Source organism: Pungitius pungitius, chromosome 21, assembly GCF_949316345.1.
Source record: "Pungitius pungitius chromosome 21, fPunPun2.1, whole genome shotgun sequence".
Lineage (NCBI taxonomy): Eukaryota > Metazoa > Chordata > Actinopteri > Perciformes > Gasterosteidae > Pungitius > Pungitius pungitius.
The window spans coordinates 12,826,951-12,936,905 of record NC_084920.1 but is presented as its reverse complement, the minus strand read 5'-3'; the positions used below and the strand labels follow the sequence as shown (position 1 = coordinate 12,936,905).

The window sequence follows — 109,955 nt, the reverse complement described above, 5'->3', positions numbered from 1 at the left end:
CACCGCAGGCAACAACGTCACAGTGGGCGACGACGGCACCGCAGGCAACAACGTCACAGTTGGCGACGACGGCACCGCAGGCAACAACGTCACAGTGGGCGACGACGGCTCCGCAGGCAACAACGTCACAGTGGGCGACGACGGCTCCGCAGGCAACAACGTCACAGTGGGCGACGACGGCTCCGCAGGCAACAACGTCACAGTGGGCGACGACGGCACCGCAGGCAACAACGTCACAGTTGGCGACGACGGCTCCGCAGGCAACAACGTCACAGTTGGCGACGACGGCTCCGCAGGCAACAACGTCACAGTTGGCGACGACGGCTCCGCAGGCAACAACGTCACAGTGGGCGACGACGGCTCCGCAGGCAACAACGTCACAGTGGGCGACGACGGCTCCGCAGGCAACAACGTGACTGTGGGCGACGACGGCTCCGCAGGCAACAACGTCACTGTGGGCGACGACGGCTCCGCAGGCAACAACGTCACTGTGGGCGACGACGGCTCCGCAGGCAACAACGTCACAGTGGGCGACGACGGCTCCGCAGGCAACAACGTCACAGTGGGCGACGACGGCTCCGCAGGCAACAACGTCACAGTGGGCGACGACGGCTCCGCAGGCAACAACGTCACAGTGGGCGACGACGGCTCCGCAGGCAACAACGTGACTGTGGGCGACGACGGCTCCGCAGGCAACAACGTGACTGTGGGCAACTACAACAAAGGCCGCATCATCCCCTCTAACAATGGTTCATCTTAAGACGTTTCAGCTTGTACCAATTTTAATCTGTGCTGTTCAATAAAACTGTCCTTGAAATTTCAGTTTCCCTGTTACTGAAGTACACTTGGTGTGACATCATTGGTCATGAACATGTCTACTGGGAGGGAGGGCTCTTTGAATCCTAGGCTTCTAGGACCTTACCTAGGTGCTTCTAAAAGCTAGAATAGTTTTCAAAAAGGAGTCTTGAGCCTAGTGTTAAATGAGGTGACCTTCGGCCCCCTGGAATGAAGCTAATACAGGAAGTGATCCCTTTTCTCAGTTTTAATGACATTGTGATTCAGAAACTTAATAGAGCGGCCTGATATGGATAAATCTAGAAGTAAGAAATTCATAAACTGATTTTTCTGCATCACTTTGAGCAGAGTAGTCTCTTGCTTTTAATCAGGTAGGTGGGGGGGGGGGCAGTATAAGCTTTTGGTACCTTAAAGGACACATCCAGATTTTACAGTGCAGCTGGATGCCAGCGCAATGGCATCTAGCAAAATACTTTCTGCAAATTTGGCCTCGAGCACCCAGTCAATTGTCCAGAGTTTAACAGGACGAAACAGGCTTTGATGTCCTTAAGACCTGCTTGAAGCTAGTTGGTTTTCTCTAACTCGAGGGTTACATTTGAGTATTGTCTGCATAACAATGAAAGTTGATGGAGGATTCTCTGATCAGACCTAAATAAAGCATATGGTCACTCTTATTGGCGGTCCAACACAGAACCATGTGGCTATTGGTAGTCGTCGACCAACGTGAACACTTTTTATAACTTAATTTATACGGTAAATGCAGTGTCGCGGCTATTATTTTTGATCACCCACAATCATTTCTTTATTGTGAAGAAGTTAGTTAGAAATTGAGAATACGGACATGAATGAAAAAGACTTGGACAGCAGATTTCTAGCTGTCCAACGAGCACTTACTCTCTTGAGGGAGAGCCAATCAGGGCTGATCAGCTACTCCTGTGACACCTGCAGACGACTATATTTACCTGTGATGTGACTCAGTTTGCATTTTCTGTTGGTGACTGAAGTAATGGGAGCTTTTTGGGCCTTGCTTGTTTCTCTGCTGACTGTCTGGTTTACCAAAGGTAATTCTATATGTTCGGTTGGAGACTTCTATTCAAGAACTTTGCAGTGGAGTATAGTAAATGTAGGGGTGGAGTAACATTTGAATAAAAGCAACTGCTCTGTCCATAGGCTCTGGTTTGCCGGTTGGTGGCAATACTGAAACGAGTGGTAATGGGCCGCAGAGGACAATGAGAGGTAAGAATATTGGTGACTTCATATTTCAGGAGGTTTTTGACACTAATTATTTCTGTTGATATTTAAATATAGATCTATCTCCTAATGAACTCTCCATAAAGAAGGCCCTTACACTTCACCATTCGCTTGACTCCTTGTTGCTGCGGAAGTCTAACGAAGGTGAGCAACTTCTGGTTAACCCTATTTCATGTTTGTGTATGGTTTGTGTTCTTGGTTACATTATGTGGTTAAGTTTCATAGGTTTTTGTTACTTTGATTTCAATCATTTAATGTCTTACTTTAGTGCAACTGGACACCAATCAAGTAGAAGTTGCGACATCCGCTGTCTACCTGCAAGTTGTTGAAAAGCCGCAGGGCGACGAGGGCAGCAGCAACACTGCCCAGAACGGCACTCTAGGCGATGGCAGCGCAGGCCAAAACGGCACTGTGGGCGACGACGGCGCCCCACGCAACAACGTCACAGTGGGCGACGACGGCTCCGCAGGCAGCAACGTCACAGTGGGCGACGACGGCTCCGCAGGGAACAACGTCACAGTGGGCGACGACGGCTCCCCAGGCAACAACGTGACTGTGGGCGACGACGGCTCCGCAGGCAGCAACGTCACAGTGGGCGACGACGGCTCCGCAGGGAACAACGTCACAGTGGGCGACGACGGCTCCGCAGGCAACAACGTGACTGTGGGCGACGACGGCTCCGCAGGCAACAACGTGACTGTGGGCGACGACGGCTCCGCAGGCAACAACGTCACAGTTGGCGACGACGGCTCCGCAGGCAACAACGTCACAGTTGGCGACGACGGCACCGCAGGCAACAACGTCACTGTGGGCGACGACGGCTCCGCAGGCAACAACGTCACAGTGGGCGACGACGGCTCCGCAGGCAACAACGTCACAGTGGGCGACGACGGCACCGCAGGCAACAACGTCACAGTTGGCGACGACGGCACCGCAGGCAACAACGTCACAGTGGGCGACGACGGCACCGCAGGCAACAACGTCACAGTGGGCGACGACGGCTCCGCAGGCAACAACGTCACAGTTGGCGACGACGGCACCGCAGGCAACAACGTCACAGTTGGCGACGACGGCACCGCAGGCAACAACGTCACTGTGGGCGACGACGGCTCCGCAGGCAACAACGTCACAGTGGGCGACGACGGCTCCGCAGGCAACAACGTCACAGTGGGCGACGACGGCACCGCAGGCAACAACGTCACAGTTGGCGACGACGGCACCGCAGGCAACAACGTCACAGTTGGCGACGACGGCACCGCAGGCAACAACGTCACAGTGGGCGACGACGGCACCGCAGGCAACAACGTCACAGTTGGCGACGACGGCACCGCAGGCAACAACGTCACAGTGGGCGACGACGGCTCCGCAGGCAACAACGTCACAGTGGGCGACGACGGCTCCGCAGGCAACAACGTCACAGTGGGCGACGACGGCACCGCAGGCAACAACGTCACAGTGGGCGACGACGGCACCGCAGGCAACAACGTCACAGTTGGCGACGACGGCTCCGCAGGCAACAACGTCACAGTTGGCGACGACGGCTCCGCAGGCAACAACGTCACAGTTGGCGACGACGGCTCCGCAGGCAACAACGTCACAGTGGGCGACGACGGCTCCGCAGGCAACAACGTCACAGTGGGCGACGACGGCTCCGCAGGCAACAACGTGACTGTGGGCGACGACGGCTCCGCAGGCAACAACGTCACTGTGGGCGACGACGGCTCCGCAGGCAACAACGTCACAGTGGGCGACGACGGCTCCGCAGGCAACAACGTCACAGTGGGCGACGACGGCTCCGCAGGCAACAACGTCACAGTGGGCGACGACGGCTCCGCAGGCAACAACGTCACAGTGGGCGACGACGGCTCCGCAGGCAACAACGTGACTGTGGGCGACGACGGCTCCGCAGGCAACAACGTGACTGTGGGCAACTACAACAAAGGCCGCATCATCCCCTCTAACAATGGTTCATCTTAAGACGTTTCAGCTTGTACCAATTTTAATCTGTGCTGTTCAATAAAACTGTCCTTGAAATTTCAGTTTCCCTGTTACTGAAGTACACTTGGTGTGACATCATTGGTCATGAACATGTCTACTGGGAGGGAGGGCTCTTTGAATCCTAGGCTTCTAGGACCTTACCTAGGTGCTTCTAAAAGCTAGAATAGTTTTCAAAAAGGAGTCTTGAGCCTAGTGTTAAATGAGGTGACCTTCGGCCCCCTGGAATGAAGCTAATACAGGAAGTGATCCCTTTTCTCAGTTTTAATGACATTGTGATTCAGAAACTTAATAGAGCGGCCTGATATGGATAAATCTAGAAGTAAGAAATTCATAAACTGATTTTTCTGCATCACTTTGAGCAGAGTAGTCTCTTGCTTTTAATCAGGTAGGTGGGGGGGGGGGCAGTATAAGCTTTTGGTACCTTAAAGGACACATCCAGATTTTACAGTGCAGCTGGATGCCAGCGCAATGGCATCTAGCAAAATACTTTCTGCAAATTTGGCCTCGAGCACCCAGTCAATTGTCCAGAGTTTAACAGGACGAAACAGGCTTTGATGTCCTTAAGACCTGCTTGAAGCTAGTTGGTTTTCTCTAACTCGAGGGTTACATTTGAGTATTGTCTGCATAACAATGAAAGTTGATGGAGGATTCTCTGATCAGACCTAAATAAAGCATATGGTCACTCTTATTGGCGGTCCAACACAGAACCATGTGGCTATTGGTAGTCGTCGACCAACGTGAACACTTTTTATAACTTAATTTATACGGTAAATGCAGTGTCGCGGCTATTATTTTTGATCACCCACAATCATTTCTTTATTGTGAAGAAGTTAGTTAGAAATTGAGAATACGGACATGAATGAAAAAGACTTGGACAGCAGATTTCTAGCTGTCCAACGAGCACTTACTCTCTTGAGGGAGAGCCAATCAGGGCTGATCAGCTACTCCTGTGACACCTGCAGACGACTATATTTACCTGTGATGTGACTCAGTTTGCATTTTCTGTTGGTGACTGAAGTAATGGGAGCTTTTTGGGCCTTGCTTGTTTCTCTGCTGACTGTCTGGTTTACCAAAGGTAATTCTATATGTTCGGTTGGAGACTTCTATTCAAGAACTTTGCAGTGGAGTATAGTAAATGTAGGGGTGGAGTAACATTTGAATAAAAGCAACTGCTCTGTCCATAGGCTCTGGTTTGCCGGTTGGTGGCAATACTGAAACGAGTGGTAATGGGCCGCAGAGGACAATGAGAGGTAAGAATATTGGTGACTTCATATTTCAGGAGGTTTTTGACACTAATTATTTCTGTTGATATTTAAATATAGATCTATCTCCTAATGAACTCTCCATAAAGAAGGCCCTTACACTTCACCATTCGCTTGACTCCTTGTTGCTGCGGAAGTCTAACGAAGGTGAGCAACTTCTGGTTAACCCTATTTCATGTTTGTGTATGGTTTGTGTTCTTGGTTACATTATGTGGTTAAGTTTCATAGGTTTTTGTTACTTTGATTTCAATCATTTAATGTCTTACTTTAGTGCAACTGGACACCAATCAAGTAGAAGTTGCGACATCCGCTGTCTACCTGCAAGTTGTTGAAAAGCCGCAGGGCGACGAGGGCAGCAGCAACACTGCCCAGAACGGCACTCTAGGCGATGGCAGCGCAGGCCAAAACGGCACTGTGGGCGACGACGGCGCCCCACGCAACAACGTCACAGTGGGCGACGACGGCTCCGCAGGCAGCAACGTCACAGTGGGCGACGACGGCTCCGCAGGGAACAACGTCACAGTGGGCGACGACGGCTCCCCAGGCAACAACGTGACTGTGGGCGACGACGGCTCCGCAGGCAGCAACGTCACAGTGGGCGACGACGGCTCCGCAGGGAACAACGTCACAGTGGGCGACGACGGCTCCGCAGGCAACAACGTGACTGTGGGCGACGACGGCTCCGCAGGCAACAACGTGACTGTGGGCGACGACGGCTCCGCAGGCAACAACGTCACAGTTGGCGACGACGGCTCCGCAGGCAACAACGTCACAGTTGGCGACGACGGCACCGCAGGCAACAACGTCACTGTGGGCGACGACGGCTCCGCAGGCAACAACGTCACAGTGGGCGACGACGGCTCCGCAGGCAACAACGTCACAGTGGGCGACGACGGCACCGCAGGCAACAACGTCACAGTGGGCGACGACGGCACCGCAGGCAACAACGTCACAGTGGGCGACGACGGCACCGCAGGCAACAACGTCACAGTGGGCGACGACGGCACCGCAGGCAACAACGTCACAGTGGGCGACGACGGCTCCGCAGGCAACAACGTCACAGTTGGCGACGACGGCACCGCAGGCAACAACGTCACAGTTGGCGACGACGGCACCGCAGGCAACAACGTCACTGTGGGCGACGACGGCTCCGCAGGCAACAACGTCACAGTGGGCGACGACGGCTCCGCAGGCAACAACGTCACAGTGGGCGACGACGGCTCCGCAGGCAACAACGTCACAGTTGGCGACGACGGCACCGCAGGCAACAACGTCACAGTTGGCGACGACGGCACCGCAGGCAACAACGTCACAGTGGGCGACGACGGCACCGCAGGCAACAACGTCACAGTTGGCGACGACGGCACCGCAGGCAACAACGTCACAGTGGGCGACGACGGCTCCGCAGGCAACAACGTCACAGTGGGCGACGACGGCTCCGCAGGCAACAACGTCACAGTGGGCGACGACGGCTCCGCAGGCAACAACGTCACAGTGGGCGACGACGGCACCGCAGGCAACAACGTCACAGTTGGCGACGACGGCTCCGCAGGCAACAACGTCACAGTTGGCGACGACGGCTCCGCAGGCAACAACGTCACAGTTGGCGACGACGGCTCCGCAGGCAACAACGTCACAGTGGGCGACGACGGCTCCGCAGGCAACAACGTCACAGTGGGCGACGACGGCTCCGCAGGCAACAACGTGACTGTGGGCGACGACGGCTCCGCAGGCAACAACGTCACTGTGGGCGACGACGGCTCCGCAGGCAACAACGTCACTGTGGGCGACGACGGCTCCGCAGGCAACAACGTCACAGTGGGCGACGACGGCTCCGCAGGCAACAACGTCACAGTGGGCGACGACGGCTCCGCAGGCAACAACGTCACAGTGGGCGACGACGGCTCCGCAGGCAACAACGTGACTGTGGGCGACGACGGCTCCGCAGGCAACAACGTGACTGTGGGCGACGACGGCTCCGCAGGCAACAACGTGACTGTGGGCAACTACAACAAAGGCCGCATCATCCCCTCTAACAATGGTTCATCTTAAGACGTTTCAGCTTGTACCAATTTTAATCTGTGCTGTTCAATAAAACTGTCCTTGAAATTTCAGTTTCCCTGTTACTGAAGTACACTTGGTGTGACATCATTGGTCATGAACATGTCTACTGGGAGGGAGGGCTCTTTGAATCCTAGGCTTCTAGGACCTTACCTAGGTGCTTCTAAAAGCTAGAATAGTTTTCAAAAAGGAGTCTTGAGCCTAGTGTTAAATGAGGTGACCTTCGGCCCCCTGGAATGAAGCTAATACAGGAAGTGATCCCTTTTCTCAGTTTTAATGACATTGTGATTCAGAAACTTAATAGAGCGGCCTGATATGGATAAATCTAGAAGTAAGAAATTCATAAACTGATTTTTCTGCATCACTTTGAGCAGAGTAGTCTCTTGCTTTTAATCAGGTAGGTGGGGGGGGGGGCAGTATAAGCTTTTGGTACCTTAAAGGACACATCCAGATTTTACAGTGCAGCTGGATGCCAGCGCAATGGCATCTAGCAAAATACTTTCTGCAAATTTGGCCTCGAGCACCCAGTCAATTGTCCAGAGTTTAACAGGACGAAACAGGCTTTGATGTCCTTAAGACCTGCTTGAAGCTAGTTGGTTTTCTCTAACTCGAGGGTTACATTTGAGTATTGTCTGCATAACAATGAAAGTTGATGGAGGATTCTCTGATCAGACCTAAATAAAGCATATGGTCACTCTTATTGGCGGTCCAACACAGAACCATGTGGCTATTGGTAGTCGTCGACCAACGTGAACACTTTTTATAACTTAATTTATACGGTAAATGCAGTGTCGCGGCTATTATTTTTGATCACCCACAATCATTTCTTTATTGTGAAGAAGTTAGTTAGAAATTGAGAATACGGACATGAATGAAAAAGACTTGGACAGCAGATTTCTAGCTGTCCAACGAGCACTTACTCTCTTGAGGGAGAGCCAATCAGGGCTGATCAGCTACTCCTGTGACACCTGCAGACGACTATATTTACCTGTGATGTGACTCAGTTTGCATTTTCTGTTGGTGACTGAAGTAATGGGAGCTTTTTGGGCCTTGCTTGTTTCTCTGCTGACTGTCTGGTTTACCAAAGGTAATTCTATATGTTCGGTTGGAGACTTCTATTCAAGAACTTTGCAGTGGAGTATAGTAAATGTAGGGGTGGAGTAACATTTGAATAAAAGCAACTGCTCTGTCCATAGGCTCTGGTTTGCCGGTTGGTGGCAATACTGAAACGAGTGGTAATGGGCCGCAGAGGACAATGAGAGGTAAGAATATTGGTGACTTCATATTTCAGGAGGTTTTTGACACTAATTATTTCTGTTGATATTTAAATATAGATCTATCTCCTAATGAACTCTCCATAAAGAAGGCCCTTACACTTCACCATTCGCTTGACTCCTTGTTGCTGCGGAAGTCTAACGAAGGTGAGCAACTTCTGGTTAACCCTATTTCATGTTTGTGTATGGTTTGTGTTCTTGGTTACATTATGTGGTTAAGTTTCATAGGTTTTTGTTACTTTGATTTCAATCATTTAATGTCTTACTTTAGTGCAACTGGACACCAATCAAGTAGAAGTTGCGACATCCGCTGTCTACCTGCAAGTTGTTGAAAAGCCGCAGGGCGACGAGGGCAGCAGCAACACTGCCCAGAACGGCACTCTAGGCGATGGCAGCGCAGGCCAAAACGGCACTGTGGGCGACGACGGCGCCCCACGCAACAACGTCACAGTGGGCGACGACGGCTCCGCAGGCAGCAACGTCACAGTGGGCGACGACGGCTCCGCAGGGAACAACGTCACAGTGGGCGACGACGGCTCCCCAGGCAACAACGTGACTGTGGGCGACGACGGCTCCGCAGGCAGCAACGTCACAGTGGGCGACGACGGCTCCGCAGGGAACAACGTCACAGTGGGCGACGACGGCTCCGCAGGCAACAACGTGACTGTGGGCGACGACGGCTCCGCAGGCAACAACGTGACTGTGGGCGACGACGGCTCCGCAGGCAACAACGTCACAGTTGGCGACGACGGCTCCGCAGGCAACAACGTCACAGTTGGCGACGACGGCACCGCAGGCAACAACGTCACTGTGGGCGACGACGGCTCCGCAGGCAACAACGTCACAGTGGGCGACGACGGCTCCGCAGGCAACAACGTCACAGTGGGCGACGACGGCACCGCAGGCAACAACGTCACAGTGGGCGACGACGGCACCGCAGGCAACAACGTCACAGTGGGCGACGACGGCACCGCAGGCAACAACGTCACAGTGGGCGACGACGGCACCGCAGGCAACAACGTCACAGTGGGCGACGACGGCTCCGCAGGCAACAACGTCACAGTTGGCGACGACGGCACCGCAGGCAACAACGTCACAGTTGGCGACGACGGCACCGCAGGCAACAACGTCACTGTGGGCGACGACGGCTCCGCAGGCAACAACGTCACAGTGGGCGACGACGGCTCCGCAGGCAACAACGTCACAGTGGGCGACGACGGCTCCGCAGGCAACAACGTCACAGTTGGCGACGACGGCACCGCAGGCAACAACGTCACAGTTGGCGACGACGGCACCGCAGGCAACAACGTCACAGTGGGCGACGACGGCACCGCAGGCAACAACGTCACAGTTGGCGACGACGGCACCGCAGGCAACAACGTCACAGTGGGCGACGACGGCTCCGCAGGCAACAACGTCACAGTGGGCGACGACGGCTCCGCAGGCAACAACGTCACAGTGGGCGACGACGGCTCCGCAGGCAACAACGTCACAGTGGGCGACGACGGCACCGCAGGCAACAACGTCACAGTTGGCGACGACGGCTCCGCAGGCAACAACGTCACAGTTGGCGACGACGGCTCCGCAGGCAACAACGTCACAGTTGGCGACGACGGCTCCGCAGGCAACAACGTCACAGTGGGCGACGACGGCTCCGCAGGCAACAACGTCACAGTGGGCGACGACGGCTCCGCAGGCAACAACGTGACTGTGGGCGACGACGGCTCCGGAGGCAACAACGTCACTGTGGGCGACGACGGCTCCGCAGGCAACAACGTCACTGTGGGCGACGACGGCTCCGCAGGCAACAACGTCACAGTGGGCGACGACGGCTCCGCAGGCAACAACGTCACAGTGGGCGACGACGGCTCCGCAGGCAACAACGTCACAGTGGGCGACGACGGCTCCGCAGGCAACAACGTCACAGTGGGCGACGACGGCTCCGCAGGCAACAACGTGACTGTGGGCGACGACGGCTCCGCAGGCAACAACGTGACTGTGGGCAACTACAACAAAGGCCGCATCATCCCCTCTAACAATGGTTCATCTTAAGACGTTTCAGCTTGTACCAATTTTAATCTGTGCTGTTCAATAAAACTGTCCTTGAAATTTCAGTTTCCCTGTTACTGAAGTACACTTGGTGTGACATCATTGGTCATGAACATGTCTACTGGGAGGGAGGGCTCTTTGAATCCTAGGCTTCTAGGACCTTACCTAGGTGCTTCTAAAAGCTAGAATAGTTTTCAAAAAGGAGTCTTGAGCCTAGTGTTAAATGAGGTGACCTTCGGCCCCCTGGAATGAAGCTAATACAGGAAGTGATCCCTTTTCTCAGTTTTAATGACATTGTGATTCAGAAACTTAATAGAGCGGCCTGATATGGATAAATCTAGAAGTAAGAAATTCATAAACTGATTTTTCTGCATCACTTTGAGCAGAGTAGTCTCTTGCTTTTAATCAGGTAGGTGGGGGGGGGGGCAGTATAAGCTTTTGGTACCTTAAAGGACACATCCAGATTTTACAGTGCAGCTGGATGCCAGCGCAATGGCATCTAGCAAAATACTTTCTGCAAATTTGGCCTCGAGCACCCAGTCAATTGTCCAGAGTTTAACAGGACGAAACAGGCTTTGATGTCCTTAAGACCTGCTTGAAGCTAGTTGGTTTTCTCTAACTCGAGGGTTACATTTGAGTATTGTCTGCATAACAATGAAAGTTGATGGAGGATTCTCTGATCAGACCTAAATAAAGCATATGGTCACTCTTATTGGCGGTCCAACACAGAACCATGTGGCTATTGGTAGTCGTCGACCAACGTGAACACTTTTTATAACTTAATTTATACGGTAAATGCAGTGTCGCGGCTATTATTTTTGATCACCCACAATCATTTCTTTATTGTGAAGAAGTTAGTTAGAAATTGAGAATACGGACATGAATGAAAAAGACTTGGACAGCAGATTTCTAGCTGTCCAACGAGCACTTACTCTCTTGAGGGAGAGCCAATCAGGGCTGATCAGCTACTCCTGTGACACCTGCAGACGACTATATTTACCTGTGATGTGACTCAGTTTGCATTTTCTGTTGGTGACTGAAGTAATGGGAGCTTTTTGGGCCTTGCTTGTTTCTCTGCTGACTGTCTGGTTTACCAAAGGTAATTCTATATGTTCGGTTGGAGACTTCTATTCAAGAACTTTGCAGTGGAGTATAGTAAATGTAGGGGTGGAGTAACATTTGAATAAAAGCAACTGCTCTGTCCATAGGCTCTGGTTTGCCGGTTGGTGGCAATACTGAAACGAGTGGTAATGGGCCGCAGAGGACAATGAGAGGTAAGAATATTGGTGACTTCATATTTCAGGAGGTTTTTGACACTAATTATTTCTGTTGATATTTAAATATAGATCTATCTCCTAATGAACTCTCCATAAAGAAGGCCCTTACACTTCACCATTCGCTTGACTCCTTGTTGCTGCGGAAGTCTAACGAAGGTGAGCAACTTCTGGTTAACCCTATTTCATGTTTGTGTATGGTTTGTGTTCTTGGTTACATTATGTGGTTAAGTTTCATAGGTTTTTGTTACTTTGATTTCAATCATTTAATGTCTTACTTTAGTGCAACTGGACACCAATCAAGTAGAAGTTGCGACATCCGCTGTCTACCTGCAAGTTGTTGAAAAGCCGCAGGGCGACGAGGGCAGCAGCAACACTGCCCAGAACGGCACTCTAGGCGATGGCAGCGCAGGCCAAAACGGCACTGTGGGCGACGACGGCGCCCCACGCAACAACGTCACAGTGGGCGACGACGGCTCCGCAGGCAGCAACGTCACAGTGGGCGACGACGGCTCCGCAGGGAACAACGTCACAGTGGGCGACGACGGCTCCCCAGGCAACAACGTGACTGTGGGCGACGACGGCTCCGCAGGCAGCAACGTCACAGTGGGCGACGACGGCTCCGCAGGGAACAACGTCACAGTGGGCGACGACGGCTCCGCAGGCAACAACGTGACTGTGGGCGACGACGGCTCCGCAGGCAACAACGTGACTGTGGGCGACGACGGCTCCGCAGGCAACAACGTCACAGTGGGCGACGACGGCTCCGCAGGCAACAACGTCACAGTTGGCGACGACGGCACCGCAGGCAACAACGTCACTGTGGGCGACGACGGCTCCGCAGGCAACAACGTCACAGTGGGCGACGACGGCTCCGCAGGCAACAACGTCACAGTGGGCGACGACGGCACCGCAGGCAACAACGTCACAGTTGGCGACGACGGCACCGCAGGCAACAACGTCACAGTGGGCGACGACGGCACCGCAGGCAACAACGTCACAGTGGGCGACGACGGCACCGCAGGCAACAACGTCACAGTGGGCGACGACGGCTCCGCAGGCAACAACGTCACAGTTGGCGACGACGGCACCGCAGGCAACAACGTCACAGTTGGCGACGACGGCACCGCAGGCAACAACGTCACTGTGGGCGACGACGGCTCCGCAGGCAACAACGTCACAGTGGGCGACGACGGCTCCGCAGGCAACAACGTCACAGTGGGCGACGACGGCACCGCAGGCAACAACGTCACAGTTGGCGACGACGGCACCGCAGGCAACAACGTCACAGTTGGCGACGACGGCACCGCAGGCAACAACGTCACAGTGGGCGACGACGGCACCGCAGGCAACAACGTCACAGTTGGCGACGACGGCACCGCAGGCAACAACGTCACAGTGGGCGACGACGGCTCCGCAGGCAACAACGTCACAGTGGGCGACGACGGCTCCGCAGGCAACAACGTCACAGTGGGAGACGACGGCACCGCAGGCAACAACGTCACAGTGGGCGACGACGGCACCGCAGGCAACAACGTCACAGTTGGCGACGACGGCTCCGCAGGCAACAACGTCACAGTTGGCGACGACGGCTCCGCAGGCAACAACGTCACAGTTGGCGACGACGGCTCCGCAGGCAACAACGTCACAGTGGGCGACGACGGCTCCGCAGGCAACAACGTCACAGTGGGCGACGACGGCTCCGCAGGCAACAACGTGACTGTGGGCGACGACGGCTCCGCAGGCAACAACGTGACTGTGGGCGACGACGGCTCCGCAGGCAACAACGTCACAGTGGGCGACGACGGCTCCGCAGGCAACAACGTCACAGTGGGCGACGACGGCTCCGCAGGCAACAACGTCACAGTGGGCGACGACGGCTCCGCAGGCAACAACGTCACAGTGGGCGACGACGGCTCCGCAGGCAACAACGTCACAGTGGGCGACGACGGCTCCGCAGGCAACAACGTCACAGTGGGCGACGACGGCTCCGCAGGCAACAACGTCACAGTGGGCGACGACGGCTCCGCAGGCAACAACGTGACTGTGGGCGACGACGGCTCCGCAGGCAACAACGTGACTGTGGGCAACTACAACAAAGGCCGCATCATCCCCTCTAACAATGGTTCATCTTAAGACGTTTCAGCTTGTACCAATTTTAATCTGTGCTGTTCAATAAAACTGTCCTTGAAATTTCAGTTTCCCTGTTACTGAAGTACACTTGGTGTGACATCATTGGTCATGAACATGTCTACTGGGAGGGAGGGCTCTTTGAATCCTAGGCTTCTAGGACCTTACCTAGGTGCTTCTAAAAGCTAGAATAGTTTTCAAAAAGGAGTCTTGAGCCTAGTGTTAAATGAGGTGACCTTCGGCCCCCTGGAATGAAGCTAATACAGGAAGTGATCCCTTTTCTCAGTTTTAATGACATTGTGATTCAGAAACTTAATAGAGCGGCCTGATATGGATAAATCTAGAAGTAAGAAATTCATAAACTGATTTTTCTGCATCACTTTGAGCAGAGTAGTCTCTTGCTTTTAATCAGGTAGGTGGGGGGGGGGGCAGTATAAGCTTTTGGTACCTTAAAGGACACATCCAGATTTTACAGTGCAGCTGGATGCCAGCGCAATGGCATCTAGCAAAATACTTTCTGCAAATTTGGCCTCGAGCACCCAGTCAATTGTCCAGAGTTTAACAGGACGAAACAGGCTTTGATGTCCTTAAGACCTGCTTGAAGCTAGTTGGTTTTCTCTAACTCGAGGGTTACATTTGAGTATTGTCTGCATAACAATGAAAGTTGATGGAGGATTCTCTGATCAGACCTAAATAAAGCATATGGTCACTCTTATTGGCGGTCCAACACAGAACCATGTGGCTATTGGTAGTCGTCGACCAACGTGAACACTTTTTATAACTTAATTTATACGGTAAATGCAGTGTCGTGGCTATTATTTTTGATCACCCACAATCATTTCTTTATTGTGAAGAAGTTAGTTAGAAATTGAGAATACGGACATGAATGAAAAAGACTTGGACAGCAGATTTCTAGCTGTCCAACGAGCACTTACTCTCTTGAGGGAGAGCCAATCAGGGCTGATCAGCTACTCCTGTGACACCTGCAGACGACTATATTTACCTGTGATGTGACTCAGTTTGCATTTTCTGTTGGTGACTGAAGTAATGGGAGCTTTTTGGGCCTTGCTTGTTTCTCTGCTGACTGTCTGGTTTACCAAAGGTAATTCTATATGTTCGGTTGGAGACTTCTATTCAAGAACTTTGCAGTGGAGTATAGTAAATGTAGGGGTGGAGTAACATTTGAATAAAAGCAACTGCTCTGTCCATAGGCTCTGGTTTGCCGGTTGGTGGCAATACTGAAACGAGTGGTAATGGGCCGCAGAGGACAATGAGAGGTAAGAATATTGGTGACTTCATATTTCAGGAGGTTTTTGACACTAATTATTTCTGTTGATATTTAAATATAGATCTATCTCCTAATGAACTCTCCATAAAGAAGGCCCTTACACTTCACCATTCGCTTGACTCCTTGTTGCTGCGGAAGTCTAACGAAGGTGAGCAACTTCTGGTTAACCCTATTTCATGTTTGTGTATGGTTTGTGTTCTTGGTTACATTATGTGGTTAAGTTTCATAGGTTTTTGTTACTTTGATTTCAATCATTTAATGTCTTACTTTAGTGCAACTGGACACCAATCAAGTAGAAGTTGCGACATCCGCTGTCTACCTGCAAGTTGTTGAAAAGCCGCAGGGCGACGAGGGCAGCAGCAACACTGCCCAGAACGGCACTCTAGGCGATGGCAGCGCAGGCCAAAACGGCACTGTGGGCGACGACGGCGCCCCACGCAACAACGTCACAGTGGGCGACGACGGCTCCGCAGGCAGCAACGTCACAGTGGGCGACGACGGCTCCGCAGGGAACAACGTCACAGTGGGCGACGACGGCTCCCCAGGCAACAACGTGACTGTGGGCGACGACGGCTCCGCAGGCAGCAACGTCACAGTGGGCGACGACGGCTCCGCAGGGAACAACGTCACAGTGGGCGACGACGGCTCCGCAGGCAACAACGTGACTGTGGGCGACGACGGCTCCGCAGGCAACAACGTGACTGTGGGCGACGACGGCTCCGCAGGCAACAACGTCACAGTTGGCGACGACGGCTCCGCAGGCAACAACGTCACAGTTGGCGACGACGGCACCGCAGGCAACAACGTCACTGTGGGCGACGACGGCTCCGCAGGCAACAACGTCACAGTGGGCGACGACGGCTCCGCAGGCAACAACGTCACAGTGGGCGACGACGGCACCGCAGGCAACAACGTCACAGTTGGCGACGACGGCACCGCAGGCAACAACGTCACAGTGGGCGACGACGGCACCGCAGGCAACAACGTCACAGTGGGCGACGACGGCACCGCAGGCAACAACGTCACAGTGGGCGACGACGGCTCCGCAGGCAACAACGTCACAGTTGGCGACGACGGCACCGCAGGCAACAACGTCACAGTTGGCGACGACGGCACCGCAGGCAACAACGTCACTGTGGGCGACGACGGCTCCGCAGGCAACAACGTCACAGTGGGCGACGACGGCTCCGCAGGCAACAACGTCACAGTGGGCGACGACGGCACCGCAGGCAACAACGTCACAGTTGGCGACGACGGCACCGCAGGCAACAACGTCACAGTTGGCGACGACGGCACCGCAGGCAACAACGTCACAGTGGGCGACGACGGCACCGCAGGCAACAACGTCACAGTTGGCGACGACGGCACCGCAGGCAACAACGTCACAGTGGGCGACGACGGCTCCGCAGGCAACAACGTCACAGTGGGCGACGACGGCTCCGCAGGCAACAACGTCACAGTGGGCGACGACGGCACCGCAGGCAACAACGTCACAGTGGGCGACGACGGCACCGCAGGCAACAACGTCACAGTTGGCGACGACGGCTCCGCAGGCAACAACGTCACAGTTGGCGACGACGGCTCCGCAGGCAACAACGTCACAGTTGGCGACGACGGCTCCGCAGGCAACAACGTCACAGTGGGCGACGACGGCTCCGCAGGCAACAACGTGACTGTGGGCGACGACGGCTCCGCAGGCAACAACGTCACTGTGGGCGACGACGGCTCCGCAGGCAACAACGTCACAGTGGGCGACGACGGCTCCGCAGGCAACAACGTCACAGTGGGCGACGACGGCTCCGCAGGCAACAACGTCACAGTGGGCGACGACGGCTCCGCAGGCAACAACGTCACAGTGGGCGACGACGGCTCCGCAGGCAACAACGTCACAGTGGGCGACGACGGCTCCGCAGGCAACAACGTCACAGTGGGCGACGACGGCTCCGCAGGCAACAACGTGACTGTGGGCGACGACGGCTCCGCAGGCAACAACGTGACTGTGGGCAACTACAACAAAGGCCGCATCATCCCCTCTAACAATGGTTCATCTTAAGACGTTTCAGCTTGTACCAATTTTAATCTGTGCTGTTCAATAAAACTGTCCTTGAAATTTCAGTTTCCCTGTTACTGAAGTACACTTGGTGTGACATCATTGGTCATGAACATGTCTACTGGGAGGGAGGGCTCTTTGAATCCTAGGCTTCTAGGACCTTACCTAGGTGCTTCTAAAAGCTAGAATAGTTTTCAAAAAGGAGTCTTGAGCCTAGTGTTAAATGAGGTGACCTTCGGCCCCCTGGAATGAAGCTAATACAGGAAGTGATCCCTTTTCTCAGTTTTAATGACATTGTGATTCAGAAACTTAATAGAGCGGCCTGATATGGATAAATCTAGAAGTAAGAAATTCATAAACTGATTTTTCTGCATCACTTTGAGCAGAGTAGTCTCTTGCTTTTAATCAGGTAGGTGGGGGGGGGGGCAGTATAAGCTTTTGGTACCTTAAAGGACACATCCAGATTTTACAGTGCAGCTGGATGCCAGCGCAATGGCATCTAGCAAAATACTTTCTGCAAATTTGGCCTCGAGCACCCAGTCAATTGTCCAGAGTTTAACAGGACGAAACAGGCTTTGATGTCCTTAAGACCTGCTTGAAGCTAGTTGGTTTTCTCTAACTCGAGGGTTACATTTGAGTATTGTCTGCATAACAATGAAAGTTGATGGAGGATTCTCTGATCAGACCTAAATAAAGCATATGGTCACTCTTATTGGCGGTCCAACACAGAACCATGTGGCTATTGGTAGTCGTCGACCAACGTGAACACTTTTTATAACTTAATTTATACGGTAAATGCAGTGTCGCGGCTATTATTTTTGATCACCCACAATCATTTCTTTATTGTGAAGAAGTTAGTTAGAAATTGAGAATACGGACATGAATGAAAAAGACTTGGACAGCAGATTTCTAGCTGTCCAACGAGCACTTACTCTCTTGAGGGAGAGCCAATCAGGGCTGATCAGCTACTCCTGTGACACCTGCAGACGACTATATTTACCTGTGATGTGACTCAGTTTGCATTTTCTGTTGGTGACTGAAGTAATGGGAGCTTTTTGGGCCTTGCTTGTTTCTCTGCTGACTGTCTGGTTTACCAAAGGTAATTCTATATGTTCGGTTGGAGACTTCTATTCAAGAACTTTGCAGTGGAGTATAGTAAATGTAGGGGTGGAGTAACATTTGAATAAAAGCAACTGCTCTGTCCATAGGCTCTGGTTTGCCGGTTGGTGGCAATACTGAAACGAGTGGTAATGGGCCGCAGAGGACAATGAGAGGTAAGAATATTGGTGACTTCATATTTCAGGAGGTTTTTGACACTAATTATTTCTGTTGATATTTAAATATAGATCTATCTCCTAATGAACTCTCCATAAAGAAGGCCCTTACACTTCACCATTCGCTTGACTCCTTGTTGCTGCGGAAGTCTAACGAAGGTGAGCAACTTCTGGTTAACCCTATTTCATGTTTGTGTATGGTTTGTGTTCTTGGTTACATTATGTGGTTAAGTTTCATAGGTTTTTGTTACTTTGATTTCAATCATTTAATGTCTTACTTTAGTGCAACTGGACACCAATCAAGTAGAAGTTGCGACATCCGCTGTCTACCTGCAAGTTGTTGAAAAGCCGCAGGGCGACGAGGGCAGCAGCAACACTGCCCAGAACGGCACTCTAGGCGATGGCAGCGCAGGCCAAAACGGCACTGTGGGCGACGACGGCGCCCCACGCAACAACGTCACAGTGGGCGACGACGGCTCCGCAGGCAGCAACGTCACAGTGGGCGACGACGGCTCCGCAGGGAACAACGTCACAGTGGGCGACGACGGCTCCCCAGGCAACAACGTGACTGTGGGCGACGACGGCTCCGCAGGCAGCAACGTCACAGTGGGCGACGACGGCTCCGCAGGGAACAACGTCACAGTGGGCGACGACGGCTCCGCAGGCAACAACGTGACTGTGGGCGACGACGGCTCCGCAGGCAACAACGTGACTGTGGGCGACGACGGCTCCGCAGGCAACAACGTCACAGTTGGCGACGACGGCTCCGCAGGCAACAACGTCACAGTTGGCGACGACGGCACCGCAGGCAACAACGTCACTGTGGGCGACGACGGCTCCGCAGGCAACAACGTCACAGTGGGCGACGACGGCTCCGCAGGCAACAACGTCACAGTGGGCGACGACGGCACCGCAGGCAACAACGTCACAGTTGGCGACGACGGCACCGCAGGCAACAACGTCACAGTGGGCGACGACGGCACCGCAGGCAACAACGTCACAGTGGGCGACGACGGCACCGCAGGCAACAACGTCACAGTGGGCGACGACGGCTCCGCAGGCAACAACGTCACAGTTGGCGACGACGGCACCGCAGGCAACAACGTCACAGTTGGCGACGACGGCACCGCAGGCAACAACGTCACTGTGGGCGACGACGGCTCCGCAGGCAACAACGTCACAGTGGGCGACGACGGCTCCGCAGGCAACAACGTCACAGTGGGCGACGACGGCACCGCAGGCAACAACGTCACAGTTGGCGACGACGGCACCGCAGGCAACAACGTCACAGTTGGCGACGACGGCACCGCAGGCAACAACGTCACAGTGGGCGACGACGGCACCGCAGGCAACAACGTCACAGTTGGCGACGACGGCACCGCAGGCAACAACGTCACAGTGGGCGACGACGGCTCCGCAGGCAACAACGTCACAGTGGGCGACGACGGCTCCGCAGGCAACAACGTCACAGTGGGCGACGACGGCACCGCAGGCAACAACGTCACAGTGGGCGACGACGGCACCGCAGGCAACAACGTCACAGTTGGCGACGACGGCTCCGCAGGCAACAACGTCACAGTTGGCGACGACGGCTCCGCAGGCAACAACGTCACAGTTGGCGACGACGGCTCCGCAGGCAACAACGTCACAGTGGGCGACGACGGCTCCGCAGGCAACAACGTCACAGTGGGCGACGACGGCTCCGCAGGCAACAACGTGACTGTGGGCGACGACGGCTCCGCAGGCAACAACGTCACTGTGGGCGACGACGGCTCCGCAGGCAACAACGTCACAGTGGGCGACGACGGCTCCGCAGGCAACAACGTCACAGTGGGCGACGACGGCTCCGCAGGCAACAACGTCACAGTGGGCGACGACGGCTCCGCAGGCAACAACGTCACAGTGGGCGACGACGGCTCCGCAGGCAACAACGTCACAGTGGGCGACGACGGCTCCGCAGGCAACAACGTCACAGTGGGCGACGACGGCTCCGCAGGCAACAACGTGACTGTGGGCGACGACGGCTCCGCAGGCAACAACGTGACTGTGGGCAACTACAACAAAGGCCGCATCATCCCCTCTAACAATGGTTCATCTTAAGACGTTTCAGCTTGTACCAATTTTAATCTGTGCTGTTCAATAAAACTGTCCTTGAAATTTCAGTTTCCCTGTTACTGAAGTACACTTGGTGTGACATCATTGGTCATGAACATGTCTACTGGGAGGGAGGGCTCTTTGAATCCTAGGCTTCTAGGACCTTACCTAGGTGCTTCTAAAAGCTAGAATAGTTTTCAAAAAGGAGTCTTGAGCCTAGTGTTAAATGAGGTGACCTTCGGCCCCCTGGAATGAAGCTAATACAGGAAGTGATCCCTTTTCTCAGTTTTAATGACATTGTGATTCAGAAACTTAATAGAGCGGCCTGATATGGATAAATCTAGAAGTAAGAAATTCATAAACTGATTTTTCTGCATCACTTTGAGCAGAGTAGTCTCTTGCTTTTAATCAGGTAGGTGGGGGGGGGGGCAGTATAAGCTTTTGGTACCTTAAAGGACACATCCAGATTTTACAGTGCAGCTGGATGCCAGCGCAATGGCATCTAGCAAAATACTTTCTGCAAATTTGGCCTCGAGCACCCAGTCAATTGTCCAGAGTTTAACAGGACGAAACAGGCTTTGATGTCCTTAAGACCTGCTTGAAGCTAGTTGGTTTTCTCTAACTCGAGGGTTACATTTGAGTATTGTCTGCATAACAATGAAAGTTGATGGAGGATTCTCTGATCAGACCTAAATAAAGCATATGGTCACTCTTATTGGCGGTCCAACACAGAACCATGTGGCTATTGGTAGTCGTCGACCAACGTGAACACTTTTTATAACTTAATTTATACGGTAAATGCAGTGTCGTGGCTATTATTTTTGATCACCCACAATCATTTCTTTATTGTGAAGAAGTTAGTTAGAAATTGAGAATACGGACATGAATGAAAAAGACTTGGACAGCAGATTTCTAGCTGTCCAACGAGCACTTACTCTCTTGAGGGAGAGCCAATCAGGGCTGATCAGCTACTCCTGTGACACCTGCAGACGACTATATTTACCTGTGATGTGACTCAGTTTGCATTTTCTGTTGGTGACTGAAGTAATGGGAGCTTTTTGGGCCTTGCTTGTTTCTCTGCTGACTGTCTGGTTTACCAAAGGTAATTCTATATGTTCGGTTGGAGACTTCTATTCAAGAACTTTGCAGTGGAGTATAGTAAATGTAGGGGTGGAGTAACATTTGAATAAAAGCAACTGCTCTGTCCATAGGCTCTGGTTTGCCGGTTGGTGGCAATACTGAAACGAGTGGTAATGGGCCGCAGAGGACAATGAGAGGTAAGAATATTGGTGACTTCATATTTCAGGAGGTTTTTGACACTAATTATTTCTGTTGATATTTAAATATAGATCTATCTCCTAATGAACTCTCCATAAAGAAGGCCCTTACACTTCACCATTCGCTTGACTCCTTGTTGCTGCGGAAGTCTAACGAAGGTGAGCAACTTCTGGTTAACCCTATTTCATGTTTGTGTATGGTTTGTGTTCTTGGTTACATTATGTGGTTAAGTTTCATAGGTTTTTGTTACTTTGATTTCAATCATTTAATGTCTTACTTTAGTGCAACTGGACACCAATCAAGTAGAAGTTGCGACATCCGCTGTCTACCTGCAAGTTGTTGAAAAGCCGCAGGGCGACGAGGGCAGCAGCAACACTGCCCAGAACGGCACTCTAGGCGATGGCAGCGCAGGCCAAAACGGCACTGTGGGCGACGACGGCGCCCCACGCAACAACGTCACAGTGGGCGACGACGGCTCCGCAGGCAGCAACGTCACAGTGGGCGACGACGGCTCCGCAGGGAACAACGTCACAGTGGGCGACGACGGCTCCCCAGGCAACAACGTGACTGTGGGCGACGACGGCTCCGCAGGCAGCAACGTCACAGTGGGCGACGACGGCTCCGCAGGGAACAACGTCACAGTGGGCGACGACGGCTCCGCAGGCAACAACGTGACTGTGGGCGACGACGGCTCCGCAGGCAACAACGTGACTGTGGGCGACGACGGCTCCGCAGGCAACAACGTCACAGTTGGCGACGACGGCTCCGCAGGCAACAACGTCACAGTTGGCGACGACGGCACCGCAGGCAACAACGTCACTGTGGGCGACGACGGCTCCGCAGGCAACAACGTCACAGTGGGCGACGACGGCTCCGCAGGCAACAACGTCACAGTGGGCGACGACGGCACCGCAGGCAACAACGTCACAGTTGGCGACGACGGCACCGCAGGCAACAACGTCACAGTGGGCGACGACGGCACCGCAGGCAACAACGTCACAGTGGGCGACGACGGCACCGCAGGCAACAACGTCACAGTGGGCGACGACGGCTCCGCAGGCAACAACGTCACAGTTGGCGACGACGGCACCGCAGGCAACAACGTCACAGTTGGCGACGACGGCACCGCAGGCAACAACGTCACTGTGGGCGACGACGGCTCCGCAGGCAACAACGTCACAGTGGGCGACGACGGCTCCGCAGGCAACAACGTCACAGTGGGCGACGACGGCACCGCAGGCAACAACGTCACAGTTGGCGACGACGGCACCGCAGGCAACAACGTCACAGTTGGCGACGACGGCACCGCAGGCAACAACGTCACAGTGGGCGACGACGGCACCGCAGGCAACAACGTCACAGTTGGCGACGACGGCACCGCAGGCAACAACGTCACAGTGGGCGACGACGGCTCCGCAGGCAACAACGTCACAGTGGGCGACGACGGCTCCGCAGGCAACAACGTCACAGTGGGAGACGACGGCACCGCAGGCAACAACGTCACAGTGGGCGACGACGGCACCGCAGGCAACAACGTCACAGTTGGCGACGACGGCTCCGCAGGCAACAACGTCACAGTTGGCGACGACGGCTCCGCAGGCAACAACGTCACAGTTGGCGACGACGGCTCCGCAGGCAACAACGTCACAGTTGGCGACGACGGCACCGCAGGCAACAACGTCACTGTGGGCGACGACGGCTCCGCAGGCAACAACGTCACAGTGGGCGACGACGGCTCCGCAGGCAACAACGTCACAGTGGGCGACGACGGCACCGCAGGCAACAACGTCACAGTTGGCGACGACGGCACCGCAGGCAACAACGTCACAGTTGGCGACGACGGCACCGCAGGCAACAACGTCACAGTGGGCGACGACGGCACCGCAGGCAACAACGTCACAGTTGGCGACGACGGCACCGCAGGCAACAACGTCACAGTGGGCGACGACGGCTCCGCAGGCAACAACGTCACAGTGGGCGACGACGGCTCCGCAGGCAACAACGTCACAGTGGGAGACGACGGCACCGCAGGCAACAACGTCACAGTGGGCGACGACGGCACCGCAGGCAACAACGTCACAGTTGGCGACGACGGCTCCGCAGGCAACAACGTCACAGTTGGCGACGACGGCTCCGCAGGCAACAACGTCACAGTTGGCGACGACGGCTCCGCAGGCAACAACGTCACAGTGGGCGACGACGGCTCCGCAGGCAACAACGTCACAGTGGGCGACGACGGCTCCGCAGGCAACAACGTGACTGTGGGCGACGACGGCTCCGCAGGCAACAACGTCACTGTGGGCGACGACGGCTCCGCAGGCAACAACGTCACAGTGGGCGACGACGGCTCCGCAGGCAACAACGTCACAGTGGGCGACGACGGCTCCGCAGGCAACAACGTCACAGTGGGCGACGACGGCTCCGCAGGCAACAACGTCACAGTGGGCGACGACGGCTCCGCAGGCAACAACGTCACAGTGGGCGACGACGGCTCCGCAGGCAACAACGTCACAGTGGGCGACGACGGCTCCGCAGGCAACAACGTGACTGTGGGCGACGACGGCTCCGCAGGCAACAACGTGACTGTGGGCAACTACAACAAAGGCCGCATCATCCCCTCTAACAATGGTTCATCTTAAGACGTTTCAGCTTGTACCAATTTTAATCTGTGCTGTTCAATAAAACTGTCCTTGAAATTTCAGTTTCCCTGTTACTGAAGTACACTTGGTGTGACATCATTGGTCATGAACATGTCTACTGGGAGGGAGGGCTCTTTGAATCCTAGGCTTCTAGGACCTTACCTAGGTGCTTCTAAAAGCTAGAATAGTTTTCAAAAAGGAGTCTTGAGCCTAGTGTTAAATGAGGTGACCTTCGGCCCCCTGGAATGAAGCTAATACAGGAAGTGATCCCTTTTCTCAGTTTTAATGACATTGTGATTCAGAAACTTAATAGAGCGGCCTGATATGGATAAATCTAGAAGTAAGAAATTCATAAACTGATTTTTCTGCATCACTTTGAGCAGAGTAGTCTCTTGCTTTTAATCAGGTAGGTGGGGGGGGGGGGCAGTATAAGCTTTTGGTACCTTAAAGGACACATCCAGATTTTACAGTGCAGCTGGATGCCAGCGCAATGGCATCTAGCAAAATACTTTCTGCAAATTTGGCCTCGAGCACCCAGTCAATTGTCCAGAGTTTAACAGGACGAAACAGGCTTTGATGTCCTTAAGACCTGCTTGAAGCTAGTTGGTTTTCTCTAACTCGAGGGTTACATTTGAGTATTGTCTGCATAACAATGAAAGTTGATGGAGGATTCTCTGATCAGACCTAAATAAAGCATATGGTCACTCTTATTGGCGGTCCAACACAGAACCATGTGGCTATTGGTAGTCGTCGACCAACGTGAACACTTTTTATAACTTAATTTATACGGTAAATGCAGTGTCGTGGCTATTATTTTTGATCACCCACAATCATTTCTTTATTGTGAAGAAGTTAGTTAGAAATTGAGAATACGGACATGAATGAAAAAGACTTGGACAGCAGATTTCTAGCTGTCCAACGAGCACTTACTCTCTTGAGGGAGAGCCAATCAGGGCTGATCAGCTACTCCTGTGACACCTGCAGACGACTATATTTACCTGTGATGTGACTCAGTTTGCATTTTCTGTTGGTGACTGAAGTAATGGGAGCTTTTTGGGCCTTGCTTGTTTCTCTGCTGACTGTCTGGTTTACCAAAGGTAATTCTATATGTTCGGTTGGAGACTTCTATTCAAGAACTTTGCAGTGGAGTATAGTAAATGTAGGGGTGGAGTAACATTTGAATAAAAGCAACTGCTCTGTCCATAGGCTCTGGTTTGCCGGTTGGTGGCAATACTGAAACGAGTGGTAATGGGCCGCAGAGGACAATGAGAGGTAAGAATATTGGTGACTTCATATTTCAGGAGGTTTTTGACACTAATTATTTCTGTTGATATTTAAATATAGATCTATCTCCTAATGAACTCTCCATAAAGAAGGCCCTTACACTTCACCATTCGCTTGACTCCTTGTTGCTGCGGAAGTCTAACGAAGGTGAGCAACTTCTGGTTAACCCTATTTCATGTTTGTGTATGGTTTGTGTTCTTGGTTACATTATGTGGTTAAGTTTCATAGGTTTTTGTTACTTTGATTTCAATCATTTAATGTCTTACTTTAGTGCAACTGGACACCAATCAAGTAGAAGTTGCGACATCCGCTGTCTACCTGCAAGTTGTTGAAAAGCCGCAGGGCGACGAGGGCAGCAGCAACACTGCCCAGAACGGCACTCTAGGCGATGGCAGCGCAGGCCAAAACGGCACTGTGGGCGACGACGGCGCCCCACGCAACAACGTCACAGTGGGCGACGACGGCTCCGCAGGCAGCAACGTCACAGTGGGCGACGACGGCTCCGCAGGGAACAACGTCACAGTGGGCGACGACGGCTCCCCAGGCAACAACGTGACTGTGGGCGACGACGGCTCCGCAGGCAGCAACGTCACAGTGGGCGACGACGGCTCCGCAGGGAACAACGTCACAGTGGGCGACGACGGCTCCGCAGGCAACAACGTGACTGTGGGCGACGACGGCTCCGCAGGCAACAACGTGACTGTGGGCGACGACGGCTCCGCAGGCAACAACGTCACAGTTGGCGACGACGGCTCCGCAGGCAACAACGTCACAGTTGGCGACGACGGCACCGCAGGCAACAACGTCACTGTGGGCGACGACGGCTCCGCAGGCAACAACGTCACAGTGGGCGACGACGGCTCCGCAGGCAACAACGTCACAGTGGGCGACGACGGCACCGCAGGCAACAACGTCACAGTTGGCGACGACGGCACCGCAGGCAACAACGTCACAGTGGGCGACGACGGCACCGCAGGCAACAACGTCACAGTGGGCGACGACGGCACCGCAGGCAACAACGTCACAGTGGGCGACGACGGCTCCGCAGGCAACAACGTCACAGTTGGCGACGACGGCACCGCAGGCAACAACGTCACAGTTGGCGACGACGGCACCGCAGGCAACAACGTCACTGTGGGCGACGACGGCTCCGCAGGCAACAACGTCACAGTGGGCGACGACGGCTCCGCAGGCAACAACGTCACAGTGGGCGACGACGGCACCGCAGGCAACAACGTCACAGTTGGCGACGACGGCACCGCAGGCAACAACGTCACAGTTGGCGACGACGGCACCGCAGGCAACAACGTCACAGTGGGCGACGACGGCACCGCAGGCAACAACGTCACAGTTGGCGACGACGGCACCGCAGGCAACAACGTCACAGTGGGCGACGACGGCTCCGCAGGCAACAACGTCACAGTGGGCGACGACGGCTCCGCAGGCAACAACGTCACAGTGGGCGACGACGGCACCGCAGGCAACAACGTCACAGTGGGCGACGACGGCACCGCAGGCAACAACGTCACAGTTGGCGACGACGGCTCCGCAGGCAACAACGTCACAGTTGGCGACGACGGCTCCGCAGGCAACAACGTCACAGTTGGCGACGACGGCTCCGCAGGCAACAACGTCACAGTGGGCGACGACGGCTCCGCAGGCAACAACGTCACAGTGGGCGACGACGGCTCCGCAGGCAACAACGTGACTGTGGGCGACGACGGCTCCGCAGGCAACAACGTCACTGTGGGCGACGACGGCTCCGCAGGCAACAACGTCACTGTGGGCGACGACGGCTCCGCAGGCAACAACGTCACAGTGGGCGACGACGGCTCCGCAGGCAACAACGTCACAGTGGGCGACGACGGCTCCGCAGGCAACAACGTCACAGTGGGCGACGACGGCTCCGCAGGCAACAACGTCACAGTGGGCGACGACGGCTCCGCAGGCAACAACGTCACAGTGGGCGACGACGGCTCCGCAGGCAACAACGTCACAGTGGGCGACGACGGCTCCGCAGGCAACAACGTGACTGTGGGCGACGACGGCTCCGCAGGCAACAACGTGACTGTGGGCAACTACAACAAAGGCCGCATCATCCCCTCTAACAATGGTTCATCTTAAGACGTTTCAGCTTGTACCAATTTTAATCTGTGCTGTTCAATAAAACTGTCCTTGAAATTTCAGTTTCCCTGTTACTGAAGTACACTTGGTGTGACATCATTGGTCATGAACATGTCTACTGGGAGGGAGGGCTCTTTGAATCCTAGGCTTCTAGGACCTTACCTAGGTGCTTCTAAAAGCTAGAATAGTTTTCAAAAAGGAGTCTTGAGCCTAGTGTTAAATGAGGTGACCTTCGGCCCCCTGGAATGAAGCTAATACAGGAAGTGATCCCTTTTCTCAGTTTTAATGACATTGTGATTCAGAAACTTAATAGAGCGGCCTGATATGGATAAATCTAGAAGTAAGAAATTCATAAACTGATTTTTCTGCATCACTTTGAGCAGAGTAGTCTCTTGCTTTTAATCAGGTAGGTGGGGGGGGGGGCAGTATAAGCTTTTGGTACCTTAAAGGACACATCCAGATTTTACAGTGCAGCTGGATGCCAGCGCAATGGCATCTAGCAAAATACTTTCTGCAAATTTGGCCTCGAGCACCCAGTCAATTGTCCAGAGTTTAACAGGACGAAACAGGCTTTGATGTCCTTAAGACCTGCTTGAAGCTAGTTGGTTTTCTCTAACTCGAGGGTTACATTTGAGTATTGTCTGCATAACAATGAAAGTTGATGGAGGATTCTCTGATCAGACCTAAATAAAGCATATGGTCACTCTTATTGGCGGTCCAACACAGAACCATGTGGCTATTGGTAGTCGTCGACCAACGTGAACACTTTTTATAACTTAATTTATACGGTAAATGCAGTGTCGCGGCTATTATTTTTGATCACCCACAATCATTTCTTTATTGTGAAGAAGTTAGTTAGAAATTGAGAATACGGACATGAATGAAAAAGACTTGGACAGCAGATTTCTAGCTGTCCAACGAGCACTTACTCTCTTGAGGGAGAGCCAATCAGGGCTGATCAGCTACTCCTGTGACACCTGCAGACGACTATATTTACCTGTGATGTGACTCAGTTTGCATTTTCTGTTGGTGACTGAAGTAATGGGAGCTTTTTGGGCCTTGCTTGTTTCTCTGCTGACTGTCTGGTTTACCAAAGGTAATTCTATATGTTCGGTTGGAGACTTCTATTCAAGAACTTTGCAGTGGAGTATAGTAAATGTAGGGGTGGAGTAACATTTGAATAAAAGCAACTGCTCTGTCCATAGGCTCTGGTTTGCCGGTTGGTGGCAATACTGAAACGAGTGGTAATGGGCCGCAGAGGACAATGAGAGGTAAGAATATTGGTGACTTCATATTTCAGGAGGTTTTTGACACTAATTATTTCTGTTGATATTTAAATATAGATCTATCTCCTAATGAACTCTCCATAAAGAAGGCCCTTACACTTCACCATTCGCTTGACTCCTTGTTGCTGCGGAAGTCTAACGAAGGTGAGCAACTTCTGGTTAACCCTATTTCATGTTTGTGTATGGTTTGTGTTCTTGGTTACATTATGTGGTTAAGTTTCATAGGTTTTTGTTACTTTGATTTCAATCATTTAATGTCTTACTTTAGTGCAACTGGACACCAATCAAGTAGAAGTTGCGACATCCGCTGTCTACCTGCAAGTTGTTGAAAAGCCGCAGGGCGACGAGGGCAGCAGCAACACTGCCCAGAACGGCACTCTAGGCGATGGCAGCGCAGGCCAAAACGGCACTGTGGGCGACGACGGCGCCCCACGCAACAACGTCACAGTGGGCGACGACGGCTCCGCAGGCAGCAACGTCACAGTGGGCGACGACGGCTCCGCAGGGAACAACGTCACAGTGGGCGACGACGGCTCCCCAGGCAACAACGTGACTGTGGGCGACGACGGCTCCGCAGGCAGCAACGTCACAGTGGGCGACGACGGCTCCGCAGGGAACAACGTCACAGTGGGCGACGACGGCTCCGCAGGCAACAACGTGACTGTGGGCGACGACGGCTCCGCAGGCAACAACGTGACTGTGGGCGACGACGGCTCCGCAGGCAACAACGTCACAGTTGGCGACGACGGCTCCGCAGGCAACAACGTCACAGTTGGCGACGACGGCACCGCAGGCAACAACGTCACTGTGGGCGACGACGGCTCCGCAGGCAACAACGTCACAGTGGGCGACGACGGCTCCGCAGGCAACAACGTCACAGTGGGCGACGACGGCACCGCAGGCAACAACGTCACAGTTGGCGACGACGGCACCGCAGGCAACAACGTCACAGTGGGCGACGACGGCACCGCAGGCAACAACGTCACAGTGGGCGACGACGGCACCGCAGGCAACAACGTCACAGTGGGCGACGACGGCTCCGCAGGCAACAACGTCACAGTTGGCGACGACGGCACCGCAGGCAACAACGTCACAGTTGGCGACGACGGCACCGCAGGCAACAACGTCACTGTGGGCGACGACGGCTCCGCAGGCAACAACGTCACAGTGGGCGACGACGGCTCCGCAGGCAACAACGTCACAGTGGGCGACGACGGCACCGCAGGCAACAACGTCACAGTTGGCGACGACGGCACCGCAGGCAACAACGTCACAGTTGGCGACGACGGCACCGCAGGCAACAACGTCACAGTGGGCGACGACGGCACCGCAGGCAACAACGTCACAGTTGGCGACGACGGCACCGCAGGCAACAACGTCACAGTGGGCGACGACGGCTCCGCAGGCAACAACGTCACAGTGGGCGACGACGGCTCCGCAGGCAACAACGTCACAGTGGGCGACGACGGCACCGCAGGCAACAACGTCACAGTGGGCGACGACGGCACCGCAGGCAACAACGTCACAGTGGGCGACGACGGCTCCGCAGGCAACAACGTCACAGTTGGCGACGACGGCTCCGCAGGCAACAACGTCACAGTTGGCGACGACGGCTCCGCAGGCAACAACGTCACAGTGGGCGACGACGGCTCCGCAGGCAACAACGTCACAGTGGGCGACGACGGCTCCGCAGGCAACAACGTGACTGTGGGCGACGACGGCTCCGCAGGCAACAACGTCACTGTGGGCGACGACGGCTCCGCAGGCAACAACGTCACAGTGGGCGACGACGGCTCCGCAGGCAACAACGTCACAGTGGGCGACGACGGCTCCGCAGGCAACAACGTCACAGTGGGCGACGACGGCTCCGCAGGCAACAACGTCACAGTGGGCGACGACGGCTCCGCAGGCAACAACGTCACAGTGGGCGACGACGGCTCCGCAGGCAACAACGTCACAGTGGGCGACGACGGCTCCGCAGGCAACAACGTGACTGTGGGCGACGACGGCTCCGCAGGCAACAACGTGACTGTGGGCAACTACAACAAAGGCCGCATCATCCCCTCTAACAATGGTTCATCTTAAGACGTTTCAGCTTGTACCAATTTTAATCTGTGCTGTTCAATAAAACTGTCCTTGAAATTTCAGTTTCCCTGTTACTGAAGTACACTTGGTGTGACATCATTGGTCATGAACATGTCTACTGGGAGGGAGGGCTCTTTGAATCCTAGGCTTCTAGGACCTTACCTAGGTGCTTCTAAAAGCTAGAATAGTTTTCAAAAAGGAGTCTTGAGCCTAGTGTTAAATGAGGTGACCTTCGGCCCCCTGGAATGAAGCTAATACAGGAAGTGATCCCTTTTCTCAGTTTTAATGACATTGTGATTCAGAAACTTAATAGAGCGGCCTGATATGGATAAATCTAGAAGTAAGAAATTCATAAACTGATTTTTCTGCATCACTTTGAGCAGAGTAGTCTCTTGCTTTTAATCAGGTAGGTGGGGGGGGGGGCAGTATAAGCTTTTGGTACCTTAAAGGACACATCCAGATTTTACAGTGCAGCTGGATGCCAGCGCAATGGCATCTAGCAAAATACTTTCTGCAAATTTGGCCTCGAGCACCCAGTCAATTGTCCAGAGTTTAACAGGACGAAACAGGCTTTGATGTCCTTAAGACCTGCTTGAAGCTAGTTGGTTTTCTCTAACTCGAGGGTTACATTTGAGTATTGTCTGCATAACAATGAAAGTTGATGGAGGATTCTCTGATCAGACCTAAATAAAGCATATGGTCACTCTTATTGGCGGTCCAACACAGAACCATGTGGCTATTGGTAGTCGTCGACCAACGTGAACACTTTTTATAACTTAATTTATACGGTAAATGCAGTGTCGCGGCTATTATTTTTGATCACCCACAATCATTTCTTTATTGTGAAGAAGTTAGTTAGAAATTGAGAATACGGACATGAATGAAAAAGACTTGGACAGCAGATTTCTAGCTGTCCAACGAGCACTTACTCTCTTGAGGGAGAGCCAATCAGGGCTGATCAGCTACTCCTGTGACACCTGCAGACGACTATATTTACCTGTGATGTGACTCAGTTTGCATTTTCTGTTGGTGACTGAAGTAATGGGAGCTTTTTGGGCCTTGCTTGTTTCTCTGCTGACTGTCTGGTTTACCAAAGGTAATTCTATATGTTCGGTTGGAGACTTCTATTCAAGAACTTTGCAGTGGAGTATAGTAAATGTAGGGGTGGAGTAACATTTGAATAAAAGCAACTGCTCTGTCCATAGGCTCTGGTTTGCCGGTTGGTGGCAATACTGAAACGAGTGGTAATGGGCCGCAGAGGACAATGAGAGGTAAGAATATTGGTGACTTCATATTTCAGGAGGTTTTTGACACTAATTATTTCTGTTGATATTTAAATATAGATCTATCTCCTAATGAACTCTCCATAAAGAAGGCCCTTAGAGAGAGAGAGAGAGAGAGAGAGAGAGAGAGAGAGAGAGAGAGAGAGAGAGAGAGAGAGAGAGAGAGAGAGAGAGAGAGAGAGAGAGAGAGAGAGAGAGAGAGAGAGAGAGAGAGAGAGAGAGAGAGAGAGAGAGAGAGAGAGAGAGAGAGAGAGAGAGAGAGAGAGAGAGAGAGAGAGAGAGAGAGAGAGAGAGAGAGAGAGAGAGAGAGAGAGAGAGAGAGAGAGAGAGAGAGAGAGAGAGAGAGATTTTTTTTTTTTGATTTTTCAAAAACCTTTATTTTCTTAAAAAAAACAAACACAAACAAAAACATATTCCATGTTGACATTAAAGGTCCAATGAACACACAGAATGACTCTGCGAAGACGCAATCTCCTTCCAGCCAATCAGCTCCAGATTCCTCTGCAGCACCGACGCACACAGAAATCGTCCACTTTGTCGATGGACCGTAGGTTCGTCTGGTCACTGGCTCCTCCTCTCAGCCGGTACTCCACTCAATCCACGGCAGCCCTCTCGTTGATCCTCTGGACGAACTTTCGTAGCCGGAAGACCTCCTGCTGGGTGTAGCGGGAACTCCCTCGTTTACTTGCGCCCTCTCGAGCAGTACGCCTGAATTTCTCCATATCAGGAAAGTAGTCCTCCAGCTGTATCCCCTTCATGTTCTTTGTGGTCTTCAGGAAGAGTTTCACCCTCCCCACGCTGTAGCAATTAGTGGCCGTCCCGCCAGAAGAGACGCTGTCCGCAGAGTCTTGCTCCACAGCCGAATCGGCTACTGCTGCTCCCCCTGTCCTTCTGCTCCCTGACCCCTTCTTGGCTTGAGAGCCCCCTCTGCTCTCCGTCTTTCTCTTCAGGAGGGGGATTTTTAAACTTTCTTCTCCCCCCTCCATGTCCATTTCACTATCAGTAGACAGTGTCCCTTCAAAGTATGTCTCCAGACACCCTCCAGTCTCTTCTTGCCTCCCTTCACCCCCTTTTCTAACCTGCTGGACCCCAACTATTTTCTCATTCACTCCGTCATTCGCCTGCCCCACTTGCTGGGTCTCACTTGTCCCTTCATTCACTCCATCATTCGCCTGCCTCACTTGCTGGGTCTCGCTTGTCCCTTCATTCACTCCGTCATTCGCCTGCCCCACTTGCTGGGTCTCACTCGTCCCTTCATTCACTCCGTCATTCGTCTGCCCCACCTGCTGGGCCCCACCCGTCAGGTCCTTCACTCCACCAGTCCCTCTCTCCACCAGCTGAACTCCACGTTCACCCCCCTCACTCGCCACACTCTCCTGGACTCGATCTGTCCCTTCTTCCCCTCCTTGCTGGACCCCAACTGTCCCCTCTTGTCTTTCATGCCCCCCTTGGTTGTGACTAGTAGATTTCCTCTCTGGACATGCTCTGCTTTGATGTCCCTCCCTCCCACACCGGTAACACCTTGAATTGTCAGAGTTGGCAAAAACCAAATAATCAAAACCATCCACCCTTACTTTAAACACCACATTGAGATCCTCGTTTTTTTGGTTGAGGAGCATGTACAGCGTCCTCTTGTGCGACACCACGTGTCTGAGGAGAGGAGATTTGCAGCCTGATGTCACTTTTTTAACGCCAGACACGACCTTCCCGTGTCTTGACAGCTCTCTGGTCAGCATCTCGTCTCCGATGAACGGGGGGACGTTAGAGACCGTGACTCGGGTCGCTGGTGTGGCGAGAGGCAGAACGGGCACGCGCGTCTGATTCACCACGATCCCCTTTTCCACCACCATGTTAGCTTTGTCCACACTGTCTACAAACAACACCACCGCGTTGTTCATGCGGGCGGCGGACTTTACGCTGCCGTGACCGACCATCTCTCCCACGGCCAGGCTGCAGTCCTCTACCGAGCAGGAGAAGCCCGGCGGAACCTTAACGCCGTGCTTCCGCGTTAGTCGGGTCAGGTCCATGGCTGCGTTTAGCACGCCAATCAGCGTAACTTGATCGGCTGCAAAAACGCGCACAACAGGAACACTACCCAACAAAACACTTCTACACAAAACTTCTAAATTCAACGCATTAAATATTAGGCAGATCTACACTACAAACGCTATCGCTCCCACCTCCACGCTCTGCACGCTCGTCACTCACACAGAGAGAGAGAGAGAGAGAGAGAGAGAGAGACTTATATAAGTAATTAGTATTTTCATTCAGATTATTTTTCAATACACCTATTACACTTAGATGTACAAACATGACCATCAATTATCCACCGCGGAACGTTTCTCACTGGATGAGTTTTGGAGGACCGATTATACTGGAGCACCAACTAGCGTTCATGACTTCAGACGACAACAAACCACAGTGAACATATACAAAGAGGCTGACGAGACCGTGTCGGGTGGCCCCGTGAATGGAAAATCTTATTATAATAAACACACGGATGGAAGCGTCGATAGGAGCGTGGTTGTGTGCAAGCTGTGCAACAAGGAATTCACATCGAGCCTCAAGTATCACCTCAATGCACAACAATTAGCAGCTAGCGTGGACGTTAGCCCGACCCGAGTACAAGGACCCACACCCAACCCACACTGCACCAGATGACTGGTTTAAGGACCAGGGTAACTAAGACCAGGTCTGAAAAAATAACCAATGTTTTGAATGTACTTTAAAGTATTTGTCTACTTAAAAAAACATAGTTTACAGAAGGTCTACTTACCTATAGGCTACCTGAATTTCTGAAAGTACTATATTTCTAAATATGCTATTTCTACACTTGTCTGCTGGAATTGGTTGAACAAAAATCAAAATCCATGTGAAAAAAATGACTTCTCACTGTTCTCAGGTCAAATATTTATGCAATTAAAATGTGATTAATTTTGATTAATTAATTACAAAGCCTCTAATTAATTAGATTAATATTTTTAATCGAGTCCCGGCCCTAGTTCTGTCTATTGCTCTCTCTCTCGCTCAGTCACTCTCTTTGGTTGTTTGTATGATAAACAAGAATTGTTTACAAAACTACTAGTCTGGTTACTTGTGTCCTGAGTTTGACCTCAATATCAATAAAAAAAATTGTCCCAGCTCTGTTTTTCATGTTAAATGAAAGCCACGTTGTGCAGGCACTCACTGATGTATATAGATCTAGTGAGCCACTATGTGTACAGATTGATCTATACACATACTGCCTCACTCTGGAGGGGGGAAACTTTTATGCCTCCAATTTAGTCATTCATTAAGATTGTTGATTATTATATTGTTCCAGTAATGCTGTGTCCTGTCAGGTTAGTGTGTATTTATGTTAATGAGGGTGGCAGAATCATTGTCCCTTTACAGACCCAACAGTGGTTTTATGTCCTTATAAGTCACTCAAAATAAAAATGTCTGCCTATAACACAATATAATTATTATGAGCTATCCAAACCACAACAGGGCCTGTATGGAAAAATGAGTTCACCTATTGCATATCTACGTGCGTGTGTGTGTGTAAAGATATTCAAAGAACAAAATTCAGCCAGCGTTTACTTTTTCACATACATACAGTATAATGCAATACACAATAGTTCATCGTTGTTGGTGTCCATTAGAGGGTCTGGTGTGAGTGCCACAACTCAGTCTTTGTAAGTGTACAAAATTATTTACGTCCACGTTGAGTGACCCATTTCTTTTGTTGCTGGTCCTTGATCCTCATCTGTATGGTAACTTGTTTCATACAGAAGTCACTCAGTGTTCCTTTTGTTCAGTTAACTTCGAGCCGCTAGCAGCATTTCCTCCACGGACAGAAGTTTTTCTCTGGGTTTCCCGACAGCTTCGCCCCTGCTCACCTCCACACGGTCAATCTTCTCCCAGTCCACGAAATTCACTGGTTTCACTCCTATAAAAATGTACAAAACACAAATGAAGTTTGATTTGTTAGCAAACGGACTGGTACAGTAGATTTGACTGTAGCCATGTGGACTCTTCTCCCCTCTGCAGAAGTGTGATGTCTACATCTTTTAAATTCATCATCAGCCCGTTTATCGGTTCAGTCAAAACTAGTAGTAGTAGTAGTAGAAGAACCCAAAAGGGGGCAGTAGAGTACCTCTCTTTTCGAGGAGAGCGCGGACACTTTGGGAACCAGGCTTGGCAGCAGATACGTTCAACGCTCCCGATTCCATGTCCTCCACCATGGACCGAGCCGTGTCGAAGCTACTGTTCATAGTGGTAGCTATCACGCCCGTGGGCCCCGTTTTCAGCCAGCCACTACAGTAGAGACCTGGGCAGAGACAGCAATTCACTACATTTTTCAGTTCTACTTCTGGTATCCGTGGTGATTTGCTGAGGTACCTGCAGCCTGTTGAACGCGCCCCATGTCGTTTGGCACGATGGCCCTGCGGGAGTCAAACGGCAGCGACGGGTCTATGGGGAGGCTCTTGTAGCCTATACTGCTGATGACCAGGCCACAGGTCACATCCTCCACTTCTCCGGTGAGCACTGCTCGGGCTCCGTCGCCCGAGCCCTGGTCACGCAGAGGAAAAGCACCTTGAACCCGGGCAGTAAACTAACACGGCTGCAAAATGGTCACATGGAGTTAAAAAAAAAATGTAAAAAATAAATCCTGTTTAACCTCCAGCTGGTTGACCGCCAGGCGGATGCCAGCCACGCCACCCCGCTCAGAGTCGGCTAGGATTTCGACGGGGCTCCGGAAGAATCGAAAGCCCCAGGTGCGGGAGGCCCCGTTCCGCCTCTGCTGCTCCTTCGCTCCCGGGGTCTCCAGGGCCGTCTTCAACATCAGCTCCGTCAGGCGCTTCCTGGGCCTCGGCAGATCTGACGGAGCAAAAGAGCCCTCCGCTGAAGATAAATGTCTGTCAGGCCGTCTTTTTTAAAGTAGATAAACTGGGCACGGCAAAAGAATGTGTGTGGATTTCTGTCTGGTTTTGTGATTTCAGTCCTGTGACTGCTGTTTCAAAGACTATAGACAGCAAAGGTAATAGTAGAGAATATAAAATAGTCTGTTTTTGTTGATAAAAATCTAAGACTCACTAAATCTAAAGAGTCGCTGTTAAAAAAAAAAACAACACTAGAATAAAAATCTAAATGCAGGCGAGTGTTTTCATATGCGTATGCTCTGTGTATTGTTGCACAATACTTGCAACAATACACTGAGCCACTTGAAAATGGAAAATAAGAACCGACGGGTCCTTGTACATTCCCTTTGAACGCGTGCTTTTCGAATGCTGCGGTAACCACTAACCGTGGAACAAAGACGGACACAAACCACCAGTTTCCAACAGCGTCCTTCACTTGATGCTTATCTCTGTTTACCAGAGATGAGATCAAGGTTCTGTTTTCAGTGCAGCTGCCAATGCAGTCCAGTAACACACTTCTAGCAAAGTAAATAAAAGGGGAATTCATAAAGCACTTGTCACAGACAAAGTGCTTCATAAGAGAGGATGAAAACAAAGGGAAAACAGGTGGATATGAAAGCCCAGAACCATGAAATACAATAAAAACAGAAGGCTTTGGCGAATTAGTAGAGATGTGCTGCAGTCTCAGCCCGTGTGACGCTAAAGCGTATCCACAAGGTGCAGCGTTTGTGATTACCTGCAGACGTACTGAAGAGAAAAGTTACGGTAATCAATACGAGAAGAGCGGAAGCCGCGTGTGACTATCTCCAATCGGGTGGATGATAACACAGCAGGACAGAGAGAGGCGAAGAAGGCTGAAGACGCTTTGAGGTGTTGCACAATTCTACAGCTTCTCACACAAGCAGAAAAATCATAGCAACCACAGTACACCTGCTACCACTGGTTAACAGTTTCTATTCCCCTACATGGGCTACATACTACATGCTGCTAACCACAGCATATATTCTTTCATTCCGTGTGTCATTTTTGGCCGCCTCAGTGGGAGGCAAAGTCGCAGTTTGCAGATTTTTGCTATTGTGAGGCCTTGAAATGTGAAATATCCTCATTGTTAGGATGATAAAAAGGAAGCGCCAGCCTCAAAAAGAGGGGGAAAGGGTCAGCATAAACCACAATTTCTCACCTTTAAGAGCCTCTGCGACACCCTCAAAATCTGCCGCCATCATCTCGGGCCCGGTGTTTGGCAGATTCACCATTTCTCTGACCTCCTGCAGAGGAGGATAAAACCACCGGATTGGCTGGGCTTCACTAGAGAATCATTTAGATTTCGGAATCTCCCCCCTGGACCCTGTTTTTCAGCCCTCAGGTGTCTTAATGACTGTTGGGTCAAACACATTTTCTTCATTGGTGCAAAAACTTGGCTTCATCAATGTTATTTTGGGTGTCCGATAAGATCATGGAAATACCCCATAAGGGAAACCGAAACGTTCTGTTAATCCGGTTGGTTTGCTATTGTGACGTGCAGCGATCCCCGCCATCGACAGCTTTGGGGCAGAGGTACAACAACAAATTTTCCAGACTCAAACCTAGACATGCAAGTTGTGGAAAATAATCACCTGAAGGATTTCCAGTAGCTGCATGTGCAGCCCATATGGATGAGTGGCAGATTTCATTAAGAGACTTTAGCGATGGCCGACATAGATTTGCCCGATGACGTTTTGTAGCCACACTCTGCTACTTCTTGCCGAGATCGAGGCACGTCAAAGCTTACGGGTTTATGAATGGGATATTTATTCTACGGCTAAGAACAAAACGCTAAAATCTGTTAAGCTTCCGGGGATCTAAGCACCTCAAAAAGCTCAACTTTGAGACAAGGCAACCTGCAGAGCTCTACTCCTCGGAAACTCTACTGTGGGTCAAAGTTGAACCAATAAGCCTTTGTGTGTTAATAGGGGTGAATTCAAATCCCTCTACAAAACATTTGGGTTAGACTAAGGGTACTAAAAGACAATGGCTACGGCTTGCAGATTTTTGTCAGTCTAACTAACCAGTGGCACGCTTGATTCTGATCTCTCTGAGAAACTGTCGCATCTGACACACACCTTGATTGTGCAAGCGACCTGCGTGGGTCCTCTCCTGCCAACTATCAGCACCCTTCGGACCTGGCTCTCGGCCAGGGCTTCTAGGGCAGGCTGGGTGATGTCAGTCCTCTGGGAAAAGACACAAGACATTTGAGCCTGTTTCAATAACATTTCCCTCCCTAGAAAAACTGGATTCCTGAAGAGTGGATTAAATGGACAAGACTATTTTACTAATATATATATATATAAATAATATACTATACTATATATATTTACTATACTCTCCATATCCAGCCAAACGAAGGCTGTGTGTTTCTCACCTTTAAAATGTCAAGGGGAGACAACAGGACCCTCGCTACATCCAAGGCCACGTTGCCTTGGCCCAGGATCACGGCCGTTTCACAGCTCAGGTCTGGTCCCAGCTGAGTGGAAAACGCAACAGAGAAACAGAGCTCAATGGTAAGAGTCAAACCCAAAAGCACAGGGGAAACACCTGACTCATGTCATTTGCCACTTGTTAGGACGTTGAAAGCCACAGTGCACTCGGCATACCTCTCGGCAGCTGGGCAGCCCGTTGTACCAGCCCACAAAGTCCTTGGCAGCGTGCACGCCGGCCAGCTCTTCTCCAGGCACCCCGATGCTCCGGTTCCCCTCCGCCCCGTAACTCTGCCATGAAAAGGAGTCCCGCAGACGGAGGCTTCACACACACACACACACACACACATCGCAACATGGATTTCATTTGATCAAGAGTTGTGTTTTGGCCACGTTTCTCACCAGCACGACCGCATGGTAGGCTTGCCGCAGCTCCTCCATGCTCACATCCGTCCCCACGGCCACGTTGCCGTAGAAGCTGCAGCGCGACTGTCTGGCTGTCTGCGTGAACGTGTTGATGACGTTCTGAGGCGAGGAGAACATCAGAATGGGTGAGGGGATTAAACCACAGTAACCGTCAAATGAAGACTTCCGGTTCATGTATGTTTTTATGAATGGATTAAGAGGCTTTGTCATGAGGACACCACTAAAAAGACATCTCTACAGCTACGGCGATGAAAACAGAGGGATGCAGATTCATCCTTTTCCGTGTGTGGTGGGGGCAGCGGAACCCCCCCCACCCCTCTGCCACCAGCTGACTGACTAAAGCCAACGGCAGATCCCTTCTCATTTTGGAACATGTGTTGTCTGCTTGGCATTTTGTTGTTGCTTTTTGACTGGTCATAAGTTATTAAACATAATATATCTGTGTCACTAGATATTTGGGGATATCCTGCATAGTATCCTCATTAACTACTCTGGTTGTATGACATTTTATTTTTGAAACAGGAACCTTAAACTATACCTCCTAACTGGAAAACTGCCAATTTCTGTCCTGGCCGAGATGTTTCTGTTTCATTCACCCCTGCGGGATAGAGTTAATGAAGGTACTTAGCGAGGTGAACTAACTTTCCCTGTACTTGCATCACAACCATCCCACGCCATCCTCCCTTTGTTGTGTTAGATATTTTCCACAGGACGTGCCAGGACTAACTACTGGTAAAACTGCATGTCAAAGAGAGGAACACAGTTGCATCATTAGCTGAACGGGTTTTCTTGCTGTCCAATCACCATTGCAGACGAGAATGGAGAAAACAAATAAATCACGTGGGTGGGTACTTCTTTTGAAATCCTCTTCATCACACGGTAGGACAAACCCTGCAGTAGGGCTGCACAATTATGGACAAAATCCTAATCACGATCATTTCTGACCAATATTGCGATCAAGATTATTCAATGCTTTTTAGGGACTAAAGATCTTTTTATTGCGTATGTTCACGTTTAAATGAGCACTGCTTTCACTTTCATCGTTGTGCTACATTCTGTCTGATGCACCGATCTTTGCATCAGCCTGGTCCTCATCACAGTGCATCTCGTAGAGTCTAAAAACCTGCCTCAGGCCCAGTTTTTCTACTAAATCCCAAAATAGGTGAGCACAACTATCTTTTCTCTAACATGTCTATTTAGGGTGAAGGACCTTGACTTCTGGGTGATCGGGGGCCACTCCGAACCTGACCAGACCGAAGGGGACAGGCAGCCGCTCATAAATGTCCACCTCAACATCCGGCCGTGCCTGAGAGGACAGAAACGAAAGAGAAACAACAGGAAGTTGAAACACATTTTCTTGCTCAGAGTTGTTGAAAATATTTGTAATAAACCAACGGATTACACTGGTTAAAACTTTAAAAAAAATGTAAAGTCTGAATAATAATTACTGTGCAAGTAAAAAAATGCCTCTCCTTACTTTGTGTTACAAACAATTAATTTGAATAAGCTATTTAATGTTCTATTCTTGGCTAGGGAACTGAACTAACACCATCTAACGCTTCACATAAATAGCTCTACAAAACTGTAAAAAATAAAAAAGTGCAGTATGTCACAGCCCGGTGAGTCAAAAGTACCGGCAGCGCGGTCTACACCAAGATGTGTGTTACGGGTTTCCTGTTCTACTTCTACTATACAAGGCCTGTGCCTTTATCAACGCGAGCACCTATATAATGAGGACAAAAATGACTAAAGTATAAATAAATAAATGTATGAATAAATACAGGAATGAATAAAGGTTGCAAATAAATATGGAAATGAGTAAATGAATGTTACCATAAATAAATAAAAGTTAAAAGACAAAACAGGTCCTTTTTAACCTTTTTAAGAGATTAGGATAGATAGAGTTCACAACGGCAACAAAACTCATCTCTATACTCATCTCTATGCTCCACTGGTGCTTTGTTCCCCACGTACAGAAACACTTTCAGATTATCCAGGATGGTTGGACCTGCTGCGATTACGTACAGAGGGAAACCAGTCCCACTGAGGGAAACCAGTCCACCCGGCAACTGTGGCGTCTCCATGAACACGAGGCACAGCAGGACCCAGTACAGGTGTAAATGAATTCAGTCATTTTGTTTTTACTATGACCTTACTTTCGTATATGGGCTCCTTCATGTCAATATGAACCTTTTTAGTCTGCATATCATGGGCACTTGCTAAAATGTTGTGATCAAACAGGTGTTTTAGAGAGATGATTACACATCATAGCTCTCTGTTCCCTGTATATTAATTCATCGGCTCTACTGTAGGTCCACATGGAGGTTGGAGTTGACTGGACCGTGTGGTCATCGTCAGCCTGGTGTTCTGGTCCCTGAAGTTCAGCTGCAACGCTGAAGGCCCCCTGTCCAATGTGTTAGATGTCTTTGTACAAACTGTACGCTTAATATTAGACATGCTCCAGTAAATGCCTCTGTCAGCAGCTGCATGACTCAGGGGGAAGTTAAATAAATGCTTTTATTAAGAATACATCTGAAATCCGTGTTGAATTGAATTTTTATTTCTCAAATTCCTTTCTGTTTCACATGTATAAAAAGATCATATATATATAAAAAACAATAAGGAAGTTGCAGAGGAAACTTGTTGGCTGAATAAATCCTAGCACACATTACAGGAAGGTGATCCGACGCCCCGCATGTATAAATAAATAATTTTTCGATAGTTATTTAGTCTCCACAAGAGAAGACTGCAGACACCCCCCCCACCCACTGGGTGCCAGGTGTGACGTCATGCGGCCTGAACTATGAAGGAGCCTACACATAGCTTATCTTTTTCCAAAAATCAATCCGCCTTGAAAGTTGACAAGATTCAGACTTTATTTTACCAATACGGTCTGCGAGCTGGAGGCATATTGGTCTTAAAGTGCGGCTGGAGGAGTGCCAGTAATAATGGTAAATTAGGGTTATAGCTGGTTGTCATCTAAGGTCCACTACGGTTACAGAGAGGTTGTTTGTGTTTTGACAACGTTTTATCTCATAATTTCAACTTTATATCCCCTTTCTTTAGTGCTTATGGGCTTCTATGGTTCTGTGAATGCATAACTTCAGCCAATCCAAAGACCAGAAAACACCTTTGAGCGTGAGGAGAGATTAGCCTCGCGAACAAGGAGGTTCACGAGCAAGCAAATATCTTGCGCGAGACCGTCTGTTGTTCACAGATGTTTAATTTACACCTCATTTGCGTTCTCGAATTTTGACAGTGATTTGCCGCCATAGCCCAGTAGAAGCCATGAGCGCTGCTAGCAGCTTCTAGATGATTGCTTCTGTCTCGCTCCTCTATTTGACCAATCCTGCTCAAGAATGAGGTTCGGACCGCCTGAGCTCATTTACATACGAACACAGAAATACAGGCATAAATAAATTTAGAAATAAATAAATGTAGAAATACAGAAATGTAGAAACTGATTTATTTAATTATGTTCTGTTTAGGTGTAAAATTATATTAATACATTAATTCTTTTATATAAGCATTTATTTATACGTGTATTTACGCATACATTTATTCATATTCAAGTCATTTTTTGTCCTCCATACTTTAAAGGGCACCAGCTGAAGTAAACAAGGTTCAATAAGTCACAAGTGTCATGGAAGAGGATGGGCGGGGAGATTATTTTGAGTGGCTGTTTGTTCAAGGCGGGCCACCGGCTACACTGGAGACGACACACAGATTATGTTTTGCGCCAAAAAAAAACGACTCCATCTTCACAAATGAACACTTTTTGCGCAAAAACACCAGAACTTCTTTTAAGTTCGAGCTTAAAAAGGCCTCTAACTTCAAGGGCCTTTAAAATGAGAATAAATAAATTGTTGATGGAGGTGAAACGTAGAACGAGAAGAAAGAGTGGTCCGCATTGCCACAGTAAAAGTAAAAAGCTTTAACAATCCCAATCCATAAAAAGTTGTATTGGATAACACCTCTCAAAACTATTTTACACAACCAAAATACCAATAACAAATGATTGTTATTTCTACTATTAAAATCTAAAACAATGAATGTGAAGGTATGAAGAATACTTTTAAAATTGAATGCAGATAAAGTTAAGGCAAGGATTAAAAGGTGTGCTGCAAAAGAGACAGTGACAGGCATAATATAGACTTTTGTATACTGACTTTTACCACTCTGGCGTACAGCGAGATACCTATATTTTTACATGTATTAAGGAATTGTAGGACATTTTAAATCAGCAAGCTTAATGCCGATTATAATGTTATAAGAACTGAGCAAAAATAATTTAAAGTCTTGTTTTTTCTGATGCCTATAAATGAATATGACATTTAATGATATAATCGAACTTTATTTCAGACCCATGGTCCAAATAGTACAATACATTATATATTATTTAGAATCCGGTGGAAGGCCAATGTAAAAAATATCATCAAAACAGGAGGTACCTTGAGGAGTTGCTGGGCCGTGTAGAAACCTCCCGGCCCGCTTCCCACAACACACACCTTCGTGCTGCTACCTGCGGGATCAGTGACGACACACATGAGTGACGTCAGACACAGCGACAAAAGTTGCCGCATATGTTCAATACCGTAACTTCATCCAAATGAAAGTGGGACTAACTTTAGTTGATTCGGCTTTGTACCGGCAACCAACACCAAGCATCGGGGTGGACATTAAGGGGGTAACACTTTTCAAAGCGACTCACCATCACGAAGTCCACTTATCCATCTAACGCCACTTCTCCCTGAGCTCCACAGCTTCAACCCGGAACACAGCATTTTGTGGGGCGCTCGTTTTCTCCCCGTGCTACAGACACGTCTCCTGGCTTCAGATTAAGAAACAGTTTAAAAACCGCTGCCTTGTGTTGCTGGCATTCGTTGATCAGCTCAACATTCCTGGCTATGCTTTGAGACGAGTACAGTGAGCCGGACTGGGAGCAAGAGCCAAGGTGAAAACCATCTCTCTTTTCCGGGCTGCGTGTTCTGACGTAACGTCGGCTAACGTCAACCTGCGCTGAGAGGGGACCGGCACGGAGCTAACTGATGCTAACAGTCGCCCGCGTGCACGGGTCCTTATTATCTCGAGTGTGAACTTTGACTCGTAGTTAATTGCGGTGTTATCGTCTAAACAGACATGTTCGAGGCTGCGCCGTGTGTCACGCCAACAGCGGCCCGTGGAACAACAGGCATTCGCGACGTAAGGTTCCGCAGGAACAACGTGCGCCAGCTACTGCACTACACCTGGTATTTCAGGCTCCTGTTAAAAGAAAGTTCTAGCTAAGTCACAGCATCAAGACTAGAAGTCTGACTAGAGCAATACAAAAAAAATATAATACAGATGCCTTTTTATAAAAGACTTTATTACAGAATACCAAAGCAGCTGTCTTCAATGTGATGACAAAACACTGTCTTTTGTTTGAAAGTTCAAAGGAAATTGAAAGGAACCACATCAAGCATACTGCACAAGTCAACAAATCAATACACATTTAATTAAACACAAAGCATGACAGAAACGCTTGCTCCGCGGGTTGTTAACTCTTCCCACGCGTCATATTTGTACACCCCACCAGCCAGGATGTGGTGGTAGCTCAATAACTCTCCTGCAAAGAAAACACGTTTTTTTTGTATAAAAGGAAATAGAAAGCAGCAAAGCAAGACGTGAGGCATCTTTGCTGGGTTGAGGCTGCCATGCGAGCTGCTGACTCAAATGATCCATTGCAAAACCTTGCCCTCACTAAATCTGCTGGACAGTTGCCCATAACTGTTACAAGACAAAGTCTCTTATCATCGTCGCCATCACATCGAATTCTCAGCGTTACAGAATCCCTCGGAAATCCGTGTTTAAGGATGTGATTAAGTACGGCAGATGTTGAACTTGGTGGTGGGGACAGCCATGCTGAGGCCTGCTGGGCCTGGGTGGTGTTGCAGCACCAGCTGGAGAGAAGCGTCTTTTGAACTGTGGAAACACCAAAAAAAAGACATTTACTGGAGCACAGCGGCGTGGTCGCGAGGGCAGGTCCATTTGCTTCCCGGTCTCACTCACTCGTTTGCATCTCACGATCAGCACTCCGATGCAGAGGATTGCTACAACAAACAACGCTGTCACGCTCAAGGCAAGTAGGATGTAATCAAACATGTTGTCCCCGCATTGTTCCTTTGGGTCTTTCTCTGTGAGGGAGTTAAGGAGAAGGAAGTTACGGCACTAAAAAACGCCTTTTTATCTGAAGGCAAACTGTGCGTAACCTTGAAGTTGAGGGACAGATGCTCCTCACCCCTGATGATCACAATGGTGCCAGGGCTGAGCAGTTTCTCCATTGACTTGAAGAAGTTCCAGTCGCAGTGATACAGGTTGGTGTCCCCCAGTCCCAGCAGAGAGAGCTGAAAGGTAACGCTGTGTCCCTCCCCAAACTGCTGAGCTACGGCAACACGGCCTTCAAAAGCAGTCGCATACGTCTCCTTGTTCACTAGTCCATTGTCAATGTTCACATACACAATAGGGGTTTTATCAGGAAATGCCTGGAACAGGGACAAGCCCATGGGGCCCGGCAGCGATGTGGAGCACGTGATCTTAGCAGAGGAGTTGACTCTCATCAGAGAGATGGACAGGGGTTCTTGGGAGACTGTCGGGGAGAGATGAATCGTTATCGACCGCTGATTTGCAAACAAAGCGTATCGATGGTTGTGGAACTGTGCAGGGTGACCAAGTACATGTACAACTTTGAGCTAGTGGTACTTTACCAAAAAAATCCTAATGAGCTGATAACATACACGATCAAACCATTCTAGCAAAACATAGCGTCTAGTTTATGACTTTGTAAAAGAGTTAAAGTTTTATGGATCTATTACAGTGGATTATTTTTGCAGAAATATTATTTTTGATACCTAGGTAGCTGCAAATCCATTTGAGTTGAGTAAGATTACCACTGAAGGACCTTTACTATTCATTTGTTTGGTAAGTTTAAGTTGCTGCTTTCAGGTGCACTTTAAAAACAGCTGGGGCTGCAAAGAAACAGGAACATTTGACTCAGACACACCTTTCACATCCAAATCGATGTAAAACCACCAAACTCATATGCATCCTTACACACACACACACACACACACACACACACACACTCTCACCTGGCAAGGTGCTGAGTGTTACCCCGGCAAGCCCGCAGAGGAATCCCAACACGTAGCTCACCCAGTGGGTCTTCATGCTGCAGTTGGGCTGCTGCTGACTCCACACAAGACACACAACACTGACCGAGCCGACAAAGGAAATGTGACTGAGACTCCTCACTTGCTCTTGATTATCTCTGTCGGCGAGTGTGCGTTTGCGTGTGGTCGTGTGTGGGCGTGAGTGTGAGCTGCATCAGATACCTAAGCGCATCTGTTTTCATTGCTTTGTTTCAACTGGTGTTTCATCAACCGTGTAGCCGTTACATGCTACACGTGTGCAGAGGTGAGTTTAAAGTTAACGAACGCAACGACGTACACACTGTGTGTCCAGCACATCAGGCCCTTTGCATACATTAACACATTTGTCTTTGGTTGCTAGGCTGCTTGTTTTTGACATACAATGAATCAAGGCTTTGTTTTTGCACTTCTTTATTAAAGTTGTACACCTGCAGGTGACTTTTTAAACCCCTAGTTGGGGTAAAGGTCTGTAATAAGGCCAGGGAAAGTGCACTTCACATAATACAACTCAAAAGTACCCTCTAGTCTTAGACAAATAAGTGCGAATGATTTAAAGACCGTGACACCTCACACAAGCTTTCCGCCCACTCATTTGTTGCAGTTAAACCCCATGACATCGTTGGCTAATAATCTCCTCATAATGAAAGACCCATTGATTTTGCACACCAGACTCAGTTTTCAGGTCTAGAAAACAGCCACACGTTTCTCTTTAATTGAATCTTTATTTTTACACAGATATATCTGTAAAGAAAACCTCAAATAATTTGTTAAAAAAACAGTGTGATTTTTTTTTTTCAAAGGCTTGTGGTGAGCCACACATTTAAAAAAAACCACACACACGCACGCAAATTTCAGGCAGTGTCTCTGGCGTTTAGGCCACAGTAGTCCCCTTGAGCCTTTTCCTTCCTGACAGCTGTCAGCATCTTTCTGCCTCTGCGGGTTCCAAACAGGAAATACAAAAGTCCCAGAGCAATGATGACGCCGATGAAAGTAATCAAGATGACCATCTCATGGTTGGCCATCTTGGCTTGTAAATCCCTTGTTCCTGGGTTTAAAAAAAGTGGAGAAAATTCAACAATAATAGACACAGACATTAATTCACATGTAGTGAAAGACGTTTGCTGACAGACTTTAAGACTCTAGGAATGTACTCACTTTTGATTACTGCCTCATTGATGGCTGTTTCAGCAACAACAGTAGAATCGTTCTCTTTCGCATTATCTTGGAGAAATACACACAGACATTATTTCACATGTACTGAAAGACAATAGCTGACAGACTTTAAAACTCTGGGAATGTACTCACTCTTGATTACTTGCACTTGGATGGTTGATTCGGCCGTACCTTTGTCCCCCATTATTTTAACAGTGTAATTGTTCTCTTTCACAACATCTTGGATGAACAACCTCACATATGTTTCATTATCCCAGCTGCAGATTTCTTGCATCCCGTCGCTACAAATAGTTCCTGTGCCGTCTTCCCACCTATACCTAGTACCATTAAATTTCCCTTCTCTGGGACTTATGGTGCAGTTCAGCCAAACGCTGTTTCGAGCTTGGACTGTCACAGGCGTGCTGCAATTCAGGAAAACCCCTTAATGAAAGAAAGTGGACATTTAGGGTGTGATGATTATTTCTGAACTGCATAACGTACATGAAAGACAGCATACTTTTATGTAGTAAAATAAATATCAATACCGTCATCTGCCATCGCGCTGCTTAGTAGAAAAGAAGCAGCATAAAGCAGACTCAAGCCCCACAGGCACGACATGCGTCTGTCCCTGGTTTCAAAGAGCAGAAGAATAGATATTATTTTAAACGCCTTTTAATTCATGTGGACATTAAGAAGGGAGGACGTGAGTAGTGTTCTGTCTCAGCCTGGTAGATGTGAACTAGGCTCACCCAGTTGCCAGGTAAGACAACGTGGTGCATTTCAATATGTCATTGGGTCTTTAGTATCCCACCTGTTTTAATGACCTAAATTATTTTGGGTCATGCATTTCTTCTTTTTATTTTATTTTTATTCTTTGGTGTCTTTTTCAATGAGGCCCACATTTTAACTGCCTATTGAATTTCCATTACTTTTTTATCTAGCATGGAACTTGTATTCACCGGGGACAGGGCAGATTTAGTTAGAACAGGAAGGGAGAGGGAATGCTGTACGATTACAAGTTTATGTTCATCTTTAAAAGTTATAGATTGAGCTTTTATAAACGATCCGGCAATGGGAATAGCCTTGGGCTCCTGTTTATAGTCTTTCATTACTTACGTTATGCACATATGGTTAGTATACCTTTCCTGAAATATAACATTGTAATATCCGTGTGTTACGAAAATATATTTTTGCCATATTTTATTAATTAAATGCTTTATAAATTAGTGAAATAATATATGAATAACCCCATCTGTCAAGCCCTTCATAATGTAGACATGTAACTGGAAAAAATCTTTTTGTAAAAAACAGCTTTTAAAGAAGATTTTTGAAGACAATACAGTTGAATGAGATAAAAAGAAAAACAAACTAATAGATCAACATGAAGCTTCCAGCTGAAGTTACAGTAAGACATTTATCTCTTTTTGGAAATCCTATTGTTCATGTGTAGATAAGCAAGTATGCATATTGTGCAACAGTGAGCACTTTACACAGAAGCAGGTATACAACTTTTATATTATGAAACTAGATCCCAAATCACAGCAACTCCGACATCAGAGACTTGGATTCCTCTCAACACTGATTTCAGGGATTAACAGCCCACTTTGTTGCTACTTCTACTCACGAAAGAGATAATGACCTCATCCAAAACTAATGCAGATATGTTAAATTATTTGGATTGAGAACTCAGTTTTTATATATATATATATATGCACTTATAAATCCTTGGAGTTTTCTGAGTAATTAACTCTGCTGTACACTTGGAAAAAGAAGCACCTTACCTCGGGGAGATCATCTTTCCGCTGCGCATAAGGGAAACGAACACGAAACAAACTGGGGACTCTACTGGTGGAATGACAACATGATTGTGGAGAGATGATGGGTGAAGGACAGAAGCGAAACGGGAGGATTGAGGGATTATGACGTGTTCGAGCACATCTAGATATGGATGAGCAAAACAACTCTTGTAAAAGCAAACCTGTAAAACGAACAGGTGGCAAGAAAGGTTTTGTTGCGTAATTAATTTCATTTCAGATCACGCCGCCAGAAGGGCCAGTCGGACTGGTTTCAGTCGGTCCTGTCATCTGGGTTTTCCATCAGGACATCAAACTTTTGCGCTCCATTGACACGTGTTTAGTTTGAATTGAGCTAAATAATACCACATAAATGAGTAAACTTGGATCAGAGGTCAAACGACTGAAATGTAAAGATCTATTGATTAATTAAAATGAACAGGTAATATTATTTACACTTTAGGCATAATTGATGGAAGGTGTGCCCACCCACGTCTGCCTGCTAATGTGAGGATTCTCCTTCACACACCTTCAGGTGTCTGCTGGCTGCAACGGGACCAACTTTCAGCTACACCGCCGACAATTAATTTAATTTTAGAGATACAACAGAAAGGAACAGGTTACAACGCGTTAGTGAGCTATGGGGGAAACTTTGAACGACCTCCATCCCACACACCTGTTGTTTACTGCTGAGTGACTCTTGGCTTCAGCTCCGTCCTAAACACACCCTCTGCTGAATGGAAAAGCCGCATCTTTATTAAATTAAAGCCGATCTGTCATTGATCCCAGAAAATAGCTTGCTTTGTCCAAAAAAAAAGATATTGAATTGTGTAATGCCAAGTGCTTAAGCCTGCATTTGACAAGCTGGAGCAGACATGTTTGACATAAAAAATAATGAATTAAAAATCAAAGTGTTTATTAAACTTGATGTCTGATCAAAGAATTTGTTGCTTAAGCAGCACACACACTGTACAGAGGAAGCCCTTCTGAAAGTTCTATACAATCACATGACAAAAAAAAAAAAAAAAACGTTCTCACTAACCTGCCGTCACATTGAGCCACGCAGGTAGCTTTGGTTGAATTTGCTTAGGTTGCTTAAGTTTCAGAGATCCACATTCAATTAAAACAAAAATGTGAAAAAGCTTTTCCCTTTGCAGGGGCAGAGACTGTTGAGTGAATAATGACATCATCCACACCTGGTTTGTCAGATTATTTTAGTAGCATTTCACGCGATCTTGTAAAACAAAATAACATAACTTAAAGGATCAGGTAGCGGCATGGACACAGAGTGACAATATAAATGAAGACATCTTGCACCAATTAAAAAGAATGATGACTCCCCTTCTTCACCATGGATGAACTGGACAATGGTAGCGACACTTTAGCATCACTCGCTGTGATCAAAAGGCTTTTGCACCCCTACGCCTCCAGCTTCCAGTGTCTGTTGAGATAAGACCACCTCACTGTTGCATAGTTGTTAATGTCTTGTCTTTCAGTGATGACGAAAACTTTGTGTTGAAGTTGTGTTGAACATGTTTCATGTGGGCGCTTCACATTTGGAACACTCACAAAGATGAACCTTTGTCAGAGTCCCAGCCGGGCTGAAAGGCGAGTTACGAGTCTCCTTGGTGGCCTGAAGCAGAGGGTCACTTGTGATGCGCTTGCTTGCTACGGATTCCCCTCATTTCTCAGGCGCAGCAGGCCAATCAGGTGAGCAGCTGACTCGGGCACCTGATCGGTTTGCGGCCCGTCATCCACACCGCGGCTCCAGTCTGATGAAAACATTGTGCGTGTCTCTAGACTCCGGACTCCCCTTTCTCCTGCTGTTTCAGGTTTGGCACAGGAGGTCCACCTATTCTAAATATAAGCACTGCCCCCTTGTGGCCTTGTGTGTGAACTGCACCCAAAGAGACTCGCTAGTAGAGCGCGGCCCTCGCCTCGTCCTTCATGGTCCGCCACGGCCGATGAGCCCGTCCGGGCGGAATCAACCAAAGTCAGCAACCAACTGCAGTCTTCCGTCTCATGTTTTTTTTCTCAGCAAACGCCGCCCCCGACACACCTCTCTCTTTCTCCTCACCACTGCATGTGCGGGGGCTGCGTGTGGATCTGATTTGTGTACTGGGTGTGGAGGAGAGCGCCGGCCCGCGGGGAGTCCTGGCCCTGCAGCCAGTCTTGATAGAGGGTGTGCAGGGCGGGGTTGACCTCCGGCAAACGGACCGGCAGGCTGCTGTAGGCCTCCTCCATCTGCTGGACGAGGGCTTTGTCCACCCGGCCTCCTGCGTCGCTCCCTGCCTGCCCGCGGCCGCTAAGGCACCCTGCCACAAGGGGGTGGGGGACACAAGTAGGGCTTTCAAGAGCAGAACCGGGGCTAAAAACTTTCTAGTAACGTTTGTCTCACAAAGCTGTTTATTTTTGTAAATCATGTTGACAGTTGCGCGTTACCTCCGGGGCAGGACAGCACCTCCACCAGCTGGTAGGGCACACGTCCCTTTCTCATGCGTTGAACCAGGGTCTGGATGTTCCTGAAACCGTAGACGGCGGCAAACTGCAGCAGAGTTTCCCCGTCACGCTCCAGGGTCACTTCCTGGAAGTCCCGGTTCCTGCAAAACCAACGAGGAGTCGACTTTTTGAGACAAAGAAACCCAACTGCCCGAACTGTACTGTACTGTCATGACGATACAAGTACTCTCTAAAAAAGGTATGGTGCGATTGATTGATTGCAGCAGAGTGGGCGTCTCCCACCTGAGGTTCTTGTACGTGATCTCGTGGACGTCGAGGCCAAAGAGCTCCTTGGCAGCGTGTTTGAAGATGTGTTCCAGGAAGCCCTCGGAGCCTCGACCCTCGTGCCTCACCAGCGCCGCGTCTCCGGCCTCCCCCAGCCTGAACAGACAACAGCGCTCAGACAACGCCTCCCACAGCCGATAGAATGAACCTAAGACAACGGATGGGACGACTGCTACTCACACATGGTCCAGGGGGACAGAGTCCAGCTCCTCCACTCTAACCTTCCTCTGCTCCATCAGGTAATAGATCTCGCCTAAAACATTTTAAAAAAAGATTAGGAATCAATGTTACTGTATGTTGCATTATTATCAGACACTGGGACTCCAAATCAACTGGTATGTGAGGGGCAGGAAAAGCAAAGGCTCTAGAAATTTGTGGAAAAAATATACATAATGAAAAACATAATAATTGTCAAACCAAACATTCTACCGCCCCCTGCACTAAACCCGTGGACACCCTGTTAAAGACCCATAAAAGACCAATAAAAGCTTAGTCTAGGGGTCAAAACAACAGCAAAACAAACATTTGCCAACGTGGTTTGGCTGCAGGCATAAAGAGATAAAGAGCAGCGGACCTGAGGTGAGGACACAGTCCACGTCTCTGGCCTCCAGCAGGCCGCTGTAAAACTCCTCTCGGACCGCCTCCAGCTTCTTATCAAAGCAGGGAGCCACCAACACGTGGTAGACTTTCCCCGGACTCAGCTTCTGTTGGGAGACGAGGCAGGAGGGAAAACAACACGATAAGCAAGACGTTATTTTGTGTTCATGAAGCATTTTAGTCAAAACATTGTAGAAGCTCGCAGTGGTTCAACTTGTCTTTCGGGGATGGGAATAAAAGAATTGTTAAAGTTACACCGCCATGTGTTGTGATCACTGAGTATTCACACTGCACGCCTTTTTCCAATCGGCCTTGATCCAGCTTCTACGTCTGTGAATGCGCGTGTCCTGCTGGTGATGGTAGATGCTCACCTGCTCTTTAGAGAAGTAGTCTTTGACGAGGCAGCCCATGATCTGCTGAGGAGACCTGGCTGTGCAGATGTGCGGCGTGACCAGACTGCCCAGGACACGCTCCGAGTAGCGGATCCACCCTGTAAACACCAACACACCAACAAATATCTGATTACTTTGTAATTGCTAATTTGATTAATGGACCAATACAGTTAGTCAATCTAAATCAAGTCAAAACGTCACTTCAACTCCTTATTTGTTAGAGCATACTGCCAGTCTTCTTTTATACATCATTACAGGTGTAATCTAGTTATGGCTTTTGGCAAAATGAGACATTCTAAAACGCTCTGGGGGAAAGTACAATGAAAAAAAGAATTTGTGGAAAAGGAAGAAATTGTGGCAGAAACGCATTTCCATAAACATTTGCAATAAACCACTTGGCCAGCGGAAATCCTGCAAACTGAATGAATGTCGATGGACTCGCTCGGTAAGTCTGTGACTCTGGCCAGTCATATCTCGGATGAAGGGAGTGGTGAAAGAAGAGCTTTCTATCTTTCCCCACCAGCCCACCACTGCTATCTCCGCTTCTCAAAACAAGCGCCGTCTCCTTCTATTGGGCACCGGGCCCGCAAACAGCCACCCGAATAGAAGGGGTGGAGGTTAGTGCTGCTGGCTACAGCAATCTGTCTCACGGGTGGGGAATGAAACGGTGCATAAGGGGTGGAGGGAGAGGGAAGGGGCGAGGAGTGGAGTGGAGGGACGGGGTGTTACCTGGGCAGGAGGAGGTGAACATGGGCATGGCGTGGGAGTCGTGGTGCCTCCTGCGAAACCTCTGAATGAACTCCTTCTGGCTCTCCAAGATGCTGAAGCCTGCAGCCAGCGTGGTGTCGAACACGTACTGCACACCTGCAGGGAGACCACACAGAGGACGGTTTAGTCCTTGATATGGACGTGAGAGTGGATCATTACTTCCTGCACGGAGACCAGATGTCTGGCATCCACGAGAGAGAGAGATGAGTCGGTGGAAGTTTCTACACTCCAGTTGTGAAGAAATCTCTCTCATAGCTGTTCGGCAAGCAACATTTCTGTCTTTTGTAATGTTTTTGTGTGCATCAGTGGAATACAACCATCAAAAAAATGTTCTGATGTGGATACAAACCCTATGGTTGACATGAAGACAGACAAAAAAAGTATAACAGTACCTCATATAACTGCATAAAGGAGCACTTTAACGCCGTTTCACAATAGGTTTTATGTTTCAACACGCGAAGCCGACTCGCTCACCCAAACTCTTGAGGAAGCTACAGAGCTTGTTGGCGGCCTCGCTGACGTCCAGACCGAACTTGACCGCAAAGAACGGCAGCGACTGTGGACACACCGAGGCCACCAGCACCCTGTGCTTCGACGCGTCGCACTTCTGGACGAGGATAGAAGAAAAACTGGTTAAAAAAAGGGGGCAACCAGGGAGACCTCCCCAACTCTGTCGTCCTACCGCCACACACGGTACCTTGTTGAGGGCCAGGACCTGCTCCAATTGGTCCAGGCTCTGCTGAGAAATCTTCAGGCTCTCCTCTTCCGACACACAGCCGTCGCAGGCTAGGCAGGCGCTCAGCAGCACCTGGGACCCTTCGTGCACCTTCGGAGGGAAGGGAAGGGTTTAAAAAAGAAAAGAAAAAGGGATGCTCCAGCAAATTGTATTGTTCACGAATCACACCAGGTGGATATGAAAACAAAGAATGGTCAAAGGATCAGAGGTTTGAGACATCTGAATATCCTACACTTCCCATGGTGCAACTTGATAGCATCTTTTTCTTGCATAATATTAAGTCAGAAACTTTGCAGAGAGGTTTCAGTGTTAAAATGACACAGGGTTTGTTAGACTTTAGAGAGCTCCAAAAGAGATTACACACCCCGTTTTACCTAAGGCAGTAAAACGGGTAAAACTGTTTTTGACAGAAGAATGAGGAGTGGTCCTTTGGTGTAAAAAAAAAAAAAAAAAGGGTCAATCTGCAGCGACTTGAAGAGACCGACATTACCTCTCCATTGACTTGCACTCTGTCCTGGTGTGAGTTGGTCCCATCGTCGCTCCGTTTCTTGTTGCACTGTGTGCGCAAGATGGAGAAATATTAAACTCACGACCGACAGGAAAAGTCAAGAGTGCACAAAACAACAACAAACAGCAGCAGCAACAGTGATACTAATCCAGTACTTCACCTGTTTGGTGCAGTTCTCACACTTCTCCTTGCGCTTTGGTATGTTGACCTCTGACATTTTCCCTGGCTGGTGATGTGTCACCGGAGGGTGGTGCGTCTGTGGACAGAGAGCAGGCTCGATCATCTCCTCACTACACGCTGAAGCGCCAGCATCATGGTGTCTGCAGTCTCAACAGTCTCCACCCTCTGATGACCTTCCCACCATCCTATCACCGGGCGCCCTCTTATCACCCAGACAGCAGCTCTGTCGTGGTGGGGAAACTTGTAAAGAACAGTAACTGTTGCGTATCCTGTCATTAAAATGTTAATTACATACACAGTGCCAAAAAAACAGCTACAAAAGCCATTAATGTTACATCACCCTGTGAAAGCCCTCAAATGATATTTTGAATACAAGAGTTCACACTTTAATTATGTAGCGTAGGAAAAATGTCAAGTCTGGGGAATGTTTTATAGAGTTTTCAGCACCTAGGTAAAAACCAGAGGTAAATTATAGGTCATGTAACCCTATAAATCCAAATGTATTGACCAACGTAACTCCCATTCGAGTAAACTAACTTAAAACTAAACGTTAAGCTGCACGCCTTTCTTTTAGAGCCAAATGATCGAATGAGCCCCGTGACAGGCCCGCGCTCACGTTGAAAAGGTCCAATTTTGAGGCAACTCACCGGAAGAGGTTATTTTTCGCTGCTCTTTGAGACAAAGACATGGGGTGGGGGGCCAGAGGACAGTCAGAAGACACGCCGACGGCAACGGAGGACGGTTACAGGACAGCAGGTGGACCCGACGTCACCGCTCACTGCTCACCTGAACCTGTGAGATGATTTCATAACAGCGGCTTTCACACAAGCACTTCCCCCCCCCCCACGCGTCGGGGTCTTCTAGTATTCACGACACTCACGTCTGTGCACGTCCGACTCCATTGTGCGCTCCGGCGACTTCACTGCGCATGCGCACATGGCTATTCCGGAAGCGCAAACCGGCCGGTGAGGGGTATTTAAAGGAGGCACTGGACTCAATATAAAACGAGAAAGATGTCACAAACCTTTAAAACCTCCACGTCTCTGCCTCCACAGAGAGAGGTCATTGCTTACTTCCAAAGGGTGTGAGCAGAGTTGTCCAAAGACATGTACAAGTTAGCATAGTTCAAATTTACAAAGTTTTATTTTGAAGGTGTGTAGAAAATGATCCCGTCCAATCAATACCAACGAATCCCGGAAGGAAGTGTCACCCAGGACAGTTATTGCAAAAATGAGTACTTCCTTATAATTCAGTACATGTGTTTCCTTGTTCCAATGCTCTTTTACTAAAACTGCACGACGCAGCTTCGCAGAAAGGCAGAACAGTTAAAGGTAAGTGATAAAAATAAAAAACAAATAGTTCTGCTCAAACAATCATTGTGGGGGCAGTACCCATCACATGTTATCATCCGATTTGGTCTTAATTTGTCTTAAATTAAAGGGTCAGTTTATACAATTTGATTTGCTCTTGTTGCTGGTGACATGAAGTTACTTTGTGCTTCATGTACAAAGGCATGTAAAAATCCGTATTGAATTAGGACAAAGACCAAGGTTTTGATAAACATCAAGCCCAGAGTGTATTTTTGTGATTCAGGTAATTTGGCCCTTAGAGATTTTATTTGCAATGCTTCTGTTCAGATGGGATACATGACAGTTGAGGAGCTCAGCTCCACCCGGCTCCACCTGAAGAGATCTCCGGGCATACGTTCCTGGTCCCTTCTTGTCGGTCAGTGTGTGTGTGTGTGCGCGTGTGCGCGCGCCTGTGCGTGCGTGCAAACGTTCATAAAGTGTGCACAATCAAATACAAAATAAATAACTCCTCTGCTGTGTCTCCCTAACAACAAACCTCTCATTTTAAGGCATAGTGTCTGTTGGGTTGGCCGCTGCGTACTACAGCTCAGGTACACAAATTGCCCTTTTCTGTCAATCAATTTGCTCAACTTCTGATCTAGATTACCTTCTGCAACCGGTTTGCTGCAACTCACTCTGCTTTCTATTATTTTATTCCATCTGTATTCTCTGCGTCGCACGGATCACACAGACAGCCTCCTGTGGAAGCTTTTCTATGTGTCCGGCTGCCTGTTTGTAGCCATGCAGAACATGGAGGAATGGGAGGAGGCCGTGTTTGACAAATCCAAGGACCTGATTGAACTCAAGAGCTTTAGCCTGTACGCCTTGGTCCTGACCTTGTGGAGAAAGGGGCAAGAGAAAGGTCAGTAGCACCCCACAGCAAGTATGGTCGTCTCTGCAGAGACTGAGGGTGCAGAATCTTGGATCTTGATGTTTTTTTCTTCTCTCTCTCTCTCACAGTTGTGTTGGATCTGACACAGCTGTGTGACATCTGCGTCCAGGAAGAGAAGGTTCGCTATTTGGGGAAGGGCTACCTGCTGATGCTGCGGCTGGCTGCCGGCTTCTCCTACCCCCTGACTCACAGTGCCACACTGGGAGGACGCAAGTAGGTATCTGCTGAAGACAGCTCCAGCACAAAAAAAGCTAGTTATACAGCATCCATCCCCACATGCATTAATGTACCCCGCAATATCCAGATTGTGATGCATGTGGAAGCTTTCCTTGTTAAAGTGGATGACTACATATTATCATGAATGTGATATCAGGACATTTATTAAATAGTACCAGCAAGTAGGAGACACATAGAAGTCCTGCGTCAAGGCTACTCAAAGGTCTTCTTCTTTTTCTTCGGGGGTGGGGGGTAGAAAAATTAAATTCTATTTATTAATAGGCAGCTAAAGAAGTACATTTGTTCTCAGGGGCTGGTGGAGTTAAACATGGAGCAAAAAGGGAAAAATAGGGAATATTGAAATTAAAGTGGTCAGATGTAGTCACCTGATATGCCAACGTTGCGTGTCACCTCCACACATAATGTCTTCCAACTTGTTCGTCATATCAGCATGTTGGCAAAAGGTCACAGTTCCCAAAAATTATAACAGAATAAAATGTGTCAAGTAATCTTATGTAAGGAAGGAGAACAAATTCTTTAATAGAGAGATAATAGAGAATATCCTGTTCTTCTGTCAGTGATGTGGAGGTGGTGGCTTCATTGCTGAAGCGCTTCCTGGGCCTGGAGGAGTTGCAGCAGAGCAGGCAGCAGGAAGAAGAAGAGGCACAGCATGCAGAAGAGGAAGAGGAAGAAGAGGAGGATTCTTTGGACAAAAGTAGTGATTCAGATGGTGAAGCAGGAGAACTCTGATCCCTCTGTGACCTTTAACGCTGCTGCAACTTTGTGTGGATATATGTTTGGGCAATATGGCTTTGCTATGGCATTACAGAGGGTGAGGTGATACCCTCGATGCACGTTATGCTGTTAACAAGCGATGATACACCCAAGAATATCGGTTCTCTCAGTTCCTCCTTACAGACTTATTTTTTTGGAGGACTATAGTAACATATTTATTGCTTTATTTTCAAGTAAACTGGGATAGAAATATCAAACAATTTTTTATAAAAGAGTCCTAGGAAAAACAGAACTAGCAAAGACTTTCATTATACTTGAGATGCAGCTCTCTACAAGTGAATAGCATGCCTTAGCTCTTCTCATCTAATTATTATTTTGAAATACACTCCAGATTACAGTTTTACTGTGCCTTCCTGATGAACTCTAATATGTGTTTATGTGTAAGTCAATGGAAAGTGCTTTTCCCAACGTTTGCTGGACCTGTGGAAAACCACCCGGTGGATAATTACCTTTTTGTTTCATGTTTATTCATACCAAGTCTGTAATACGGGGGAACTTGTGTGCAAACTGTAATCGAGCACGACGGATTCTTGTGGCTCAATTCAGGAGTTGTTGTTGTTGTTCTGTCTTTTAATGTTTATGTGTTTTTGTGGACTCAGGCAAACACTTTGGACAAACCTCATTAAAGTGCATGGAATCATCAACGCTTAAATGGCAGATGGTGAATGTCTGTGTGCTCGGCTGGAAACTGATTTTATTTTCTGTATTTACATTTAGGGGAAATAATATAAAATTATTAGAACCACAAACTCAAAGTCTTTTTTTTAATGTCATTGCTACAATTGATACGTTTAGCGGAAATCTACACAGTACTCAAATTATGCAGTTTAATTGTGAGTCTGCAAAATATTGGAGGGCACCATCTCATTGATGCAGGCTGTGATATCCTGCGTTATCCTCTGCAACGGAGCCAGTACGGGGCTGACGTGTTCAACAATCCACTCCTGGGCTGTCGACTCCGGGTACAGAAGCACCATCTCCTCTCTCACTGCCTCTACCTTCTCTTGTAACGTCGTCAAATACCTAAGAAGATGTGGGCAGACGGGGGTTTCTGTTAAATGCTTAACATATTTATTTGGTAGATTTAGGTGTGTAGCTGTAATATAAACGGGTTATTCTCACGCTGATGCTGTGCTCTGAATCTGCATGGCGATGAGAGGGCTCACCATCTTCTTCTGTTGATGGTAAGGGCTGAACCAACCTCTAACATACCTACAGTAGCACAGACATTCAGTTATTCAGCTCTCGTTTATAAACAGGAATAAGTGTAGAAAATAACTTTTTGGAAGAGGTTTAAAGAATAGTTATTCTTATTCATTATCTCGCTGAGAAGGTTGATGCGTATGCTAAATAAGAAGCTGCAGCCGGACAGCTTATCTTTGCACAGTGGATGAGTGTAAAAAGGAAACAGCTAGTTTGGCTTAGTCTAAAGTTAAAAAAAGGTGCTGGATTCAAAGCATTATGATGAAGGGATTTCCCCTAAACGGCTCTGCTTGGCGATGGTTGGGCCACCAGAGGGTGAACTAATGAGCTGCTGGCTGTATCTTCTTTTTTGATGTTTGAACTTGAGAGACATATCGGTCTTCTAGCAAATGAAAGTCAAACCATCCCTTTTAGGCCAATGCGATATTGGAAACAAATCCTTGCGTTAAAACTCACATGTTGTTTTCAAAAAAGCGTATGTCCTCCGAGTTGAGCAGTGAATCGAGCTCCACAGTTAACTCAGCCAGCCTCCTTCCCGGGAACAGCGACTCGTCCTCGGTTGTCCTGGAGACCACAACGAGCACAACCCTGTTAACCTGAGAGAGTCACACTATACAGAGACAGTGCTGTGTAGTTAATAATAATAATAATTAAACAAGAAACCTCACCTCCCCATGGCCTCGACCTCCACCGAGGAGATACCTAGTCTCTCGGCTACTTTGCTCTTAGCCTCGGCGCTGAACTCCCCGAGGCTGAGTGTCTGGAGACAGGCCGCCAGCGAGGGGAGGCCCACGTGCATTAGCTCGCACAGCACCGACAGGTGGTCGTACCTGGAAGTGGGCGGAATTGCAGATCAGGTAAAGCGCTTCACACGTACACAGATGTGCAAGGTCGCGAAGAAACTGAACAGAATCCCTCCAATACTCGCCTTTGCCAGCCTGTGATGGCGATGCCCTGCAGGTTTACAGCGGCAGATAAAGCGGCAGCCACCTTCAGCCACTGCACATGATTATCCACGTGTCTCTGCGTGCTAGGCACACAGGTGTGAACACTGGTGGAGCCTTTAAAGGAGCTGGCCGCCCACAGGTCGGACATCCCGGCACGGCAGTACTTCTCCAGCAGAGACACTGGACAGCATGGAATGAACATCACTAGCAACGAGTATCTGTCACTGTATTAGAGTCCGATGCTTGAGTACTAATATCCACGGTATACTGTTCCCTACCAGTTGTGTCCACATCTAGATTAGGGGTGTAGTCCCACAACATGGGCTGGACCAATCCCACTAGGCCACTAGCTGTGACATGGATAAAAAAAAGCTCAGTGAAAACAGTCTAAATAAGACACGTTGGAGTGCATGGATGTTTAAACAAGTGGCTGTTCAAAACACTGGATTGAAGGCCACCAGAGATCTTTTGGACGGTTACAGCATAAGGAAAAGTCTTTCATTTCCCCACTATTTCTGGATATTGGATTGTTATCATTGTTGTTGTAGCTGTTATTATTCACCCATCTGCACTCAGTGAAGGAGGAAGTATGTTAAGTAAAATAAGTAAGAATGGATTAACTATTATATTACTAGATTTAGCATGTAAATGTACACATTCACTATTATGCATTTAGTAACGTATTTTAGAAGTGAGTTACATCAAATTGCCTGTTTCGTGCTGCTCCTTGGTAAGCTGCCTCGATACATGGGAGCTTAGAATCATAGAGCTTCTACTTTATTCACATGACGTGTATGTATTTTAATTCAAATGAGCAACCAGCCGACACACATTGTGTTTCTTAGATAATGTTCTGCTTCAAACTGCAAAGGCACCTCTGTGCCTTTAAAACGCCTCCAATGTTATTCAGATATCACTGCTCAAGGGGTTTAGTGGGGAACCAGTACCTTTTAGTGTGTCCTGGCTCATGCCCCTCATCATATCATCCCACATTATGATGGTCATGTCTGGCCACGCCTCCTTGATGGCCTGAGCCACCTTGGTCACATGGCTTAGGAAAAGCTGCTCCACAGTACGTCCGGGCGAAGCCAACCAGAGCTTGGACTCCTCCCCCTCGCCGAGCATGTACACCTTAAAGGATAATAAAAAGAAGAAATGAAGAAGTGGTGTCTGTCTGTCTGACATCTGACAAGAGACCAACCCGTACCTCATCTGCTCCGATATGCAGTGCATTTAAGCCTGGATGTAGCTCCACCACTTGCCTCAGCATCTCCATCACGAGCCTCACCCCTTCCGTTCGGTGGGGATTCAGGGTGCTCACACACGGCGCCATCTCCCTCAGGCCCCACATGGGTCGATGCTTCAGCACGAACTGTAACAGAAGACGGACACCGGATGGTGAACATCAAAGAGTGATGTTGAACACCGACTCGTAGCCAACAAAAAACAGCTCCAGTCCGCCTCACCTCCATGTGGCCAAAGGTCTGCACAAGTGGGATGACCTCCATGCCCTTAGATTTGGCAAATTCCTGCATCGACAGGACCTCATCTCGGCTGAGAACAGTACAAGCAGCACACAGACATTGAACTCCCCGAAACCTACGCTTTTTTTTTTAACGGCAACCTGGACTTGCACATTACGTTTGATCTCTTTATCCCAAACAAGGATAACAATCGTATTGTATGATCTCACAAATACACCCAGCCACTACATCTGGAATGAAACAGACAGCGCCTAGGCGTTCCCAAACTACACCTGTAAGCTGGCTGGGCTGTTGCCTGAAGCAGCTTCAGGTCCCCATCATAAGGGAACATGTCCTCATACTCCACCAGCAGGCCGTCGACTCCCAGCTTGGAGAACAGCTCGATCAGCTGAAACACACAACGTGGATTTCTTTTGAAATAGTTAAGAGTGGTGCAGCAAATTACAGAGGGAGCACTTGTGTCCTTACCTTGTGGAGGTATTCCAGCCTGGGGGGGGCACCTTTCAAATCCAGGTGGACGAGTTTCTTTCCCTTAGGCCACGGTGGACTCTTCATTCTGCCGATTACAGACTGCAAGCACACAGACCATTTTAATAGTGGGGGGTGTTAATGAACACTTGATCGATATTTTGCTTGTTTGACTCACCGGGAGCACGGACACCCAGCCAGGGACAGGGAATGGGAATGGATATCAGAGAGGACTGGTCCTCCTCCGAGGATGTTATTGTTTTGAGGCAGATCAACCTTTGTTTCAGCATAAGAAACGTCCAGCGCTTCCAGTCGCTTCCACGTAAACACACGGTGTCGGAAATCGATTAGTTTAGTCTCAAAGGGCAAAGCAATGGGTAGAAGTACGCACGCTATGTGCTGTAAAACGTCTTTAAAACCGTAAAACGGGATGGAGGGATTAACAGAAATAGCGAATCGCCCGAGTTTGTCTGTCTTTTGCTACTGCGTAGCTACAGTGGAACCCAGTTGGACCTGTACGCGGACCAATGGGAACAGTGCTTTCTCTTCCCAGGGAGCCAATGGGTTCGCGGACACGCGTGTACGCGGAAGTGTGGAGGGATTCAGGCGCTGGGACGAGCGAGCTGTAAGCGGGTGCCACGGCATGGTTAGTCGAGGCCAGAACATCCGTGTATGCCTGTGAGTTAGTTGAGGCTTCGTAGCAAGTGTTTTGGGGTCAAAATGGCGCTGCTGCGAATGAGGAATGCACAAGGCGCGAATGCCACAGAGATAGAGAAGAAAATTAAAAGGTGAGTGAGCGGAACGACGCTATTGTGCTGCCTGTGTGCAGGCTGGTGGGAGTGCCAATGAAGTGACGTCACCGGGAATGAGGGGGGGACCCTTAACTAGGACCTAATGTGACATTCAAATTGATACTATATGCTAAATAAAGTGTTCAAAGAGAATCAATTGTGTACATGCTACTACGTGAGGTGTCTTATTCTGTATTTGAATAATTTGATTGTGTACGTAGTTTTTTTTAATCTCATTTTTAAACCAAATTTATGATTACTTACATTAACGTTACGTCAATATTGTTAACAAATCATAGAGAATTTGACGTACATGGTAAAGTAAATTGATAGTTGCATGAATACCAGTGAATTGCATATATTTTATTAATGATGACACAAATAGATAGTGCTTTTCTACTTTTATTTATTTCTGTAAGTTAACTTTTCTCCACTGTCTATTGTTGTATGTTATGACAACCTTTTAAAGTTTTTAACACTATCACAAGGAGTATGATGATTATTGAATGGCTTGTTTCTGACTTACTCTCACAACAAAAGTTTTAGTTAGCTGATTGTGTATATTCTCCTTTTGCTGGTTTAGCGTTCAAATCGTACCAACTGACTCAGGTTTGTTGGTGATGTCAGAAATTGGTTGATTTTAAATCTTTCAATTTAGTAAGATTACGTATTGAGTCCTTCTAAACTTGTCCATATGTTCTTGCAATGAAAATGTCCCATTGCCATAGTGGTTTGAGCCTGTGTTTTGTGTCTCGTTCAGAGGTAATGCGCTGCGGCAGGGATCGGCGTGGAGGGGCCCCCGAGGGCTCGTGGCGTTGCTGCTGTTCGCCGTGTGCTTGTGTGGAGCGGCCATCTGGCTGTGCGTGACCTTTCTGGACAGCGACGTCACAGAAACGCTAGTCCGCCAGGGCGAGCTGGTCTCACCCCAGCCCAGATTCTTCTCGGTCCAGTGCTCGGAGGACTACGACAACCACAAGCGCTACCCAGGTGAGGCCGTTGCTGCACTTTGCCAGGCGGTCAGCCGGCGCCGCCCTGTTGTGTAAACACGACCGGGCCGAGATGAAGCCAAGCCCGCTTGATAAAAACCAAATGGCTGCTGGATTCTCTTAACTCAGGAAAGCTGCTAGACTTTGTCATCCATCATCCTCAGTGGCCGTTAGACTTTCGTCAACCATTTTTGGATGGTTTCGATAATGCAGATGAGGTGTTTAAATTAGAGGGCCGACGAGGAATATAGGATACCTCACACAGCCTTTGATCTCTAATCAATCAAATGGAATTTCCTATGTCATATTGTCATTCAAAAAAATGCATTGAGAAGGTTTGAAAAATTTAGTACAAAATATTTTCATTCTTGAAACTGTAACAATCCCCTAGATGGCGACGTAGCACAAGACAGGCCCGATGTTACTGTAACTGTGCTGCAGCAAAAAAACAAATACTAGCTGTTTACCTTTATAGACGACAAGAGATTCCACACACACCGCTATCTGTTGAAGTGAGACTTCACCGTATACCCAATGATATAAAAAATTATATCCAAATTTAAGAATGACATGACATAAAGAAATACAAAGATAAGCATAATTTCTTCTCCCGTTGCCTTTTGAAATGGAAGTTCTTTATTACGGTCTCAGAAATGGAATATATAAGTTTTCGGTGTTGGTTATTCTGTTATAAGGATGGCTTTTTATCATTCTCACACATCTTTTACATAACGATCCCTCATCAGTTCCATTATTTATTGGGTTATGATTTTTGTGCTTCTGCAGATTAAAAAGAAGTTCATTTGGGACTTTTCTTTCATGTCTTTTTGCTCACATGATACATCGAAAAGTTTTGCTGGATATTTTAATTTATTCATTCACATTGTTGCCATGAATGTCGATGAATATATTAACGTGAATTTGAAAATATAAGGAGGGAGACAGCTGGTCTGATCATTTCTAAGCTTGTACTAGGGGAAATGTTTATGTGAACAGACTGCTCCGCCGTTTAGAAGATTAACTCCAGATTTGTCCTTTTCAGCTGGGTTTTTTAAAGGAGCCTTTAAAATACCACCGGCTGCTCCCTCCTTTGTTTCCTTAACCAAATCCTGCTGTCACGTGTGTCTGTCCCCCAGGGTGCACCCCTCAGAGGTGTGGGCGCGCCGTCACGGACGGCGTGGTGACGAGGGAGGAGGCTCAGGTCCTCAGGAGGTGAGCACCATTTGTCCTTCCCCTCGCTGCGGTGCAGCCGATTCACTCACAGCGCTTTTTTTTCTGTCTCCGACTCGCAGGCTGGCTGAGAGGGGGCTGTCGCTCGCCGGCTCCGATGGAGGAGTGAGTATGGCCGTTGCAATACTTTCACAGGAGGAAGGGGACTGATGGCAGACTCGGGTCCACGTGACCACAGGCCCGTCCGTTCTTCTTGTTTATTTCCCAGGGATTGGTGCTCTGTGGTTCATTCTTAACCGTTAACACCGCTAACATTGATTCAAAGGGTCTGAAAAGGTGCTTTTAGCTCGTTTCACCCATCGATAGACGTGCAGCGTGTTGCAGGCAGTGAAAGGAGGTGTGTCACCCAGGGCAACCGTTCTCACCACCTGTATGTCTGTGTGTCTTTAGACACACAGATGTGACTTGTTAGTAGAATCAACGCTTTGTCGATTCGTGGTCAATAGGATTTAAGAACACCACGCAAACACTTTCTCCTTTTTAGACTAAATCCAAGTGACTGATCGACTACAACACATTAAAAAACACCGGTAGACTCCGGATCAATTGTATCCCAAAATGCGGCCTCTGCACATGGGGGGATTTTGTCCCGATGGGCACACAGACGCATGCGCGCACACACACGGCGGACAGAGAGCGCATCTAACTGTGATTGACAGGACGGCGCTGATACGGCGCCTCCACGTCCCATTGATTGCAAAAGCCGTGATGCAAGATGGCGACTGTAAGATAATCAAAGTCAAGGCTTCATAACAGCAGTGCACAAAGCAACCTTCACTCCTCGTATACGTATCTTTGATTAATACATATAAGGAGTGATATCCAATTACTTGGGGGGATTCCAGTGTCCTGGTGAACACCCCCACGTTAGCACAGGTACACAACAGCGGGGGAGGGAAAAAAAAGGTTGCTGATCCTTCTACACATGGACACATGCCCGCGATACCCCCCCACCCCCCCACCCCGTCCCGTGGGCCGGTCGGTTCGCCCCACCAAGATTGTAATTGAGTCTAAACAATAATAATAGAGGGGCTGTTTATGGAGTGTTATGACACTTATTGAGTGAGGGCGGGGGGGGGGGGGGGGGCTGCGGAGAAAATAACTTCCTTGTTTTGGTAACAACAGGGCAGTGTTCCCAAAGGAGTTGACAAGCAATAACAGGCAAAGGGCAGAATGGGAATGAAGGCCCAGAGGGAGCAGCAATAAACTTTGAAACAAGAGCATTAAGCGCCAGGTTTTATTAGTCCCAACTGATCATTAATTTGCACTAATTCCTCTTTTTCCCAGGCCTCCATACTGGACCTTCACTCTGGGGCGCTGTCGATGGGTAAACAGTTTGTCAACATCTACAGGTGGGAAAAGCACACACTGTCTTCTTTCTTTTCAGAAAGCCTATTCTAAGCCAGCGTGAAATTTCATCCTGTATACCATGTAATATTGGCATGACCGCAACAAAAAAAATCAATCTTAGCGATGCCGGTCTTTGTGAGCCGTCCCCTCCAGGTGAAGGGGTTCCTATACATTCACCAGAACCCCGTTTTCTTTTTCTTTTTGATCACCTGCTCTTCCCCCCAGCCTCCCTTCCCCCGTCATTAATTTTTCTGTTGGTCCCTCCACACACACACACACACACACACACACACACACACACACACACACACACACACACACACACACACACACACACCTCGCTCCTCAGGGACGGTTTGGCATGTTTCAATCAGGAGTCGGTGGCGATGTCCCCCCCCCCCACCTGAAGCTGCCATCTCTGTTTGGACGGCTCGGCTGCACACCCGTCTAATGGTGCACCATGGGCTGCATCACAAAGGTTGATTTATGCTAACAGGTCCCATCTCCTCTGCTCTCTCTTTGTTTGTTGTTCCCGTGTCTGTGCTTGTGTTTGTGTCCGTCCACTCGTGTCTCTCTGATTGGCTCGGTGTCTGAATGCCGGCCGCCTCTGTGGTCGTGTGCCGGGATTGTGGCTGCAGGTATTTTGGGGATCAGATCAGTGATGTGTTCACGCAAGAGGATTTTCAGCTCTACAGGTGAATGAGGAATCCTTTTTCTGCAAAGTTCCGCTTCATTTTATTTTAAAAAGTGACATGACATTGAAATGGTGGTGCTGTGTTGGCAACGTTATTCCTCCATGGCGGTCATAAGTTGATATCTGACCTTTGTGCGTTTTTTTTGTTCTACCGTTAGAAGCGCACGGGAGCGAATCCAAGCCGCTATCGCTGAGACGTTTGGTTTGGACCGGACGCTGATGTACCTCACCAAGCCCACCTTCTTCTCCAGGATCAACAGCACGCTGGCAAAGACCCAGCATGACGAGTACTGGCACCCACACATAGATAAGGTAACGCAATGCATCACAGACCCTGGAACCCCCCCCCCCCACACACACACACCCTGCACACAGTAGTCTGGGACATTTGAGTTGTAATCAGAGGCAGAAGATCTGGATTGGTTCACATCGGCTCTGATTGAATGGGCTCATGGAAATCGTCTTGGTATGTTGGAGGGACTGGGTTGACCTGAATGCAAAGCGTTCCCAGCGGATCCACCTTTCAGTCCTCCTCTATGTATGTAGCATGGTATGATTTGGAATGGAAATAATTCCATTTTTAGATACATGCTCACAAAAATAATTTACTGTGCTCACTCTCAGGGGGGGGTTATGCGGTTTCACTCTAAACGTTTAAATGCTTTACATCTCATTTAGTTCAAACGTGGATATTCTACTGGGTACCTTTATTCCTCTCCCTGGAAGAGTGTATATTTATTTTAGTTGTCATTCCAAGGCCATCAACCCGATTATTGCGTGTAACACAGCTGACCTCCCTGAATATTTCTGGGATTTCTTTTTTTTTTTTAATTTACCGCCCTGGTGATGTAATTAATTGGCTTTATTGATAAAGCTTTGGAAGCATCTCCCACATGATTTACCTGCTTCTCTCTGGCTACGTGACAAAGAGGTCAACAGTCCGTCTTTACTTTGCTCGTGCTATTTCTTGAACTCAGGCTTTAAGCAGTTGGCTCGTCCATATTAACATTTGTCATGGCATCTGCTCCCGCTGGCCCTCGGCAGCTGGAATAATGTTATCTGTGAGGACCGACGCCTCTTCCCCATCTGTCTCCGCTGCCATTTTGCTGCTAATTGACTAACCTAACCCTCATTTAAATATAAATGGCCCTGGGCGGCTTTTAGTGGTGGATTTTCTCCCCATCGATCATACCGCTGATACGCTGGCGTGGCAGCAGTCGTAGTGTCAAATGCAGTTTCTTCATGTATGAACTTGTACTGACTTGCTGCTGAAGTATATATCAACACCTGCAGGTTAATAAAGTAATCAAAAGGTTTTTTTCCAGTGATTGATTTGGTTTTTATTCTTTTACACTTTAAAGCTGCAATTATTCATTTTTACACCTCAGTTCTATGTCAGGCTTTAGCTTTTATTTTAGCCCCAAATATCTGCCCAGTACCAAGCCACAGGCACACCAGGCTGGCAAGTAGTGGTCATGGTAATGTTGGTGGGGGCATCTAGCAGCTAAAGAGCCAAAAATATATCAAAGGAGTTGTTTGAAACCCTAAAACAAAGAGAGAATTTCGGGCCAAGCGTTGCTCAATGAGGCTGTATGTGCATGTTGTAAGATGTCAGCTGACACGTTCATCATAACACGTTTAGGTTGTGATGAAATGTGTGGCCCGAGGAATGAGTTAACACCACTTGTGCTGGTTCTATGTATCTGGGGCTGCACACCCTGACCTGCTTCTGCTTCTACTCTCATCTGCATTCAAACTCAACATTTAATGCTGAATTCATTCCCTATGGTCATTATCACATTGGAAATTAGCTCGCCGTTGTTTCCGATTTTCTGAACAGACCACTGTGATTGTCACAGGAACGTAAATGGAACGTCTAAAAACGTGGCCTGTATGCAGGTATCTGCGTACAATCCGGTCGTATGGCCTCCAATGGCCAGAGGCAGTCCAAGCACACATATGCTTTGGGTACAAAGGAACCCTTTAAATATAGTAGACGGGTTAAGGGCAGTAGTTCATAACCTGGTAATGCATATGTGTGTACCGCCGTGTTCAACCCAGCTGAAAGTAGTCTATCGTGTTCCCCTTGTTGCTAATGAATATTCTAGACCTTGTTTAATACTTAATTTCTTCAGTGGCTTTCAGATCCCTTCTTCGCTAATGAGGAACTTCAATTACTGACAGCGTGAGAAACTCAAGCGGGGACGGCGTCCCCCGAGAGACACGCTCATAGTGTCAACTAATTGTCGTGCACCTTGAAAAGTTGCCCGCTGGGATTCCCGAAAGTCGCCAGTGTTCTCTGAACCGTGGCTCTTTCAGCGGCTCCTCATAGTCCCAGGCGGTCACTTTGTTAGTCTTTTTCTTTGAGGTGAGATCAAGTGAAAGCGCCTGAAAAAAAATTCAAAATGAATCCCCCGACTCTTTTTTTTTTTTTTTTTTTTTGGTTGAAAAAAACAGCCACTGCCATTAACGGGCCACGCGATGCCTCTTTAAACCCCGATCCATTTACTGGCATTAACGGTCGCGCCAGTGTGACGCGCGAGCGTGCCCCGCATTTTATATATCGCTCTTGGGTATTGTGAGGTGCCTTTTAGACCCATCCATATCAAAGGAAGTCCCGAAGGTCCTTTTTGAGGCGAGCAGTCCGGGTGCCGAGTCGGCAGCAGGTGAGCCCACGAGAGAAGACGCACACGTTACTCTCCGGGGCGCCTGGAGGAGGGAAAGCCACGTGAGACTTGTCAGTGCGTCAAAACGGGGACGCGCGGGATGAATGGAGTCCAGGGGTCCAGGGGGCCGCCGTGTCGAGTGCTCACGAGGCAGCACCGCTTTTCGAGGCTCTTCAAAGCGGTACCGGGATAACGTTTCACGTAATACGTTTTAGACACCTGAAAAGAGAGACTGTTGGAATCAGGTCCGATGGTCTAAATGGGTTTTTGAATCCTTGGGTCTTGTCATTTAAAAACGTGTGCAGGGGAGATTGAGATATCCTGACTGTTATGTTACATTCCGTTTACCTCCGAAATTGGAAATGGGAATGAAATCGTCTTAAAGACTTAACTGAGTTTGCTCCAGTAACAGTTGATAGCAACACATAATGCCAATAATTTACATAAGCAAACAGCTCTGTTTGTGTGACATGTGAAATGAGACCAAAGTTTGCAAATCGCAATAATCAGAATATTGCTGAAGTTTCTGAACTAATTATAAACTAACTAGAATTTGGAGGTTGGGCTTATTAATGTTTAATGGTACACGCAGAAAATCGTGGCAGATGGTGGCTCAGACATTTGCACAAACTGCAGTGCTCTGATGTTAGGAGAAAAATAAAGATCATACTGCTCTGAATCCATCACATTTGAGGCATTTCTATTTAAATCCCCCAGAGATGGCACAACCTCACTTTAGGCATTTGTCATTGAAAACATGTTGACTATAAATGAGGCAAAATAAATGCATTCAATAGCTCATCGTTTTCATTTGCTCTCATTTTATTGACAGAGGTACTTGGATGCTAATTACTAGTCCCTTGAATGGCAAACAGCCATCTGTGACGACACAGAAACAAACATGTGACACTGACAAATGAGAACGCAAAGCGTTCTCCGTCACTGACTCAAGGCCTCAAAAAAAATAACGGGTCATGGCTGCACTTCTGGCCAAGTTTAAAAGTCCTGGATCTGGGCCGTGCCTTCCTCCTTCGCACTTTGTTACTGGCAGCACGATAGAGGCTCAGTGATAGAGCGGCCTGTCCTCTAAACGGGCGATCGCTGCTCGATCCCCGGCCCCCAAAGTCAGTATTTCGATTTATCATTACACAATACACATTAAGTCAAAGATAATGGTCTCTTGTTCTTCTCCCCCCCCCTCTCATCATTCAAACATTCAGCCTTGGGGAATGACTCAATAAAGAGATATTTGCATGCAAAAGTGCCGACCTAAGACGGTGAACATTTGCAGTCTTTGATTAATGCTCATTCCTCTCTCGCCCTTCGTCAGGTGACCTACGGTTCATTTGACTACACTTCACTCCTGTACCTGTCTGACTACGGGTCCGACTTCACCGGAGGAAGATTCATCTTCATGGATCCAAATGCCAACCGGACGGTGGAACCTCGAGCAGGTAACGGCCAGTCCAGCCGACATGGATCAATAGGGTAACACCCCTGGCTTTGTCTATGAGCCTATTAACCAAAACAAAAAAGAAACAAAAGATTGTATTATTACAGCCGCAAGTTGGATTTGCTGTACACAGCTGCTTCATGCATCTGGAGGGTGTTTTAGTGGGCGTAATCCTCTTGTAAGTCGGTAATCAGCAGCTCTGACTGAAGGTCCAGGGGATTAGTCTTTACCTCCAACGTAGTACCCAGAGGGTACGACATAACAGCTTCTTGATCTCAGGTGGGAGGGGGGGGGACGTCTGAGGGATCCAGGGGTCTTTGTGTGTCTATAGAACCTAATAAAATGTGCTTAAGGCTGTGAGTGAATGGATATTTTAAAGTTGCCTATGCAGAAAAAAAACACATGGTTTTTAGAACAATTACCTGTGACTTAATAAAAAAAAAATAGTGGAAAGAGGAAATTGGGGTCAGGCTAAAGAAAATGAGGGCCAGCAATCTGCTCACTTTTAAGGAATGCGCCTGGCATAAGTGCCAGGACTTGGATTTTGAATCTTCATCCCATCTGCTCGGCTGTTTTGACTTTTACAGCTTTTAAGCTTTGTAAACTATTCATCTTGATTTTCCCCAAGGCAAAATGTGTCTTGGGGTTGGCTGAAATGTATTAACACTCAAACACAGAGGGGTCAGGGGGGCAATGGGGTTGGAGGAAAGAAGGTAAATTGGCGGATTTGTTTTTCCTATCAAGTTAACAGAAATGCTTCCAAAATGGTTAAAGCCATGGTATGGCTGCTGTGTAGCATCATTTCAAAACGACCTACAGTCACTGTAAACAATATATATTTACAGAAAATGCAATTCAAATGAATTGGAAATCACATTTTTATTCTAATACTTTCTTTGATTAAAGATAACTTGTCCTTAGTAGCTTTAACGATGTATTATAGTATACACACTACATACTAGATCAGTGTTTCTCAAGGGTTAGGGTAAGGGTTAGACCCACTAGTGGGTCGCGGACCCGTTTGTAGTGGGTCGCGGGCCTTTGCATAAAAAAAAATAAAAATAAAAAATGTCATCCTGTGCTTTGATTTTGAAGGGACAGTGGAGTGTCGGTTTTTTTCGGCTCGCCCGTCCATGTTTTCAGTCAGCGCGGCAATTAGAACGCGAAAGCACCCACGTCAACACCGCTAGCACCCCCCCCACCCCCCCTTAACGATTTGGGTCGCATCTTGTCACTAAGGGGTGATGGGTGGGTCCCGGAGCCAGACCAGTTGAGAACCACTGTACTAGATTGTACAAATCAGGGTTGCGGAATTGGTCCGATGCTAATTTTTGTAAAAAGTGTAAGCCTCGCCCTGACTTCCTGTCCTCGGCGAGCGTTGTCCCCCTCTGACTGAGCGCGGGCTGAGTGAACGGCGCCCAGCGGGGAAGCCGTCTCCCGAGGCCTCTCCCTGACAACTTCCACCTTCCATCACATCTGATCGCTGCCGTCTCCGTTCACCTTGTCCCTTCCTCCACTCCTCCCCGCTCACCGCTCTCCCCTCCCTCCGTTACCTGGCCCACTGTCCATCATCGACCCGGCCCTGAATCCACCTCCTCCCCACCCTTCTCTTTTTCCTCGCTCGCAATTCTTCACTTTTCCCGCCTCCGTGGAACGGAGACTGAAGGACGTATGCTAATAAAGAGCGACCGATGCCCCGTCTCCCCCGTGACAGCCGCCTTGCTTCAGCGGAGCGGGGATAACCTCCAAACTGCGTAGATTATGGCGACTGTGTATCCTAAACCTGCCAGAGGTAGGAGGAGGGATGGGGACCAGGGAGAAGTCGTGTCTCGCCGCGGTTCTGGATGAACCCCCGGCGGAGTTGGAACATTTAGTCTGCGACGTGCTCATCAAAGCAGCTGGCGAGACCACTTTTGATTACACCTGTGGGCGTCATTTTTAATTTTGACAGGTGCATCGGGTGGGAGTCGCCTCAAAACCACGCCAATCATTTGTCTCTCTCCTCCAAAACGCACGACCCCCGTTGAGCATGTGCCTCGGCGTCATGCTGGGGGGGGGGTTGACAGACAGGGCTCGACCCGGTGAGAGGCTGATCCGCGCGTCCGGAGGGATGATTACCGCGCTGAGATAATCGCGGCTCTTTGAAGCAACAACTATGAATAAGGTGTAATTATAACTCCCCCAAGACGGCAATCAGGAAATGGCAGAGAACACAAGTCAAGAACGTAATGATATTTTGCACAGGGGGCTGGAGTGGAAACATTGTGCAAAGTTGCAAAGGAGTGGGGGAGAGTGGAGGTGGGAGGGAGGGAGGGAGGGAGGGAGACGGTGGGTATATGGACAGGAAATGGCTGGGAGAAGGAGATGATACGCAATGAAAAGATAGGCCGGTTGGCTGGGAGAAGCAGATACAAACAAAGCAAATAGAGCACAGACGGGGTGGGGGAGGCACGTCTGCCATTCGGGGGGAGCCGATGGGGGTTGACCTGCCGCGGGAATTAAACAGCCTCAGCCGGGCTGACACCCGCCAGCTTGACCTTGGCGACTGCGCTTCTGGAAACACAGAACACAAGGAAAAGCCCTCAAATTGTTCTTGGCACACAAGGGGGAGGGTTTCACAAGGTGCTGTGGGCATTGTGTACTTCAAAGGTGTAGACATTGAGACGATTTTGAACATAGATCTGCAGATTCTAGATTCTTTGCAGATCTGCAGAAACTGCAAGTCGAACCCACTATGGTGATTATTCTCCATTAGATCTTCGTGCTTCATTGCTCATGGGAGTCTGAATGCTGCGGGACACACCGGATGATACAGTGATAGTGCTGAGTAAAACGGATTGATTCCTGAAAGCAATATATTGCTATGACTTAGGGAAACAAGAGGGAACGTTGTGTTGTTCATGAAAATGGTTTTGAATATGGCCACAGTAGGGTTGTTCAGTCTCGAGAGCAACCCATATTTTATGTTATCGAGTGCTTTTATTTCAGCTAATTACCATTCAGCGGTCACTCCTTTTCTGTCCTGTTGTGTGCGTGTTAACCCCTGACCTCACTTTGCTCATGGGCGCGCCTGTTATGTTGAGCCGAGACGTTTAACCCCAGCCTCGGCCTGACAGGTGGTGCCACGGAGCCTAAAAAAATACTTGGGAGGTAAATCATCTTCCAAGTACTAACACTTGAAGAGTCATACGGCATCGTTTAGCAGTGTCAGCACCGTCGCTTCGATCTGCGCTGTAAGAATTGATAGCACTGTTAGCTGCAACCAGGCGACATATTGAAATGGGCATTTTCTTGTTCATTTGAACTAAAACAAATGGGAAATATCCTCAAAGGCTGGTCCATGTGGCATTATGTTGAGACGTTTTTTTTTACTGTTATTATTACATAGGTCAATTATTTAAAAGGGATGTTCGTGCATTTGAGATACCGACTCAAGAAAGCTCCAGTTTCATTTAGGACCTCTATAGGTGAAGAAATGTTACGTACGTGGGGTCACCTGAAAAAACAAACGCATTGGTTTCTGCAGAGGCGACACATATTCTTCCAGTCAGGAACAAAAGCAGCGGTTTCGATCAAGGTACGGTGCTTTAATGGACCGGAAAAGTAAAAGTTCAGATTTAGCATCTCACAAGAACAGTTCCAAATTCTTTTAAAAAGGTGGCAAACCTAAACTAACACCAAACTACACCCCTCCTATGGTATCCCCGAGCAGAAAGGGCCGCTGATATACTCAAGGAAAGCAAGTTAAGCCTAAATCTCGGACACTGTTGGCACCTCAGGAGCTTTACCAAAATACCAATAAAAAACATTTATGTAAAAGTAAATGAAATAAAGTGAGGGTTACTCTGCAGGTAACATACCAAAACGTTGTTTGTTTTAAGGCTCATTTAATTTTAGCATTTTTTACGCTAAACGTCACAAATGCCCTTAAATTGGATTGCTGGTAGAGTGTGAATATTGTTGAATTTCCTCTGAATGTCCCCCGGTTGTGTTGCCACTAATCTGCTCTCCTGGCTGCACTGGATGTGCTGAGCCCTTCCCAGCATGCACTGGGAACGGCCATATTGACTGGTGCCTTTTTTTTCACTAGGGAGTTATCTAAAGCTGTGTGGCTAATTTGAGTACTTGCACGATGCCTTCCTTTTCAATGAAATAAAACAAGCAGACCAACACTTATTGTCTTCCCACTCACACTCTGTGTGTGTGCGTGTGTGTGTGTGTCTGTGTGTGTGCACCAGTCTCTTCTTATTTCCCGATCTCAGGGTTTTCAGTGTACATTTCATTGTTTTGCTGCAAGCCCTAATTTCCCCTGACGTCCTCAGCCGGTGCCCTGGCAGGGGAATTCAACCTCACACACACACACACACACACACACACAAGTCATCAGCGCTTTCTCAAAGGGAAAACGGAGGAAACTAATTGGTGCACAATGACTCCAGCTTTTTATTCATAGTCACATAATGAGATAACACAAAGGCAAAAACCTTGAAGTGTTGTAACAAATCCAGAGTATGAAAACTTTTAAAATGTAAACATGAATTATTTCTCACAACTGGAGACCAGCTATTTACATATTAATGCAAAGACCGAGTAGGTGGAGGTCAGAGGGAACCAGGCTGGCGTGTAAACGACTCAAGCTCATTAGCTGGCCCTCCGGAGCAACGCATCTGATAAATAAACAGAATCTATCCAGAGGTAATAGTCTGCGTCAAACATCTCTCAGTCTCAAGAACAACGTTGCGTTATATACTTTGAATGGACAAAATATTGGAATTAGCTTATTTTTCATTGTCTCCAAGATTGAAATGTGAACATCGTTACTTGTACTCATGTCTGTGCATTAAATACAAAGCTGGAGTGAGAATAGTTTAGCATATAGAGTGGAAAAGGCAAAGACTTAACTCAATCATTATCGAAATGTCTATTGTTCGTTCAACATAAAGAGAGCGAGAGAGAGAGATGAAAACGCGTGGGTTTTGTTTTACAAATTGCACGTTGGAGCTCATAAAAATTTGGCTCACGTCGGGTTTTAGCCTAGTTTAGCATAACAACTGGAGTAAAAGGTGAAAATCACCGAAGCCATGTAACTCATCCTTAAAATAATCTGTGCTCAATGAATAGACTAAATACTGGTTGTTGTTTTTTTTATTTCATTCATTTTCCAAAGCCACGCTGTTTTTTTCTCAATGGGTACCTATAACTTTTAACATAGCTAAAATGTTTGTTGCATTTTCAAACAAGCAACTTTCTCTTGCTTCCATTTTGTATGCCACGTCCTGTATATCTCATCCTTAGAGGGACAGCAAATAAGCATATTTCTGAAAATGTTGCTATTTAAACCACTTGTTGTCTCCCGTCTTTAAAAAGTCCCTCTCATTCCCTCCTCGTGCAGGACGAGTCTCTTTCTTCTCCTCCGGCACGGAGAACCTCCACCGCGTGGAGAAGGTGGCGTGGGGGACGCGCTACGCCATCACCGTGTCCTTCACCTGTGACCCGGCGCACGCCATCTCGGACCCCGCCATGCCCTGAGTGCGGCCCGCGGGCGATGGTGCTGCCTACTGGCGTGGACGAGCCCTGCACAGAGGGCGACCGGGGGGGGGGGGGTGGGGAGGAGTGGGAGAAAGGAGAAAGGAGGGGAAGGAAGAAGTGAGGTTTTACTCGTCACATTGGGGTCCCGAAGCTGCACGGCCAACATCTGCAGATACTGACTCGTGGCCTTTATCTACAGAATAGAAGCACAAACACTTTTTTCTTACTTTTCTTATTTCCTACTTCGTAACATGTCATCCAATTTTCTACAGTGGTTTCTTTTCTTTCTTTTTTTTTTTACATTTTTCTTTTTTACTGCAACCATCATAATTACTACAATCAGGCCCTTGATGTGTCCTTTTGATCGTAAGGATGACGACCCCCAGCAGAGATCGCCCCTCTCGGCTGAAACCGACCGTGAAAGAGGCTCAAGTGAGAATGTGTGTTATTCCTGTTACCGAAAGCTGTCACTCTCTTGGCGAATCTCCTGCTGAATCACAAAGTCCCCACTAACACTCGCCCCCCACCCATGACCCATGAGGTGTTTTCTTCTAAGAAGAACCCTCTCCTTGTCCAGGAGTGAGTACTCTTGCTAGTATGTTACCAGTTACTTCAGTGTGGTGGGTGAAGACTGTTTGAAATAAAATACATACCCTAAAAGTTGTTGTTTCTGTGCCTAATTTCTTGACCTCCTAAGCCGTCGTGATCCCTTTTCCTTTTATTCCACACAGCAACTCGGAGCAAAGTGAACATAAACCTGTACTGATACCGTTCTACAGTTTCTAGTTGCATACGTTTGTCATCTCTTTGTCCATGCCATGTAAACGTTACGACCACTTACAAGTTCAACTTTACACAAATAATGTAGTGCCGAAGGTGATTCATCTTCTTCTAGTGTGGACATTTTCGCATTTCATATGTTTTGTTTGATGTTCAGACTTTCTTCTACGCAACTGGGTTGGCCAAAAGAACTGCTTTGGGCTGTCAGTGTGAACAGACCTTGTTCACACTGACAGGTCTGTTGTGCTCTATAACAGACGTCAGTCTAAAGTACCCTTGGCTGTTTCCATTTTAAGGCCATACCAGTGGATTTGCTTGTTCTGTTGGTTTCACACGTCATCTGCAAACCCTACCATGAAATTCGAAAGTAATTTAGTTTCTTATCCTACATTCCTTTTGATTTCTAACCAGCATTACCAAAAAACCTTTTAAGAGCACGGAAATCTTTTCCCTGGGCATAATTCATTTGTGTTTCACTGTGGTTAGGAGGTAATATTTGATATAATTTTAATTTTTGCCCAATTTAGCCCCGAGAAATACTTGAAAACATTGCAACGTTCCAGAAGCACCTGCAATTACGCCGCAGGTTCTGGCATATACAACGAAACAAAAATCTTAGTCATTTGTAATATCGTAAATGTTTTGACAACCAGGGGGCTTATTCATACGCTCAGCAGACAACAGCATTTGTTGAGTCTAGTTTCTGTTTACTTCTCCAATAGATTTTCAATATTCAATAGCGCTACAGTGTTCTCCACCATCTCTAAATGTTAGTGGACTACTGCGCCTATCACACAATATTGCTCACCTCAGCCCCCGGGGGACTTTGTATTACATGCTGGTGCGCTGTGTGGGTGGTGGGATGCCGGTGGCCGATTGCTGGATGCATTATTGTGAAATAGCAACAAAGAGGAAAGCACAGGCTGTGACGGGGTCATCACGTGTGCTTCAGCCTGCCCGGGGGAACGTTCTTTAATCTACTCTCAAAGATGAGCGGTACCCCCCCCCTCCCCTCCCCCCGGTGTGCGTGGGTAGTTTTCCCATCACAGGAGTCATCGATCTTATTTCATCTTTAAAGGAAATGCTCCGGTGACTTAATCACACAATCGCGTGGTCCGGCTCTCGTGACGTATTGATCGACCGGGTCGGAAGGTACGTTGTCGATCCAAACTTCTACTCGTGTCTTTGACCCCATTCGTTTACCACCCTTTAATGCTGTCAACGTTAAGTAGTATTTTGTAATGAAGATGACGTCGATCTTTAAATTCCTCCCAAACTATTATGTAGCCATGCCTGCGCATTGATGTCTGTTTAAAGCTGTTAGATTCAGAAAGAAAAGAAAAAATGTTAAGCAGTAAAGTCTTAAGTTTCTGATGAACAAACAGACTCCTCTGATGGAGTCACCTGAGGCATCCCACATGCATTGGGTCATTTAAACGTCATTTTCTCTTCAGAACGTCTCCAAAGTAAATATATGGTGTTAAATCAAAAATTGTTGTTTTTCATTATCTTTAGAATATAGTTTGAATTTAGTTAGATCTATTTTGAAACGCTTTGATCATTTTTAACTGCAAGTTGGTCTAAGTGTTCTCATGTTCATGTTGATTTTAAAGATTCAAATGATCATATAAATTATGAGTGTTAATTTCACAGCCTTTCAAAACAATAGAGAATCTTCTGCGTAGACATAAGGGAGTTAATAGGACAATGTGGGACTTTAATTCATCAAGTGGCCAAAATACTATTTCAGACTATACCTTGACTTCAGACTCCCTGACTAAAAAGACTAACAAATTGTATCACTTCAATTGTACTTATAATGACTCTTATCTACAACAAGTTGTAAATCGGCTTATTTGATGAATTTGCACTTTTGTCTTTCTTGCGTTTGTATCTTTATGGCATGACATGTAATGTAATGTAGTCTACTAGTCAATTGTTGACTCAGGTATAAAGCTTATATATATATATATACCTTAGGTATTGTCTTTTCAAAATAAACTTCTGTTCTCAAACAAAAAGTGCAGTTTTTGCTTTACATGCACACAGTTTCCTCTCTAAATAATCTTCATATTGCCTGCAGGTATTTATGTTAGCTGGTAGCGGTAAGCCAAATGCACCGCCCAAGCCACAAGTGAGCAAACTGAGCAGAGCAGCAGCTGGAGGTTGTGGATGCACTGGACTGTGAAACACCAAGTGGCCTTCATTAGCCAGTGGCCAATTAAGAGAAGGGGCGATTCAGAGGGTGTGAGGAGTCAGCAGACCTGCTAGTACACATCATGTGACGAAAAGTGAGAACAACTACGTCTACTTCTTTCTAGGCTACTGCACATTATGAACAATTGAATCTGTCAAATGCCTCGCGGGTGAAGAAGAAGGCGTTGGAATGCGGTAAAACTAACAGCGCTCCTCTCCAGCTCGGGGATGAATCGTTTTCTGCCGGCTCAGGAGAGAGAGAGAGAGAGAGAGATCAATAAATCCCTCCTACATTTCTCATGAATGTTGATGCATGCAGCCACAAGCTGATAATCCGAGACAGAGCGGATCTTGTATTGTAGAGGAGTTGTCGGGCTGCGTGTTAGCCACATCAGTGGTGTGGCGATGTTTTGGGAAGCACAGAGGGGCATCGGCAACAATGCATTTATGCATGAGTCTGTGACATTTGACTTGCAAACACACGCAGTCAAAGTGCGCAATTCCACCTGGGACATTGGCTTGAAAATCTCACGGCTCTAGATATCACCCGGACAGTGTCTATGATCAAGTCTTTTGCTGCTGGAGGAACTGTGCATAATATTACCATCCGTCTCGCTTACACACTTTATTTAAAGAGTCTAAAGAGGACGAGGCAGCCTCACAGCAGATGTTCAGAGTAGTATTTAATCAGTCAAATTAGAGTAAACGAGCTTCCTTTCAGTACAAGGGGCCATCTCAATTAAAGAGTTATGAACTCTCCATAAAACATGAGGTACGTTTATGCATCACTCAGTCGGATACACCTGCCTCAGGGAACATCGCGAAACAGAAGGGTCCGTCACCTTATCTGTGATCCTCCAGTCTCTATGGATGCGGAGCAAATCCCCTCATCGGGATCTCAATATCAATATGTAAAAAATAAGCATAATGTAACGATAAAGTTTCCACATTGTTGAAGTGCCATCCTCCTCATTGAGGTAAGTAGGCCACAGTGGAGTCTGCCTAACAGGGCGTACAAAGCCCAATTCGAAGCAGTAGGAAGTGTGGGCCCGGAGTTTGCCAGCGTAGCGGAAGTGTGTGTAGCCTCTGTGGGAGGATACGGGAAAATTCAGTGAAAGAAATTGCCAAATCAGGTTGCGCCCCCCTTCGCCCCTGCAGCTCAAATCAGTACCTCTTCGCTAAATTCAGCCACAAAGCAAAACAGCCGTCTCGCTTAACTCAGCATGAGATTGTTGGGGGAAATAGAATGTTTGGTGCTTTAATGATTGTTCTTGTGTGGTAGAAACAAACTCCTTGCAGGATGTGTTACCAACCCGGAAGAGCCCCAAGACCATAAGGGGCCCCTGAATTTGTTTGGATCATTAAATTAGTTGCAAAATATTTTAAGTTGTTTTTGTCTCGTTGTTTCGGCCAAGGTCCCCGAAACTGATGGCGAGATGGAGCAGGGCCCCCTATTCTACGTTTGGTCCGCCAACTTTTATTTTTGAGCTTTGCGCTTTCTAGACGTGAGGATCTCCTCGCGATCTGATTGGATAGTGCCTGAGCTGTCGTATTTGCATGAAAGGTGCTGTGAATGAACATGTGACCAGCTTGGGGGAAGTCCTGTGGGGAGCTTAATGTGTGTATTGCGGACTGAAAGATAACGTTTTCTCCATCAATTTATCCGTTCGCTAAAGTATGTTGGATTCGTGTTGAGGTGTTTTTAAAGACAGCAAGTACAATTCTGTTTCTGATTCTGAAGACATTTAAATTTGTGGAAAAATAATTGGAAGAAACTAAATTGTCTTATCAACCAAAAATTTCGCCACCCCCATGCAGTAGGTACCTCCGCAGACCCCCTTTTGAAGACCTCTGTCATAAAGGGGTCCTTTTTCAGAACCTAGTATAAGTATTAAGATACTAAAATGCATATACATGCATATATTTGTATGATAACACAAAGAGGAAGAGCAACTTTATTCTCTGCTGATGCAGTCATTCCACAACTATCTTTACGCATGCATAAAAAAGGCTGTGTGCTGTTCATTAATGCTCTGTATGTTGTATTGGGAACCTCAAACCATTTGGGGTCTGTTTTGTGCCCTGGGTAGAGACTTTGCAGAGCATAGGGGACAGGAAATGAGAGGTAGGTTAGACAGGGGAACGACTTTCAACGGATGTCGCTGGCTAAACTACAAATGCTGATGCCGCATTGCACGTTTGGAGGATGTACCCGCAGGAGCAGTCCCATGATGCATATTCCTAATAACGTTTTTGTTTAATCAAATGACCACACATCGCTTTAGCATAGGCGTATGGTTTGCGAATGCGTTTAGTGTTAAGTAGGCGGTGGCGTGTATACAAATCTTACAAAAAGTCCCCTGGGAAGCTGTGGGCCCCAACTCAACTTGAATGCTGAACAACAACTAGCTTGTGATGACTTGTGATGGTGAAACATGATTACCATACAGACAACCACTGGGTCCTGGGCTGGACGTTTCCAGCTGTGACTGGTTGGTATTCAGCAAATATCGGTGGGGAATCAGTAAGGGCCGGACAGCACATTTTTGCCCCAGGCCCCCCATGAGATTCAGGGCATCCTAATATTATCACGCATGCAGTTATTACCACTATGGCCAGTTATTACCACAGGGCACTGTAGGATGAGTTGTTTCTCAGAGAGTGCCGATGGGGTTCAATAGGCCTCGGGGCGAAGCAGGATATGCATAAAGGAAACAACCCTCAGTTCTCCCCTAACAAGAGAAAATGTCCTCTTTGCTTGAAAAAAAATACAGAATACACGAAGTGGAGGTGGATTGGTAAGAAAGAAAGTATTATTGACCGAAGGAGCTCGCTGTTTGTTCCTCAGTGAAGTGAGAAGTCAATTTAGCTGCATGAATTGCTTTTTTAAGTAATTTCATTTCCCTAAATATGTTCAACCCAGATTTGATCTTTTCCTAATCCTAACTAAGTTGGTTTGTTGCCTAAACCTAACTAAACTGTGTAATGATAAAGACTTAATGTTGGATGAATACAATCATTGAATCTGAATGACAAAAGCATTAATAATTTAACTGCATTTTTTAAGGCAATTCTTCATCTGTAGTTTTTATGAATCATTAATTTAAAAATACCAAATAGGAGTTTGCCAGTTCAAAGGAATGTATTATTTAAAGAAAAATACATTAGTTCCAGTTGACCATGATGAGCACTTTAATCTAATTAGTGTAACCCTGATCAAATGGAATCAAGCTCCTAAATGGTGAAAGGAGCTTCCCAATGAATTCAGAACAGCGGAAAGCCCATAGCCTGCACCTCAAGACATAACCTCAAAATACCTCCCCTCTAGCTGGAAAATACCTGGACTTTACCTGGACTATACCTGGAATATACCTGGACTATACCTGGACTACCTGGAATATACCTCGACCATACCTGGACCTTTCCTGGACTTTACCTGGACTATACCTGTACTATGGCACTTACTTATGGCACTTAATGTAGTGTGACTTTCTTGAAGAAATTGTACTTTCTTGAGTTTCTTGTTGTTCTGAGTCTGTACCCTCTTGGTTGAACGCACTTATCTTATTTTAAGATGCTTTGGATGAAAGCGTCTGCTAAATGAAAAATGGAATTAATGTAAATCCAAGTTGCGCCATGCCGATAGGGCGCGCGGGCCCACTCGGTCCACACGTACCTATTGCGCCTCCAAAAACTTTCTCCTGCCTCCCACGTGCTTCTCAAGTCACTTCATGGCCCCCATCGCAAGCGTCTCGGAGTTGAACTCGAACTGATTGCTTGAGGACGCGGACTTCCCCCACGAGTAGAGGCTGGCCGGCCGCTGCTTGAACGACGACGTGTACCGGTAGAAGCTCCGGTGCCGGTTCTTCAGGTACTCTCGGTAGTTCTTGGTGAGGAGCGTGTACAGGAACGGGTTGATGCAGCTGTTGCTGTACGTGAGGCTCGACACCAGGTAGTTGATGCACGTGCGCGTCTGCGAGGCCAGCTTCAGGGGCTCGGTGCGGTACAAGGACAGCAGCTGCCAGATCCAGAACGGCAGGAAGCACGCCCAGAACACCAGCACGATGGTGAAGATCATGATCAGCACCTTCTGCTTGGGGGACCGTTTGCTGCCTCTGCTGATCTCGGAGTTGCGCTGCGACTCCAGGTACGTGCGCGCCAACTTCACGTACAGGTATCCGATGACGAGCCCCGGCGCCATGATGCTGGTGCCGAACAGGACGGTCAGGTACACTTTGTAAACCAGGGGCGCCCAGGTCGACGCGCATATCCGCTTCACGCCCCCGTCCGGTGTCTCCTTGGTGGTCTGCGTGACCATCACCATCATGGGCACCGCGAGCACCAACGACAGCAGCCAGACCCCCCACGCCAGGGCTTTGCGGTAACTCTTGGAGCGCCTCACCGTGTCCAGCGGCTTGGTCACGGCCAGGTAGCGCTCCGTGCACATGACGGTCAGCGTGAAGATGCTGGCGTGCATGGTGAGGAGGTCCAGGCCGAGCAGGATGCGGCAGCCCACGTCCCCGAAGTACCAGTCCTTCAGGAAGTAGGTGGACACCACGAACGGTATGGTGGACAGGTACAGCAGGTCCGCCAGAGCCAGGTTGATGATGGAGATGTACATGGAGGTGGCGAAGCGGATCGAGTGGCACATCACCACCAGCGTGTACACGTTGCCCGACACGCCGACGATGTAGACGACGGAGAGGAGCGTCCCGAAAGTGGAGGTGATGACGAGCTCGTGGTCCGCGGTCCCGGAGCCGCCGACCCGCGGCGGCTGCGGCGGACTCGCGTTCAAACCGACAGACTTGTTCATCGCTCGCAGCGACGGTCTTCTCTTCCTTTAGTGTGTGTGTGTGTGTGTGTGTGTGTGTGTGTGTGTGTGCGTTTGCGCGTCTTTTTCGTGTTTTTAGTTGTTAGGGTGGTTCTGTTGCTGTCCTCCGTGCTCTCGGACTGAGCCGCAGAAGTTTTGCCGAGGAGATGCGCTCTGGCTGACACAGGTTATGTCCTCTTTCGTTTGCCGCCTCTTCTGCGCTCTGCCTGCTGCTCTTTGCTCCTGACGTCACCGCCGAAGGACACTCATTCTGAAGATCTTCTTTCAGAAAATACAACCGATTGGACCAAGACATGCAGCTGTCTAATAGGTGCCACCTTGCACGCGGTTCTCCGCATCGTTTAAATGGAATAAATAGTACTGCTTGGTAAAAGTTTCGTGCCGTGCATCGGATGCAGCGAGAGGCACTTTTACGCGCAGATTTGCAGCGTTGATGATTTCGATAAATTACAAATAAATTCCCCCCAAACATCTGCCAATTAATCTCCTGTGTGCCATTTTGCAGATGTATGACAACCTGTTGATAATCAAACACGCCCGCCGCTCCTGACTCGTACCACAGATCCAATCCAATCAATGTTCCTCTTTTTCATATTAAAAAATGTCAGTGTTCATCTGTTTCTTTTTCTCTGCGTTGGTTGGCACTTAATGGCTTAGATTGGGTAGTGAGTGCAATTAAATCCTCACTATCAAGTAAACCATACACTTAGACTCGTTTGCTGCCATAATTAGTTTACGTCCCAAAAAACTATAGGCCCGTTGGATATGAACAGTGAAGGAGACGCATCCGTGTTATATTCACACGCACAGAAAACCCCTTCAGTAGACCTTCACCTTCAGTTACCTTCACTTTCAGTTATTTGGTTGTGCTTTTTCATTTCCCTGGGCTTAGGTGCACCCCCTCTTGTCTTCCTCAATTGATTAGGATTTTCCGAGCCAGCAATCACGAGCCAGTAATCCCTCCCGAGCAGCACAGTTGTCCTTATACTCGCATCTATCCACGGGTGGCTGATCTCAGCGAAGGACTAGATACTGTGCCATCCATCCTCAAAGCTTTGAAAAAGAAAATAGACTCTGCACAAATTGTGTGTATGTGTGTGTGTCCATCCCAGATTGAGTTTCAGCCCGTGGGTTGGACTGAATGTGGGAAAAGGCGAGGTGGCACTAAACGCAGAAACACCCACCGTTTAGTCTTTTACTCTAGTTTTCAGTTTGGTCACATCCTCCCTTCCAAACCACGCACACATTTACACTGCTATCAGATAAAATGATTGGATCAAGTGCTGTGATTTCCTGTACCACAGGAACACACGTACTTCCGTTGATGTGCCACGGCTCTGCACTTAACAGGCGGATTCTTAAGAACAGTAAGAATCAAATCAATAGAAACCTTGATGCGGCGGAGAGCGAGAGAGACATTGAGAAAAGGAGAAAATGCAGGTCTGAGTTGTAAAAGGTTACTGTTATGTTGCACTGCTTGACATCTTTGCTTCATAACTGACTTTGGTGCTATTTGGACTGGTGATATGTGACATTTAATAATAGACAAGCAACAACTCTGCTCAGCAGCGTGGGTTTCATTGATATCTATCTATCTATATATATATATAGATATATATATATATATAGTGTAGGTGTATATATACACATTTGCCTTCAGTTGTTGTTGATTTGCGATGTTTAATATTTCATATCAATTTCAGATAGCTGGAAACCACGGTTTGTATGTTCCACGTTGCGTTGCTTGCGTCACGTTTTGTGGGACTCGCCCACAAACTGCTTCTAATCACTCAAAACTTTTGGACAGTTCAATTTGAACAATGTAAACGAAATGTGTCAACTACTCCTGGATGCAATGTCTGACGATGAAGCAAACAGGAAGTGCAATTGAGACAGAAGCGTCACATGGTACCCTCGGTTGGTTTTTAAAAAACATTGGTTTTTATTTCCCCCATCAAATGACTTTGTGTAAAGGGGTCAAAATGCATATTAAGTATCATTTGAATGGAATGGCCCATGGGTCAAAAAGAGAGGGATCGGAGAATAGGGACCAGGGGAAAGCATCAGAAGTCGAAAGATATGACTCTGTTCAGGTCAAAAGAATATCAAATGTAATCTTGATCTGCACGAAAGAGAAGTGTACGGAGACAGGAATATATGTGTGCGTCCTAGGGCCAGGCTTTTTTTTTTTCAGCCAGTTTTAAGCGGGAAGCGATACGCTCAGCAAGTTCGTGCTCGGGGGGGGGGGGGGGGGGCATAATTCAAAGCTCCAGCTTTACAATAAGATCACTTTATTCCTTTGGAAATACTCGCTGCAGTGGCCCCGTCGGCTGAGTCCGAATGCCAGGCGCCATGGTTACACCTTGACAGAAGTGAATTGCATCAGGTCTGCTACGTCTTCCCGTATTGCGAGTAGAAAACAACATCTGTTGTTTGATCGGGCACACACACTCTGTGCATGGTGGCAACGGCCCAGGATGGAAATAAGATGGGCCGTTTGATGGATTATTTACAAGGCGTTTGAAATCCACATTCTTCTCCCCTGAACCACACTGTGTGTGGTAGGAGTGTGCACATTCACTTAGCATTCAAAATATCTGCATAATCGTGCAATGAAGTCACCATCTGATTTAGGGAGAGAGTGGAAGAACGTAAGAAAAACACTTGGGTGACACTTGGGAATTGCGTCAGTTTTAGAAGACTTTTACACCAACCCTTTTCTAGGGGAAATGTTTTTCTGTTTTCTGATTATTACACCATAATGTGCTGAAGGGTCAACGTGGGTATTTAAATACAATTATGGTTCTTCTTTTGTATTGTCTATAGATATTATCATATTCTATAATTTCATCACTTTGTCAACTTACTGCTTCCTTGCTTCCATATGTTGCTGCGGTGCTTTTGGAGCTATAGACTAATGTTTCAAGCGTGTGTTTTTTTCTTCTTTGAAGATAAAAGCTGGTGTCTGTTTTCGTTGGTCCAATAGATTTATGTACTGTAACTCAGTGAATGTGGGTTTTTCGGTTGTAATTAATTCGTCAGATAACACTACTGCTGTGTTGAGCTGCTATTGTCAGCAACAGCAGCTGTAATACCCAATTGAAAATGATAACTTACTTTGTCTTTTTTATTGCTTTTTCCATTCATCATGGCAAATTTAAAGTAAGTAGGTGACTTGAATTTGGTGCACTCTGTATTGAGAAAAGGCCTAAGGCTACATCTATCATATTCTTAGTAGGCTGCACAGCAGAGGATTGTGTGTGCAATTCTGTCCTTCACTCAGACATCAACACTAACCCCCGAAGGTCGGACACTTCATTTCTGACTCATCCTCAGGGGATGTTTTCCAGATTTTAATCTCATACTGGGATGTCAGTTTACCGGATGGAATCTGGTATTGTGAGACCATCTGTGATGTGCAGTGTGAACACACTGTGGAGGTCTGATTGAGATACTACTCTCCATGTCCCAGCATCATTTTCAGTCACTGGTCACATTTGTGTTCTGGCTTCTTTATTTTTTTTAGCTGGCTTATGTTACTGGTCTTATTTCCCAAAGGACTTACTGCTTTTTCCGGTAATGGAATGGTGACTGATGCGCTTAATGCACATGGGAAATAACACGCATCCAAGCCAAGCCTCTGGTTGCGCGTGTCATTCTGTAGGTTTACTCATGGTCTATATGTCCATCAAACATCTCCCGATTGAGAGGTTCAGACACGAAGCAGAAAACCGGTCCACCTCTTCTAACCGGCCTTTAGACAACCGTTTCAGACTGGGAAAGAGTATCAGATAACAATCAGGGTCCGATAGTTGAGGCACCTGTACCCTCATCAAATAAACTTAACAGAATCACAAAATGTTCAAATTGGATGAATACATGGCTTTGGAATGCGGCACCGAAGCCTGTCCAGTCCATGAAGCGGTAAAAGGAAAGCATTTCCTGCTTTTCACATTATTTGTGTTTATGCTTTTCGAAACATTTACCAATTCGTTAATACATAACTCACTAAACAAACGCACACCAGGCTGTGTTTCCAAAACTGTTCATCATGTATAGCTGAAATTAAAAAAAAAATACTTAAATAAGATCTTGCAGTCCTTTCATACAACCTTCCCGTGAGCAAAGGTTTTTTTGCAAGCTGTTGTGTGGCTGGATTAAAAGAACTGCTAAGAGAACTGCTAAGACGCTCTTTTTCTTTAACTTCTTTCCCAGTGAGAACAAGTGGTGTCGGTAGGGCCATACAATCAATGCGAGAGTAGCCACAGGGCCCTCAGCGGGTTCGACGCGTGAGGAGACTGAGCTCAGCGTCCCGAATGCCCCTCCAAAAAATGATTGGACTGAGAACTACAAGTTGAAGCAAAAAACTGCATCGGCCGTCTTCAGGCTTTCTGTTCTACACGGTGAAAATAATCTCTGAAGGCGGACAAGCGATGAAATGGAATACAGAGAGGCCAGCTGATTTCTTTTGAATCGTAGCTTGAAGCTTGGTTTGATTGAGAGTCTCGGTGGAGTCTAGTCAATGAGGAACATGGTTTTTTGTCAGGCCATGTAGCGCTTTGTTATTCACCTAAAATGTGGACTGAGCTTTTACTAGTTTTGTGCCGAATAGTGACCGTACCCTAATGGAGCCTGTGAGCGTTTGTGAGTCATTTAAAATAATTTCACTTAAAGGGACAACAGTCATCATGTCTGAATATAAACAATGTATTTTATGCTTTTGTCATATTCTGTCACTCAAACGTCTCAATGACAGATGGACTGCCGTAAGTCCGGTTGGGATACCCATGGTCTACAGAAGATGAGTCCTACTGACTTTTTACCTAAAGCAGGCCTTATTCTGTGAAAACCTACACATGCAGTTTGTTCAGACATAGATGATTAATGACGCGGCTACTGAGACGTTGCATTACATGACCTTTTGTGAATGTTTCATATGATTTAAATCGGAATTACTTTAGGTTAATTGAATAACCGGTATGAATGTTGCTGTTTGTTGTAAACATATCATGTGAAAATAAAACATACCATTGTAACATCTCATATTACTAACCATAGGAACTCAACTTTCATGTTTATTTTGTACCTCTGTGTGACAGCAATTATCCGAAGAAACAGCCAGTAATGTCGGTGTTATCTCAGCTCACTACTGGCTGTATTGAGTATTTATGGATGGCAAATCCTACAAATTACGCATCTTTCTAGTGAGCAGCTGGTGACACAGAGACCTTGTGCCAGTGTCAGATACCTTTAAATACTAAACACAAGGTCAACATCAAGGTGAAAGCCTAAAAAAAGAGTAAAGTGCACTCAACTACAGCTGTAATGTTCAACTGATAAATACAACCCGCAATTCTTAGGATGCCCTGTCTGAGCCTGTGTGTGGCCATGACTTGAAGCATTTTATTTATCAAGTCTATTTTGGCTATTAAAATGTGCCTTAACCTTCATGTGCGACATTTACATTTCACAACTTAGGTGGAGCCGAGAGAGCCACTCTCTGGCTCTGTCCAGGGACCTTGGCTCTGCAGTCAGAGAGGATCACAAAGATATAGGGCAGAAGGGTCCAGCAGTGTGCAAGAATAGCCGCGGACTGACAGACGCACACAATCAAACGCATAATATCCTCAGAGGCCTGGAGGAGATTAACCCTCCTGTTAGCTTCAAATTTACTAACACCTTTTACCATTGGGGTCAATTTGACCCCAGCAATTTAAACACCCAGAAAATGATTTTAAGAAGTTGCAGCAGTTGCATTGCTTTGACATTCATGTCGGCCTTTACCTGGCAACGATTATTTGTGATTTGTGAGGAAGCGCTCGCCCTATCTATTCCAGGCGAGACGTCACGGGAACATGAGTGTTGAATGAAAAAATGCATTGCGTGTATCTCCTTTATAATTTGGTGAGATTGCAGTGTTTATTAAGAAATAACTATCATAATTAGCAAAACACTTTGAAAACTGCTGCTCTTTGAATTTTCTTATGAATGTTTGCATTCTCCATACTGTCCCCAAAAAGACCAAATACCATTATTGTCCTAACATTGTGGAATCAATAGCCTGGATAGAAATGACACTCATAACGAGTTTTTCAAGACAATTAATTTAAGACAATCAACTTTTGGACATTTTGTTAGAATACACACATGATGAGGGTCAAGTAATGTGGTCTATGAGCTTTATGGGACTCGGGTGGTTAAGCTTGATCAAGAAGGCGTGAACACTGCGACATCTCTGTAATAATCCGGCGCAGTTAGCGTGCAGGTGCAACCCTGCAGGGATCAACATACACAGTGCTCAATTGTCTGAACTCTGGCTCAGCAATGAGGTCAAAGCGAGGTCACAAGCTAAATAGTCTGATTCTGACCAGCTAAATTAGGGCAGCTCATGAACATGAACTTCTTACATGTGGTATGTGGAGGTGCTTTATGTGCATGTCTTTGCACACAGTGCCGCATTCATGTGTAGTGTGTTGTCTTTTGCTTAATGAAAGGAAAATGATTCGTCACTGTTCATTGAATTGGTATGGCATCATATTTGTGTCTCAGTTTTCAGATTTCGTGGCTACTATGTTTTGCGACAAAACATAGAAAAGATTGTGGTTTGTTAAATAATAGTTTATTTGTTTGTGACTGGCTTTGATTAGGTATGTAAGTCACGTAGCAGTAGTAAAATTGGTCAACATTGACTTGGTTTCATGCAGGTCTCCTGGGTAGGTGAGTCCTGTGTATGTTTGGGCCTTCAAAGCACCCCTAAACAAACTTTACCGCTCTTTCTGCTAGGTCGCTTACACTGAATGTCGATCAGTGACGCAGCAGCGTTAACATTGGAGTTAGTTAAAAGCTGTATGTGCTATAGGGTGTGTCTATATTTAACGACCTAGAAAACCACTGATCCCAATGATTACTACCTATGACACGAGGTGATAATAAATTACTTCCTCTTCGGTAATGAACCTGCGATGGTAAAGTATACACATCGAAACTCTATTAAGACTGATAAGAATTGACTGCTCAATGATTGACAAAAGCCTGGGCCCTGAACAACTTGCCTCGACCTATCAATTTGCATCACCGTCATTCAATATCAATAAATGTCATTTGTCAGCGCTAACCTATAGGTATAGCAGTAATTAGTCATGCAAATTACTGAAGCAGGCAAGACTCGAGTCTTCTCCAATGTGAAACTTATGCAACAAACAAGTATAGGAGATGTGGCCTAGAAGAAGAGCCCAATGCTTATTCCTTCACAAAGTCTTAGATGTTCAAATCCAGCTGGTCAATCGTGACGATGACGTCATTGAAAAGTACTTGGCGAGTTGAAAAGTCTGTTCTACTTCAGCTACGCGTTGGGGGTCAAGGGTGGAAATGTTGGGCAGCTGTTCTCAAAAAGAGTGAAATGGTTTTAAAGGGAATATTTTATGAAAATTCCACTTTGATAGTGCTTCTAGAGGTTAATGTGGATGTATGGCATATCTACCAACCCCCAAATGCTGGAAAAAACAACATGCAGGTCTTTTATGATTCCTGTAATGAATTAATACTAACTAATCCAATTTCGGCAAAGTGTGCTATATAAATGCAAAGATGCAAATAAAACAAAATCCGGATGCGAATACACTGATTACGTGTCACTGAAACCTGTTCGAAGTATTACAACTTGAGCGATAAATTAGCATGATAATGTGTCCCGAAAGACAGTCAGCTTTTGAGATTCTTTCTGTTTGGTCTCTGACTTCCTGGTTGAATCATCATTGCATGGAAAAAAATTGCAGTCATCTGTGTCACATTGAGCTCTATGATGGGTGCTCCAATCTGTAGCGGACAAAGAATCCTATTTGTATTGAAGTATGTCTATAAACACTGTCTTTCACATAGACAATACCATTGCCGCCAAACGTTTTCCTAGATGACAGTTGATGGTGTTAGAGCAGCAACAATGTGAGCATAGCACAGCACTGATCAACCACTGGATGCAACTGTGTTGGTATTTACATGGAGGTAAAGCCCAAAGTTCTCCAGGCGAGTAATGGAAATAAACAAATTTGTTTTGCCAAAAGGTTGTTTGATGAGTTTATTGTTAAGAACTTTATTCAGAACTTCCCCTCCTACAAAAGAACAAAGTACACCAACAGCCGTTCCTAATCTCCTGCCCTCAAACAGTACTGATATTTGTCAATTTTTTTTTTTTATACATAACAAGAGTTTAATAGAGGATTTTCAGTCAGCATTTAGTTGTGTAGTCAGTGTTTGAAGTCATACTTCTTTTTTTATTACTTTTCTTTGGGATGATTGGTGTCTAAACATGGCCCACTCTCAAATTCAGATGTTCATTCTTCACTCTTCAAGTGTAATAGTAACTTCACCATTGGCATTTTAAGTGAACAACAATTTTCTGATTCAATTCAATTCAATTCAATTCATTTTATTTTGTATAGCCCAAAATCGCAAATTACAAATTTGCCTCAGAGGGCTTTACAGTCTGTACACATGCAACATCCTCTGTCCCGAAACCCTCACATCGGCACAGGAAAAACTCCCCAAAATATGAAAAAACCCTTCAATGGGAAAAAAAGGGAAGAAACCTTAGGGAGAACGTCAGAGGAGGGATCCCTCTCCCGGGATGGACAGACTGCAATGGATGTCATGTGTACAGAATCAACAATGTAAAAGATGTACAATACATTCAATTTCTCTAACAGAAATGATACAAGTAATTGCAAGTAGCAGAAGAGGTGTACGGCAGGACCACTGCAGGGACAACCTCCATCAGATCGAACCACCATCCACAGAGGCTTCTGTGGGGAGGGAGAGCAGAAAGATGTTGGTTTATGATGACAGTAATATGAATCATATTTAAAGTAATGGTGATGGCAGCAGCAGGTGTCAGCAGAGCCATGAGCCAGGAGTCAGAACCGGGGTCCGCACGAAACTATGATCCACGGAGACCTGCTCCATTTACAGTTTGGTTATTGGTCCGTAATCCCAGCATGGTGCCCTCTCATTATTATCATTTCCAAATTACCTTATTGGTAATTTCGATTGATGTCAATCATTTAGTTCAATACTTCCTATTGACCAACAAAGCTACTTAGAAAAATCGCTAAACTATTTGTTTGCTTTAACAACAATATGACAAATATCCTCATAGTTCTTACAGCTCCTTAGTGTTTTGAAAAATAATTAAAAATCATAGAAAGAAGCTTCTTCTACTCTCTAACTCGTAGTGTTGTGTTTGACTGGACAGTTTTTAGATGACATGAATGTAGAACATTTTAAAATGAGCTGAATTGCAAACACCTGTTGTTGGATTGGAGACCACAGCCTGATTGCGATTACTTCATCAACTTGAGACATGATTGGACGATAGCAACACTTGAAAAGGGCAGCTGTCCATGCAGCAATTAGGAAGTTGTAATACTAGATATTCTTGGTCTTCCTGAGAGCAGAGCACTGAGTCTGACTTCAGCTTGAGACCCCAAAATGTCTTTTGGATTTTCTGTGAGGTAAAAATACTTTTTGTATCTTTAGCAGCTGTATAATGCTTAAAAAATGTGGTGTTTACAATTTGTCTTTTTCAGAGTGATGGTGCTCTTTTTTGCTTTGGGGCACAATACAAATGGTAAGAATTCATGTGACACCAGCTGCACTTTCAATTTAGTAACCTCTTTAAAGAAATGTTTCTAAAAAGGTTTATTTGATTTTTTTTTTTATATACAGCACTTGACACAAGTGGAGGCTCCAGTGGCACTAGGCCTCTCTTTGCTTATCCACGAAGCCACAAGCCTGCTTTTGTGTCAACTTATGAGCATTCTGCACAGCCTGGAGGGTTTCTGGGTAGTTCTGGATCCGGTCACAGTGGAAGTGGGCAAGTAGATGGTTACAGTCCATTTGGAAGTGTTTCTAGTTATGTGCCTGACTCTCAGATCCTTAGGAAACCCAAACTGAGCTCTCAGCAGCCACCTAAAGCTAACCCCAATGCAAACAGTGTATCCTGGACCAATGGACCAATGGATTCTCAAAATGTAAAAAGTATCAAGTCAGGTATTGCTTCAAGTAATGCAATTATTATGCAATCTGTTAACGAGCCACATGGCTTTAATCCGGGCTACACTCAAGAGCAGTCCAGGCCCCAGCAGCTTCCCAATTTCAATACGGGCAACTTGCAGACGCCATCCAAGCCCCAGCAGCTTCCCAATTTCAATACAGGCTACCTGCAGAGACGCCCCAGTCCCCAGCAGTTGCCCAGTTTCAATTCTGGCTACCTGCAGAGGCCGGCCAAACCCCAGCAGCTGCCCACTTCCAATATGGCCTACGTGCAGAAGCTGCCCCAGCAGCTGCCCACTTCCATCATGGCGTACCCGCAGAAGCTGCCCCAGCAGCTTCCCAGTTCCAACATGGCGTACCCGCAGAAGCTGCCCCAGCAGCTTCCCAGTTCCAACATGGCGTACCCGCAGAAGCTGCCACAGCAGCTGCCCACTTCCAACATGGTCTACCCGCAGAAGCTGCCCCAGCAGCTGCCCACTTCCAACACGGCCTACCTGCAGAAGCTGCCCCAGCAGCTGCCCACTTCCAACATGGTCTACCCGCAGAAGCTGCCCCAGCAGCTGCCCACTTCCAGTACAGGCTACCTGCAGAGGCTGCCCAGGCCCCAGCAGGCGCTCACTTCCAATACAGGCTACCTGCAGAAGCCATCCCAGGAGCTGCCCACTTCCAGTGCAGGCTACCTGCAGAGGCCGCCCAGGCCCCAGCAGGCGCACGCCTCTAAATCCGCCCACCAACCAAAGAAGCCCCAGGAAAGCGTGCTGCAAACCAAAGCTGGCATGTGGAAGTTGTTTTCGGATCCTAATGAGCAGCCTGCCAACTCGAAGGTTGATTCAGGAAAGTCAAAACCAATTTCAATGGCATCTCCGTGCCAATCCAGAGGGAAGCGTCCACTAGTGCCAATGTAAAACCTTTCCCTCGCGGTAAGTTCGAGCTTTAAATGTCAATCCAGTGTCATGCTTGTCTTTGGGGAAAAGTCCAGTAGTTAATGTTGATGATGGCATTGCATAATTGCTAACCAACATTTCTGTTCACAGGTTCCTGACATCCTGAAATTGATCCTGGCATTACATTTTTGGGAAAATAAAAGCTTTGAACTACATTGACTGAAATTGTCATTTGAAACATGCAAATATACGTATGTGACGATGCCCACTGATTTCGCAATTATAATACAATAACTGAAGTTTACAAAATGTATACAAATGTAATTCCTGCAGTGAACGAGTTACACAAATCTGACCCAGGTTCTTAGTCAACAATGTTGAGCACTTTGCGATGGTTTTTAAAGCATGTAATGCCAGAACAGTCTTGTTGGAAAATAAAATCCACGCCATGGTTCAAAGTGTTGTAACCTGACTGAGTCCTAGCTCTATTGTGCCATTCAGGCTCAAAGACCTGTATTTCTGAAACTATTTTTTACAGAACTTTATGAACGATTCTGAGAATGATGTTTGGTCTGGTGCAGAAATCGGGTTTACCTGACATTTTTTTCCATTATTTGAAAGTACAGCTGGTATAAAATGTTTACACAAATGTGCAATTGTTTTGTGCAAAAGTTTTATTGTGGCATTTGTAATTGATATTTTTCACAAAACCCGGATGCTTATTGAGCACTTTAACTTTGTTTTGAAAGGTGCTATAAAGGTTATAAGGTGGGAACTGAAATGGGGATCACGGTCTCAGTTAGTTTTATCCATGTATGTTTGCAAATTTACTTTTTTTTTGCAAATCATATAGCCGCACTGCTAATGTGCAAACCTCATTTGCAGCTAACAGGCCCTATATTTCTCTATGCATGCGCTTTATGGTGCAAAAGCTTCCTTTGTCCCCCCTGGAGGTGGACTGAAAAAGGCGTCCTTGATGGCGTTGTTTAAAGATAGCGACGTTAAAATTGCAGAACACAAGCGGTCCCTACACCAATGGGTGACGTTACGATGACTGCGTACACTTATATACCCTCCATCACTCGGATAGAGCCTTCAGACGAAGGCTGAGCTGAAGACGTCCGTCAAAAAATGAATTTGGTCAAAATAAACTAACGAGGACGACGACAAGCTGCACTCTTGGAGGAAGTGACAGTAAGATTTGTATGAACACTAAGCCACACAATGGTGTGGGTTTATGCCCTGTCAGAAGAGTTTTCAGGGATTTCCATCTCTGAAGAACAGCAGCACAAAGACGCCTTCTGAAGAGGATTCCACCATATCAGCAAAGCAGCAACGTGTTGCAAAGAAGTCTACAGAACAAGTCCATCTTTTCATAAAATATCATGCCCTTATTTCACCCAAAAAAGAATCACTTAATTCCCAAAATAGTAACGATGTAATCTTTACACTAGGAGCACATATGATTTGTGGGGTTTTCTGAAGAGAAGGAAGTTGTGAATCTAAGCAGAAATCCTCCTAATAGACCTATGGGATTAAAAAATTAAAAGGATTTAAATAGTCAAAAGTGCTTGAGAGTTACGGCAAATTTGTTTATTTTGCATTGTCATCTGGTGCCGGAATTTGTGTTTTCGTTTTCATAAACAAAGACATTTATACATGAGTTGATGCAGAACAACTCCCTAGGGTTAAGGAAGTCCTTGACTCGCCATCTTTTATATGGAGTTAATGTTATGTTTGTAACCACCAGCAAAGCCTGGCACAGTGGTATCCCACATCTGCCCAAGGCTGACCCCCTACAGTCTGGGATATCAGGCGGATCTGCTGACGAGGCTGTTTAATTGATCAGGGACCAATTTGCTGCCTGATCTTCCATTGAGTAAGGTGACCTTCCAACCAGCGCGCTTCCAGAGTGGGTGTGAGAATCCGCTGCGGTCTAGAAATGAATTGCGGTCATCATCCTACCAAGGTTCTGTAGTATGACCCCCAACCACGCAGTCATCATGGAGCTGGCTCTCAAATCAGTGGTAAACTGCGGAGAAAGTAGCTTTCCATGCCATTACGCAATCGTTTTTGATTAATACACTTTTAATATATTTGTCTGAATTACACTGTACCACATTTTTCTCTCAGATGTAAACTTCGCAGCAGGCCTTATATCTTGTACTGGAGGCAGATTCCAGAACCTATATGCCTCCCCACCACCTTGAGCATGTGCTGTTGCAAATACCAAAATGAGAAAGAAAATGTAATTTGTCATTATCAGCATGAAACTTAAATTAACAGTTGGGCTGTCAATTGGCTTGATTTACAGATAATATCTGCTCTTCTATGGAGTTTTGTACATCATTAAAAAACAGAAAAACTACTGTAAAATCTAAATTTATTTTCCGTAAAATTAGGATCTTTTTTATTCAGTGTAGCATGTCTTGAATAGTCAAGTATCTCCCAGTACAATAGTTCTCCACAGAAACCACTGCAAAAGCAAATGCTCAACAAGGTGGTGAGGCGCATAGGTTGTGCTGCCAGTCATTTGACCATTTTCTTACATTTTATTTTTTTACAGTGAAAAAAGAGTCAACTTTCCGTCTTCACTTGACTCATTATTCAAGACTTTCAGAGCATGGTCTTTAGCTATGTATGCGCATATTTTTTAACATGTTACTTTGTTATGAGAGCAGCAGATGTCACCTGTTTGCAATCTTTGCACTGAGATCAACAGTGGGAATCTCTTTTACACAATGGACAAATCCGTACTCTGGGTTGTGACTGTTTTCATGCCTACATTTATGTCTATGCATGAGTATCTTTTTTGTGACCAATATAATTTTAAAGTAGTGCATAAAATAAGAGATGACGCAGTTTTACATGCAATAAAACCTTTTGTGACCAGCTTTAGTTAGGTATGTAAGTCACATAGCAGATTCTAAGCAGGTCGACATTGACTTGTTTTCATGCAGGACATGGATACGGGTCTCCTGGGTCGGTGAGTCTTGTGTTTGTTTGGGCCGTGAAAGCACCCCTAAACAAACTTTACCGCTCTTTATGCTAGATCGCTTGCACTGAATGTCTAGCAGTGACACAGCAGGGTTGACATTGGAGTTACTTATAAGCTGTGTGAGCTAAACTTTAGCTGAGTTTTATAGGTTGTTAAATACAGACACATCCATAGGCAGCTAGACGACCTATACAACCACTGATCCCAATAGTAACTACTTATAAAACAAAGTGATAACAAATGTCTTCTAATAAACCTCTGAAGTTGACGTACACACATCGGAACTCCATTAAGACTTTTGATATGAATTCACTGCTCAATGATTGACAAAAGCCCGGGGCCCTGAACAACTTGCCTTGACCTATCAATTTCCTGTCACCGCCTTCAATATCAATAAAGGTGCATTTGTCAGCGCTAACCTAAAGTAAATAAGTAATGAGTCATGCAAATGACTGGAACAGTCGAGTCCAGAGTCTTCTTCAGGGATCTCTCTAATGATGTTGATACCATGTTATTAGTCATTTAGCCAACTATGTCATTTACCCACAGTGGTTCAACAGACGTGATGATCTCTGTATTGTTGTCCTTTATCATTGCTGTTAGCAGCAGCACACACTCATAGAGTAGCCTACAAATTACAATAACACGAGCTTTACATAATTCATATTGTGTGCTTGAATTTTATGCTTGGAACAAACCCTCATGAATCTTAAACTAAGCGAAGAAAATGCATGCTACTTGTCCTTTTGGGTTGATTGAAAGTTAGACACAAGAATAAGTGGCCTACTTATTTTAGAGTGTGATTTTCTTTTGTCATTGGAACCATGAAGAAAGTTACGGTACGGGAGAAGTCAAATCACTTTCCTCTCAGGGGTCGTGAATGTGAATGGACTTTTTAGGGAATAGAAGTCAGAAGCTAGAATCAATGCCAAAAAACAGAATAATGAAGTGTGCTTTTATCCATATTCCCATCTTCTGTCACGTTGTACTGAATGTTGTGTCATTTGCATTCTTTTGTGTCCCAGTTTCTTCTCTGTACCGCCTCCGGCAGTGCTGCTCATGTGCACCTATATTGAATTAAATGCTCACCCCGACCATCCTCGCTGACAGGGGAGACCTTCCAGTGTGAAACTTATGGAACAAACAAGTGTAGGAGACGTGGCCTACAAGAGGAGCTCAATGCTTACTCCTACACAGTGTTTAAGATGTTCAGATATTTTATGAAAATTCCACTTTGATAGTGCTTCTACAGGTTTATTATCGTACCGTCTGGCATATCTACCAAATCCCAAATGCTGGAAAAAAACACTTGCAGGTCTTTTATGATTCCTGTAATGAATTAATTCTAATTAAAACATCCTGTTTGAAAGTTCCGGCAAAGTGTGCTATATAAATGCAAAGATGCAAATAGAACGAAATCAGGATGCAAATACGCAGATTATGTGTCATTGAAACCCATTCGAAATATTACAACTTGAGTGATACATTAGCATGATAATGTGTCCCGAAAGACAGTCAGCTTTTGAGATTCTTCCTATGTGGTCTCTGACTTCCTAGCACTGTTGAATCATCAATGCATAGACAAAAAATTGCAGTCGTCTGTGTCACATTGAGCTCTATGATGGGTGCACCAATCTGTACAGAAAGCGGACAAAGAATCCTATTTGTATTGAAGTATGTCTATAAACACTGTCTATCACAGAGACAATACCAGTGCTGCCAAACGTTTTCCTAGATGACAGTTGATGGTGTTAGAGCAGCAACAATGTGAGCATAGCACAGCACTGATCAACTCCTGGATGCAACTGTGTTGGTATCTACATGGAGGTAAAGCCCAAAGTTCTCTAGGCTAGTAATTGAAATAAACACATTTTTTTTGCCGAAAGGTTGTTTGTTGAGTTTATTGCTGAGAACTGCCTCCTCAACTATTTTTTTTTCAAGAACTTTATTCAGAACTTCCCCTCCTACAAAAAGACAAAGTACACCAACAGCAGTTCCTAATCTCCTGCCCTCAAACAGTACTGATATTTGTCAAAAACATTTTTTTATACATAACAAGAGTTTACTAGAAAATTTTCAGTCAGCATTTAGATGTGTAGTCAGTGTTGGAAGTCATACTTCTGTTTTTATTTCTTTTCTTTGGGATGATGGGTGTCTAAACATGGCCCACTCTCAAATTCAGATGTTCATTCTTCACTCAAGTGTAATAGTAACTTCACCATTGGCATTTTAGGTGAACAACAATTTTCTGATTCAATTTACAGTTTGGTTATTGGTCCGTGATCCCAGCATGGTGCCCTCTCAGTATTATTATTTCCAAATTACCTTATTGGTAATTTCGATTGATGTCAATCATTTAGTTCAATACTTCCTATTGACCAACAAAGCTACTTAGAAAAATTGCTAAACTATTTGTTTGCTTTATCAACAACATGACAAACATCCTCATATTTCTTACAGCTTCTTAGTGTTTTGAAAAATAATTAAAGATCATAGATAGAAGCTTCTTCTACTCTCTAACTCGTAGTGTTGTGTTTGACAGGACAGTTTCTAGATGACATGAATGTAGAACATTTTAAAATGAGCTGAATTGCAAACACCTGTTGTTGGATTGGAAACCACAGCCTGATTGTGATTACTTCATCAGCTTGAGACATGATTGGACGATAGCAACACTTCATGCAGCAATTAGGAAGTCGTAGTACTAGATATTTCTGGTCTTCCTGAGAGCAGAGCACTGAGTCTGACTTCAGCTTGAGACCCCAAAATGTCTTTTGGATTTTCTGTGAGGTAAAACTACTTTTTGTTCTTTTAGCAGCTGTATAATGCTTAAAAAATGTGGTGTTTACTTCAATTTCTCTTTTTCAGAGTGATTGTGCTCTTTTTGGCTTTGGGGCATAATACAAATGGTAAGAATTCATGTGACACCAGCTGCACTTTCAATTTAGTAACCTCTTTAAAGAAATGTTTCAAAAAGTTTAATTTCATTTTTTTTTTTTTATACAGCACTTGACACAAGTGGAGGCTCCAGTGGCACTAGGCCTCTCTTTGCTTATCCACGAAGCCACAAGCCTGCTTTTGTGTCAACTTCTGAGCATTCTGCACAGCCTGGAGGGTTTCTGGGTAGTTCTGGATCCAGTCACAGTGGAAGTGGGCAAGTAGATGGTTACAGTCCATTTGGAAGTGTTTCTAGTTATGTGCCTGACTCACAGATCCTTAGGAAACCCGAACTGAACTCTCAGCAGCGACCTAAAGCTAACCCCAATGCAAACAGTGTATCCTGGACCAATGGAGGCAACTGGGATTTGGATTCTCAAAATGTAAAAAGTATTAAGTCAGGTATTGCTTCAAGTAATGCAATTATTATGCAATCTGTTAACGTTCCAAATGCCTTTAATCCGGGCTACCCGCAAGAGCAGTCCAGGCCCCAGCAGCTTCCCAATTTCAATACGGGCAACTTGCAGACGCCATCCAAGCACCAGGAGCTGCCCACTTCCAATACAGGCTACCTGCAGAGACGGCCCAGTCCCCAGCAGTTGCCCACTTCCAATTCTGGCTACCTGCAGAGGCCGGCCAAACCCCAGCAGCTGCCCTCTTCCATCATGGCGTACCCGCAGAAGCTGCCCCAGCAGCTGCCCACTTCCAACATGGCGTACCCGCAGAAGCTGCCCCAGCAGCTGCCCACTTCCAACATGGCGTACCCGCAGAAGCTGCCCCAGCAGCTGCCCACTTCCAACATGGCGTACCCGCAGAAGCTGCCCACTTCCAACATGGCGTACCCGCAGAAGCTGCCCCAGCAGCTGCCCACTTCAAATACAGCCTACATGCAGAAGCCATCCAGGCCCCAGGAGCTGCCCACTTCCAATACAGGCTACCTGCATAGGCTGCCCAGGCCCCAGGAGCTGCCCACTTCCAATACAGTCTACCTGCAGAAGCCATCCCAGGAGCTGCCCACTTCCAGTACAGGCTACCTGCAAAGGCTGCCCAGGCCCCAGCAGGCGCACGCCTCTAATTCTGCCTACCAACCAAAGAAGCCCCAGGAAAGCGTGCTGCAAACCAAAGCTGGCATGTGGAAGTTGTTTTCGGATCCTAATATGCAACCTGCCAACTCGAAGGTTGATCCAGGAAAGTCAAAAACAATTTCAATGGCATCTCCGTGCCAATCCAGAGGGCAGCGTCCACTAGTGCCGATGTAAAATCTTTTCCTCACGGTAAGTTCGAGCTTTAAATGTCAATTCAGTGTCACGCTTGTCTTTGGGGAAAAGTCCAGTAGTTAATGTTGATGACTGCATTGCATAATTGCTAACCAACATTTCTGTTCACAGGTTCCTGACATCCTGAAATTGATCTTGGCATTACATTTTTGAGAAAATAAAAGCTTTGAACTACATTGACTGAAATTGTCATTTGAAACATGCAAATATATGTGACAATGCCCACTGAGTTCTCAATGCAATAACTGAAGTTTACAAAATGTCTACAAACGTAATTCCTGCAGTAAACGAGTTACACAAACCTGACCCAGTTTCTTAGTCAACAATGTTGAGCACTTTGCAATGATTTTTAAAGCATGTAATGCCAGAACAGTCTTTTGGAAAATAAAATCCACGCTATGGTGCTAAGTGTTGTAACCTGACGGACTCCTAGCTCTATTGTGCCATTCAGGCTCTAAGACCTGTATTTCTAAAACTTTTTTTTACAGAACTTTATGAATGATTCTGACTAAACGATGTTTGGTCTAATGCAGAAATCTGGTTTACCTGACATTTTTTTCCATTATTTGAAAGCACAGCTGGTATAAAATGTTTACACAAAAGTGCAATTGTTTTTTGCAAAAGTTTTATTGCAGCATTTGTAATTGATATTTTTTTTTCAAAACCCGGATGCTTATTAAGTACTAACTTTGTTTTGAAAGGTGCTATAAAGGTTATAAGGTGGGAAATGAAATGGGGATCACTGTCTCCGTTAGTTTTATCCATGTATGTATGCAAATTTACTTTTTTTTTTTTACAAACCATATATCCACACTGCTAATGTGCAAACCTCATTTGCAGCTAACAGGCCCTATATTTCTCTATGCATGCGCTTTATGGTGCAAAAGCTTCCTTTGTCCCCCCTGGAGGTGGACTGAAAAAGCCGTGCTTGATGGGGTTGTTTAAACAGAGCGACGTTAAAATTGCAGAACACAAGCAGTCCCTACACCAATGGGTGGCGTTACGATGACTGCGCACACTTATATACCCTCCATCCTTCTGATAGAGCCTTCAGACGAAGGCTGAGCTGAAGACATGTCCGTCAAAAAATGAATTTGGTCAAAATAAACTAATGAGGACGACAACAAGCTGCACTTGTCTTGCCACTCATTATTTCCAAATTACCTTATTGGTAATTTTGATTGATGTCAATCATTTAGTTCAATACTTCCTATTGACCAAAAAAGCTACTTAGATAAATCGCTAAACTATTTGTTTGCTTTATCAACAACATGACAAACATCCTCATAGTTCTTACAGCTTCTTAGTGTTTTGAAAAATAATTAAAGATCATAGATAGAAGCTTCTTCTACTCTCTAACTCGTAGTGTGTTTGACAGGACAGTTTTTAGATGACATGAATGTAGAACATTTTAAAATGAGCTGAATTGCAAACACCTGTTGTTGGATTGGACACCACAGCCTGATTGTGATTACTTCATCAACTTGAGACATGATTGGACGATAGCAACACTTCAAAAGCCAGCTGTCCATGCAGCAATTAGGTAGTCGTAGTACTAGATATTCTTGGTCTTCCTGAGAGCAGAGCACTGAGTCTGACTTCAGCTTGAGACCCCAAAATGTCTTTTGGATTTTCTGTGAGGTAAAACTACTTTTTGTTCTTTTAGCAGCTGTATAATGCTTAAAAAATGTGGTGTTTACTTCAATTTGTCTTTTTCAGAGTGATGGTGCTCTTTTTGGCTTTGGGGCACAATACAAATGGTAAGAATTCATAAGACACCAGCTGCTCTTTCAATTCAGTAACCTCTTTAAAGAACTGTTTCTGAAAGTTTCATTTCATTTTTTTTATACAGCACTTGACACAAGTGGAGGCTCCAGTGGCACTAGGCCTCTCTTTGCTTATCCACGAAGCCACAAGCCTGCTTTTGTGTCAACTTCTGAGCATTCTGCACAGCCTGGAGGGTTTCTGGGTAGTTCTGGATCCAGTCACAGTGGAAGTGGGCAAGTAGATGGTTACAGTCCATTTGGAAGTGTTTCTAGTTATGTGCCTGACTCACAGATCCTTAGGAAACCCGAACTGAACTCTCAGCAGCGACCTAAAGCTAACCCCAATGCAAACAGTGTATCCTGGACCAATGGAGGCAACTGGGATTTGGATTCTCAAAATGTAAAAAGTATTAAGTCAGGTATTGCTTCAAGTAATGCAATTATTATGCAATCTGTTAACGTTCCAAATGCCTTTAATCCGGGCTACCCGCAAGAGCAGTCCAGGCCTGAGCAGCTTCCCAATTTCAATATGGGCAACTTGCAGAGTCCGCACAAGCCCCAGGAGCTGCCCACTTCCAATACAGGCTACCTGCAGAGGCGTCCCAGTCCCCAGCAGTTGCCCAGTTTCAATTCTGGCTACCTGCAGAGGCCGGCCAAACCCCAGGAGCTGCCCACTTCCAATACAGGCTACCTGCAGAGGCGTCCCAGTCCCCAGCAGTTGCCCAGTTTCAATTCTGGCTACCTGCAGAGGCCGGCCAAACCCCAGGAGCTGGCCACTTCTAACACGGCCTACGTGCAGACGCCACCTAGGCCCCAGGAGCTGCCCACTTCGGAAATGGCCTACTCACAGAAGCTGCCCACTGCCAATATGGGCTACCTGCAGAAGCCATCCCAGGAACTGTCCACATCTAATGCAGGTTACCTGCAGAGGCCAGCCAGGCCACAGGAGCTGCCCACTTTCAACTCTGCCTACGTGCAGAAGCCAGCAAAGCCCCAGGAGCTGCCTACTTCCAACTCGGCATATGTGCAGAAGCCACCCAGGCCCCAACAGCTGCCCACTTCCAGTACAGGCTACCTGCAGAGGCTGCCCAGGCCCGAGCAGGTGGCCTCTTCCAATACAGGCTACCTGCAGAAGCCCTCCCAGGAGCTGCCCACTTCCAATACAGGCTACCTGCAAAGGCTGCCCAGGCCCCAGCAGCTGCCCACTTCCAATACAGGCTACCTGCAGAAGCCCTCCCAGGAGCTGCCCACTTCCAGTACAGGCTACCTGCAGAGGCCGCCCAGGCCCCAGCAGGCGCCCACTTCCAATACAGGCTACCTGCAGAAGCCATCCCAGGAGCTGCCCACTTCCAGTGCAGGCTACCTGCAGAGGCCGGCCAGGCCCCAGCAGGCGCAGACCTCTAATTCCGCCCACCAACCAAAGAAGCCCCAGGAAAGCGTGCTGCAAACCAAAGCTGGCATGTGGAAGTTGTTTTCGGATCCTAATGTGCAGCCTGCCAACTCGAAGGTTGATCCAGGAAAGTCAAAACCAATTTCAATGTCATCTCCGTGCCAATCCAGAGGGCAGCGTCCACTAGTTCCAATGTAAAACCTTTCCCTCACGGTAAGTTCGGGCTTTAAATGTCAATCCAATGTCATGCTTGTCTTTGGACAGTATTGCATTGGATACTTGCTAACCAACATTTTTGTTCACAGGTTCCTGACCTCCTGTGAAATTGCTCCTGGCATTACATTTTTGGGAAATAAAAAAGCTTTGAACTACATTGTCTGAAATTGTCATTTGAAACATGCAAATGTATGGCACTGCTTACACTGTTTTAAAAGATGCAGTGTTTCTGTTATACTTTAACATGTTTTAGTTCATCTTGACAAGATGGTGCCAACCGGTTATTTACAACGAAACTATTTTCTGCAGAAGTATTTCTCCGGACTCTTAGATTATTCAAACCAAATGGTTTTGACCTGTGTTTTAGTTTACACAAAATTGCTTGCAGAACACAAGCATTCCCTACACATGGGTGACGTTACGATGACTACGTACATGCTTATATACCTGTCATCACTCTAATAGAGCCTACAGACAAAGGCTGAGCAAATGACAGTCAAAAAATGAATTTGGTCAAAATAAACTAACGAGGATGCCTCCAACTCAAAAGGTTTTGGACAAACTGCACTTGACGTGATGGTAAGAATTGTGTGAACACTAAGCCACCCAATGGTGTGGGTTTATGCCCTGTCAGACCAGTGTTCAGTGAATTTGGTCTGAAGAACAGCAGCACAAAGACTTTCTAAAGCGGACTATCAGCAGAGCTGCAATGAGGTCTACAGAACATCTCCATCTTTTCTTAAAATATGACCCTTATTTCACCTAAAGAATCTCAAACAAATTACTAACTGTATTCTTAAAATAGGAGCTCATATGATTTATGGGGTTTTGTGAAGAGAAGGAAGTTGAATCTAAGCAGGAATCCTGATAAACCTATAGGATTTAAAAATTCAAGGGATTTAAATTTTCGAAAGTGCTTGGGTTACGGCAAATGTGTATTTTGGGCAAAATGGATGCGCGTTTCCATTCCGATCCAACTTTTTTATTTTACTATCATTAGATACAGCAAACCCATGTGGTCTGACAGGAGCAAAATGGCCCAGCTATTTTTGGCCACATTCCGCTGTCAATTTCCTGTTCCAGAGTGTATCCTTGATTGAGTGAAGAAGCCGGTAATTGCAGGTCAGAGTGGGTTACGGTGGAAGAGGTCCTTCTGGTGGATTAGGTTGTGGTGGAGTTAAAGAAGAAAAGTCATTTTTTAACTCTCAGTGCAATGCTCATAATGAAACGGAATGAGGCATCAACACAAACGTTTCAGGAGATAGCTTTTGTTGTCCGAAACAATTAGGACGATCCGCCGTGGTGGCGATTGTATTGTCATCTTTGATAAAGCTTTTCAAACTGCACATCTCCTCCATGCGGTTGTCACGTTGTTAGCAAGAACAAGCATCTGTCCCAGTAGGCTAAACCACTGATACACGGACACAGATACATCATTACTGCTCCTTGAAACCTCGTTTGCAATTGTATTTTAAATATTAGTGAGCTAGTGGCAACCCATCCTTTTACACCTCTGATTTGATATAAATGGGAAGCTGTTGCCTGGTTAAGCACGCAAATCTTTCCTGACCAACAGATTGACAACTCTGCACTTCTAATGTAGAAATTAAGCTAATTAATGACATTTTGCAGAGTGCCATGTAAGTATATTTGCACTGAAAAAGAACACTTTGAGGATGGAGATTTTTAGTAAGTGTTAGATTTTTAATGAAGCATGATTGTGAAGTAATTGTTATTGATTTAAAGCTCTATTTGCAAGGGACTAGTATTAGCAAGCAATTCTGAAATGAACCCCCTGCAATTCTGTTTTTAGGGTTTAAGTCTCTATCCAAGCTCAATCTTTTTTTTTACTGTATAATAAATACTAATATATTTCTAGATCATGGTACTCATGTCACAAGACCTTGGAATTTTCAACATTAGG

The 109,955-nt window shown here is 47.1% G+C and overlaps 9 protein-coding genes and 1 long non-coding RNA gene across 11 annotated transcripts; 5 read left to right on the top strand and 5 right to left on the bottom strand.

Annotated features, from left to right (window-relative positions):
* Positions 1-36,340: 36,340 nt before the first annotated feature.
* On the bottom strand, positions 36,341-47,868 carry fdxr (ferredoxin reductase). 2 transcript variants are annotated; one of them, XM_062560084.1, is made up of 15 exons: positions 47,751-47,868; positions 46,840-47,187; positions 46,611-46,735; positions 45,274-46,523; positions 45,014-45,084; positions 41,773-41,868; positions 40,539-40,661; positions 40,314-40,427; positions 40,082-40,183; positions 39,783-39,890; positions 38,864-38,948; positions 37,443-37,642; positions 37,163-37,334; positions 36,918-37,091; positions 36,341-36,710 (listed from the first exon to the last, which is right to left on the bottom strand). In XM_062560084.1, exons 4-15 carry the CDS (start codon positions 45,344-45,346, stop codon positions 36,580-36,582), a joined length of 1,449 nt encoding a protein of 482 aa, XP_062416068.1. In that variant the 5' UTR covers positions 45,347-46,523; positions 46,611-46,735; positions 46,840-47,187; positions 47,751-47,868; the 3' UTR covers positions 36,341-36,579. The 2 variants fall into 2 exon arrangements, with proteins under 2 accessions (XP_062416068.1, XP_062416067.1); XM_062560083.1 differs by having other exon boundaries at positions 47,690-47,840.
* Positions 40,614-41,837, top strand: LOC134107886 (uncharacterized). Its single transcript, XR_009942861.1, has 4 exons — positions 40,614-40,687; positions 41,085-41,182; positions 41,260-41,406; positions 41,763-41,837. It is a non-coding gene; the product is annotated as an uncharacterized LOC134107886 (long non-coding RNA).
* A 524-nt stretch (positions 47,869-48,392) lies between the features above and the next one.
* Positions 48,393-51,449, bottom strand: LOC119212500 (uncharacterized). Its single transcript, XM_037462945.2, has 5 exons — positions 50,680-51,449; positions 49,444-49,526; positions 49,052-49,339; positions 48,902-48,967; positions 48,393-48,791 (listed from the first exon to the last, which is right to left on the bottom strand). The coding sequence occupies exons 1-5, from the start codon at positions 50,925-50,927 to the stop codon at positions 48,598-48,600; spliced, it is 879 nt and encodes a 292-aa protein (XP_037318842.2). The 5' UTR covers positions 50,928-51,449; the 3' UTR covers positions 48,393-48,597.
* A 141-nt stretch (positions 51,450-51,590) lies between these two features.
* On the bottom strand, positions 51,591-57,617 carry narf (nuclear prelamin A recognition factor). Its single transcript, XM_037462941.2, has 13 exons — positions 57,537-57,617; positions 57,304-57,448; positions 56,637-56,732; positions 56,459-56,524; positions 55,930-56,058; positions 55,707-55,839; positions 55,194-55,328; positions 54,444-54,562; positions 54,050-54,179; positions 53,656-53,728; positions 53,434-53,571; positions 53,134-53,291; positions 51,591-53,006 (listed from the first exon to the last, which is right to left on the bottom strand). Exons 3-13 carry the CDS (start codon positions 56,691-56,693, stop codon positions 52,765-52,767), a joined length of 1,380 nt encoding a protein of 459 aa, XP_037318838.2. The 5' UTR covers positions 56,694-56,732; positions 57,304-57,448; positions 57,537-57,617; the 3' UTR covers positions 51,591-52,764.
* A 136-nt stretch (positions 57,618-57,753) lies between these two features.
* On the top strand, positions 57,754-60,354 carry LOC119212501 (cytochrome b-245 chaperone 1 homolog). The gene is made up of 6 exons (XM_037462946.2): positions 57,754-57,987; positions 58,294-58,381; positions 58,515-58,556; positions 58,697-58,867; positions 58,966-59,110; positions 59,692-60,354. The coding sequence occupies exons 2-6, from the start codon at positions 58,294-58,296 to the stop codon at positions 59,861-59,863; spliced, it is 618 nt and encodes a 205-aa protein (XP_037318843.1). The 5' UTR covers positions 57,754-57,987; the 3' UTR covers positions 59,864-60,354.
* A 304-nt stretch (positions 60,355-60,658) lies between these two features.
* hexd (hexosaminidase d) lies at positions 60,659-64,634 on the bottom strand. The gene is made up of 12 exons (XM_037462940.2): positions 64,189-64,634; positions 64,011-64,112; positions 63,815-63,930; positions 63,525-63,612; positions 63,266-63,430; positions 63,006-63,189; positions 62,337-62,408; positions 62,040-62,238; positions 61,780-61,941; positions 61,568-61,675; positions 61,031-61,120; positions 60,659-60,931 (listed from the first exon to the last, which is right to left on the bottom strand). Exons 2-12 carry the CDS (start codon positions 64,095-64,097, stop codon positions 60,736-60,738), a joined length of 1,467 nt encoding a protein of 488 aa, XP_037318837.1. The 5' UTR covers positions 64,098-64,112; positions 64,189-64,634; the 3' UTR covers positions 60,659-60,735.
* uts2r2 (urotensin-2 receptor 2) lies at positions 64,607-79,105 on the top strand. Its single transcript, XM_037462944.2, has 9 exons — positions 64,607-64,798; positions 65,562-65,788; positions 66,924-66,999; positions 67,080-67,122; positions 68,305-68,369; positions 69,006-69,062; positions 69,220-69,373; positions 73,058-73,181; positions 78,573-79,105. The coding sequence occupies exons 1-9, from the start codon at positions 64,731-64,733 to the stop codon at positions 78,707-78,709; spliced, it is 951 nt and encodes a 316-aa protein (XP_037318841.2). The 5' UTR covers positions 64,607-64,730; the 3' UTR covers positions 78,710-79,105.
* LOC119212498 (urotensin-2 receptor) lies at positions 78,618-87,054 on the bottom strand. Its single transcript, XM_037462942.2, has 2 exons — positions 85,362-87,054; positions 78,618-78,754 (listed from the first exon to the last, which is right to left on the bottom strand). Exon 1 carries the CDS (start codon positions 86,496-86,498, stop codon positions 85,410-85,412), a length of 1,089 nt encoding a protein of 362 aa, XP_037318839.1. The 5' UTR covers positions 86,499-87,054; the 3' UTR covers positions 78,618-78,754; positions 85,362-85,409.
* An 8,856-nt stretch (positions 87,055-95,910) lies between these two features.
* On the top strand, positions 95,911-98,103 carry LOC134102905 (probable basic-leucine zipper transcription factor N). The gene is made up of 4 exons (XM_062560271.1): positions 95,911-96,022; positions 96,098-96,138; positions 96,237-97,483; positions 97,598-98,103. Exons 1-3 carry the CDS (start codon positions 96,000-96,002, stop codon positions 97,466-97,468), a joined length of 1,296 nt encoding a protein of 431 aa, XP_062416255.1. The 5' UTR covers positions 95,911-95,999; the 3' UTR covers positions 97,469-97,483; positions 97,598-98,103.
* Positions 98,104-106,176: 8,073 nt separating this feature from the next.
* On the top strand, positions 106,177-108,138 carry LOC119213396 (uncharacterized). The gene is made up of 4 exons (XM_062560244.1): positions 106,177-106,300; positions 106,379-106,419; positions 106,512-107,932; positions 108,121-108,138. The coding sequence occupies exons 1-4, from the start codon at positions 106,278-106,280 to the stop codon at positions 108,136-108,138; spliced, it is 1,503 nt and encodes a 500-aa protein (XP_062416228.1). The 5' UTR covers positions 106,177-106,277.
* Positions 108,139-109,955: the final 1,817 nt, after the last annotated feature.

Coding starts and splice junctions, on each gene's coding strand:
- LOC119212501 (XM_037462946.2), top strand. CDS start 58,294: ATGGGATACATGACAGTTGAGGAGCTCAGCTCCACCCGGCTCCACCTG. Junction 58,382..58,514: donor TTCCTGGTCCCTTCTTGTCG/GTCAGTGTGTGT, acceptor TCTCATTTTAAG/GCATAGTGTCTGTTGGGTTG. Junction 58,557..58,696: donor CGCTGCGTACTACAGCTCAG/GTACACAAATTG, acceptor CGGATCACACAG/ACAGCCTCCTGTGGAAGCTT.
- LOC119212498 (XM_037462942.2), bottom strand. CDS start 86,498: ATGAACAAGTCTGTCGGTTTGAACGCGAGTCCGCCGCAGCCGCCGCGG.
- narf (XM_037462941.2), bottom strand. CDS start 56,693: ATGTCAGAGGTCAACATACCAAAGCGCAAGGAGAAGTGTGAGAACTGC. Junction 56,525..56,636: donor GTGAGAACTGCACCAAACAG/GTGAAGTACTGG, acceptor TTGCGCACACAG/TGCAACAAGAAACGGAGCGA. Junction 53,572..53,655: donor TCTGTCCCCCTGGACCATGT/GTGAGTAGCAGT, acceptor TTGTCTGTTCAG/GCTGGGGGAGGCCGGAGACG.
- LOC119213396 (XM_062560244.1), top strand. CDS start 106,278: ATGTCTTTTGGATTTTCTGTGAG. Junction 106,301..106,378: donor TCTTTTGGATTTTCTGTGAG/GTAAAACTACTT, acceptor TGTCTTTTTCAG/AGTGATGGTGCTCTTTTTGG. Junction 106,420..106,511: donor TTTGGGGCACAATACAAATG/GTAAGAATTCAT, acceptor TTTTTTATACAG/CACTTGACACAAGTGGAGGC.
- fdxr (XM_062560084.1), bottom strand. CDS start 45,346: ATGCTGTGTTCCGGGTTGAAGCTGTGGAGCTCAGGGAGAAGTGGCGTT. Junction 40,184..40,313: donor GGCTGCCCAGCTGCCGAGAG/GTATGCCGAGTG, acceptor TTTTCCACTCAG/CTGGGACCAGACCTGAGCTG. Junction 37,092..37,162: donor GCGCGTTCAACAGGCTGCAG/GTACCTCAGCAA, acceptor GTCTCTGCCCAG/GTCTCTACTGTAGTGGCTGG.
- uts2r2 (XM_037462944.2), top strand. CDS start 64,731: ATGGCGCTGCTGCGAATGAGGAATGCACAAGGCGCGAATGCCACAGAG. Junction 64,799..65,561: donor ATAGAGAAGAAAATTAAAAG/GTGAGTGAGCGG, acceptor TGTCTCGTTCAG/AGGTAATGCGCTGCGGCAGG. Junction 67,000..67,079: donor GAGGCTCAGGTCCTCAGGAG/GTGAGCACCATT, acceptor TCCGACTCGCAG/GCTGGCTGAGAGGGGGCTGT.
- LOC119212500 (XM_037462945.2), bottom strand. CDS start 50,927: ATGAAATTAATTACGCAACAAAACCTTTCTTGCCACCTGTTCGTTTTA. Junction 49,340..49,443: donor CAGCGCGATGGCAGATGACG/GTATTGATATTT, acceptor TCTTTCATTAAG/GGGTTTTCCTGAATTGCAGC. Junction 48,968..49,051: donor CCAAGTGCAAGTAATCAAGA/GTGAGTACATTC, acceptor TATTTCTCCAAG/ATAATGCGAAAGAGAACGAT.
- LOC134102905 (XM_062560271.1), top strand. CDS start 96,000: ATGTCTTTTGGATTTTCTGTGAG. Junction 96,023..96,097: donor TCTTTTGGATTTTCTGTGAG/GTAAAAATACTT, acceptor TGTCTTTTTCAG/AGTGATGGTGCTCTTTTTTG. Junction 96,139..96,236: donor TTTGGGGCACAATACAAATG/GTAAGAATTCAT, acceptor TTTTATATACAG/CACTTGACACAAGTGGAGGC.
- hexd (XM_037462940.2), bottom strand. CDS start 64,097: ATGAAGAGTCCACCGTGGCCTAAGGGAAAGAAACTCGTCCACCTGGAT. Junction 63,613..63,814: donor ACAGCCCAGCCAGCTTACAG/GTGTAGTTTGGG, acceptor TACTGTTCTCAG/CCGAGATGAGGTCCTGTCGA. Junction 63,190..63,265: donor TGCATATCGGAGCAGATGAG/GTACGGGTTGGT, acceptor TTATCCTTTAAG/GTGTACATGCTCGGCGAGGG.